Genomic DNA, 144,179 nt, shown 5'->3' on the forward strand with positions numbered 1-144,179 from the left:
ATGGCAGGCAGGTAGAGGAGCTGTGATTGCTGCAAGGGTACACCTTTGATCTGTGCCTCGGTTCTTAATAAGTTGTGCCCTAATATGCTGGGTCTCCCTATTACTAGCAGGAACATCATCACTGTTTGCTTTTTAGTTTGTAATGATTCTCTACACACTCTACACTTTGCACTGATCCCACATCCACTCCCTACACTACTAATTTACATGACCCTCACGTCCAACTGTTTCTTTGTAAGCCCTTTTTATTGAATAAATACACTGTTATCCTTATTTTCTGTACCTTGTCACTGCCCGAAGTACCTACGTATCTATCTATTCTTCCTTCATATATGAACCCAGTTATGACAGCTTTAAACAAGCACTGGTTGGCTACACACCTCATGCCGGGCTTATACAGATGTGTGTATTGGCACTTTGAAAGGTTTGAATGATTAAATCCACATATCAATGTATAATTATTAAATGTCAAAATGTTCAAAATGTGAATAGCCTACAAACAATTAGCATACTACAGGCTAGAGGCGATTTTACGTTTTATACTGGATCTTAAAATGGATAACTAATCATTAGAGTACAACAAACCATGATAGAACATACAACTCTGACAGCACTTTAACATGTTCTAAAAACCTTTAATCGTTTGTGTACATTAGTTAGAAAATGTATTTTTTTCATCCCAAAAGTAGGGGGTGCAAAAGCCCCCCCTGCACCTGTTGTAAAATCCTGTATGCTACAGGCTGTGCACAGTTGGCTACTATAGTTCTCAATAAAGACATTTTAACATATGAAACATGTAGCCTAATGCACGACTTGATTTCACTCAATAAGGTTTGAAAAAACAAGTCAATGAAGTTCTCAATAAAGACATTTTAACATATGAACCAGGTAGCCTTATGCACGACTTGATTTCACTCAATAAGGTTTGACAAAACAAGTCAGTGACGGCGGCAACGTAGCTACTTAGTAGGTGTGTTGTTTGGCGACGACGGCTTAGTGACGACGTACTTATCTCAGACGTACTTAGTAGGCGTAAGTATTTTGTATACTTTCGAACATGCGTCGCCGCGACGTCGCCGCCGGTAGACGTTCCTTACATGCCGTCGCCGCCACGTCGCCGCCAGTCTCTCGTTGGCAGGCCCATTCACTTCCATTCAAAAAATCCACACGGTCTGGCGGCGACGTATGGTTAAGCTGCTCCTTCTCCTTCTCCTGGTAAACCTAGGAATGTCCCTTTCCGCTCGCCATACATACGCCTCCATTGTCCTAGCCAAGCGTCATGGTTACGGTTAACAAGTTAGCTAAATAGCAAGAGCTAACATATAGAGCCATCTTATCGACCAACGTAGAATAAACCCCGATTCTAACCTACCTAAACATTTATTCAATGGAAACTCTAAGGTAGCAGGCAGACAACTTTATAGCTTTAATAATGCGTGTATTTAGCAGCTACAATGACAACATAGATTAAAAAGGCTATCCCTTATAAACATGAATAGACAACACCAGACAACGGTGGTTTTGCCTTTTTTGCGCCTGTATGTTTTCTTTTCAGGTGCTTATGCATAGCGCAAGTGCTGCTGTGGTAAGCCATTGAAACTTTGCACAGTGTACAAACCACCTTATTGTTTGGTGATAGCGTTAAGTCGAAGTATTCCCATACTTTTGAAGCCTCGGGTATTTGAGGACTCGGGTTTCTGAACCAAGTCGGACTCTACATGTGTTATGATATTTGAGCGTTGACTGGAGCCGACCAATGACTTGAGCCAACAACGACTGACGTCATGCAAGCACCAATTACGATGTGATATTGAAGAAGAACACTTGTTATAATGAATTGAAGCGTTTTTTGTGTTTTTTATAATAAAAAATGTGTTTTAAAAGATGCGTCGATTTAAAATATTGATGCGACGCATTTTCAGCGTTGGCGTCGTCGATGACGTCGACGAATCGCGGCAGCCCTAAACTAAAGCCAGCTAGCTGTTACTTTACATTATATGATGCTTTTGTATGTGATTTATCAAATCGTTTTTAAATGAGGAATAAAGGTGGAGAACTCTTTAGCTGCATGCTTTCAGTTTTAAATGTTTATAATTTGGAAAAATTGGCTAAGAAATGTAAGTGTCGTAAGGGGCTGAAACATTTAGACAAAAAGACATCACCTTCACTATACAATATTTTACCAATTGAAAGACGACTTTGTTAATTTTACATAAAAAACTATTTTGCGCTCAAATAAAGGCCCTTAAATTTCGCTCCCGCACTTGCATTAAGTGTGGAAATCCATAACTAGCATCACATCAATCACAGAAAATGCATGCATTGGCAGGGCAGCTGTGGTGCGCATATATTTACATTTAGTCATTTAGCAGATGCTCTTATCCAGAGCGACTTACAGTAAGTACAGTGACATTCCCCCCGAGGCAAGTAGGGTGAAGTGCCTTGCCCAAGGACACAACGTCATTTGGCACATCCGGGAATCGAACCAGTAACCTTCTGATTAATAGCCCGATTCCCTAACCGCTCAGCCATCTGATATATGGTGGCCAGTTCTGGTGGGCCGGTCTGGATCCAGAAGTCCAGGGCCTATTTTTACTCTCAGTTATTCCTGCCAAACCAAATCAACCACCCTCAACCAGCAGTTTAGGGACCGATAGACAGCAGAGAACCACCACCTCTGAATAGGTGTTACATTGTGATGCTGCTGTTGTGTTATTGGTATTAAAGTTATATGTTTGGTAATAAAAAGTTATATAGTTAACAGGTTTTTTTTGTCAGGGGGGGATGCATCATAAAGGAATTATGCTTAGGGCACCAAAATGGCTAGCAGCGGCACTGCAGGATTGAATCGAGGCTCCAATTCAATTTGAGTTAGACGGCCAAACTGAGCGATCGGGGAAGAGTCTTAGTCAGGGAGGTGACCAAGACTGTCAGAGCTCCAGCGATGTTCTGTGAAGAGAGGAGAATCTTCCAGAAGGACCACCAGCACCTCTGCAGCACCACCAATCAGGCCTGTTAATTGTAGAGTGGCCAGACGGAAGCCACTCCTCCAGTAGAAGGCACATGATAGCCCATCTGGAGTGTGTGATATGGCACCTGAATGGCTCTTTCACCATGAGAAACAAAGGTCTCTATGAAACAAAGATTGAACTTTTGGGCTTGAATGCCAATCGTCATGTCTGGTGGAAACCAGGCACCGCTCATCACCTGACTAATACCATCCCTACAGGGAAACATGTTGGTGGCAGCATAATGCTGTGGGGATGTTTTTCAGCAACAGGAACTGGGAGACTAGTCAAGATTGAGGGGAAGAATGAATGCTGGCCAAGGTCCATCTTCCAACAGGACAACAACCCTAAGCAAGTTAACAAAGGAGTGGCTTTCGGACAACTCTGTGACTAGGGATGGGTATCGTAAATTTTTATCGATATCGATACCATTTTTGAGACTGCTTAACGATTTGAGTCTTTATCGATACCACTATCAATACTTTTCTATATCTTAAGTAAAACAGATAGAACAAGGGGAAGGTGTTGCTTTCAGGAGGAGGCTGGCTCAAAGAAGCATATATAGGCACAATGGATCCTGACTGGCTAAATCTAAATCTCTCCACTACAGATGTACTATCCACAACCTGGATGAGTAACTAGACTGTGATTGGTTGGTTGACAAAAAGTGACATTGTCAAGCTCATTGACTTTATGAAAAGTTGTACACATTTCAACAAAAGGCACCTGATATAGCTAAATGACCAGCTAACCAAACCCAAACCTTCCTTATCTTATCCCTATTTTTGTCTGTCTCTGTTTTTGTTTAACACTATGCTTAAGCATCCCACAGAGCCATGCTCGTGGTGACTGTTTTGAATGATCAGCAGTGAGGGGTGGGGAGGGGGCTTGTCTTTACTCACACACTGTGTAATTTTTGCAGTTTGCGCACACATCAAATTTTAGGGGTATATGCGAGTCAAATAGTTGCACAGTTGAGCCCTGAATTGGCTTATTATTGTCAACAACGGAGACTCGTTACGAAGTTGGGGTGAGCTCACCAGAGGATTGTCCTGCAAAGGTAGCTGGAGTTTGCACGTTTGCGACTCGGACACAGTCGAAGTACTGCATTTTATCTTTATCTGATGCAGGTGCTTTTTCATCGCAGTTGTTTTCCCCCCTTTACAAGAAATTACTTTAGAACATATATTGCACTTTCCTTTGTCTTTATCTTTGGCTTTAATAAAATGTAGCCAAGCCTTTGACCGTTACGTGCGTTATGCTATCGTAGCTAGCAACAAAATTATAAATGAAGCAAAGTAGCGCGTGAGGCAATTACATTCTTCTTTGTTTAGTTTAAAGGCGGTTGGCAGGCATTTAAATTGAATTAGTCATTTTATTAGTCAAACATTGTATGTCTGTGCACCAGTGATTTGATTTAAATAACATTAATTGTTTCTCAAGATATAAATCAACGTTACATTATATTACTTGGTCTCGATAGCGGTATCGATAAGCTTGGACCTTATTGATATTCGGTTGAGAAATTTGGAACCGGGTCCTTACAGAACCGGTTCTCGATACCAATCCCTATCTGTGACTGTCCTTGAGTGGCCCAGCCAGAGCCCAGACTTGAACCTGATCGAACATCTCTGGAGAGATCTGAAAATGGGTGTGAACCGACACTCCCCATCCAATCTGATGGAGCTTGAAAGGTCTTGCAAAGAAAAATGGGAGAAACTGCCCAAAGATTGGTGTGCCAAGTTTGTAGTATCATACTCAGAAAGACTTGAGGCTGTAACCATTGCCAAAGGTGCTTCAACAAAGTATTAAGCAAAGGCTGTGAATACTTATGTACATTATATATTTTTGCTGATCTATTAAAGATATTTAAACATACTTTTTTCACTTTGTTATTATGGTGTATTTTGTATTGAATTGAGGAAAAACATGAATTGAATCCATTTTGGAATAAGGCTGTAACATAACAAAATGCGGAAAAAGTGAAGCGCTGTGAATACTTTCCGGATACACTGTATGAATCTGTTCAAGCAGGCAGTCCTTGCGAGTTCTCAAAGGGACTTTGTTGGGATGGACTGTACAATGTGTTGTTTCAAAGTTGTGAAAATGTTGTTTACAGTCCGGCACTTGAATGTATATGCATACTAGTTTGTATACTAGTTTGTGGTGGACTGGGTCACATCTACATTCTCAAAGTATTTTGTATTGTATCTTAGCCTGACATTGTCATACACATAATTCTAGTCAGAATATGAGTCTGATAACTCTCCATTGGGCTGTGACTATGCAGCATGTTTCAACCGAACTCGTAAAACAAATGCCTCTTCGCTCAATTGGATAGACCTACAACCAATCATAGCAACGTAATATGTTGTTTGTTGAAAACAATTTCAACCCAAGCGCTCTTTCGTGACGTTGTTGATTATGTTACTGTTGATCATCTATCCATCATCGTATACAGCCCGCCCTGGCAATTTCATTGGTCTGCCCAGCTCCTAGTTTTATATAGTTTGTCCCCAATACGAGCCCCTCCAGACCCAACTTCCCGACTACATTTTTGTTGTGGGTGGGGCTAATTTGGGCTGGAAGCCAGGCTAATTGTATCTACCTGCAACAAAAAGCTCATAACAGTTACAGCCAATGGTAAGAACTTCAACTTGAGTACCATTTTGTGCTTGATCAGGGACCTGACCTTGGGGATACCTGGGGCTGAAATACTGGCATGTCAGTAAGGAAATATAATTTCACCCTCAATGACCTGGCCACAGTTGACACCCTTTCAATACATGTCAAGTTTGGGTCCTCTGTTCATGCTCAAAAGCTGTATATCCTACTCTAGATCTGAGAAAAGCCACAAAAGCAAAGGTGGATATAAGGTCATTTTTAAGAAATCACACAAAATGTTTGTCACCACTGTTTTATTGATGATTGAAAACAGTAATTGCAAAGTATCTTCCAATTGGATGTGATAGGGTTAATATCTCCAAAGACAACCTTTAGACAACTCTGTTAAACATATGTTTTTGCAAATGCTGTTTAAAAAAGTGTTTTTTACCTGTGAAATAAGATGGTCTTGAATTCAACTTTTACTGTACACAAAAACACTTTACAGTATATCTCATTTGCTTCGGTATATTTTTTTAATCATCCTTAACATTAGCAAAACAGTAGCATTTATCAAATTAATTTATACAAAGTGCTATCAGAATAATAAGTCCTTGTCCCATTGTTAACAAACAAGATGATTAACATGCTTAACCATGTTGTCAATACAACAGTGTACTCTGTAAGCAGTTTTTGTTGTAAACTTTGGCTAAGGTTTTGATGACAATGATTGAAAATGCCAAAGGCTGCACTTTGTGTATGACATATCAATTCCAACAGAACAAAGCTACACATTACATACTGTAAGTGGGAGATTGCTTGCAAGAGTTTGTACAGGATTCACATTTACTGTTTGTACGGTTGTTGAAAGGACCATGTCAATGTTATACAGAAAAAGGACAAAACTGTTTTACAGCACTGCATAGCACAAAGGGAAAAAAACAACTAATTAGGAGAATTTAAACATATACCCCTTCAGTAGAACTGTACATGCAATGCTGGTATGTTAAGACATTACTAACTTTAAAAGAGAACCAGTATAACACATATTAATCAACATGAGATAAGCAATTGATAATATAGGAAAAATAAGCAAATTTTCTATAATAATTTGCAAGAAAATCTGGGAGTTCCGGGAGTACAACTGCACTTAGGAATGATTGGCTGGATGTTAGTTTTCCCCCAGGATCACAATGATTCTTATTGAGAGACTTGTTGCTCTTGTTGGTTTGTTGTAACTGTCTTAAAATTATTGTACTCGCTGTGAAACATATTATTGTTGCTTTCTTTTTCCACAGGTACACTCTTGCACTTTTGAGGTTCTTGCTGTTTAATTGTAACTTGTCCAACTACATGCTCTTATTGTTCTTCTTTTTGAGACTTATTTGGTTTCACAATGTATGCTACATGTTTGGCTACCCTGCAATGTTTGGGGCTATCTCGTTGTTATGATCAGTGACCTATGCACTTTTGTAAAACTGTCTCTTGGAAGTCGCTTTGGATAAAAGCGTCTGCAAAAATAAAGAAGAAAATACCAAAGCATTGACAATTTGTTCAAAAGAATGAAATAGCTTTTATGATAAACACGATCGACTAGATTATGTGGAGGTTTAATCCATTATTTTCAGAATTTCAATTGTGATCTGAGAGATGTACCAAAGTGACTGGGATGAAACTGTAATGATCATCTATAGATCAAAGTGCTTTATCCATACATGTATACATGCTACACTCAGACAAAAGGCCATTAAAATGCTGAGGCAATGTCCAAAAACTACATGTTGGTTAGTAATTTACAAGGCACTATAGTTCAGAACGCTACACATTTTTCACATAATCTGTGTTGGAAGATTAGCAGATGGCTTAGTTGATGTTGATAAATAACTGAAACCTCCCTTAGAGGACTAATCATTGGGGTGTGCTTGACTTTGGCGAGCACAAACCATTGTTATCTCATATATATATTTATTATTGTTTATTTTCGTGCCCCTAACGCTCAGTCAATATCTGTCCTAAATAGACAAAGTTGATGTCAAAAGGTTCGTCTTGGTCACGATTGCGTTGGTTCTATTGGGATTTATGTTCCGTTGCATGGTTTAGGTTTTAATTAAGTTTTTGTGGCAAAAGTGAAGCTTACGGTGGCTAACTTGCTAGCCACAGTCACTGACGCTACTGACATCACAAACGTCACGAAATATCGCGTGACTACCTCTAGCAAAACATTAGCAGAGCCTGTTTAAGGACTTACCTTTATTAGACATTCTCTGACATTAGTTTAGCAGCTCGTTAACTTCTGGGAGATAGCTAGGCTAACTGCTTTACTGCAAGGGAGCTGCAGAAACGCCGCAAGCAAAGAGGCCAGGGTGATAACTATTTACTCATTTTACTTTGTGATATGAGACACAATTGTGAAGTGTAATGTACAATATAAGCTGATATAAGGAAGTAGTTACATCTACTTTCGGTAACAGTAGTATACTATTTCACTGAAGCATTAGGTGCGTTCGACATGGACTGCGGCTGCATGAAACGACCGGCGAGAGTGGCCGCTTGCAGTCGGGGAGGAGTTGAAAACGGCTCTGTTAAGTCGGACATTTCAGCTTCTTGTAGTTTGCTGCATTGATGTCAGTCACGGCCGATTAAGCGCTGCTTGCTTACTTTACTCTATTTAAAATTAAACACAGTCTTTCCGTTAGTGAAGAGGGGGAGTAAAACCCTTTCTTCCACACATTTTGTATTCAATTCAACTGTTTGGTCTGGATTTGAGCATTGGCGAAACTGAACGTGTCCGAATATTACAAAACATGCGTCAAAGTTGTCATGTGTGAGTCTGGCCAATCATAAAATAGCTGTGTCGTCACTTGAACCTGTGCAGTTGCTCTTGAGAAAATGCGCTCGGCTACACAGCCGGCAGTTCTCGAATCGATCTCACGGTACTTTGATTGCGACGTCACAGTGACGTATCCTCGGCGCCGTCTCAAGTCGGACAAAAAGTCTAACCAGAATTCACAGTTTCAAGTCAGCCGCCTGCAGCGCCGCATGAAGTCAGGTCATGTCGAACGCACCTATTAGCATCATGACATTAGCCTCTGTTGCCCGGGCAACACATACTACAGCGGTCTATGATGCATCGGTCTATGATGCATCTGTTTTCAATCATTAAAATAAAGATTCCTCACAAATACATTTTCGTTATAGGATTTATTATGACCTTAGATTTCAAGTTAACGATTTGTTGGTAAATATTATCATTACCTGTGGTTTCAAACCAGTGTAGCTCACTGCAACGCGTTACTGCAGCCTAGTCTAGTAGCTAAAAATACATCTCCACAGCTGTTTACAGTAGCCTATGTAGGAAGTCAAATGGCGGCACATGTTCGGCACTACCCCTTAATTAAATCAAAAGTATTTCAATAAGTGAAACTATCTGACTAGTGACTTCTAACCTGAACTCCATTGCCACAGCCTAAACTTCAATCTGTTCATGAAAATAATTCATTTCAGCCAAGACCGTACAACGGAAGTAACGTTAAATCGAATTCAACCAACGCAAATCGCTACCAAGACAGTCTAGTAGTAGATGTAGCCTACAATTTACCAGCGTAGCTTCTCCACACAGCAGGGCTATATCGCATTTTGCCTTGTTACTGACAATGATCGCTACCACTGACATTTTTATGAATGAGTCATTTTCCCCTAAATAAATGTCAAGCTCATTTACGTTTTGGGGGGCATATTTTCAGTTAGCAGATGATACTATTTGAATCGCGATTCCATCTGAGATAGCTAGCTACTGCTGGTAACGTCGTTGTTAAAATACATTTCAAAAGGGGTTTCTTTATTAATAAATGAATGCAATATGAGTAGGCTAAATGCCTGAAAATATCACGAGAAGGGAAAAACTTACAATGACGTTTAAGTCCTAGAGATTAGGTCAATTTTTACACCGGTCTGCCAAATGTATTCGTTTCGATTCAACTATGAGGTTGCTGATCACCATTCCCTCTTGCAAGGGAAATGAGAAGACAACTATTTCATTTTACTCTTCACTTAGTATTTTGAGTTGTAAATGAGCAGAAAAAAATATGCTTTTAAATCTATGTGATCTCTATAAATAATAAATAGCCTATGCATTTTAATATAAAATATAGAGAAATATCAGTTCTAAATTGTAATTTAAATACGGACCCCTGCAACCAAGCACACCCTACAATTTCCCCAGAAATTGTACCCTCTCTAGTTCACTTTGTCACTTCACTAGACCATTTCATTAAACAATTAGCCACAGGACTTTGTGCATGTACTGAGTTCTAACCTCTATTCTAAATTACTTAGTAACTTAGCAGCTATTTGAACATTAAACTACAGTGGCCCAGAATTGTTTGGTGGTAAAAAAAGAAGAAATCCAAAGCATTAAGTAGAAAAAGTATTCTGAACCCTGTCATAAGTGTGTTCTATAATGTTATCACAATGATCAATAGAAACATATCTTGTTAAATTTGAAGACTTGGTGGTGGTATTATGCATGGTGACTGGATCTACTGAAAATACAGCAAAGTTAGGTGTTATAGTTGGTATCAGCTTAATTCAGTGTGTCAAGCAATAGGACAATGTGACATTTTGAGTTGATAGTTATTGTTTTAGACTCCCCCTCTTTTATTTTCTCCACATCCTCCCCTCCATACAACCCTCCTTTCCATACATCTATCCATCCCTCTCCTACACCTCTATCTACAATTCCCCTCTCAGACGGGTGTGCAGGTCCTCCTGGTCAATCTTGCTCATCTGGTTGTACCAGCGGTGGTGTGCCAGCAGTGCCAGGTTCCTAGCTGAGATGGCACTCATCTCCATGGCACTAGCCGCCCATTCTACAGCATTCAGGTAATATAGGCGATTGTGGAGGATAAAGGGCGGGGTCCGGCAGTGGGGCGGGCGATAGGAAGGGTAAGCGAGCCACCTGGTCTCAGAGACAGAGTCCCAGGAAAGGAACATGCTATGAAGCTGCTCCTGAGAAAGAGGCTGATGAGAGAAAACCTTCCACACCTTGCTGTGGCTTGCCGGGGGGCGGGTGTAGCTTGGAGGGATGTGTACAGGGTCGATGGAGCTCAAGCTGTTGATGATGGAGCCCTTGGTGTCTGTGGTAAAAATGTCTGACACCCTAAACTGGGAAGGCTGCTCAGTGGTACCCAGGAAGGACACATTCAAAAGGCCATGGACCAGGGTCGAGACAGTCTGGTGGTAGCGCCCTGGGTAATGAGAAGGGATGGGAGGAGAGAAACCTGCAAAGGTGATGTCAGACTTTCCCTGATGAAGAGGCGTGGCTATGATCACAATGTCATAGAGAGAGTGGCCGGTGGCAGACTCTCCAATGTAGTTTACCTCGTAAAAACTGCCTGTTGAGCCTGAGGATGATAAAAGCTAGTTATTAGGAGATAGTAAAATATGGTGTATTGTCTTGGGGAATTTTATTTCTTACATTTTATTTCATTTTTTTAAATTTAAAATTTCAATTAGGGCAAGACAGCGCAATCCAAAACAGAATAAACCAGAGACAATGAAAGTATAAAAGGTCATGCAGGTTCCTGTCCAATTTATGTCTTGCACAACTGCAATCCAGACTTCAAGATTTGACCTCAATCGTACCTGACTTGGAGTGCCGCACCTTGACAGAGATGGCCGTCACTCTGGCAGGAATAAGCTCAGCCTTGCTGTGGTAAAGGAGGCCTGTACACACTCTTTTGTTGCCTCCATCTACTGCCCACAGGCCTGGATCAGCGCCGGCTAGAGAGACAGCCCCTGAAGACAACAGAATATAATTAAATATGCATTACAGCCAAACTCTAAACTTAAATTCAATTTAGAATAGCACATGGAAATTGCAGGCAGCATGCTTTAGGGTTAAATTGCTAGAAATGATTAACTTCTACAAGGCATGTTTCTAGAATATGTGACCTGTATTTAATTTGATAGCAATAAAGGCTCATGCAGCAGTCAGAGTAAACTGTGAACTTTTTCACCCCCCTTTATTGTGTGTAAAACTCACCCACAAAACCATTGATCCGGACACTCTGGCCATAGTTTACGCGAGTGACTGGTGCTACAATGTCATTAAGGAAGCTCTGAGAAAAGCCCTCCCCTAGCATGGCCTCCTCAAGCGTCTGATTGGCTAGTACGAGGAAGCCATCACCACCCATGGCATGAAGGAGCTTTTCCACACTGGAGAAAGAGTACCCAAACTGCTGGTACTGATAAATCCTGAACAAACAGGTGGCAAGGAACATGCTCAACAAATAGTAAAATATAATGATGTAGAACTTATATACATTGAACAAAATTATAAACGCAACACTTGTTTTTGCCCCCATTTGCCATGAGCTGAACTCAAAGATCTAAGACTTTTTATATGTACACAAAAGGCCCATCTCTCTCAAATCTCACAAATCTGTCTAAATCTGTGTTAGTGAGCACTCCTCCTTTGCCTGAGAAAACCATCCACCTCACAGTCGTGGCATATCGGCATGATAATTGCACAGGTGTACCTTAGGCTGGCCACAACAAAAGGCCACTCTAAAATGTGCAGTTTAACTGTATTGGGCGGGTCCGGGGGGGGGGGGGGGGGGGTCGAAAACCGATCAGTTAGGGTTAGGGTCAGGCCAGGGTTAGCAAACCCCTCGAGCTAACCCTCGACTTGACCCGCAGTCAGGTCGAGACCCCGGCCTGATGAGGACGATGAGGAAGACGAGCATGCAGATGAGCTTCCCTGAAACAGTTTCTGACAGTTTGTGCAGAAATTCTCACCCTAACCAACTGGTTTTCTGACCCCCTCCCCGGACCCCTCCAATACAGTAAAACTGCACATTTTAGAGTGGCCTTTTGACTGTGGCCAGCCTAAGCACACCTGTGCAATAATCATGCTGTCTAATCAGCATCTTGATACGCAACAACTGTGAGGTGGATGGATTTTAGATAGAAAAATCATAGAAACATACACAGAAAAGTATTAGATCTTTGAGTTAAGCTCATGAAAAATGGGGGTAAAAGCAAAAGTGTTGCGTTTATAATTTTGTTCAGTGTAGAATGAAAAGATAATTGTGTTTGATACCATGTCTATAAGCTGCTGGGGGAATGTGCACTGGGAATAGAGGAGAAGATAAATTGCTGATGCAGACAAATTAAGTCTTTTAAACATGCTGATGCTGAAATGTGCCATCCTGAAATACAGACCATACAAAACAACCTCTCACCTCATGAACTTGTCCAGAACACTCTCCACCCACATGTGCATGCGGAGGAAGTTAAAACCATATCGCCAGAGCAGACGGAGGAAATTCACAATGAACCAGTCACTCTCTTCAAAGGTAAGCTCCTTCCCATCAAAGATGGCCATCTTGGAGGGAACATCCTTTCTCTGAGAAATCCCTGTAAAAAAATATTTAAAGGCAGGACATAAATCTTCTCACTTATGATATACCATCGAAGAGACCAGAGGCCAATACTACAAAGCAAGTTCAACACACCCAGGATATATTTTTGTTAAGTGACTTTACTAGGTCTTACATCTGCAATCACGCATAAGTAGTGTTACCATTTACGGTAGTTATCAACTTAAAGGTCACATGATATGCTGTTTTTGGATGCTTTTATATAGTCCTTAATGGTCCCCTAATACAGTGGTTCCCAACCCTGGTCCTCAGGGCACCCCTGTCCAGCATGTTTTATGTTTCCCTGCTCCAACACACCTGATTCAAATGAATGGCCATAAGCAGCTGGTTAAAGACCCATTCATTTGAATCAGGTGTGTTGGAGCCCTGAGGACCAGGGTTGGGAACCACTGCCCTAATATTGTATCTGAAGTCTCTTTCCCAAAATTCAGCCTTGGTGCATAATTACAGCTACTACTAGCAGTCCCACAATGAGCTTTCCTCAAGATGCGCTGTTTCTGTGTCGGTAGCTTTAAATGCTAATGAGGAGAAGAGAGGCTGCACCATGCGCTAATGTTTACAATGGATGTATCGCAATGTCTCGTAGCACCGTTGCTGTAAGATGACTCAAATTTTCCCAATTCTCATCTGATCACCCTGGTTTGGGAGAGCGTATAGTGTCTTGCTGAGTGAACACCAGGACCGCCGTATTGACTGTGAGTATTCAAGGCTGCTGTTATATTTAATTTAGCTAAAACTTAGTCTCATGGGTAGAGCTCAAGCGACAGCAGTTAGACAACTAGTTTAAACTGGTCTAAGAGTAGTTAGCCAGTGAGTCATTTTCGGTTTCAGTGTAGTCAGGGTACTCGAGCCGCTTTTAGTTTGACAGTAATTGGGGGCGTTGTATCTGTGCAACATCCACCTCCAAGGAACGCAGGCCGTCGACTACTTGTCTCTCCTGACCTCCTTTGACCTGACCCTGCTGAGTACACCGGCGACCCACAAGGCAGGTAAACAGCTAGACCTCATCCTAACACGTTACTGTATCACTGACTAAACCTCTGTTACCCCACTGCACATTTCTGATCACTACTTTATCCAATTCTCTATCTTTCTCCCTCCAACTCCTCCTACCTCCACTCCCCTCCCCTCAATAAGTATCACTCCCTAAAAAATCCTTCTCTTCTCACATCACTGGTGCTAAAACCCTCTACTTTCTAAACCAAATTAACTCTGCTTCAAACCCCCACAAACTTTGTTTCTACCTTCTCCATCCTCCTTAACCCACCTCCTCCAACCCCTCCCTCCACCCTGACAGCAGACGACTTCTCTTCCTTCTTTGAGAAAAAAGTCGCCGACATTAGCAGTCGGTTCCCTAAACCCACCTTTCCTACCCTCTCACCCTCCATGACTGACCCAACTAAATGTCTAAACTCTTTCTCTTCCCTGTCCGAGGCAGAGATCTCTGACCTCATTCTCTCTCATCGCCCCACCTCCTGTCCCCCTGATCCTATCCCCTCCCCTCTCTTTCAAACCATCTCCCCCTCCATCATAACTTTTCTTCCCCAAGTCATAAACCCCTCTCTTACCTCCAGCACCTTTCCTTCTGCCTTCAAATGGCCAGAGTTATCCCTCAACTCAAAAATCCCTCCCTTAACCCTGCCGTCCTCCAGAACTACAGACCAGTATCACTCTTACCCTTTTCAAAAACAATTGAATGTGCTGTATCTAACGAACTGTCAAACTTTCTCTCTCAGAACAACCTGCTTGACCCTAACCAATCGGGCTTCAAGACCGGCCACTCCAAAGAGACTGTCCTCCTTTCAGTCACCACTGCCCTCCAGTCTGCCAGAGCAGCTTCTGTTGTGGAAAAAAACATCACACAGCTGTAATTATGACGATTGTATGATTGAAGAAGAACCTCTTAATCACCTTTTTTACTTTTAAACGCTATATTACTGAAAACCAGATGCAAAGCTGTTGACTGATTAGTATTGCCACTAATATGTAGATGATATTAAGCCCAAAGTCAAAATCGGAATATTTAGGGGCTCAGGGCAAGACAAGACTATGTATATAGGCTTCTTCCATAGAAAACTACAAGGCCCTGATATCCAGGCCTACAAGACCCAGATATAATGGAACAGATTTACGACCCTACACCCAGGAATTTAGTGCAGCTGGTCTTCAAGGCCAGAGCAGGCCTGATTTCTATGCAACTGTAATCTGAAGCCCCTAGAGTAAGAGAACAATGGTGGGAGAAATGGAATATGCATCTGTGACTATAATGCACCAATGACAAAATATCACAAAACGATGGAGAGTAAATATTTAAGTAAATGTCCAGAGAAAAATTCCAGTAAGACTAGTCATGTTTGTTGGAATCAATCCTTTGTGTTGGATTCTAATCAACACTTTGCATCATACCTTGGTGCCGTTTCCGTGCTGTTTTAAACTTTTGATATTGGTTAAAAACTTAGATTAATATTTCCCCAACACTTCCAGGTCATCCGTCATCATTCTGCTGGACCTTTCTGCAGCATTTGATACGGTTAACCACCAGATCCTGCTCTCCAGACTTTGAGATGGACATCACTGGCACTGCACTCCAGTGGATCTCATCCTACCTGTCGGATCTCTACCTACTGTCAGGCCCTCGCCAGCTCTTCACTGGTGTCCCACAGGGCTCCGTCCTTGGACCCCTCCTCTTCTCTGTGTACACCACCTCACTTGGACCAATCATCACCTCCCATGGCTTCTCCTACCACTGCTACGCTGACATCACGCAGCTGTACCTGTCTTTCCCCCCCGACCGATCCGGGGATCTCAACTAGGAATGAGGCCTGCCTCACAGACATCTCCGCCTGGATGACCGAGCACCACCTCCAGCTGAACCTCGCCAAAACAGAACTTCTCATCATCCCGGCTAAACCCTCCATCTCCCACGATCTCTCAATCACCCTGGGATCTGCGACGGTGACCCCTTCATCCTCTGCCAGGAACCTTGGGGTTACCATGGATGACAAGCTCTCCCTCACAGCCCACATTGCTGCAGTTTCCCAGTTGTGTAGATTCACCCTCTACAACATCCGGAAGATCAGGAGATACCTGTCTGAGCACTCCACCCAGCTGCTAGTCCAAGCAGTCCTCTCCAAGTTGGAGTACTGCAACTCGCTGGTCTCCCAGCATACACAACCCGGCCTCTTCAGAGGATTCAGAACGCAGCAGCCCAGCTGGTCTACAATCTACCCAGATGTTACCCCGCTCCTCATCTCTCTCCACTGCCTACCCATCACAGCCCATATCAGATTTGAGACCCTGGTACTGACTTTCCGAGCAGTGAACGGGACTGCACTCGACTACATCAAGTCTCTCCTGCAGCCTTACACCCCCACCCGCCACCTACGGTCTTCTTCAGACAACCGCCTGGTGGTCCCACCGCTCAAGACCACCTGGTCCCAACACAAGCTCTTCTCCTGTCTGGCCCCCCAGTGGTGGAATCAACTCCCCACCTCCATAAGTGACACTGACTGTCTCTCCACCTTCAAGAAAAGGCTCAAGACGCACTTGTTCCGGGAGTACAATGGTACTTAGGAATGGTTTGCTTGACCCGATGTTAGTTTCCTCAAGGATCACAATGACTCTTGCTTAGAGACTTGTTGCTCTTGTGGTTAGTGGTAACTGATTTAAATTGTTGTACTCGCTGTGATATATTGTTTTGTTTGTTGCTTGTTTTTCTACAGGTACACTTCAACTTATAGCGGTTCATGTTGTTTAATTGTAACTTGTTTAACTACATGCTCTTATGGTTCTCCTCTTCGACACTTATTTTGGTTGTTCACAATATGTGCTTCATGTTTTGGCTACTTGCAATGTTTTGGGGGCAATTTGTTGTTATGTGACGTATGGCTTTTGTAAAGCTCTCTCTTGGAAGTCGCTTTGGATAAAAGCATCTGCTAAATGAATTAATGTAATGTAAATGTTTGCAGAGGTGCACACTCAGTCATTTCAATGAGGGGAAAAGGTAGATATCGCGTGCGCCATAACAGCAGAATGGTTTTCCAACTAACAAAAGTGTACAGCGCTCGCATTACAGCATGTGTATTCACACACATACTTGATGCTATCTACCTTTACATTAGTGACAGTAACTCAGCTGTTAGCTGCAGAGCTAATGTTACAGCCACATTCTAAGGGTAGCAAGCTCAGTAACCATATACAGTAAAGCAACAACATGATATAGCGTTAGTTAACTTAATTGTCCGAGGTTTGTAGCTGGACCAAGGCAAGTTAGTACTGTTCTAGAATTTTATTTCAGCAAGACCAGCTTTGTATTAGCTCAAGTTGAGGAAACAGTCGTGGCTGAAATGTTTTGCGCAGACATTTGGGAAGTTGTGTTGGCGCATTTCCAGAGAAAATAACATTAAGACACTGGGTCTTCAGAGGCTCGGATGAAGGACCTGTAAAAATACTTTTGTTTTCCTTTGTACATCCAAATTGAGCAAATGTAATGATTTGTTTGTTTGCAAGCCATGTCTCTCGAGGATAAAAACACTTGCACAGTCATAATTTAGTTTCTCATGGGCAGGCCAGATTATCTGGGCGGGCAAAGCAGAGAGAGGGAGGTAACCTTCCTCCTTGTGACATCACAAAGAGGAGATTTTCAAACCGAGCGTTTCAGCTTTCATTTTCTCTAAGACAGAGAAGAAAACCCAGGGCTTGGTTTACACCTATCGAAACTTCTAGCCACTGGGGGACCAAAGGCAGGCTATGGGAACTCATATTGATGTTAAATAACCTCCTCAAGTGACGTTTTCATGTCATGTGACTTTTAAGTCAAGTCTACCCAGGTTTGCCCTGATCTAGCTATGAGCATGTTCACGTAAAAGAAGCTGTGTTTGCAACATGACCAATCCCAAACATGGACACGTCTACCAGAGATGCATATTACACAAGATGGACAAACTATAATATTAAACACATACGAAGAATTTAAAACATGATCCAGGCTTTAAAAAGTTACTGCTGCCAATGGAACGAAGGAAAGGTGGCAAAAACAAATCGGACTGTCTGAATGTGTAAGTTATAAGGTATCAATATCACTGCCTCATCATTGAGGCATGAGTAGATCTGACTATAATTACAATTGTGTATTCCATAAAATGAATGTGTTGCTTAGTTGTATTCTTATGGTGTTTAAAAGAAGCCATTCGCATTTGTTGAGAATCAATAGTATATCTTTCCCATGGATCATCAGGGAAAGCCAAAGGGTTTTGTCAGTCTCTGAACAAAACTTCCTTACTACCCTCTCGCTATTCATGGTCCATGAATAGCGATTGGCCAATTGTAATAACTGTTTCCAAAATAAGTGATTAGTCAGTTATACTTTTTCATCTGTTATCTTGAACCATGGCGCTGTGCCTCAGTAGAAAGTGAACCACCATTGTGAAACCCTGGGTTAAACCAGAAATTAAGTTGTCAACCCCAAATCCTGCTTTGGTGTATGTTTATGGGCGATCCAGTTTAGCTCTAGTAGTATATGATAACCTTACCTAGTTTCTCAATAAAATGCTTCATATGAAGATTAAGGGGGTGAATGACTGAGCCCCCTGTCTCATACTCATTATCCCCAATCTTCTCGGTGGACAGTCGCCCTCCTATGGTCCCCGGTTCAAACACATCAATCTTCACCCCGGCTCCAAACTCCTCCCTCAGGAAGTACACGGCTGCTGTTCCACCAATGCCTGCTCCTACCACAGCTGTATATGAGGTGAATCAAAACAAAAGGTTTCAACCATGGAACCATAAATTCCAACGGAACTCTGGTCAAAAAGCTAAATACAAATGCTGCATATACCAACAGAATTCTTTCTCCAAATACATGCATGGATTTAGGCTAGCCTCACAACCTGTGCACAATGCTAATGATAAGTAGAATCTGGACTTTGGTCTTAGCCTGGCTTACCTATCCTCTTGGGTGGTTCTTTAAGCTCAGGAGCTGAGGCTAAACTTCTCCTTCCAGTCTGACACAGACCCAAGAAGAGAAGAGCCCTGACTGACAAGGTTTTCAGAGTCATTTTGAAGCATTCAGTTATTCACATGAGCAGGCGCCTGTGAAAATAAACACATCCAGAATAAAATAACAATGCCACTGAAAATGATAGCTAGCCAGTATGGGCTGTGAATGATAAGAGAACTATTAATGAGAACTATTAATGGAGGCAGGAAATCAACGTCTTTAATGTGTGTACAAAGTTTAAAATTAACAATACGTAACCGTATTTAATTGTATTTTGTTGTCTAACAATCTGAGAAAACACTATCACCTACCTTGAACCTAAAACGGTTGTTGCGTGCTCAAATAGACGGTGGCAATATCAGAATTTCACACACCATTTGTGTCCGTTCAGGAGCAAACATCAGGTTCTTTCTTCGAGTGGTTTTGATTCGGATTGTGTCCTTGGTCGGTAGTTCTGTAATTTAATAGCAAACTAGTAATTCATTGCTTTCTCCTATCCTAATAATGGGAAGAGATTAGATAATTGTATCTATAAAGTTTCAGCCTTTCCAAATGGGACTTTGATCATGTTGCGACTATGTTTGTAAACGGAACCGGAAATCGAGGGAGGAAGCGGAACTTGATCGCAATAGGGGTTCCTTTGACGTGATGATGCCATGCCTTCTTGGGACGTGACCTCAACAGCAATGCAAATAGCCTCAAGATAGAATACAATAGGTTTTGTGTAGTTTGAGTATCTGTTGTGCAAACACAACTCCCCTGTAAAGCACCACATTTTACAGCTGTGATTCTTATATCGATCGCTGCATACAAAGATGGCAGAGGCGCATCAAGCTCGTGTGCAGTCAGTGATAGAGGATATGGTGCAAAACTTGGAAAGAGACCATATTAGAAAAATGCAAGTAAGTGGACGTAGCATACAACTTTGCCAAATCACCATTGTTTTCTTGTTTAATTTACGAATGGAATTATCTGTGTTAATGTAAACAGGGTCGTATGTTCAAATGCAGTGCAGAATGTTGTGAGCACTCCACGGACTCGATGTCACAGGTGCATCACTGTATTGACCGCTGTCACACGCCTCTGGCCCGAGCTCAAGGAGTGGTCACCTCTGAGCTAGAGACATTTCAAGTGAGTAATTCAAAAACCACCTCTTGCACGTGATCACAATAGTGATTATATTAAATCACACGTTGCCGTTTCACTGCCAACGGTCTAGGCTAAAGCAATTACTCCTTATCTCCAGGATCGACTTAGTAGGTGCACAATGCATTGCAACGACAAAGCCAAGGACCTGTTTGACTCAGGGGACAAAGAGCCAGCGGTACGTGCACTGATGGAAAATTGTGTGGGCAGCTGTGTGGATGACCATGTCAACTTAATTCCTAGCATGACACGCAGACTCAAAGACAACCTGGACTCTATACCTCAGTGAGGAGATGTGCTACAGATAATTCACTAAGACAGCTTGGACCCAATTATATAGTACAATGAGCAGGGAGGAGTTTATAGTTTACTTTTCTCGAATGAAGGAATTGTACCAATAACCAACATAATGTAATGGTGACACTGCAGTGAAAATAAGTTACAATGGAAGATCTAATGAAGTTGGATTTGGGAGGTTGGGTTTCTGCTTCAAAAGATTATTCTGAAGGCTTTACAGTGGGGGGAGGGCACATACTTCTCAAATACTTGCAAACTGGCCAGTCTATGTGCAAGGCTTGTCCATTTCAGATTCTTTGTTTCAGTTACAGTACCAGGGTTTGGAAAAACAAATTTTGTTGTGGTGTTCAAGCTGACCAGAACAGATGAAAAACATAGTAACCCTGCCTGATATCTCTTGTCACTGTGAACTTTTGGTATCAACGTGAATTACAACACAACCGAGCAGTTGTTGATTGTTGTAGAGTGAACTCTCCCTTGTTAATTGTGCTCTGAATTCTTTGTTACCTTTGTGTGACTGTTCTTCCCCATTGACCTCTGATACTTGTTTTGATTGCTGTCCACGAGTGTGGAACAAACTTCACCTTGTTTGTGAATCTGTTAAGCATGGAAATTAAAGAAGATTCTTGAATGGTCTTGACTGATGTTACATTACTAACAGAAAAGCACATCTGTCACCTAGAGCTTGAGGATAAGTATTATAGCTGAGGTTGGTAAATGTTTCATAGCAGAAAAACTGTCACCAATAGGTCCACATCTGAATAGCGTTGTGATTGGTACAGGCTTGTTTATACTTAAGATATTGGGGGGGTTAACTAAACTTAATTGAAAGTATTGTTCAGATGCCATTTCCTCCTCTTGAGATTTATTAACAATAGGCATGTTCAACAGTCACGTACAGTATGTCAACAGGGACATATGATCTGTTCAATGCACATGTGCAGGTACATACAACAGTACACTTTTTTTTTGCATTTGAATGAGGGCACATCTAAACAAAAAATACTGCAATGACAAATGTAATGATCTGGATCATCTATAGACACCAGTGACTAAGTCTAGGTCATAGAAGGAGTAGTAAAGGCAATCACTGCTATTTCACTTTGGTCCAGATAAATACGTTCCCACACAGTGTACTTATCCTAGCATTCAGTTATTCAAATTAAATTAAAATACTGGAGCACTAAACAAATTGTTCATAAGCTAGGAGTAAGTAAAGAGGATTAAAGATAGTTATGGATGTACAAAAATAGAAGTTTGTTTCCCTTTGTCCCCTGATTGTATACTTACACAATTCTAATAGCACCACTGTCCTCAGGAGTGGATAATGTGTGGGATGTTGAAAGTTTTCTTTCATACAATATTTAAAAATCAATAATACTAAATGAGATGTCAAAAGGAATGAAAAAGTTTAACATAAGAGTAAGAAAATGTGGTAAAAAAAAAAAGAAAACTGCTGAAAGATAAATACAATCATAAAATAACTCCCAGGCCAGGCTCTAGAGCAATGGTTCTTAACCCTGTCCTCAGGGAACCCTTGTCCTGCATGTTTTAGATGTTTCTTGGCTTCAACACACCTGATTTAAATGCATGCTCGTTACCAGAGCTAGATAACAACCCGTTTATTTGAATCAGGTGTGTTGGAGCAGGGAAACATCTAAAACATGCAGGACAGGGGTTCCCTGAGGACAGGGTTAAGAACCACTGCTCGAGAGCATGCAGACATCAAAAGTCAGGGTGAGGGATCATACAGATGTGACAGTGAGTGGCCATTGTGGTTTAGGGGATGTGTCCCAAGTATCACGAAACACTGCGAGCACTGCACTCTGGCTCTGGGCTGTTGGGCTGTCTGTCTGACTGTGTCGAGGTGTACAGGAAGTTACAGCACACATAGAGGGGGAAAGATAGTAGCCTGCTGTCCAGATTCATTACCACATACTCCTGAGATAGATTAAGAGGAAAAAAGAAGAGGTAGAAAAATAGAATTTAATTTGCAAATGTACTGTAGCAATGCATTTTTACTTAACATATCACAACTAAACTTATACATTTTGCTAACAGGTGGTTCAAACCCCTTTACTCACTTGGTCTTTCTCCAGAGTGAGAAGCTGGTAACCTGTAGATCTGCTGCAAACCAGCTTACCACTGCTATCAAAAGAAGCTAGGCGTAACCTGGAAACAAGGAAAGGAACAAAAAAGGAGGAAGTACATGTTATATTTAATTCGATTTTAAATTTTTAAGCAAATAAAATGTTGAATACTCAATTGAGAATAAAAACACAGAATGTTCAGTACATAAATATTGACGGCATTGTTATAAGTTAGTTAATTATTTACACAGGAAAAAGTATAGCATATTTGACTTACCTGTATGCCAAATGCCTGCGAGGCTGCAGACTCACAGCACCCCCACAAGGTTGGCTGAGTGTGTTCCTCTTAAACACGATGAAGCGGTTTGTGTAGGTCACCAGCAGGTCAAAGCCAAAGTTGAATCCTGTCCAACGCCAACAGTACTAAAATAAGAGAAGTTGAATATCAAGCTGTAAATATAAAACGCGTTTAGATACCATCCATATTTTCTTGTACAAGTTCAACTAAATTAGACTTTATATGGGAGAGACCAGGAGTATGACTCACATCTCCATCTTTAGTCAGTTTCCTGCCACACCTCATGCTGTTAAGCTCAAATTCCTCCTTATTGGCCTCCTGGGGACTACAGGCACATTAATAGCAATAATGACAATTTAAATATTTGGTCAGTTTAACGATACAAGATGCAATTATGATTTTATAGCTGGCTACAAGGGGCCTGTACTACAAATCAAGATTTGGTGTTAGCGAGGTAACTTCAGGTTCAACCCAGGGTTTTCTGTACTACGATGGTGGATTTCTTGTTACCGGGGTAGATCGCCATGGTAACACATGCTTAACGGCTAACCTAGTTGGGAGCAGGTTAAGTTGGAGATCAGAGATCAACCGGTATAAAAACCCCGCCCACTAACTCATTCTTGACAATAATGTCACTGTTCATAGAAGATCCTGTGGAGCTGGGTGCGCGGATAGTCAGAGGTGTGCTCAGAAGAAACAGAACATTTAGAGACTGACAAAACCTTTTCGCATTCCCTCATGAGTATCTTTCTGAAAGATATAGGTTCTTAGCAGAGGGAATTACGTATATTGCCAGCTTCTTGAGCCGTATGTTGCCAATGCGACACATTGAAGCCGTGCACTCACAGTCCCACAGGGTACTTTTATAGTGTGGGTAATGCACAGAACCTGAGCAAGAACTCTGTCTGCCGCGCAATTTGCAACAGATTTTCTTTAATGGCTGTTGCCACCATATTTTGATTAATGGAGTGATTAAAAAGAGATATGGACTGTAATATGTTGACAAAATGAAACAAGGTTTTTCACTCTGTTCTGATTCCCGTTCTGGAAATGTATGCAAATGATATCATATTTTACAACTCAATCATTTGCTAATTTAAACATACATTTACAGGAAACTAGTAACGAAAACAATATTTGACCTACTTTTAGTTATCAACTGGGGAGGTTTCATGTTGATATGTTATCCCTATTCACTGGGGTGTCTCCCCTTAACCCTTTTGTCCTTGGGTTGCTTTGACCCATTTTATAATCAGAAAGTTTCTTTCAACCAACACCTTTCAAACCAAAAAGAACAATGGGTATCTGTACACAGCTCTTGACAAGTGATGCATCAATGATCATTTCACTACTTTCATTGAATTTTGATGTTTCATTAACTTTTTTTCAAAAATAATAAATAGGACATTGAAAGAGATAAGTGGTGAAAACCCCCAGAAAAGATTCAAAAGGCACAACAAGAAAGCCACAAAAGGTATAAAAAGACTGAAATGTAAAAGTTTAACAAATACATCCTCATGAGTTTTCCCTTCCCTAAGAACACAGAAAAATATGTCAATGTAACTAAGTTAGTAAGTGTCATTCATTCAGTCATGTACTATCTCTTCTCATATTCCAGTTTTTCCTGTCTCCAGCCTTGTTTATTTTTATTTTTATGAAAAGCCCCTTATAATCGAGCTCCAGGGTTCTTTTATACAGGGCCCTCACATTGTCTGCTCCAACCTGAAACAAATAAAGAACATTGTCGCTTTCCAAGGCAAACTTGGACAAAGTTGAAGGTGTCCATTTGACTACTGTGTTTCAAGGTTCATTGCTTATGCTTTGTGTCTTAGCCTTGAAGTGGAGGCCCTAGGCTCACGGGGAGGAAGAAGTTCCTCTTCCTGCTGAGTTTAACACCATAGCAATTTTATCAATTGAGTCATATTTGAAATGAGCACTTTAAGGACTTGTGTCTTATGTTGAGACCACCACTATTAGTAAGTGTGAAATAAATTTGGGGCCTATGTACAATGAATGTGTTTTAGGAGAAGTTTACAGTTGGCTAAAAAGCTTGATACAAAGTATGTTGATTCAACTCATTTGGTAGAAATGCCACCTGTAGTTTTATAACACCTAACTAGGAGACATGAAGTCTAAGAGACGGGAAGTCTGGGTGATCTGAAAGAGTTTTTGTCACCTGGGGGGAAGAGACAATTGTTCCGAAGACAATGTGGATTCAACTGTATTGTTCTAAGGATTTAACCAATGACAGAAGAGATTTGGTATAGCTTCATGTCTGTAGGATGGACCAATCACTTTTGAGAACTGTCGTATCTATAAAATGGTCTGTTGAAGAATATTATGGGGGGTTCAGGGCCATCGGCTGGGTAGTGCTGGTGGGCTGGATTCTCCCGGTTCCATTTGAGAATGCTAGATGGAGCTGTATGGAATTGCCTTTGTGTTATTGTCTTATGTTTGTGTGCTAATGATATTATGTTGGTAACGTTATTATGTTTAAATCTACGTCAAATAAACATTAACTCTATATTTCACCCGACTTTAGCTTGAACAATTGATTCTCTCAAATGTCCACGACATAAGTCATTACAAACAATTCAATCACAGCCACACGTTCAAACACTCTCACCATCTGTGTTGCAAGTGGTAAATAAAACTCAAAAGTGTACCCCCAAAATGAGCAGGCAAACAGTTTCTTGATCTTCTAGGACCTCCACTTGAGAAAGTAAATAGTACATTTGATCTAGTGCTGTCAGTTTAACGCATTAACGGCGTAAATGTTTTTATCGCGAGATTAACGCTCTTTTTGGCCTAGCAAACTTTGTAGTTTTTTTCACATGCTGTTGCAACAACTACCGATGTTAGAAAAACTACAACACCACACCGGATCTAGCTAGATGGGAAACAAAACAACAGGCGCGCCACAAACACTTGTTTGGCTTGCGAGCCAGCTAAAGAGTAGTAGCAGGGACATTGAGAATAGATAAATGTGCAATTAATTGTGATTAATCGCGAGTTAACTATGACATTAATGCGATTAATCACGATTAAATATTTTAATCGTTTGACAGCACTAATTTGATCAATATTCAGCAACCACATATGGCATACATACTGGCGTATGACTATTAGTTTCACTGTTACCTCTGTATGGCACAGTGGGACGACAGAGGGTGGAGGCAGCAACACCACTGTATTTCCTGTCACTGCAGAGAACAGTAATACATTTTACTATTACAATGTTCATAAATAATTGTTGAATGAACATGGTGACATTACTTGATTACTTGAAACATACATATGCCTGGGCTTCCCACCAGGGTCTGAAGAAATGCCCCCTTCCACTCCTTCCATCATGGTGACCCTGATAGCTGGAGAGGGCCAGCTCCTCTGCAGGAGTGAAGTCCTGTGGAGGAGCCCCCCCCCTCCCCTGATAGCTGGAGAGGGCCAGCTCCTCGGCAGGAGTGAAGTCCTGTGGAGGAGCCCCCCCCCCCAAATGTTTCTTCCTATTGGCTGCACGCAATTTCATTGTTTTATAGGCCTTTTGTATGTATAAAATATCCTAAAAAAGGGACTAGTTCAGGCAATTCAGCCTTGTAGGCCTACTTGTTGGCCTTAAAATATGTACAAGTATTGGCTACTGCTACTTACCGTTTTGAATTATGGTTTTATTTTTTATTTGCTCCCACAATCGTTTGCCACTGAAGGGTTGGAACTAAAATAATACAGCAACAAAAGTTTAACGTTGTGGAATGTACACGTGTAATTATTGGGGAGGGAGTCAGATGGCTGAGCGGTGAGGGAGTCGGGCTTGTAATCAGAAGGTTGCCGGATCGAGTCCCCGCCGGACTTCACCCTACTTGCCTTGGGGTAATGTCCCTGTACTTACTGTAAGTCGCTCTGGATAAGAGCGTCTGCTAAATGACTAAATGTAATGTAATTATGATCACATCTTCAATAAGTCATGTAGCTTACGCATTTATAGCGTCTGATATTTTCTGCCAGATTGGCAGCAGCGACTTTGTTGAATTTTGCCTATATTATATGTCTGTATTCCTGATATGCTTGTATTACAATATTTCACGCAGGAGGAGTAGACAAAGTTTGTAAGATTATTGTCTGCTCCTCCTGCGCGAAATATGCGGCTCTTGTTTCGTCCATGTTTGCGATTGGACATATGGTGCAAACACCGCCCCTTTATGTGAACGTGCACGTCTCTAGATTGGAAAGATCTGGGTTGCGTTAGAGAATTGATAACCGCCGTCGTAGTACTACTTATCGTAATTGCGATTGTTAGCGTTCGCGTAGCAGGGTAACTGAAAGTAATCCAGAGCATGTTGATCTTGATTTGTAGTACAGGCCCCAGGAGTCAATAGTCCCAGTTATTGTTAACTGATAACATAAAATATCAACATTAACAGCTTAATAAAGTTGGCCTGTACGTGAACTAGTATACTATGTGTCAGAAAGAGTTGCAATGAATTGAAACACTGAACATTACCCATTGTCGTTATCGTGTTCTGTCCTGAGCATTGCAAACCATTGGTTCTTGTACACATAGGTTAGCCATTCTGTGAAGAGGGAGGGACTAAGTCAAAACAAACTACAATCCATCATACTCATTATCAATATTTTTTTAAACATTATATAAATTGATGAACATGACTATCCTTGTAATGGTGCTGTTTAAGCTCACCAGGAGGCAAGATGTTATCTCTCTCCAGGATGCGTGCTGAGGCCAGGTCGTTGATGATGTACTGCAGGCGGACGTGTCTGAAGACTGGGACGAAGAGAGATCCTTCCTCTGTCTTCAAGAAAGGCTCCTCCTCAGCAAGCTCTGCACAAAATGAAACATCAGGACAGACTGACCGGTCGGTTGTTAACCTCTTATAGGGAATTTGTGTGTGAATCACACTGTTTAAATCAGTTTTTACAGTACTATATTGCGTACCAGCAACATCACAGAAGCACCTACCTGTCCTGCGTTTACACAGGCAGGAGTCGGCATCAGCCAAAAGCTGCTTGATGGGACCGTCCCAGGAGGGATTCATCTGCAGAAAAATCCACTGAGGAGAAAAATGTAATTGAAAGGAAGAGAGAAAAAGGGAGAAGAAGGAAATGATGCAGATAGATAAGCAATCCATCTCCCATCCAGCCCAGGGGAGCTGGCTACCTTTTTTAAAGCTGTGTAGACATCCATCTCCACCTGCATGACAAACAGGTCAGATGACTGGATCAGTTGCTCCATCACCTCCACCCTGCACAACCAGAACAGAAGACCTCCTTGCTCAACAACATGGTGTATATTCCAAGTTATGTCAAACCCTTTTGTTGAAGCAGTAATTTGTACTTACCGTAATTTTCAGACTATAAACTGCGCCTTTTGCCCACTAGGCCTTCCATGCTGGGGAAAGCGCAATTTTTCAGCTTATAGTCCAGTGCGGCTTATATATGTACACATCATTCAATTTAGCTGCTGCGGCTTATATAAAGGTGCCAGTGGCGGTTCTAGACAAATTTTACTGGGGTGGCCAATGTTTAATAAGAGGGGCACATCAAAATCGGACACAAATTATATACTTTAAAACGTTAGATACTAAAATTTCGCTTTACATTAAAATCATACAAACGGCTCCGGCTCTCCCTCTTCCAGCTCCTCAGCTCTCTCAATACCTTGATATGTTTCTCTTTACTTTAACTTTTGTATTTACTGGGGGAAAAAAGCCTGCAATTTTCCTTCCTCGTTTCGTTAAAGGTGACATGACATGCTGTTTTTGGATGCTTTTATATAGGCCTTAGTGGTCCCCTAATACTGTATCTGAAGTCTCTTTCCCGAAATTCAGCCATGGTGCAGAATTATAGCCACTACAAGTAGTCCCACAATCAGCTTTCCTCAGAACGCGCTGTTTCTGTAGCTTTCAATGCTAATGAGCAAGAGAGGGGCGGCTATGGAGGACCAAACCTGCCATATTTAAAAATGAATGAATGAATAAATAAATGTCCACATCCATGCATTTAGACATAAATAAATGAATACATGTACTAATTAATGCACAATTGTCAATCAATATTACCTTATAATTTACATGTATTTATGTATTTATTTGTGTATTCATTTATTTATTCATTTATTTATTCATTCTTGTATTCATTCATTTATTAATTCATGTGTTCATTCATTCATGTATTCATTCATGTATTCATTCATTTATTCATTCATTTATTCATTCCTGTATTTCTTCTTCTCAATATGTTAATGAGATGTGTCAATAGATAGGTAAGCGGTAAAAATAGGTAGGCGGTATTTGACACACCATTGGCTAATCGTTTTCCACGCTTTGTATTCGATTATGTAGCCTTACATCCATCCTTGCTGTCATGGACAACATAGCCTACATGGACAGGCTGGCCGACCTTGTTGAAAACAAAGATTTAATTCACCATATATGATATTTGGATAAACAAACATGTTATAAAGATTTTACTACGTTAGTTGTGGGCTATCACTTAACACCCAACTTCACTACGCTGACCGGCCAACCATGTGTTTACCCCGATAAAAACGTAAACATTTTAAAATAAAAAATCCTTGTTGATTGTCAAACCAACATATTTGTCCTGTGTGTAAGAGCGAGATAGACAATCTGGCATATAGCCCCCAATCAAGCAGAAGAGAAATTTGTGAAGATTGACGACACAAAGTTAATCATCGAAGATGAAAAGTAGCTTAGTCCTAAATGGAGTTGTATGCCCCATAGCACATATTTTACAAAGACTACGGCAACAAAAGCCAAACGTTGCCACGTTATGTTGGGAATGGGATGCCGTTGCGACGGTTATTGTTGGAGCAACAAGTTGCAGCCAAGCTTTGCAGCCAGTGTGTCCCAGGCGTTAGCTAGATTGAATCTATGGCTCTGGATTGATTGCAATGTCTGAACATCAGTTTCCACGCCTACTGGCCTCCTCTCATTATCATATTGGGAACAATGAATGAATGAATGAATGAATGAATGAATGAATGAATGAATAAATAAATGAATATATAAATGAATTAATGAATAATTAAATCAATAAATCAATAAATCAATACATAAATGAATACAAAATAAATAAATACATAAATGTAAAATATATGTAACTATTGATTGACAATTGTTCATTAATTAATATATATATTCGTTTATTTCTGTCTAAATGCATGGATGTGGACATTTATTTATTCATTCATTTGTAAATATGGCAGGTTTGGTCCTCCATAGGCGGCAACATGCGCTAATGTTTACAACGGATGTATCGCAATGGCTCGTAGCCCCCGTTGCTGTAAGATGCCAAGAATTTAGCCATTATCATCTGATCACCCTGGTTTACAGAGGTGCACACTCAGTCATTTCAATGTGGAGAAAGGCGGATATCGCGCACGCCATAACACCAACAGCAGAACGGTTCTCCAAATAACAAAGAAGCGTACAACACTCGTGTTACAGCGTTTGAATTCACACACACTTAATGCCATCTACCTTTACATTAGCGACAGTAACTCAGCTGGCTCGTAGCCCCGTTGCTGTAAGATGCTTCGAATTTGCCCATTCTCATCTGATCACCCTGGTTTGCAGAGGTGCACACTCACAATAATTTCAATGAGGGGAAAGGCGGATATCGCGCACGCCCATAACACCAACAGCATAACGGTTATCCAAATAACAAAGAAGTGTACAACACTGGCGTTACAGCGTTTGTATTCACACACACACACTTGATTCCATTTGCATTTATCTATACGTTAGCAACAGTAACTCAGCTGTTGGCTGCAGAGCTAATGTTCCAGCCACATTCTAAGGGTAGCAAGCTAGGCAACCATATACAGTAAAGCAACAAAATGATATAGCTTTAGTTAACTTACTTGTCCAAGGTTTGTAGCTTGACCAAGGAGATTTAGTAATGATCCAGAATTTAATTTCAGCAAGGCCAGCTTTGTGTTGGCTCAAGTTGAGGAAACAGTAGTGGCTGAAATGTTTGGCGCAGACATGCAAAACTTTGGGAAGTTTTGTCGGCGCTTTTCCAGCGAAAATAACATTGAGATATTGGTTGTGCAGAGGCTCAGATGCAGGAATTAAATAAAAGACTTGTGCTTGCATTTGTACATCCAAGCACTGAGCAACTGTTGTGCTTCGTTTGTTTGCTCGCCATAATGTCTCTCCAGGAAAAACTGATATTGCACTTGCCATTGCATGGTGGTAGCTCAGTTTCACATGGGAGGGCCAGATGATCTGGGCGGGCAAAGCAGAGAGAGGGGAGGCAACCTTTCTAGTATCTACGTCACTTGGAGATTTTCAAACAGAGCGTTTGAGCCTTCATTTTGTCAAAGGCGGAGAAGAACACCCAGGGCTTTGTTTAGACCTATCAAAAATTCTAGCCACTGGGGGACCAAAGGCAGGCTAACATTGATGTTAAATAACCTCATAAAATTAAGTTTTCATGTCATGTCACCTTTAAGACTACTAGAAGAAGGAATTTTTTTTTTTTCTTTTCTGTCAGCTCAGGGGGGCCACAGGGGGGGCCAGGGAGATTTTTAAAGGGGCACTGGCCCCTGTAGGCCCCCGTGTAGAAACGCCCCTGAACGGTGCGCCTTATAGTCCGAAAATTACGGTATTTTAATTAATTTAGTTACACCAATATTCATTCAGACAAATTATTTCGGGTGAAAAATGTAAGGACCTAAGTACAAAGCAAAATTGTATATATTTTTTTAGAGGAAACAATATAAATAAAAGCAATAACCATTGAAATAATGGTAAATACTTGATGACAACACATTGACTTATTGATACGAGTACAGTATAAGCTCATTCTTAAAATGTTTATCAAGATTATTGGTAATTCAAGTCTTATTCATTCAAAATACCCAAGTTCCTTCATAAGGTCAACATTCTGGTGTGTCATTAGGTTGTTGAGGAGCCATTCAAGACACCTGCAGGAGACACAAGCAAGTGAGCATAAGGATAAAAATATATTGTGTTACGTATTGTATTAAATCTAGAAGAGCTAAGATCAAAGGTTTTAGAACACCTCAATGTTTCCAGATTTTATTTAAATGTATTCAGTCTGCATGTACTCTGAAATTCAAGCACAGAACAAATAAGTAATTGGAAATTAATGGATACATTTTGTTAAACCAAGCAAAAAAGCCACCTTTTGCAGATGTAACACACAAAGTCAGGAGACTGTGCTGGCCATTACATTTTTGGGGGGGTTTTCTTCTGAGGTAGTTCTGATATAGCATCAAAATATATTTTGGGTCATTATCTTTCTATGGGATCACAATCTGACCAACTAAACGTATACCAGAGGATATTGCGCTGCAAAATGGTGAGGTAGACATCTTTATTCAAGGACCACTCCTTCTGTCGTGATTCTAGATCCAGAGCCCCAGACCATCACAGTCCTGATCGAGCAACTAAAGTCTTATATTGAAACTTGCATACGTCAACCAGTAAGATGTGCTTGAAGCTATTTTCCTGTGAGCTGTTTATCACGCAAGCTGTTGTTTCTCAGAATTGTTTCTGATTCTGTTGTGGCCTTGTGTCTGCCTGACCTTTAGCTGTCAGAGTATCCTCCAGTTTCCAAGTGCGTTTTGATGGTGTATGAAATGGCTTTTCTATTTTTTGGTAAACCTCTATCAGTTTACCATTTTGGGTTATTTCAAGGGAGGGGAAACTGCTTACATTTCAATAAAACTGTGAACATTAACCTAAAACTTTTGATCAATGGTGTGTATGTGTTGAGCTTACTTCTTCATTACTGAGTCTAGTCCGTAGATACTGGCAGAAGAGTAGTAACCACACACAGTCTTAACATTGACATTTTCCTTCATGGTCTCACCACACTGCTGAATAAGACCGTCCTGTACATGAACCAAATAAATATTCTGTACACAGCACAAATCTTTATCTTTTCCAATCTATGTAAAATATATTCTGATCTATGTGGATGTGTTAATGGTTACCAGTTAATCATATTGATAAGAATATACTGACCAGCTGGAGCATACAAGCAGCTGCAAGGATACTAACGACCCTACTGGGTTTGATAAGCACGTCGTCCCTATACAAAGACCCAAACACCACCTGCAGAGCTACACACACAAACACAATATATCTCATAGTAACCATAACTAGTGAAGCACAACATCAAAACAATGGAACAATGATGCAACCCAAGCTAAATAAATACTGTTGGAACTGGACTTGAACCAAACTCTAGACCTTGATTATCAGTTATGTAATTGAGTGTACATTTGCTACAGTTTATGCACCACTTGTACCTTGGTTTGAATAAAATAATCAGTTAAATAAATAATTGAATGTAAATATAAATCAACCTTCTGCTTTGGAATCGGCTCACCTTCTGTGTCAATGTTCTGGTCTGGGATTTCCAGCTCTATGACCATCATGTTGGACTCCTTCCACGAGCCACTAAACATGCTGGAGAAATAGCCTGACTGCATAACAGGAGTGGAAGGGAGAGAAGAGGAGTGAGGAAGAATAAGCTTTTTATTTCTATTTATTTTAGCTTTGCAAAGGAAATTTGTTCATTGGCTTCATTACATCTATGTAATGTGTGAGGCTTATGTAATGAAAGCCCTAAAATTCAGCATTTACTTTGATTGTATGGCTTCCATTGATTATTTACTAATTATAAATCATATACTTTCATATAGTGATATTTGTTATACTTTTTTATTACTTCGCTGTATTTTGTAGGCAACTGACACCAATAATAAGGGCAGGAGATGGGCATCAGTTTGGTTGATAAAGTTTCTGATGGAGAGCGTTAAAGTAGCCTACTGTAGGTCCTGGCTGGGAGCAGGATGTTGTAATACAGAAGCAAAAACTCTTGAGTGGTTAAATTGGTTGTTTTTGCATATCTGTGTAAGATACTGTCAACTGTGCCCTCACTAAAGCCCTTGCTCTTCAGTAAGCATGTGTGTTTGTCACTAACCTGACAGAGATATACTTTGTGCAGGTTCCACTCCTGCCCAAGGGCGCAGATACGGATATCACTGTTCTCTCCATTCAGGAACAAGGTCTGGTAGATGTACTTTGAGGTGCTTTTCAATTTCTTCCTGTTATAGTTCCAACACAGTTTTTAGTTTCAGTCACAGCCGTTCATACCACATTTCTTTGAATGGTGGCGCCTCTCACCTGCGTGGTGTGTCCAGAAGGGAATCCTCCTCCTCGGGCTCGCTGTCGCAGTCGCAGTGTGCGCTCCTCTTCCTCTTCTTGCAATCACACCCGTTCTTGCGGCTGATACCAGCCGCTTCTACCACCTCCTCCGATCCCTGGGAAGAATCCTGGAAACGGCTTCCAAGGGTGCCCATTTTTCACCCTGGCTTTAAGGGTCATCAGTAAAAAATATCAGCAGTATTTTTTCATGTCTTTCACACAGTACTGACCTAGCTAATAAAATTAATTAATTATCTAATAAAGTCATTATGTTTTGTCTCGATGTTTTCTTATACATTTTGTTTATATCTTGCAGCATATTTTTTTAGGTTGGCAGACAAACCCATGTTTTTATGAGACCAACTGCTTGGCAAGCTAACTAGCTAGCCCAACTTGAAATGAAACACAAAATCCCTTAAATCTAAAAAGACCATATAAACGTCACCAACTGTCATCGACAGTAGTTTTATTGTCGATGGGGACAAACTACTTACCTGATATAATCTCAGTCCGCTTTTCTGGTTTTCTGGCTAGGCTATAGAGCTAGCAGGGACTATCAGTGTGACAGTTCAGACGTAAACAAGCTCGACCACCGAGCCTGCGCATCTAAGCTTTATTATTATTAGGCAATTGTAATAAATGTTTTAGCAAATTCCTCTAAAACTATTTAAAAGGATATCCTGCTTTCCACTTTTTTTGTCGAAAACAATGCAGGTTCGGCTGTCTTCTTCTACTATCTCTTCTTTGGAGCGGTACACTACTGTCACTACTGGTGGTTTGGTGTATTTGCAGGACTTCCTTTGACGCGAATCTCCCCAGCTAACAAATCGACGTCCCCAGTATGGAAGGCCAAGTGGGCAAGTATTAAGGCCGAATCCCAATACTCCCCCTAAGACGCCCCCGTGTGTTAACCACGCTTATTACACGGATGTTCTTAATATGGAAGCAACGTGGCCAAAATTCAAATGCATTTCCAGAAATGCATTTTCATTTTAAGAACGTGGCTGCAAAATCGTGACTACAATTCAAGTTCTGCATTTCCAGACATGCACAATAAACGAAAAAGCATTCTGAGGGGCGCAGCAGAGTGACGTCAGTAGACTATCGAACGCCAACTGTACCAAAACGTCTGAAATCACGTTTTGGCGTCCGTTTTTGACGTCTGTACACGTCCGTTTTTGACGTCTGTACACGTTTAAAATTGGGTGCCACCACTTCATTTGTTTCTGAGGGGAAAGCAGATTACCATCATTGCAAGAGAGAAAACCTGTCCACACTCAACCAATCTTGATTGAATTAAGGTTAAGAAATAGGCTAATATAAATTGGCAGTGACATTATCAACAACTGTAGGCTATTTTTTACCAACTGAAGAAAAAAAACCGTTTGTATACTATATCATATTCACATTTCAAAAAAGGTATACATTTAAGTTTGTTAAAATGCCCACTAGATGGCAGTGTTAGTGCACAGATAGTAAGGGCAGAGCCTCTAGTCAATGTGATGGGTATAGCCAAAGATAAATTGTGGCGCAACAGCAAGCAAAATAACATTACAACAAAACAGGTTAGGAATACACAGGGTTGAGGACAGCTGGACAGTACACAGAATAACCTTATTCAATAAATAAAACAAGTCATATCCATGGCAATATACAAGTAATATCCAACACGGGATGTACAAAATACTTTTATTTGAGAGTAAATGAAAATGTACAGGGTCTGTCTTTTTCCCACAGGATAGGGATGGGAACAGTAGTAGTGGTTCCCAACCCTGGTCCTCAGGGCACCCCTGTCCTGCATGTTTGAGATGTTTTCCTGCTCCAACACACCTGATTCAAATAAATGGTTATAAGCAGGCTTCTGCAGAACTGGATAATGACCCATTCATTTGAATCAGGTGTGTTGGAGCAGGGAAACATCTCAAACATGCAGGACAGGTCTATAGAGGATAGAGACCTGTGTTATGCTGGTAAAAATATCTTTGAATCTTTTAAGATTTTTAAAATGTGAGAGACCACAAACATGAGGACAATAAAATCCTAAATGTAACCTTTTTGATCCTATAGTGTGTGGTGTTTGTTCTCGGGGTTCCACTCACACATGATTTCGAAGCGGCTCCGACATTCTTCCAAGCAAGTTCGGCCACTCTTAACACACCTCACATCAAGGGAAAATCTAATAAAATAATCTGTAGTTGATCGTGACATAACCTCGGATTGTCGGAAGGGGGAAATCGGCCCCAAATCAGCCCGATTATCTTCTGGTGTGTACCCAGCATTAGTCAGAGCATGTTTGAACAGAGTTGTAAATTAGTGGAGCAAGGAACAGAGTACCATTAATTAAACCTGAGCAAGGACCGCATATTATTAATGGCCCATATAATGTGATCAGATTTAATCTCCATGCCGCTATGTTGCATTGCCTGAGCAGCACCTTTGGCCAGATATCTGGTGCATTCCTTTGCCTATTTGGTAGGCTATTGAATGTTTGAATTTCCTCAATCATATATGGGGCATAGCACACTCATTTCTTTTTTCACTCATACTTTGGTGGTTGTAAAGTTTCAGCATAATACTTTTTCATGTCAAAACTAATCTTTAATAAATGTGTATATGACCTTTCATCAATTATTTATAATCTCTTTGCATGCTCTGCGCTTGAGTCATTATAGGCTATGGTTGCATTCATCCTTGTTCCCAAGTCGAGGTGCATCATTTTCGTAAAATGAATGACACTGAATAGTTTGCCATGAAATGCTTGTCTTGTTGACTACAAAAACAAATTGTAGGCCTATGTGTAGGCTACAGAGTCACATATATGTATGCATAAAGTTGAACACGTTTATGAAATGTCTAAAATTGGCCAATTTAGATTATGTAGGCCTACCTTAATATTCTAACCCAAGGGGGTTAAAATATTATGCAGTGTCGTTGTCGTTGAGAAATCTCTGATTTGATTGTAGTTTTTACATATTCAACATGGATTATAGCTCGAAAGTTGAATGAACGAGTACTTATGTCCTTTTGATTTCTTACAGGGTGAGTCGTTGTTGCCCATAACACGCTAGCATTCTGCTAATGAATGCTGATTGGTTAGTGAAGGACTGATACGACCAGAGCTCCCGCTTGATGGCCATGGAACACTGAGTTAGTCCAAATTAAATCAATAAATAAATAGGTAAATAAATAGATAAATACATACATAAATAAATATGGCTATGGAATAAATTCTGAAATAAAAAAAGATGGCAATAAATATATAAATATAGCATTATATAATTACATAGCTGAATCCATTTACCGACATCAATAAATAAATAAATTTATTTATTTCAAAATGACGTTTTTTTTGTAAAGACAACATTTATTTATTTCATGGGACTTTTACACGCCACGTTTATTTCCACATGTATTTCCACGCCACATTTATTTCTGTGCTGTATTTATTTCAAATCTCACATGCAAACGAGAGGGGCGTGGTTATCGTCAGACCAACGCAGCAGATAGCTATGCTGCCTGTATGGGGGTGACAGTGGAATCGCACTGCCGAACGGCATGGCTTGTCAGGATATATTATTTTGGCACAGATAGTAGATTTTGTAGAGGTACTTGGGCGGATAAGTGCTCTACAGAACATAGATATTGAAGTCTTAAATAGTTTGAGACTTATCGAGCACTGTTCGTGTGCAAGATGTACAGGTAGTGGGGGGTGATAAGTGCCAGGTAATGTTAGCTAACACAGCTAGCAACAAAGAAGACAATCACTGCCACCACCGCTACATCGCTCTGCTATTATGTGGATAACTAGGTCGATAAGGCACCTGATTATAACGATCTAGCCTCACCATTATGCCATGCATTACTATTTAGTGAGACGAGACCTGAAGTGAAGCCAGACCATTCCAGACATTACCCATACCTTTGGATTTACAGTAGGCTACTGCTTCAAATTGAAGTCAAGTTTCTTAACGCTTTGTTATTATTGGCAATTTAAAGTTGCAACTAACCAAGACGTGTCAAGACCAAGACCCATTCAACACGGTACACAATAACCAAACCCAGATATTAGGTACAGGTTTATGGAATTATTCAATATTAAATCAAACCACTACCACTGGACTCGTTTTAATGACCATTCAGTGACAAAACGGGTTTGGCTGTTCATATGTGCCAATACAGCACAACACTACTAGCTCTACAGTAGCTAGCTCTAGCTGAAATGGCCACACTGATGTCGTCCTTTTATTATTTTGTCAGCTAGCTAGCCGGATAGCCAGCCACTTGGCCTACAGTTGCCGACTTCGAGACCGGTGACAGCCAACATACCACCTAGGAAGACATAGTGTTGGCAGGGATTGTTAGCTTTGCAGACGAGTTCCACGTCACACGAGTGAAAGCCATGTTTATAAAGGTAACTTCAGCGCAACCTCATAGCTATCAAAGATCAAGTCCCCACACGTAGGCTACTAAGTCACTGCCATCACTCCCATACAAAGGCAGAGACGACACAGACATTATGGGCAAAGCTTGTCTACATTGTATGCTTTTCGGCAGTGCGATGCCACTGTCACCCCCATACAGGTAGCATAGCTATCTGCTGCGTTGGTCTGACGATAACCACGCCCCTCTCATTTGCATGTGAGATGTGAAATAAATACAGCACTGAAATAAATGTGGAGTGGAAATAAATGTGGTGTGGAAATACATGTGGAAAAAAATGTGGTGCGTAAAAGCCTCAAAAAATAAATAAATGTGGCATTAGGAAATAAAAGTCCCATAAATTAAATACATGTTGTCTTTACAAAAACTTCATTTTTAAATACATAAATGTATTTATTTATTGATGTCGGTAAATGGATTCAGCTATATATAATTATATAATGTTATATTTATATATTTATTACCATCTTTTTTTTATTTCAGAGTTTATTTTATAGCCGTATTTATTTATGTATGTATTTATCTATTCATTTACCTATTGATTTAATTTTGACAAACTCGGCGTTCCATAGATGGCATCCAAAGCGGAATCAGAATGTCAGAGCATTAGCAACATTGGCAACAACATTAGCAAGCCAAAACTCTTTCTAGCAGTTGTATTGACAGGGAGAGCCTAACCCGTCAGCTGTGTTGTCGATGCCCTGAGAGAAAAAAGTAAGTGACCAGAGCTTGCCGTAAAGCAGTAGCTCTGGTCGTTCGATGTGTATGACGTCAATTACATTTTCAAAAGCTTTTTAGATCAGAAAGGCGACTGTAGCGACTGCTCTCCAATAAAGGCCGCTAAGAGGCTTAATGGGCTCCAGGCAGTTACGCGTCCAAACAAATCTCCAACTCCGGTGATGGCTATAGTTTAAAAGTTTAATGAATTAAAGCCAGAAGTACAACGGATGAATGAGAACATGTAGATAGTGTTGAAAATAAACAAATAAAATATAAACTGCTGTAGTTGATGGTTATTTAGCGTTGTTGACGATAGGTTGACGGTAAACAGACAATAAAACAGGTGCGCCACCAACCCCCTTTGTATCCTAACCCCCTCCCGCCACAAGTGCCCCAGTATATACACCACACCCACACCCACGTGTGTCAATCAAAACGGAAGTGTTTGTAACTTTTCAACATAAACAATTTTGGCCCCTACAATTCCGGCCCCTAATTATTATGTTTCAAATTCAAATAATAATTACACATTTGACATGACAATCAACACAGTAAATATATTTTCGTGATCTTCTTCATTATTTGTAATCCAAAGAAAGAGGGATTAGTCAAAGTCAAGCCTTCAGGAACAAAGTCAAGAGGTCAAAAGTTAGTTTTGGGTCAGTCAATGATCCTCTGCCTCCAGTAGTAGGCAGACTTTGTTGATGGGCCTGGTCAGAAATCCGGTCTTTGACTTGATCCGAAGCTGACGTACAAGTCCCTTTTTGTCCATCATGGTCTCCACAATCCTTCCAGTCAACCAGGAGCTGCGAGGTGCTGAATCATCCACAATGACAACGATGTCTCCTGGGGTGAAGTTGCGTCTTATGTTGGACCATTTCTGTCGTTCTTGTAGTTGGGGAAGATATTCCTTAATCCACCTTTTCCAAAATAAGTCAGCCATATATTGAACTTGCCTCCACCTGCGGCGAGCATATAGGTCTTCCTTCTGAAACTGTCCTGGGGACAGTGATGGCACAGTTTTGAGAAGCAGAAGGTGATTTGGTGTGAGTGCTTCAAGGTCGTTGGGATCTGTAGAAGCCTTCGTGATTGGACGACTGTTGAGGATAGCTTCGGCTTCACATAAGACTGTATGAAGTCCCTCCTCCTCCAGACTTTGCACATTTAGTGTTGAGTTGAGAACCTTCCGCACTGATCTGACTAGTCTTTCCCACACACCTCCATGGTGTGAGCCAGCAGGGGGATTGAATATCCAGTTGATTCCCTTTTGAAGCAGTGTGTTATGGATCTGACCTTGATTCCATCCTTCAATAGCTTCCTTCAACTTGCGCTGTGCTCCCACAAAATTGGTCCCATTATCTGATCGTAGTTCTTTTACTTGGCCTCGTCTGGCTATGAAGCGCCGAAGGGCATGGATGAAAGAGTCTGTGTCCAGCGATGAGGCCATTTCAAGGTGAATTGCTCTTGTAGCCAAACAGGTGAAAATAACACCATATCGCTTCACAACACTTCTGCCACACTTCACTCCAAAGGGTCCAAAGTAATCGACTCCAACGTTTGTGAATGGTGGGTCATCTGGAGAGACTCTATCCAGGGGTAGATCAGCCATTTGCTGTTGTCCAGGAGTAGCGTTTATACGCCGACAGACAACACATTTAGACAGGATTTTTCTGATCAATACTGTGGCACCAGGAATCCAATATTTCTGACGCAGTCTGGATAGCATATGGTTGCGACCACCATGTCCCACCCCTCCATGAATATGTAGCAGAATGAGGTCAGCAATGTGAAAGTCTTTGGCCAGAATTACAGGATGTTTAATTTCTTCTGGCATTGCTGCTCTGCTTAGGCGACCACCAACTCTTAACACATCTTTGTCCAGAATGGGGTTGAGTTTATGAATGTGGCTTGTCTTTTTAACATTCATTCCTTTCTTGAGATTTGATCTCCAAATCTCTTCTTTTGGCAGAAGCGGATTATCTCAATCTCTGCATTCTCCAGTTCACTGATCGTAAGACGGATTTCCTGAGTGTCAAGATTTCCTTGCAAAGACAGAACACCACTTGCCGTTTTCCTCTTCCTGATTCGTTGCAGAAGCAGTCCTTTAATTCTGAGCATCCATGCTACTGCCCTTTTCAACTGATTCCAGGATGAGAAGTAATGGATGAAATTGGTTGTTGGATCCACTACTTCAAGTGTTATTTGAGCAGCGTTTACGGTTATGCTCTTGACTTCAGAGTCCTTTGGTGAAATTGCATCCAATCCATCAGGGTTCTGAGGCCACTCTTCCTGAGGACCAAGAAGAAACGGAGGTCCGTACACCCACATTTCCTTCTTTAGGAAAGCTTTAACTTTCACACCTCTGGAAGCCATGTCTGCGGGATTGTCATTTGTGTTGACATACCTCCACTGATGTTCATCTGAGGCTTTAGCAATTTCAGTCACTCTGTTAGCCACGAATGTTCGAAATCGGGTGGTCCTGTTCTTTATGTACTTGAGCACAGAGGTGCTATCAGTCCAAAATGAAGATTCTGCTAGTTCCATCTGCAGCTCTTTCCTCAATATTGTGTCCATTCTGCCTGCCATGGTAGCAGCAGTCAACTCCATGCGAGGGATAGTGACTGGCTTCAAGGGAGCCACTCTGGCCTTTCCCATCACAAATGCACAATGTGTTTGGCCATGGTTGTCATGCAGTAACAAATAACTCACAGTTCCATAACCATCCTGACATGCATCAGCAAAATGGTGTAGCTGGGCAGATGTTACCGTTCCGAAGTTTGTAGGTTTGAAGCATCTATTGACTTTAAAGTCTTCCATGTTATGGAGTTCCTGAATCCAGCTCATCCATTCCTGCACAAAAGAGTCTGGTATCACATCATCCCAACCAGTCTTTTCCCGACACAATTCCTGCAGGATCCTTTTTGCAGTCAGGACTACTGGTGCCAACATTCCAAGGGGATCATATACAGAACTGACAATCGACAAAATCCCTCGTCTTGTCAGTGGTCTGTTTTTAAGGATGATTTTGAACTTGAAGACGTCAGACTGAACACACCATTGTACACCTAACATCCTCTCCACAGGCAATTTGTCATGGTCCAAATCCAGATCCTTCATTTATTTTGCTCTTTCCGGTTCAGGTATGGCAGTCAATACATGACGACTATTGCTTATCCACTTGGTGAGTAAAAAGCCTCCCTTGGAGCAAATGGCACTTAACTCTTGATAAAGAGCTATTGCGTCCTCCTCTGAAGCTGCTGAAACGAGGCAGTCATCCACATATAAGTTGTTCAAGATGGTGTTGATAGTTTGTGGGCGGAACTGGCCAGTGTTGTCTTCAGCACATTTCCTCAGGGCAAAATTTGCGCAACTTGGAGATGATGTTGCTCCAAATAAATGCACCGTCATTCTGTATTCCACCATGTTCTGACTGTAATCTCCATCAGGCCACCAGACGAACCGTAGCAGGTCCCGATCTTCCTTGCACCTGGAGGAACATCGCTTCGATATCCGCAGCAATGACAACAGGTTCTTTACGGAATCTAGCTATGACTCCAATCAAGGTGCCGGTGAGGTCTGGCCCCTGTAAGAGCTGAGAGTTCAGTGAAACTCCCCGATATGTAGCTCCACAGTCGAAGACTACTCTAAGTTTTTTCTTTTGTGGATGCAAAACTCCATGGTGTGGTAGATACCATTTTCTGCCATCACTACGTTCCAAGATCCCTTCTGGTACTTTCTCGGCATAACCCTTGGATATCATGTCAGACATGAAGTTGGTGTACTCCAAGTGATAGCATGGATCTCTCTGGAAACGCCTTTTTAAGTTTAGTGTCCTCTGTTCAGCGAAGTTCTTATTGTCAGGCAAGCAGATTTTCCTGTCCTTCAATGGTAAGCCAAAGCAGTAATGTCCATTCACCAGCTTTGCAGATGTTGAAACCATCTCCAAGAACTGCTGATCTTCTTTTGAAGGTTCTTGGTCATCTTTGACACACTCAGGAAAGTCAATCTTGTACTGCTGCTCCCACTGCTCATCAAGTGTAACAATTGATATCCTGTTAACACTGATGTCCGACTGCTCCTGAGCATTATCATCTTTTCCTCCCAGAGGTCCGTTGACTGTCCAGCCGAGCAATGTTTTAACGGCATACGGTCCATCTCTCACACTTCCGATGACTTGAAGTGGTTCAAGAGCCTTTGGTACATCAGAGCCAATCAGCAACTCAATCTCACAGTCCAGTTCAGGTAAGTGAATATTCTTCAAATGAGACCACTGTTTGATGTCATTTTGATGTGGGATGTTTCCTTTGTGCACAGGCATTGTCTTCTGTGTGTACACACATGGGAGATCACAGAACTCTGTGCCACGCAGTCCTGTAACAATGCTGGTTTCAACGACCTTCCTTTGACCCATTGTTCTCAGAAGAATAGTTGATTTTCTTCCCTGGAGATTGAGTTTAGTCACTAGCCCCAATGTGCAAAATGACGCAGTGCTTCCCTGGTCAAGAAATGCATATGTATGCACTGTTGTGTTCCCCTTCTTCGCCTTTACCTTCACAGGCACTATTGAGAGTTTGCAGTTGTCTTCACCGGCCCCAGTAAGACCACTTGTCTGTACCGAGGCTATGGCTCCAATGTCGGCTTCTTCTTTTGTTGGAGATTGATGTTTGTCCATTTCGTTCCTTCTTTGGTGGATATGCAGCATCCGAGGATGCTTCAAATTGCATATGTTGCAGCTGAGTGGCTTTTCCTGCAGTCCTTACTCATGTGTCCCTTCTGCAGACAACCAAAGCAGGCTCCCTTTTCTTTTAAGAAAGTGATTTTCTCATGATGTGCTTTCTTTTCCAATAGGAAACACACCTTCAAAGCATGTCCACCTCCACAGAACAAACACCTTTTCACAGCCAGCCAACTGTCCATTTTCCTGGCTCCATGTCCATGTTTCTCATGTGCAACTGTCACAGTGGTTGCAAACGTACTCCCTTTGATTCTTGGATGCTGTGGTTTTGACATAAAACTCCTTCCATCCTTGCCTGGTGTTGGAGTGTCTCTGATGTCTCCAAACACCGGATCAGTTGCAATCCTCGCTTGTTTTTCCAGGTAATTAACCAGATCCCTGAAGGTAACTCTTTGTTTGTACCTTTCCTGAAAATCACATGCCACAGATCTCCATTTATCCCTCAGTCGATATGGCAGCTTCTTTATGATAATTAGCAGATTAGCAGACATGTTGAGCTCCTGCATGTTGTTGACATCTTCCATGGCATTGCAACATCCTCTTAGAAACAGAGTGTACGCTTGTAATGTTTTTGTGTCATCTGGTTTTATTGACGACCATGAAAGAGCCTTCTCCATGTAGGCTGTAGCGATTCTATGCTCGTTGCCAAAGTGCTCCTGCAGTAAGGACTTTGCCTTCCTGAATCCTCTTTCTGCTGTCATATGAAGGCAGCTCCTCACCATTTCTCTAGGTTGTGATTCTGTATACTGTTCGAGGTAATAAAGACAATCTGTGGGGTTTGGGTTCTTGCTTTCAATGTTGTGTTCAAAGGATTTTATGAATGTTTGAAATTGAAGTGGGTCACCATCAAAACAACGAATCTCTTTCCTGGGCATTAAAGAGAGAGACTGTTGTTGGACCATTAATGCAGTGATGTCATTTTGCTTTTCCACGATATGAATCATATTGCTCTGCTCACCATTGTTTGGAGCAGACAATGTTGTAGGTACTGTAACATGTGCATCCATAGTCAATGTATTTGACTGTACTGTCACTGGCACTGTGTGGAGAGATCGGGTTTGAGTAATGTCTCCGTCAGCAGTGGCAATCATTTGTGTTCTATTTTCATGTTGTTTCTTCACCATATGAGTTCATACCATCTGACGCTCTTGATCTGTGGCTACGCACACCAGATCTACTTGAGGCTCTGAGAATTTTCATTTTTGCCATTGTAGCAGCAAGGTTTCCATCCAGTTCCAGTTGCTCTTTTTTCCTCCTTAGCTGCTCTTCCTGTGCTTCTATGGCATGTTTATCTTTAAGCATTTGTTGTTGCACAATAAGAGCAGCCATTTCAACCTCAGCCTTGATGCATGCAGATGAGGTGGTGGATAATCTTGAGCATGAAGAATGTGATTTGAGACTCCGGTTTGTAATATTTGACACACTGTCACTTGGATTTATTTCATCCTGCATGTCAGATATTGCTTTATTCTGTTGGGAAGGAATGGCAGGTTGCACATCAGAGTGTGGTATATTTCCCTTTAATTCAGCAGGTGCCTCCTCTTCAGTTGGAATGGGAAAGATGACTGATTGTGCAGTTAACACATCTGTAGTCACATTTCTTGCTTGCTGACAGGGTCTTTCAATCTCAGAGAGCCATGTTTGAACATCATCATTGAAGTCTGTGTTGTGTTTTATTATGCGTCCAAACCATTCATTTTGTGTTACCTTTTCCTCTTTGGGAAGTAAAACAATCACTGACTCATGTGTTGCATTTGCATTTTCATGCAGTTGTTTGAGTTCCTCCAGTTTGAATTGCACTTTCTTTGCATTTTCATCACTTTTCATGAGCCCTTTGATTTCATGTGAGAGCTCTTTCATTTTTGTAACATTAGATTGACGTTGCTTTTGAAGAGTTTCCATTTTGCAAGCCAGCGCTTTGGCTGTAAGCTTGACCGTTCTCTTCTCCATATTTTCCATTTCATTTGCGTCACTCATTACGCGAACTTTCAATTTTCACAATTCATCAAAGCACAGAGCAACAGACACAATGCAATCCGCAATGACATTGATTAAGCCAACATGCGATTTCCACACAACAGCACAGCACAGTGGCGGCAGCTCACAACGCGGTCAAATCAGCCCAAACAATTGCCGATCGCGACAACCAAGCAAGCGCAACACAAGCCAAAACATACAGTCCCCAATGGACAAAACGGCAGCCTTTCCAAACTGTGTTCACCTTCAAACAAATACACAGAAGGATCAACAAACATACCGTTTCTGATGGCTGTGATGCACTGCTGTCACTCGCGCCTAACACCGCTGCAGCTGTCAATTGTGTGTCTCTAATCCAAGGCGTCCGTGGAAAAGAGTCCAATGTCGCATAGTTCGTTCAATCCAAAACATCGAGATCCAAGCGATAAGAGCAACGTTGAATCCCGTCCCTGCCGTGGTGTTTTTGGATTGGATTAATAGTTTTTCTGTTTACTAATTGTAGCGACTGCTCTCCAATAAAGGCCGCTAAGAGGCTTAATGGGCTCCAGGCAGTTACGCGTCCAAACAAATCTCCAACTCCGGTGATGGCTATAGTTTAAAAGTTTAATGAATGAAAGCCAGAAGTACAACGGATGAATGAGAACATGTAGATAGTGTTGAAAATAAACAAATAAAATATAAACTGCTGTAGTTGATGGTTATTTAGCGTTGTTGACGATAAGTTGATGGTAAACAGAAAATAAAACAGGTGCGCCACCAACCCCCTTTGTATCCTAACCCCCTCCCGCCACAAGTGCCCCGGTATATACACCACACCCACACCCACGTGTGTCAATCAAAACGGAAGTGTTTGTAACTTTTCAACATAAACAATTTTGGCCCCTACAGCGACTTTAAAACAATCTAACAGCCAGAAGTGTGTATTTTTTTTGCCTCCCTTTTCGAATTCAGAATTTAAATTACTAGACAAAAAATTATATCCTGAGAAAAGTGGATTTTGAGGGGTACCGCTCCAAAGACCTCCATTCATTCTGCACTCGCTCGCTAGGAACTTCTCACATGGAACTTCCACCAGTTCAGAACCCGGAAGTTTCCAGAAAGTGGCAGTTCTCTCCATATTAGACTTTCTCTGGCCAGCAGCTGTTTCATAAGCGGCTGCATATGGGGTGCGGAAATGGACATTCCTAGGCTTACCAGGACAAGGATAAGGAGCAGCCTAACCATACGTTGCCGACAGACGGTGTGGATTTTTAAATGGGACTGCAAGCGAATATGGAAAGCCAACAGGGTCACATGTACGCGTAATTTAAACGCGTATTTTTGATTGGACACCCGTTTAGGAAGTGCCTGCAGCTGTTTCATAAGCGGCTGCAGCTGTAAATGTGCAGGCGAAAGTTACACATGAATGTACGCGTTAGTTAAGGCTTGCAGGCATTAAATAAACGTGTGTATATTTACACGTGCAATTGCAGGCGTTAAATAAACATGTGTATATTTACACGTGCAATTGCAGGCGTTAAATAAACGCGTGCATATTTACACATGCAATAGAGGGTTTTCACGACGCGTCATCGGACCGGAAGTCGCCAACTTGGAGGCACTCCGCATCACAACAAAGCACTGGCACTGAAGTATATTCTGAACTTCGTCAAGGAAAATGTTGAATTATTGCCGTGTTTCAGGTTGTACCAATAGGACAGATCGAGAAAAATATTTGGTGTAGTATTGACTTCTAAAAGTTATTAAAAACCAGGGAGAGGAATGCCAGAGATAATCTGAGTAAAGGAGGCGCTTGTGGTTGGCAAAGCTCAACCAAGATCTACGAGGGAAAAATCTGGACAACATCCGTATTTGTTCAGCACATTTCTTGTCAGGTTTTGTGAATGTTTATGTCAGCGGCTCATAACAAATTTTCTATTGTAATGATAGTATTTTTAATAGTAAATAGTAAAAACAATTACTGCTTTTATTGTTTTTACTGTGCTTATTTAACTGTAAAGCTGACATTGACATAATATAATTCATATCAAACTACTGCATGTGTATAGGTTAGGCGAATCACCGGGTCGTCACAAATCCAAGTAGAGGGAGATAGGTTAACTGGTAGGAATCTGCATCGCCAATAAATCCTAATTTATCAAAATATCAACCCTTTTCTTGTGGTCAAAGTTCTTCCCTATATGCTTTTGTATGTACACGTCACACTTTGCGACAACCTGTAGCGAGCATAGATTTAGATGGTTATGAGCATGTGAGCAAAGGCATTGCAGTTGCAGAATCTATGGGCAGAATGGGGTACAAGTCCGATAAGAATCAGACACATGATGCAAACTTAACGGAAATGTATTCTGTCACTATATAGTATTCCTTTCACTTGTTTTTTAGAAATAGGCTATAGGGAACTCATCACATATGATGCTTTTTTTCTTCGTGATATGAGTATGATTTCCAACGCATTGTATCGGATGAAATAAACTGTTAACATGAACAGCTCTGTCGTTGTTCTCACCAGGCAAAGAAAGCTTAATAGTTATTTTGGTAACCGAAATATTCCATAATGTAGACTTACCATAGCTTACTGTCAACTTTATATTCAAACGAAATGCCTCGAATTTCACACTTCCTTCAATTTCACATCAGTGTCGAAATGTGACCTGTGTTTTATATGTTCAACCTAGAAAACCAAACGTCTATTAATGGATAATAACGTGATCTTGCAAGACGTGTTAATAATGTAATAAATAAAAGCTCGAGAAGTGTGTTCAAAATATACATTATTGAACATTTGCCTTTGAAAGGGGCATATTCATAGAACCATATAGGCTACAAGACGTTTCCATCAGATGTAAGTGGGGGTGAAACATAGTCACTGAGGACCTTCATTGTCCCACAAAAGCAGTCTGGCTTGATGACACGATCAAAAAAAGAATGATGGGTGTGTTTAACAAAAGCTTCTAAAGCCAAGACGAATATTATTTAAATATATATCATTTCCTATTGTGGTTAACAGTTAAAGTATTAATCTTCGTCTTTGCTCCAGATAGACATGTCAACAATCTATGCTCGCGCTTAACATAATATATTTGCCATCATGTCATGAACGTTTTTACAAAAAATCTAATCTGTTTTAAAATAACGGGAATAAACTATATTAACAACATTTCATGTATGTGTGACAACGATTTGCTAAACTTGCAACAACAAAGCAGGCAACTCAAGCCATTTCTCCCTATGCTCATTCAATGTAAGTCTATGGCTCATTCAGCTCCATGTAAATCGGCTATTGGCCTATGTGAACGTTTGTGCTCGTGCCCTGTTAGTATCCGCGAGCGCATTTGCAGGCAAGTTTTATTGACGTAGACAAATAAATGGGGTGCTAGTTTACCCATTTCGGATTGGTTTCAAACTTAGCAAAAATCAGGAAAAATTATTCTATGAAAAAGCTAGTAGTATGAGCCAGGTTCGAGAATCGAACAAAAATTATTGGGGGAGATAGTTTTGTAAATGTTGACTGGAGTTAATAGAATAAAAACGACCGGAAGAGTCGGAAACCTAACCGTAATGCAATACCACCTACATCCACCGGGGCCGTTGCTTCAAGCCGAGGGGCGAAGGGTGGGGGCTTGATCGGATGGTGACTTGACCAAGCCCCCACCTCTCGCCCCTCGGCTTGAAGGTGGATGTAGGTGGTATTGCATTTACGGTTAGGTTCCCGTGTCTTCCGGTCGTTTTTATTCTATTAACTCCAGTCAACATTTACAATTCGATTGTAATTCGTTTCGATTCTCGAACCTGGCTCATACTACTAGCTTTTTCATAGAATTTTTTTTCCTGATTTTTGCTAAGTTTGAAACCAATCCGAAATGTGTAAACTAGCACCCCATTTATTTGCCTACGTCAATAAAAGTTGCCTGCAAATGTGCTTGCGGATACTAACAGGGCACGAGCACAATAGTTCACATTGGCCGATAGCCGATTTACATGGAGCTGAATGAGCCATAGACTTATATTGAATGAGCACAGGGAGAACTGGCTTGAGTTGCCTGCCCTGTTGCAGCAAGTTAAGCAAATGTCACACATACGTGACATGTTGTTAATATAGTTTATTCCCGTTATTTTAAAACAGATTTGATTTTTCGTAAAAACGTTCATGACATGATGGCAAATATAATATGTTAAGCGCGAGCATAGATTGTTGACGCTAATCTGGAGCAAAGACGAAGATTAATACTTGAACCGGTAACCACAATAGGAAATTATATAGGCCTATATTTAAATAATATTAGTCTTGCCTTCAGAAGCTTTTGTTAAACACACCCATTATTCTTTTGTTGATCGTGTCATCAAGCCAGACTGCTTTTGTGGGACAATGAAGGTCCCCGGTGACTAAATGTTTCACCCCCACTTACATCTGATGGAAACGTTGTGTAGCCTATATGGTTCTTCGAATATTCCCCTTTCAAAGGCAAATGTCCAATAAAGTATATTTTAGACACAGTTCTCAAGCTTTTATTTATTACATTATTACCAAGTCTTGTTAGATCACGTTATATCCATTAATAGGCGTTTGGTTAGGATGAACATATAAAACACATGGCCATATTTCTACACTGATGTTAAATTGAAGGCAGTGTGAAGAAAGTAAGCTATGCTAAGTCTGCATGATGGAAGATTCGGTTACCAAAATAACTATAAAGCTTTCTTTGCCTGGCGAGAACAAAGACGGAGCTGTTCATGCTAACAGTTTATTTCATCCGATACAATGCGTTGGAAATCATACTTATATCACAAAGAAAAAAAGCAACCTATGTGATGAGTTCCATCTAGAATAGCCCTATATTTAGCCCTATAGCCTATTTCTAAAAAACAAGTGAAAGGAATACTATACAGTGACAGAATAAATTTCCGTTAAGTTTGCATCATGTGTCTGATTCTTATCGGACTTGTACCCCATTCTGCCACTGCAATGCCTTAGCTCACACGCTCGTAACATAGGCTCGTAACCATATCAATCTATGCTCGCGACTGGTTGTCGCAAAGTATGACGTGTACAGCTAGTTGCAAGCGTGCACTAGGTCTCGGAGCAAGGGAAAAAAGGAGCCACTGTTTAAAGCTAGACCGGAAGACACGGAAGTGGAAAGATGGCTGCGTCCAGTCTCGCGGTCTCGCTTGCCTCACTGCGCCACTGAGCACTTTTCATAGAAATGAATGGGGACGCCATCTTGGAAGACAGAAGTAGCTGTCTCTAGTTATATTAACTCTATGCATCCGATGCATCCTCAATAAAAGGGGCGGATCAGAGACATTTCCGGGTATTTTTGGCGTTTTGGTGACTTGTGTTCTTTGGATTTGAACCGTACTTGGGCAAACGAGTTCGCAAGAACATAAGAACGGAAAAAAACGTGGATTGATAAACAGACAATATCTCCACACACTATTTTACTCCCAGATATCCATGTTTAAGCACATCAAAGAAAATCAGATAACGATCAAAACAAAAAACGGAAAATGGGTCGCTTTCCGTTTTTTTTTTCCCTTCCTATTTCTAAATGGTAATCGGGAACAGCTCGTTTCCCGATTTTGGTTTTCTAATTTTAAAACGAAAATCCATTGGCCGCAAAGTACACAAGGCTCTCCTTAAACAGGCTCTGTGCAGGCGCTTCATAAACGGGTGTCCAATCAAAAATACCTGTTTAAATTACGCGTACATATGACCCTGTTGGCTTTCCATATTGGGTAGGCATAAACCAATCGGAAGAGAGCACAAACCAGTATGCGGATTGTGACACGTATCCAACTGTTTACGTGTCTGGAATAACTCCGTGTGGGACAGGGTTTTATGCAAAAATTCGCCGAATTGTAACATTGTTTTGTCTGTTGAATGACGATTTGAAAGGATGGAGACAGGTGCGTGCGACGGTACTGCGGGTAGGCTAACTTACAGGCTAGCGCAATCAGCATTGTTGTTGTTTTGTAACCAACATTGTTGTGATTTTGTAATCATACTACTTGCAGTTTAGCTCTGCACATTGTACTTTATTTCCTAACGAAAGTGAGGTAATCTCATCTCGTGAGGTAATCGATCTAATCTGAATCATATGATGAATTGTGCCGATTTTGCTTTAAGCATTACACGTTTGCACAATGCTTTGTGTCAGCTGCACTTCCAGTGTCAGTCAAGTTTTCCCAAGTGGTTTACAAATAAACTTCTAACTTTTCTCTTAGGTGCACATTATATTAAGCCGTCGTCAGGACAGGAGGAGCCAACTGAGAATGAGGGCAATAATGATCAACATAATGCTACAAACAAGTTGTCAGGTCCTGCACCAGAGAACATAGCATGGACTGACAGCAGGATGAAACACCTGTTTGGGTTTGAAAGGGAGGACTTGTCCTCTTGGCATCGGCTAGTGTGCCTCCTGAACCGCCCCACTGATCCAGCCTCATTGGGCATCTTTCGTTTCTTATTTGGTGAGTTGTCAATTCATGTCACATTGTCATCTGTGTCAATCCCACCAAAATCTTCAGATCCCTGGGCATGATGGTCCATACAGCAGTATCTCTGTCCCAAACAATTATGTTGATGGGAAGTAACGTTCTGTCTTCACTACTCATCCTCTTAATAGCCTGCCTGTTTCTGTCCTCCAGGTATGCTGATGGCTGTGGATATTACCCAGGAGAGGGGCCTAAGTCACCTAGACTATAAGTACCTGGACGGAGCTCCAATCTGCCGTTTCCCTCTCTTTAATATCCTGCATCCTCTGCCTCTTGATTGGATGTACCTGGTTTACGTGGTGATGTTTTTAGGTAGGTTTCATTCTGTGTTGTGATGGTGTCCATTCCCATATGGGGAAGCCTGTCAGTGACAGTAATGTTTTGCTCTGTCCATCCCTTTGTTTGTGTATTGCTGTGTCTGTCCCTTTTGTCTTTCAGGTGCCATAGGCATCATGCTGGGGTGTTTCTACAGACTGTCCTGCCTCATGTTCATCTCAACCTACTGGTACATCTTCTTCCTGGATAAGACGGCATGGAACAACCATTCTTATCTCTATGGCCTCATCGGCTTCCAGCTCACACTCATGGATGCTAACAGATACTGGTGAGTGTGTGGCACATCCCTTCAGAAGTTCTCATGAAGTATGTATGTGTTTTCATATGCAGATCTTCATGGGCCTGTGCGTTTACATACATTTTTTTAACTAAATGTGGTGTATAACAACTTGCAGGTCAGTTGACGGATTACATAATTTCAAGAAAAGAAATGCTCAAGTGCCACTTTGGAATTACACGGTTCTGAGGACTCAGGTTTGGGGAAACTTAAATCTCTACAAGATTCTGTTTTCTATACATTCAGTTTAGCACTTTAAACTTTTAACTATATTTAGAATATGTGCTCCCGTTGTCGCCTGCAGGTTTTCATTGTATACTTTATCGCTGGAATAAAGAAATTAGATGCTGACTGGGTTGAGGGATACTCCATGTCGTATCTTGCGCACCACTGGCTTTTTGACCCTTTCAAGTAAGTTCAAAGTACATGTTTTCTTTCTTTTCTCAGTCTTAACAAGGGATCATACGTTCTATGGCTAACACTGTGTGTGTGTTGGCCAGGCTAATTTTGCCTGTTGAGATGGTGAACCTGCTGGTGGTACACGGAGGTGGTTTGATTCTGGACCTGACTGCCGGCTACCTGCTGTTCTTTGACGCCACGCGGCCCTTTAGTTTCTTTTTTGTCAGCTACTTCCACTGCATGAACTCTCAGCTCTTCAGCATTGGTAAGGTGCCTTTTTGTTTTTGTGCTTGTTCTTCTTGTTCATGGTTGTCTACTGTTAACCAGTGATATTGCAGATTATTCAAACAAAAATATCCAGATATACAACCCGTACTGACTATGCCTGTCAGATGGAGACTGGCTTCATTAATAACCTTCTATCAATCACTAATGATGCCTTATGCCCACAACAGGAATGTTTTCCTACACTATGTTGGCCACGAGTCCCATCTTCTGCTACGCTGATTGGCCCAGACGCTTCTTTGCCTATTTCCCGGCATTTCTTAGAGTGGTGTTGCCCTTCACAACTCCAGACCCGCAGCCCAGTATTTCCTGTGTGTACCACGAGGCGCAGACCCCGCCTGCCGACGCACATGACACCGTCTCTTTCTTTAAGGCCTCCAAACCATCGTTCAGACACAAGCTCGGAGCCCTCTTCACCATTATTTATCTGACTGAACAGTTCTTCCTCCCATACTCCCACTTCATCACACAGGTAGGTTTGCTTCTGAAATCACTCATAAGAGATGGACATGGTTAGATTGATTTTACAGTCTACAATTAGAGCACATTTTTGTACTAAATGGGGAACTGCCTTGGACAATGATCGCACAGTCAGTGTCAACACAACTATTTACCTGCAGCAAACAGTAGCTGGAATTAGATTTGTACAGTGGAGAGAGAAGAGAGGGGCTTTATCAGGAAAGTGACTGATAAGAGGCGTTTGTCTGTAGTGCCAGATTGAATGGCATGTTATACATACCACTGTGTAAAAAAATAAAAAATAATATTTGTTTTCAAATGTATGTTATCGATCATATTAATATTTTATGACAAAGGGCTATAACAACTGGACCAACGGTCTGTATGGTTACTCTTGGGACATGATGGTTCACTCCCGCACCCATCAGCATGTGAAGATTACCTACAAGGATGGAAAAACAGGAGAGATTGGATATCTCAACCCAGGGGTGAGTCACAGAACAGAAGCCCTAACAGCAGTTGATATCCTATGAAGTAGGGCGTATATTATAAATCTAATGCTCCTCCCTGTGCCCTCTCCCATCCATGTATCACTGCTCTTTTTATGTCAGGCATATGGTAAATCCTTGTGGGCATACACTACACCACTGCAACAAATTATTGTGATTAAGCTGACATGTATTTGTAGGTTTTCACTCAGAGCCGGCGCTGGAAGGACCATGGGGACATGCTGAAGCAGTATGCCACCTGCTTGAACCATCACCTGCCTCACTACAATATTTCCGACCCAGAGATCTACTTTGATATCTGGGTATCTATTAACGATCGCTTTCAGCAAAGGTGGGCAGTAGGAACATCCGAAGGTAACCCATCATATCAAATAGAGCAGCCAAAACATCTCATTTGTCCTTCAAACTCTTTGATAGGATCTTTGACCCTCGTGTGGACATGGTCAAATCGGATTGGTCTCCCTTTCGTCCAAACCCCTGGCTTATGCCACTGTTGGTTGACCTATCTCCCTGGAGGACCAAGTTCCAGGAGATTGAGGGAACCTTGGACAACCAGACAGAGATTGTCTTCATAGCTGACTTCCCAGGTATTGACTTTTTCACTTCTCCCTCCCATTAGATAGAAAATAAGTTTTCCAGACAGTACACACTATATATAAGGTAACTGTGTATAGTGCAGTCTATACACAATTTATAGAAAGTATGCCAAAAGGTTTACAGTACAAGTTGCATGCACTATACCGTGTAACAATATTACACCAATAGATAAAAGATAAACACAAACCTTATTTCATGTATCTTGAATTTTGAGTGACTGACAGTCTTCTTACCAAAGGTCTCCACCTTGAAAACTACGTTAGTGAAGACCTAGGCAACACCAGTGTTCAGGTGCTACAGGGCCAGCTGAGTGTTGAGGTGGTGTCAGAGAACAAAAACTATACCCTAAAGACAGGAGAACAGATGAAGGTACAGTATATAGTACCTTTGATAATTGTAAATGACTAATGATAGAGACTGTTGCATGGTTTCACTCTTTCAGAGTAAAAATCTGTAAAACCCTGCACTCACAACCTGGCCAGAATAACAGCTCTACTCATATAAATGAGAGGACTCGTTTTACATGCAGAAATATAGAGCTGAACATGTGTGTGTGTGTGCGCATATGCAGCTACCACCTGGAGCCTACCATAAGGTGTACACAGTTTCAACTGAGCCATCGTGCTACATGTACATCTATGTGAACACCACAGAGGCAGCACTCCAGAAGAACTTCACCAAGCTGTTTGAACTACAGGAGCGCATCCGCAATGGAACGGGTCAGGAAGTTTCATATTAGAGTGCATTTGGCACATATTCCAGTTTGTTTCATATTAGGCCTGAAAATGGATATGAAGCAAAGATAGACGCAAAAGGAAACTGCACACAGTGTAAAGTTATATAAAAATAAAGAGAAATAAAGAGTATGTCAATTCTGCTTTTGACATACTTAAGGACTCTAGCATTCTTTATACTCTACAGAGACAGAACCACTGCCCCCAGAACTACAACCACTTGTTTCTCCTAACGATGATGAAAGTGCAGAGATTAATACAACAGATCCAGTGGTGCGGCTGTTTCTGAGACGACAGCGGCGTATAAAGGAGGTCAAAAAACGTAGGGAAGCAAGTTTGTTGGAGAGGCTACATCGCTTCTCTGTGAAAAAGTACTGGATGTTACGACGAGGGTGAGTATAACAAGAAGTATCTTAACTGCAGGCTGTATCAGTCCTATCCCAATACCTCAGATCAGATGTTCACTTCATCATTTGATGTTACAACCCAGTAGTGATGCTACCTTGCAGCAATGTAGTTATTACAACTGTCTTAGTAGTTGACTTGCATTACATGAATTGGTTTCTCTGTCCTGTAGGTTCTTGATGACGGCCATTGCAATGCGAAACCTGGTGGTGGGACTTCCTCCTTTGGAAAAGCTGACAAGAGAGGTGGCCTATGCCAACATGAAGGAACCTCAGAATGAGGGTGGACAGGATGAACACCTCAAAGAAGAAGTTGGTCATGGAGAGCTTTAGGATAGAGGCAAGGGTTTTCAAAGAATGCAAGGTGCCTATGCAAATAAGTGAATTCATGATTAACCTGGAAGGAACATGTGTGATTGAGGGATTGTGTTCTAAACTGTTACCCACTAAAGACAAATCTAAGAATAGTAAAAATTTAAAAAAATATATTACAGGCTGTCTATTATTTAAATATGTTGAGTAGATATTTCAGATTGTGTGAACACATTCCTAATCTTTGAGGAATTACATTACTTTTTTTTATAATAAAAAGTATCCATATTCCTTCATAAATCTTTAGTCAACTCTAACTTGCAACAAGGCTAATGTATATTTGTTGTTCAAAAAAGTAATTTCTGAAGTTATTCAAATCGTTGGAGACCTTTTTTTTTTAATCATAATCAAACAGTACAAGAGTGATTGTTGAACATCACCATCTTTGATAGTGAAACCACTGTTGGCAATTTTATAATAAAAAGCCCAAAAGTATACATGTCTTTTTAAAGTGACTCATGTTCTGAACTCTTGACCTTGTTTTACAAGTTTGTAAACAGGCTCAAAACAATTTATTTTTACAGTAAACCATTCAAGTTTATCAATTACTAATAAAGGAGAAAACCTGAAATATGGAAATATCTTACTTTATTGCTGTCAGTATTCATCATTCAGGTACCCAGTCTAAAGTGCTACAGTATAACTCCACAGTGTTTAAGGGAAGATGTTATGGCACAAGAAACACTGTATAGACCAAAAACAAACACAGTTCAATTATTTTAGAAGGTTGCAGGGTGTACAAAAGAATGGTTGATTAGTAACACACAGACATGATTTAATCAGTTTAGGAGTACAGAAACATGTTTTGTTAACCTTTACACCAGCCAGGTCTCATCTCAATAAATGTTAGACAACAAAAGGTAATGACTCATTCTGTCTTCTGAACTGCCTCTCCAGCCTATCCATTTATGTCAAATGTCAAGAGCAACATGTAGACAAAAGCCATATAAAAATTATGGAATGACAATCATTTTTGTAGTGCAAATTTTGTGATTCCATTTTAGCATCCATTAAGTAAAAGGATCCACTAATGAACCACAATCTGCCTGTGATGAGGGTTGAAATACACTTCACTAGTACACAAAGCAAATTGAAGGCATAAAACCATTCAACCATTATGACAGTGAACATCCCTTTAACATTTTAGCTTTTTATGACTTGTATGTTTGTGTTCAACAATTTCCCTTCAATTATTTCACAGCTACTATTATAGTCATGACGCACAGACATTCATTCACCACTGTGATATGTTTAGAAAAGGACAACATTGATTAATGCTTAAGAGGTTGATTGTTATCCTTCAAAAATTCTCAGTCCCTATATCTAGGTTACAAACCCTATTATACACTTTACATCTTGTGAGAAACTACTGTACACACTGATTATTTGAGTGATCCCTCTTCAGTCTCCAAAACAACATCTGTGTTGTACGAATATGTCCTGTTTGAGAATTGATTGGTGGAAAATAAACTACAAAATTATCTTATATATAAAACATGTTATTCTCACACAAATGATTATTTAATAAATGTATGTCCACCTTAAAACGTCCTTTATTTTGGGAGTTTTTCACTCATATTTCTCCAGATCACTACCTTGGTTGAAGATCGGGGTAGAAAACTCCATGGATTACGCCTTCAATGACAACATTTGAAAATGTATCTAAACAGAAATGTTTTTATAATAAATCAATCAGTCATTACTTTACAAACAGTGATATAAGACATTTATATTTTAAATACACAATTATAATTAACAATGGACTCAGTAAACCGTTTAGTTGATATAGTGGACAATTAGTAGGAAACCGTTTAATTTGTATTCAAATTTGGTAGACCAATAATGATTAGGTATCAAAGAATTCATACCTGTCCTGGTTAAAATGTAGACATACATAATACAGAAAAACACTTACACATTCATAAGATTGTATGACATCCAATTCTAAATCCATAGGCAATAAGATGAAGTTGCCCCCCACCCCCTTGATGTGGCTATAACAGCTGCCGCTTTTCTGGCAAGGCTGTCCACAAGATTTGAGAGTGTCTATGGGATTTAGTGCCCATTCAGCCACAAGAGCATTAAGGTGTTTGGTCCATACCGAAACGTTTGGTTTGCATTTACATGTACGTTTAGTCATTTAGCAGACGTCTTATCCAGAGAGAGACTTACAGGGACATTCCCCCGAGGCAGGTAGGAAGTATGCAAAAGGACACGTCATTTTGCATACTGGCAACCTTCGGATTAGTAGGCCGAATCCCTAACCGCTCAGCCACCTGACTCCCAGGTGTGAAAAAAACTTGACAGGACTGCACACACCCCTGACCTAAACACCATCAAACACATTTGGAATAATTTCTGCCATCTGCAAGCCATGTGTAATTACCCAACAGCTGTGCCCCAATTCCATATTATTGCCTGTAGTTTTGGAATGAGACTAGGGCTGCACGATTAAGGCCAAAAGGATAATCACGATTATTTTGATCAATATTGAGATCACGATTAATTATCACGATTATTGGTGGATTATAACCTAATCAAATTTTATTGTCACAATACATTGTACTTGCATAATGGATGTGTATAAAACTCATAATATATAATCAATAAAAAACAAATACGGCAGGGCTCAGCATTAAGGCTTGTCCGGGACAAGTGGATTTTTTTGTAGGGGAAGTGGAAGACAAATGTACTTGCCCCACTGGACAAGTTAAAACTCACACAAAATAAAAAGCCACGTTACTTCATCTTTTGTTCCACTCATTACGTTTATTTTATCGATTTTATTTCCAGTATAGAAAAAAAAAAAATTCTGCATGAGCAAAACACAGATCTGTGTTTGCTCGAGTGGCTTAGTCCTAAGATCTCTACAGACCTTGCAGCTAATTTAATGCTCAACAATTGAACGGGGGCTTATTACTTGAAATAGGAATTATTTACCGTGTCGTCTCAGTTACACTAGGGCTTTGGAAAACTGTGCCAAGCTCAAATAGGCTAATGGCTAGTAGTTTAAATATCGCTCGATCACGCGAATTTGATCGTGGGAAGCCGAAATCGTGATCGTGATTAAAATTTGATTAATCGTGCAGCCCTAAATGAGACACACAAGAACTCAAAAACTCATGAAAAACAGGTGGTATGGTCAGGTGGTCCAATACTTTTTGTCCCTAAAGTAGGGCTGCAACTAACGATTATTTTAATAATCGGTTCATCTGTCGATTCTTTTTTTCGATTTAATCGATAAATCTGATAAAATTTGGGCTCAAGCTTTGAGCGAGAACAACCATTGTTCTCATATATATTTATTATCAATTTTACCACCCCCAATGATCCCTCAATATTTGGGCTACATAGACAACGTCGGTGTCAAAATGTTCGTCTTGGTCGCGATTCCGTTGCTTGTATAGGGATTTACATTCCGTTGCACGGTTTAGGCTGAAATTAAGTTTTTGTGGCGAAAAGTGCCTTGTGTGGCAGAAGGGACCTCAGTACTTGACTAACACAACGTGACACACTTGAGCACCGACGCATAAATACACCGTTCTAGTAAGACAGACAGCTATATCAGCAAGCACTCAGCATTAGTACCGTAGCTAAAAGTCAGAGACAAGTAAAAGACAACTACAACTGGCAGCTGTGCTCCATTTTGCTCCTAGATTCAGACCTAGCCCCAGTAAATTGTGGAGTTGGCTAACTACTACACTGCTGTTGTGTGGGAATCGCAGCAGCTAACCAGTCGAAGGGCCTACAAAAATACAGGAGAACACCCATAGTTTCCCAAGAAATTGTACCCTCTTTAGTTTAGTGTGAAATCCCACACCTTGGATGACTTGGGTCGTACTGATTTCTATGCCTCCGCCATTTGTTTCACAACAATGTTACGGATCTCTCCGATGATCTTTCTTCTACCTCCACTCCACTCTTTTTTTTTTCTCTGTGCTCAACTCAGAACATAAGCTCATTTTTTTTTTACTACTCAAACCTCTTCGCGACTTAATAGTCGCGCAACACAACAAATTGATAATGAAATTTGTTGCCAACTCTTTTAATAATTGAATTTTATCGATTTGTTGTTGCAGCCCTACCCTATAGTGTACATTCAAATATTATAGACTAAATATAATATGCGCTAATACTTTTGGGGGGTTTATACATTACCATGTGTGGAGGGAAGAAGGTAAGGATCTCTTAGGAACAGCATAGCTGGTTGATGGGTAAGTTTGCTGTTAAAGAACAAGACAGATTAGCTATAAATAGTCCTGTGATAGGAATCATATGAGGATTGTAACTTCTACTAACTCAAACACTAATACACTGCAATAAAAATAGCAAAACAAACTAATATAAGTCTTCAGTGTATTCAGTGTAGACAAAAATAGTGGAACTCCCTCCCATGGACAGATTAATCGAGTAATACAGAATAAAATGGTGGCCTGGATTACTTGAATACTTTCCATACATCGTATTTCGGATACATCGACATACCTTGATTCCTCAGATTCAGTTTCAAATGACCTAATAGCAACAGGGGGGGAAATGGCAAGAGGAAAGACATTAAATGTCATAAAGTTTGAAATAACACCTTGTTAATATGGATATAGGCTGAGGGGGAAGCAACTCTTTCCTTGCACAGTATTTTAATGGTAGCCTTGTTTTATAGAGCACCCATTGTACAAAATACTCACCCACAACTTTCTGTTTTTGGTAGAGAGGGAAAATGGCGGATGTTGAGGAAATCCAAGAATATCTTTGGGAGAACTTCATTCTCCATGATTATAGTCTGTCAGGGAAGGACAACGACAGTTGGGACAAATGGCTTTCTGGGAATCAGGGAGGCTTCATTCAAAGGTAACATTTAAATTGACTTAATATGCCAAGTGTCGAGGTGGAAACACTGCTTTCTGACAAGTGTGACATTAACACTTTTAAATCACAAAGGCTCCGGGGTTGGGTCTAACGCTAATGGTTTACAGTCTAACACTATAATGTAATGCCCACAAAATGAAAAATAATGTTGCTTGCTTACAATTAATCTGGAAGTTGGCCAGACTGGCTCCACCAAGGAAATATTGCACAATTATTGCATTGGGTATAGGGACCAGACAAATTACTCAATCAGATGCCTGACGGTACAAACAGGGGTTGTGTGATGAGAAGTGAGTAACTTTGCAAACGTTAAGACAACCTACATTCACAAGGTTGAGATGGAAGCTCACCGAAGCTACGTATAGAATGATTTAGCAGTGGCTGTCAGTACGTTTTAGTCTGAGGTCTCACAAAAACCTATGCGACGCAAAGGCAGTTTCAATGGCCTCAGATGGAGTTTGGAGGGATAGAGGCAGGAATGTCTAGTACCTCAGGCATGTACTGTGAATTCAATACATTTTCTATACTGGAAAACCTTTGCTGGTGTTAAAATTATAGTTGATCATTATGTTATGTCCCATAGGTGCTACGACCTTGGCCTTAAGAGTCCAGCTGGCACGGACGGAGCTGCACCATATGTGCGACCATCAGCGTACCTCTGTCCAGTGGCATTGCAATTTCCAAAAATGCTTCCATGGGGGAAGATGACAACGTTCATTTTATAACTGTCGTGTTTGTTTTATGTTAATAATTATTTTGATATAAGCAATGTTTTGAAATCTAGCTCTCCATTGCCTACAGCCCTGCAATGTCTCCTTTGTAATATCCAATACTGTGTACAGCGCTATTGTGCATAACATTACAGTGCGTCTTTGGGGATTTTTGATTCTAAAACTGGTGGTTCCCATCCTTGATTGTGATTGGCTATATCGCGTTCCATGCCGTTGTAAAATCCAGCATAACCTCACAGGTTGTCCTCATAACATTCTTTAACATTCCATATTACTGCGCATCGAATAATTCAAATTGAAAAAGACGGCAAAGACGTCCATCTGGCTGTTGCGTAGCAACGATTTATGTAGGAACTATACTTTGTAGTAGCGGAATAATGACGGTTTATTATTAAACTATTTTGTTTCTAATTGTTTTTATTGATGAAACCATATCAAATATTTGTAGTAACGGTTTTAGAAAAGCAATAATCCCCGCGAGTCCGTGGTTTACGCTGATTTTAGAACAGGTAAGGGGAGTTGTTAGGCACGACGCGAAGCGGAGCCTCTTGGGGCTTATTTCTTAATTTGGGGATTGTTTTGCAGTGCCCTCCACCCCAATCTGAAAGACATTTCCATGTACTCAAAGAGTCTTTCTAATACAACTTGAGACGTTGACACAATTGATTTAATACATATTGTCTCAGAGAGGTGGGGACAATGTACAGAATGGCATGATGAGGCAGCTCTGTAATGGATAATCACTGTCTCCTATTAGCAACCTGGCCAGATATTCGCTCTGGAAGATAGGAAGTTTATATATTATTTATAACAAACAAATGTCATATATATTTTTTAATAAGCCAGGGTAATTGCATCAATGTTACTTCTTGCGTCACAATCAACCTGAAAGTGTGTGGCGGTGGCGCAGGGGGGGTACCTGTAGATAAATCTCCAGACCTTGTCTCCTCTGTTCCAGAACCTTGGGAATCCAGTTCCTCACATGCTTTGAAGGGATCTCAGGCGGTTTTATGCTCTTTTTTAGCTAAGAGAGACAGAGGAATTGGTGAGGATGTTCTTACCCTTCTTCGTATGTGCTATGGTTAGGATGGGTGATTTTGACTAGATCAGTATAGAAAGAAAGAAAAACCTTGGGTCTCAATTTGGATGCCTAATCAATGTTGCAAACAAACTCACCATTTTATGGAGGGCATGAAACTCGCTGTAACGCTTCTCCACAGTATGTTGTCTGCCATTCATGAGCACTTCAATTTTGAACACCTGTAAAAGACGGACGTTGGACATCTGTTATTTAAAATGTCTTCTGATTTACTTTGAGATAATCAATCAAATACATATTTAAGCCGACCAAATGCATAAATAGGAGTTGGCTTTTTTCAGAATTCTGGGAAACTTCTGTAGGCTATGTTGGCTCTGCCTACCACCTTAGATTTCACATCCTGCCAATGATGCACTATATCAAAATTCAAGGAATACTTAGCTGGCTGGTTAGCCAGTGAGCCAGCTAACGTCAGCTAGCTTGCAAGATAGCTTTGCATGTGCCCAATACAAATAGATATAATGTTATTATAATACCTAACTGTATGGCGTATAGAGTTGATGACATTCTGTATAGAAACTGGTGTTTAGTAAGGCATATTTTCAATGTGACAGAGAATTGATTTAGCCATCGCGGTTAGTTTTAAAGGACAGCGGTACTGCCCATTAGGCTACAGTACATTAGCAGTGAAGAGCTAGTCTCAAACAAATAGGCTAGCATTTAATTCAAGCGTTCGCTTACCGTGTATCCTTTATCAGTCGAATTTTCCTCTGAACGGAACGATGGAATAGAAACCCTGACGGAGTGCATTTTGTCACAAATAATCCTGTAATGTTTACAACGTGTTTTATAAATGGAGACAACATGAAGGTGTGTTTGGACAAATCTGAGTTGTTGCAGCACTTCGTTCTTGCTTGAAAAAACAATAGTAAAAGTATAATTGGCGCCACCTATTGGGGCAGAGGAAAGTAACATTTTTGCTGCTCTCATCATACACTAAATTAACTTGTCAATTTGAGCTTTATCTCGCTCCTTCATATAAAAAAAATCTTTTAAAAAAATTACAAAAATAGATTAAATGTGCGGAAAACAAAAGCTCCATGCGAATACCCGCACAGGGGGCCACCAGAGGGCCCCCAACATTACTTGAAATGTCACACAAAAAAGATCTATGTTGCAGGTTTGAGTAGGGGGAACCTGCAGAGCCGGAGACCCCGGAGACATGGGCTGTTTATCAATCCACGTTTTTTTCCGTTCTTGTGTTCTTGCGAACTCGTTTGACGTCATCTTTCATTGCCCAAGTACGGTTCCAATCCAAAGAACACAAGTCACCAAGAACGCCAAAAATACCCGGAAATGTTCTTGATCCGCCCCTTTTGTCGAGGATGCATCGGATGGTGACTTGACCAGCGAGAGCTTCTGATTCCCCAGAAGTCATTGCAAGATGTCAAGCAGGCGGACAAACCTCACAACTGTCATTTTTTACTTTTCATATTTCAGCTAAATGGTACTTGTAAATCAGCATCTGAATTAAAATGTGACGAGAAATAAGCAGTGTAGTCGCTGAAAATGTTCTTATTTTATTGATGAAATGCCTAATTTGTAAATTTGCTCTGAATTTCGATAATCTATTTAACATTAGGTACTGTAAGTTAGCAAGGGCTACAGAAAACGTAAAATTACAGGTAGAGGGACAATTTTTTAGCTTTGTTGTCTAGTTTTTGTAGTTAGTCAGGGTTATCATAATGCTGCGAGTCCAGGGAAACCCTAACCATCTCAATTCATTCTCCGTCCTTGCGTCCTTGCAAGACCATTCTCGCAAGGACGCTTGCAAGAACGTTCTTCAAAAGAATGTACTTGTGTTCTCAGCGTTCTTCGGATTGATAAACAGCCATAGAGTTAATATAACTAAGACTTTTGTCTTCCAAGATGGCGTCCCCATTAATTTCTATGAAAAGTGCTCAGTGGCACAGTGAGGCAAGCGAGAGCGCGAGACTGGACGCGGCCATATTTCCACTTCCGTGTCTTCTGGTCTAGCTTTAAAGAGTGGGTGTTTATCAATCCAAAGAACGCTGAGAACGCAAGTACATTCTTTTGAAGAACAGTCTTGCAAGCGTCCTTGCGAGAATGGTCTTGGAAGGACGGAGAATGAATTGAGATGGTTAGGGTTTTCCTGGACTCGCAGCATTATGATAACACTGACTAACTACAAAAACTAGATAACAAAGCTAAAAAATGGTCCCTCTACCTGTAATTTTACGTTTTCTGTAGCCCTTGCTAACTTACAGTACCTAATTTTAACTAGTGTCTGCACTGCACTGCTAGCTAGGTTATCGAAAAGTCTGAGCAAATTTACAAATTAGCCATTTCATCAATAAAATAAGAACATTTTCAGCGACTACACTGCCTATTTCTCGTCACATTTTAATTCAGATGCTGATTTACACCGTTTAGCTGAAATATGAAAAGTACAAAATTACAGTTGTGAGGTTTGTCCACCTCGCTTGACATCTTGCAATGACTTCTGGGGAATCAGAAGCGTTCTCGCTGGTCAAGTCACCATCCGATGCATCCTCGATAAAAGGGGCGGATCAAGAACATTTCCGGGTATTTTTGGCGTTCTGTGACTTGTGTTCTTTGGATTGGAACCGTACTTGGGCAATGAAAGATGACGTCAAACGAGTTCGCAAGAACACAAGAACGGAAAAAAACGTGGATTGATAAACAGCCAGTGGCTCTTTTTTCCCCTAGCTCCGAGACCTCGTGCACGCTTGCAACTAGCTGTACACGTCATACTTTGCGACAACCAGTTGCAAGCATAGATTTAGATGGTTACAAGCGTGTGGGCATTGCAGTTGCTGAATCTATGGGCAGAATGGGGTACAAGTTCGATAAGAATCAGACACATGATGCAAACTTAACGGAAATGTATTCTGTCACTGTATAGTATTCCTTTCACTTGTTTTTTAGAAATAGGCTATAGGGAGGGCTAAATATAGGGCTATTCTAGATGGAACTCATCACATATGATGCTTTTTTTCTTCGTGATATGAGTATGATTTCCAACGCATTGCATCAGATGAAATAAACTGTTAACACGAACAGCTCTGTCGTTGTTCTCGCCAGGCAAAGAAAGCTTAATAGTTATTTTGGTAACCGAAACCTTCCATAATGCAGACTTACCATAGCTTACTGTCAACTTTATATTCAAAAGAAATGCCTTGAATTTCACACTGCCTTCAATTTCACATCATTGTCGAAATGTGACCTGTGTTTTATATGTTCAACATAGAAAACCAAACGTCTATTAATGAATAATAATGTGATCTAACAAGACGTGTTAATAATGTAGTATATAAAAGCTCGAGAAGTGTGTTTAAAATATACTTTATTGAACATTTGCCTTTGAAAGGGGCATATTCATAGAACCATATAGGCTACAAGATGTTTCCATCAGATGTAAGTGGTGAAACATAGTCACTGAGGACCTTCATTGTCCCACAAAAGCAGTCTGGCTTGATGACACGATCAAAAAATGAATAATGGGTGTGTTTAACAAAAGCTTCTGAAGCCAAGACGAATATTATTTAAATATATATCATTTCCTATTGTGGTTAACAGTTAACATTAAGTATTCATCTTCGTCTTTGCTCCAGATAGACATGTCAACAATATGCTCGCTTAACATAATATATTTGCCATCATGTCATGAAAGTTTTTACGAAAAATCTAATCTGTTTTAAAATAACGGGAATAAACTATATGTATGAGTAAGCACGGTAAATTTCAGGCATGTCACACTGTCCTAGTCAGGATTAGCAGGGGGTGCATTAAGCTTGTCGTGAGATGCACCCCCCCCTCTATTGTCTGTTCTGTATATCCCAGCATCAAATGATTCTTACTGTACATTGGGGGCACTAGTATCAGTAAGCACAGTAAGTTTCAGGCATGTGACACTTTCCTAGTCAGGGTTAGCGGGGGGTGCATTTTGTGACAAGAAGGAATGAAACAAGCCTGTCGTGAGATGCACCCCCCCCTCTATTGTCTGTTCTGTATATCCCAGCATCAAATGATTCTTACTGTACAGTGAGGGCACTAGTATGAGTAAGCACAGTAGGTTTCAGGCATGTCACACTGTCCTAGTCAGGGTTAACAGGGGGTGCATTGCACTTACATCCCATGGAAAACCTGCCATGAAATGCTCTCCCCCCGCATACGTTTCTATCCTTCTACGCCAGCATTATGTACATTTAATAGCATAAATTGAATACCAATACATGTGTATGTATAGGGTGGACAAGTCTGAAAACAGAACAGTCCATGGTAGGTGAGGGATTATTGGTGGCCAAGCCGCGAAGCGGCGAAGCCACATAAGTGATTCTACCTTTTCTTATTATTATTGGTGGCCAAGCCGCGAAGCGGCGAAGCCACATAAGTGATTCTACCTTTTCTTATTATTATTGGTGGCCAAGCCGCGAAGCGGCGAAGCCACATAAATGATTCTACCTTTTTGGTGGCCAAGCCGCAAAGCGGCGAAGCCACATAAGTGATTCTACCTTTTCTTATTATTATTATTGGTGGCCAAGCCGCGAAGCGGCGAAGCCACATAAGTGATTCTACCTTTTCTTATTAGGATTCCTCCGTAAGGAGGAAACCTATTGGTGGTTTTATTATTTGTAATTCTTGTACCATGGGAGTCAATGGCAGCCCCTAGACCCCATCGACAACTTTTTGTCAGGACAGTGGACAGTTTCTTCTATACCTACACCAAGTTTCATGTCTCCCATTAGACCACTCTAGCGCCACCAATGGGTCAAAGTTGGACTTGTGTTTACACACGCAACTTTTGAACCGTATGACTCATTTTCAAAAATGAGGTACCATTGGATTCCCTGGATCAAGCCGAGTTCAACGCACACCATGGCGTTAATTTCCGGTTATATAGATTTCCCGCCATTTCCGGTTTTATCAAAAACCTTTGAAAGCCTACTCCTCCTACAATTTTTGTCATATCTTCTTCAAAATCACCAGAGATGATCTTCAGACCAAGCCTCACAAAAGTTATCAAAGGAATTTTGATCCTCATAACCGTCTGTCCGGTACAGCCAATCAAATTCATCAGAAAAGCCGCCAAACAGGATGTGAAGTCATGTCTCAGCAAATCTTTGAGATATCAACACTAAACTTGGTAGATCGGAGGAAGACACTACAACATGTTACCATGTGCAAAGGCAAATTCATATCTCAAAAAATGATTGATATAAAGCAAATTGAACTTATCGCTAACGCTAAAATTATGCTTTACACATCAGCCATTCAAAAACTGATACTCTGATTCAATCACAAGTTCATATGAAAACTCTTGAGAATGTTCATAACACAAATCTGTGAAAAAGTTGACTGTAAGATGAAAGGTCGATTTTTGGTGAATATTTGAAACATGCTTGCTTGGCTAATTTCTAGGCAAATTTCCAATGAATGTCTCCCTTGCTCCTCCCCGCGCGTGCTCCAAAATCTCACACACACTCAGCCTTCCCTTGACACACGCGCGGCCAAGACGCACACGCAACATTTCAGGAGAGTGTGGGCTGACCAAGCCCCCACTCATTCCTTGGTCTTTAGCAAAGGCCCATGTGGCTCTTGATGGTATTGCATTTCCGATTTTGTATGCAATGGTAAAAAGGTCTCAAATCCTGAAACATTGATAGTGTAGGCCGAGAAACACTTTAACAAAAGCCCATGTGGATCTTGTTGGTATTGCATTTCCGATTTTGTATGCAATGGTAAAAAGTTATAAAAATCCTGAAACATTGATAGTATAGACCAAGAGTAACTACCACACCACAAATGGCCCACCATTACCCATAGGTGGCGCTACAGGCCACGCCAAAAAGCACAAATATACAAGGCTTACTGGAATGGATAGGCTCACCAAGCCCCCTCCCTTCACTTATTGGCTTGAAAAAAAGGCCCATGTGGCTCTTGATGGTATTGCATTTCCGATTTTGTATGCAATGGTAAAAAGGTCTCAAAATCCTGAAACATAGATAGTATAGGCAAAGAAACACTTTAACAAAAAGCCCATGTGGATCTTGTTGGTATTGCTTTTCCGATTTTGTATACAATGGTAAAAAGTTATAAAAATCCTGAAACATTGATAGTATAGACCAAGAGTAACTACCACACCACAAATGGCCCACTATTACCCATAGGTCTTCCCTTGACACACGCGCGGGCTTGGCAAGACGCACACGCAACATTTCAGGAGAGTGTTCCTTGGTCTTTTGCAAAGGCCATGTGGATCTTGATGGTATTGCATTTCAGATTTTGTTTGCCATGGTAAAAAGTTCTCCAAATCCTGAAACATTGATAGTAAAGGCCAAGAGTAACAACAACACTTTAACAAAAGCCCATGTGGATCTTGTTGGTATTGCATTTCCGATTTTGTATGCAATGGTAAAAAGTTAAAAACATCCTGAAACATTGATAGTATAGGCCAAGAGTAACTACCACACCACAAATGGCCCACCATTACCAATAGGTGTCGCTACAGGCCACGCCCTAAAGCACAAAGCACTTCACTTCTTGTGAAGATTAAAGCGCTTCACTTCTTGGCTTGAAATAAAGGCCCTTGTGGATCTTGATGTTATTGCATTTCAGATTTGGTATCCCATTGGAAATTCTGCAGCATTGATTTTTCTATACAGTTACAATTTGTCAAGAATATACATTTTTCAATGGTTCGCAATGCTTTACACGTAAGCCAGTCAAACAAGTTCATATGAAGACTCTTGAGAATGTTTAGTACACAAATCTGAGAAAAAGTTGACTCTAAGATGAAAGGTCGATTTTTGGTGAATCTTTGAAACATGCATGCTTGGCTAATTTCTAGGGAAATTTACAATGAAATGTGTCCCCTGCTCCAAATTCTCAGACACTCATTCTTCCCTTGACACGCGCGGGCTTGGCAAGACACACACGCAACATATCAGGACTGTGTGGGCTGACCAAGCCCCCACTCATTCCTTGAATATCAGCATAGGCCCTTGAGGACCTTGGTGTCATTGCATTTCCTACTTTGTATGCAATAGTAAAAAGGTCTCCAAATCCTGACACATTGACAGTACAGGCCAAGAGTAACTACCACACTTTACCCAAAGCCCATGTGGATCCTGTTGGTATTGCATTTCCGATTTTATATGCAATGGTAAAAAGTTTTTAAAATCCTGAAACATTAATAGTATAGGCCAAGAGTAACTACCACACCACAAATGGCCCACCATTACCCATAGGTGGCGCTACAGGCCACGCCTTAATGCATAAAGATACAAGGCTTTCTGGAATGGATAAGCTCACCAAGCCCCCTTCCTTCACTTACTGGCTTGAAATAAAGGCCCTTGTGGATCTTGATGGTATTGCATTTCAGATTTGGTATGCCATTGGTAATTCTGCAGCATACATTTTTCTATACAGTTACAATTTGTCAAAAATAAACATTTTTCAATGGTTCGCAGTGTTTGGAGGAATCCGCCATTACTGCTTGCAGTTATATTTAGGATTCCTCCGTAAGGAGGAAACCTATTGTTATTGGTGGTTTTATTATTTGTAATTCTTGTACCATGGGAGTCAATGGCAGCCCCTAGACCCCATCGACAACTTTTTGTGAAATTTGGCACACTCATTAAGGACAGTTTCTTCTATACCTACACCAAGTTTCATGTCTCCCATTAGACCACTCTAGCGCCACCAATGGGTCAAAGTTGGACTTGTGTTTACACACGCAACTTTTGAACCGTATGACTCATTTTCAAAAATGAGGTACCATTGGATTCCCTGGATCAAGCCGAGTTCAACGCACACCATGGCGTTAATTTCCGGTTATATAGATTTCCCGCCATTTCCGGTTTTATCAAAAACCTTTGAAAGCCTACTCCTCCTACAATTTTTGTCATATCTTCTTCAAAATCACCAGAGATGATCTTCAGACCAAGCCTCACAAAAGTTATCAAAGGAATTTTGATCCTCATAACCGTCTGTCCGGTACAGCCAATCAAATTCATCAGAAAAGCCGCAAAACAGGATGTGAAGTCATGTCTCAGCAAATCTTTGAGATATCAACACTAAACTTGGTAGATCGGAGGAAGACACTACAACATGTTACCATGTGCAAAGGCAAATTCATATCTCAAAAAATGATTGATATAAAGCAAATTGAACTTATCGCTAACGCTAAAATTATGCTTTACACATCAGCCATTCAAAAACTGATACTCTGATTCAATCACAAGTTCATATGAAAACTCTTGAGAATGTTCATAACACAAATCTGTGAAAAAGTTGACTGTAAGATGAAAGGTCGATTTTTGGTGAATATTTGAAACATGCTTGCTTGGCTAATTTCTAGGCAAATTTCCAATGAATGTCTCCCTTGCTCCTCCCCGCGCGTGCTCCAAAATCTCACACACACTCAGCCTTCCCTTGACACACGCGCGGCCAAGACGCACACGCAACATTTCAGGAGAGTGTGGGCTGACCAAGCCCCCACTCATTCCTTGGTCTTTAGCAAAGGCCCATGTGGCTCTTGATGGTATTGCATTTCCGATTTTGTATGCAATGGTAAAAAGGTCTCAAATCCTGAAACATTGATAGTGTAGGCCGAGAAACACTTTAACAAAAGCCCATGTGGATCTTGTTGGTATTGCATTTCCGATTTTGTATGCAATGGTAAAAAGTTATAAAAATCCTGAAACATTGATAGTATAGACCAAGAGTAACTACCACACCACAAATGGCCCACCATTACCCATAGGTGGCGCTACAGGCCACGCCAAAAAGCACAAATATACAAGGCTTTCTGGAATGGATAGGCTCACCAAGCCCCCTCCCTTCACTTATTGGCTTGAAAAAAAGGCCCATGTGGCTCTTGATGGTATTGCATTTCCGATTTTGTATGCAATGGTAAAAAGGTCTCAAAATCCTGAAACATAGATAGTATAGGCAAAGAAACACTTTAACAAAAAGCCCATGTGGATCTTGTTGGTATTGCTTTTCCGATTTTGTATACAATGGTAAAAAGTTATAAAAATCCTGAAACATTGATAGTATAGACCAAGAGTAACTACCACACCACAAATGGCCCACTATTACCCATAGGTCTTCCCTTGACACACGCGCGGGCTTGGCAAGACGCACACGCAACATTTCAGGAGAGTGTTCCTTGGTCTTTTGCAAAGGCCATGTGGATCTTGATGGTATTGCATTTCAGATTTTGTTTGCCATGGTAAAAAGTTCTCCAAATCCTGAAACATTGATAGTAAAGGCCAAGAGTAACAACAACACTTTAACAAAAGCCCATGTGGATCTTGTTGGTATTGCATTTCCGATTTTGTATGCAATGGTAAAAAGTTAAAAACATCCTGAAACATTGATAGTATAGGCCAAGAGTAACTACCACACCACAAATGGCCCACCATTACCAATAGGTGTCGCTACAGGCCACGCCCTAAAGCACAAAGCACTTCACTTCTTGTGAAGATTAAAGCGCTTCACTTCTTGGCTTGAAATAAAGGCCCTTGTGGATCTTGATGTTATTGCATTTCAGATTTGGTATCCCATTGGAAATTCTGCAGCATTGATTTTTCTATACAGTTACAATTTGTCAAGAATATACATTTTTCAATGGTTCGCAATGCTTTACACGTAAGCCAGTCAAACAAGTTCATATGAAGACTCTTGAGAATGTTTAGTACACAAATCTGAGAAAAAGTTGACTCTAAGATGAAAGGTCGATTTTTGGTGAATCTTTGAAACATGCATGCTTGGCTAATTTCTAGGGAAATTTACAATGAAATGTGTCCCCTGCTCCAAATTCTCAGACACTCATTCTTCCCTTGACACGCGCGGGCTTGGCAAGACACACACGCAACATATCAGGACTGTGTGGGCTGACCAAGCCCCCACTCATTCCTTGAATATCAGCATAGGCCCTTGAGGACCTTGGTGTCATTGCATTTCCTACTTTGTATGCAATAGTAAAAAGGTCTCCAAATCCTGACACATTGACAGTACAGGCCAAGAGTAACTACCACACTTTACCCAAAGCCCATGTGGATCCTGTTGGTATTGCATTTCCGATTTTATATGCAATGGTAAAAAGTTTTTAAAATCCTGAAACATTAATAGTATAGGCCAAGAGTAACTACCACACCACAAATGGCCCACCATTACCCATAGGTGGCGCTACAGGCCACGCCTTAATGCATAAAGATACAAGGCTTTCTGGAATGGATAAGCTCACCAAGCCCCCTTCCTTCACTTACTGGCTTGAAATAAAGGCCCTTGTGGATCTTGATGGTATTGCATTTCAGATTTGGTATGCCATTGGTAATTCTGCAGCATACATTTTTCTATACAGTTACAATTTGTCAAAAATAAACATTTTTCAATGGTTCGCAGTGTTTGGAGGAATCCGCCATTACTGCTTGCAGTTATATTTAGGATTCCTCCGTAAGGAGGAAACCTATTGTTATTGGTGGTTTTATTATTTGTAATTCTTGTACCATGGGAGTCAATGGCAGCCCCTAGACCCCATCGACAACTTTTTGTGAAATTTGGCACACTCATTAAGGACAGTTTCTTCTATACCTACACCAAGTTTCATGTCTCCCATTAGACCACTCTAGCGCCACCAATGGGTCAAAGTTGGACTTGTGTTTACACACGCAACTTTTGAACCGTATGACTCATTTTCAAAAATGAGGTACCATTGGATTCCCTGGATCAAGCCGAGTTCAACGCACACCATGGCGTTAATTTCCGGTTATATAGATTTCCCGCCATTTCCGGTTTTATCAAAAACCTTTGAAAGCCTACTCCTCCTACAATTTTTGTCATATCTTCTTCAAAATCACCAGAGATGATCTTCAGACCAAGCCTCACAAAAGTTATCAAAGGAATTTTGATCCTCATAACCGTCTGTCCGGTACAGCCAATCAAATTCATCAGAAAAGCCGCAAAACAGGATGTGAAGTCATGTCTCAGCAAATCTTTGAGATATCAACACTAAACTTGGTAGATCGGAGGAAGACACTACAACATGTTACCATGTGCAAAGGCAAATTCATATCTCAAAAAATGATTGATATAAAGCAAATTGAACTTATCGCTAACGCTAAAATTATGCTTTACACATCAGCCATTCAAAAACTGATACTCTGATTCAATCACAAGTTCATATGAAAACTCTTGAGAATGTTCATAACACAAATCTGTGAAAAAGTTGACTGTAAGATGAAAGGTCGATTTTTGGTGAATATTTGAAACATGCTTGCTTGGCTAATTTCTAGGCAAATTTCCAATGAATGTCTCCCTTGCTCCTCCCCGCGCGTGCTCCAAAATCTCACACACACTCAGCCTTCCCTTGACACACGCGCGGCCAAGACGCACACGCAACATTTCAGGAGAGTGTGGGCTGACCAAGCCCCCACTCATTCCTTGGTCTTTAGCAAAGGCCCATGTGGCTCTTGATGGTATTGCATTTCCGATTTTGTATGCAATGGTAAAAAGGTCTCAAATCCTGAAACATTGATAGTGTAGGCCGAGAAACACTTTAACAAAAGCCCATGTGGATCTTGTTGGTATTGCATTTCCGATTTTGTATGCAATGGTAAAAAGTTATAAAAATCCTGAAACATTGATAGTATAGACCAAGAGTAACTACCACACCACAAATGGCCCACCATTACCCATAGGTGGCGCTACAGGCCACGCCAAAAAGCACAAATATACAAGGCTTTCTGGAATGGATAGGCTCACCAAGCCCCCTCCCTTCACTTATTGGCTTGAAAAAAAGGCCCATGTGGCTCTTGATGGTATTGCATTTCCGATTTTGTATGCAATGGTAAAAAGGTCTCAAAATCCTGAAACATAGATAGTATAGGCAAAGAAACACTTTAACAAAAAGCCCATGTGGATCTTGTTGGTATTGCTTTTCCGATTTTGTATACAATGGTAAAAAGTTATAAAAATCCTGAAACATTGATAGTATAGACCAAGAGTAACTACCACACCACAAATGGCCCACTATTACCCATAGGTCTTCCCTTGACACACGCGCGGGCTTGGCAAGACGCACACGCAACATTTCAGGAGAGTGTTCCTTGGTCTTTTGCAAAGGCCATGTGGATCTTGATGGTATTGCATTTCAGATTTTGTTTGCCATGGTAAAAAGTTATCCAAATCCTGAAACATTGATAGTAAAGGCCAAGAGTAACAACAACACTTTAACAAAAGCCCATGTGGATCTTGTTGGTATTGCATTTCCGATTTTGTATGCAATGGTAAAAAGTTAAAAACATCCTGAAACATTGATAGTATAGGCCAAGAGTAACTACCACACCACAAATGGCCCACCATTACCAATAGGTGTCGCTACAGGCCACGCCCTAAAGCACAAAGCACTTCACTTCTTGTGAAGATTAAAGCGCTTCACTTCTTGGCTTGAAATAAAGGCCCTTGTGGATGTTGATGTTATTGCATTTCAGATTTGGTATCCCATTGGAAATTCTGCAGCATTGATTTTTCTATACAGTTACAATTTGTCAAGAATATACATTTTTCAATGGTTCGCAATGCTTTACACGTAAGCCAGTCAAACAAGTTCATATGAAGACTCTTGAGAATGTTTAGTACACAAATCTGAGAAAAAGTTGACTCTAAGATGAAAGGTCGATTTTTGGTGAATCTTTGAAACATGCATGCTTGGCTAATTTCTAGGGAAATTTACAATGAAATGTGTCCCCTGCTCCTCCCCGCGCATGCTCCAAATTCTCAGACACTCATTCTTCCCTTGACACGCGCGGGCTTGGCAAGACACACACGCAACATATCAGGACTGTGTGGGCTGACCAAGCCCCCACTCATTCCTTGAATATCAGCATAGGCCCTTGAGGACCTTGGTGTCATTGCATTTCCTACTTTGTATGCAATAGTAAAAAGGTCTCCAAATCCTGACACATTGACAGTACAGGCCAAGAGTAACTACCACACTTTACCCAAAGCCCATGTGGATCCTGTTGGTATTGCATTTCCGATTTTATATGCAATGGTAAAAAGTTTTTAAAATCCTGAAACATTAATAGTATAGGCCAAGAGTAACTACCACACCACAAATGGTCCACCATTACCCATAGGTGGCGCTACAGGCCACGCCTTAATGCATAAAGATACAAGGCTTTCTGGAATGGATAAGCTCACCAAGCCCCCTTCCTTCACTTACTGGCTTGAAATAAAGGCCCTTGTGGATCTTGATGGTATTGCATTTCAGATTTGGTATGCCATTGGTAATTCTGCAGCATACATTTTTCTATACAGTTACAATTTGTCAAAAATAAACATTTTTCAATGGTTCGCAGTGTTTGGAGGAATCCGCCATTACTGCTTGCAGTTATATTTTGTAATTCTTGTACCATGGGAGTCAATGGCAGCCCCTAGACCCCATCGACAACTTTTTGTGAAATTTGGCACACTCATTAAGGACAGTTTCTTCTATACCTACACCAAGTTTCATGTCTCCCATTAGACCACTCTAGCGCCACCAATGGGTCAAAGTTGGACTTGTGTTTACACACGCAACTTTTGAACCGTATGACTCATTTTCAAAAATGAGGTACCATTGGATTCCCTGGATCAAGCCGAGTTCAACGCACACCATGGCGTTAATTTCCGGTTATATAGATTTCCCGCCATTTCCGGTTTTATCAAAAACTTTTGAAAGCCTACTCCTCCTACAATTTTTGTCATATCTTCTTCAAAATCACCAGAGATGATCTTCAGACCAAGCCTCACAAAAGTTATCAAAGGAATTTTGATCCTCATAACCGTCTGTCCGGTACAGCCAATCAAATTCATCAGAAAAGCCGCCAAACAGGATGTGAAGTCATGTCTCAGCAAATCTTTGAGATATCAACACTAAACTTGGTAGATCGGAGGAAGACACTACAACATGTTACCATGTGCAAAGGCAAATTCATATCTCAAAAAATGATTGATATAAAGCAAATTGAACTTATCGCTAACGCTAAAATTATGCTTTACACATCAGCCATTCAAAAACTGATACTCTGATTCAATCACAAGTTCATATGAAAACTCTTGAGAATGTTCATAACACAAATCTGTGAAAAAGTTGACTGTAAGATGAAAGGTCGATTTTTGGTGAATATTTGAAACATGCTTGCTTGGCTAATTTCTAGGCAAATTTCCAATGAATGTCTCCCTTGCTCCTCCCCGCGCGTGCTCCAAAATCTCACACACACTCAGCCTTCCCTTGACACACGCGCGGCCAAGACGCACACGCAACATTTCAGGAGAGTGTGGGCTGACCAAGCCCCCACTCATTCCTTGGTCTTTAGCAAAGGCCCATGTGGCTCTTGATGGTATTGCATTTCCGATTTTGTATGCAATGGTAAAAAGGTCTCAAATCCTGAAACATTGATAGTGTAGGCCGAGAAACACTTTAACAAAAGCCCATGTGGATCTTGTTGGTATTGCATTTACCAAGCCCCCACTCATTCCTTGGTCTTTTGCAAAGGCCTTGTGGATCTTGATGGTATTGCATTTCAGATTTTGTTTGCCATGGTAAAAAGTTCTCCAAATCCTGAAACATTGATAGTAAAGGCCAAGAGTAACAACAACACTTTAACAAAAGCCCATGTGGATCTTGTTGGTATATTTTTCCGATTTTGTATGCAATGGTAAAAAGTTAAAAACATCCTGAAACATTGATAGTATAGGCCAAGAGTAACTACCACACCACAAATGGCCCACCATTACCAATAGGTGTCGCTACAGGCCACGCCTTAAAGCACAAAGCACTTCACTTCTTGTGAAGATTAAAGCGCTTCACTTCTTGGCTTGAAATAAAGGCCCTTGTGGATGTTGATGTTATTGCATTTCAGATTTGGTATCCCATTGGAAATTCTGCAGCATTGATTTTTCTATACAGTTACAATTTGTCAAGAATATACATTTTTCAATGGTTCGCAATGCTTTACACGTAAGCCAGTCAAACAAGTTCATATGAAGACTCTTGAGAATGTTTAGTACACAAATCTGAGAAAAAGTTGACTCTAAGATGAAAGGTCGATTTTTGGTGAATCTTTGAAACATGCATGCTTGGCTAATTTCTAGGGAAATTTACAATGAAATGTGTCCCCTGCTCCTCCCCGCGCATGCTCCAAATTCTCAGACACTCATTCTTCCCTTGACACGCGCGGGCTTGGCAAGACACACACGCAACATATCAGGACTGTGTGGGCTGACCAAGCCCCCACTCATTCCTTGAATATCAGCATAGGCCCTTGAGGACCTTGGTGTCATTGCATTTCCTACTTTGTATGCAATAGTAAAAAGGTCTCCAAATCCTGACACATTGACAGTACAGGCCAAGAGTAACTACCACACTTTACCCAAAGCCCATGTGGATCCTGTTGGTATTGCATTTCCGATTTTATATGCAATGGTAAAAAGTTTTTAAAATCCTGAAACATTAATAGTATAGGCCAAGAGTAACTACCACACCACAAATGGCCCACCATTACCCATAGGTGGCGCTACAGGCCACGCCTTAATGCATAAAGATACAAGGCTTTCTGGAATGGATAAGCTCACCAAGCCCCCTTCCTTCACTTACTGGCTTGAAATAAAGGCCCTTGTGGATCTTGATGGTATTGCATTTCAGATTTGGTATGCCATTGGTAATTCTGCAGCATACATTTTTCTATACAGTTACAATTTGTCAAAAATAAACATTTTTCAATGGTTCGCAGTGTTTGGAGGAATCCGCCATTACTGCTTGCAGTTATATTTACACTTCTTCTTTCATTGGAGTCTATGGCAGCCCCTAGAACCGTATGGTAAAAAGTTGTGAAATTTGGCACACTTATTAAGCACAGTCCCCTCTTTATATCCACCAAGTTTCATGTCTCTCATTGGAGCACTCTAGCGCCACCAACTGGTCAAAGTTGGACTTGTGTTTACACACGTAACTTTTGAACCGTATGACCGATTTTCAAAAATGAGGTACCACTGGATTCCCTGGATCAAGACGAGCTCAACGCACCCTATGACGTCAATTTCCGGTTATATAGATTTTCCACCATTTTGAATTTTAAGGAAACACGTTTTTTCGCTTCAACTACTTCTATTTTTGTCAAATCTTCCCCAGAATTGGCACACATTATCATCAGACCAACCCTCACAGAAGTTATCAAAGGATATTCGATTTTCAAAACCGTTTGTCCGGTACAGCCAATCAAAATTGGCAACAAAGCAACCAAACAGGAAGTTGGGTCATATCTCAGCTAATCTTGAAAAGCCTACTCTTCCTACAAATGTTGTCAAATCTTCTTCAAAATTCCCAGACATGATCTTCAGACCAAGCTTCACAAAAGTTATCGAAGGATATTTAATTTTCAAAACCGTTTGTCCGGTACAGCCAATCAAATTCTGCAGAAAAGCCGCCAAACAGGAAGTGAAGCCATATCTCAGCAGTTCTTTGAGGCAGTGACACCAAAGTTGGTAGGCCTACTCAGAACTTTATTCTAAGGATGTCCTCCAAAAATGGTGTCATGTGACTAAAAGGGGGCGTGGCCGGAAGCATAAACGTGTTTTGGCTAATAACTGTTGAAGTGTTTACCTTAATAAAGTAATTTCTTTGTCTGTTGATGTCTTGTGAGATATCAAGCTTGACCATCGATAATATTTCATAACAACCGAATTGACGCGGCCGCCATTTTGGATTTCATGGAAAAGTGTAAAAACCTTTTACACGCCCCAAATTTTGTCCAATGTTTACTAAATTTGGCACAGATGATCTTCAGACCAAGCTTCACAAAGGTGTCTGATGGATTTTCCATTTTCGAAACCGTTTGTTCGGTAGAGCCGATCAAAGGCGGCGGCGAAGCCACAAAAGACACGTTAGAGCGTAACTCAGCAACCATTTTAGCGATTGTCACCGAACTTGGGTTCCATCGTTCCCAAGAGGAGCAGAGGAGGCCTGTGGTGTTATACCAGAAAAAAACACTTTAAACACTCAGTACTTTGGAACGCAAACAGATATTTCAACCAAACTTGGTGTGTTGCATGAGTGCAACAGGTTGTTGTGACTTAATTGTTGCGCAAGTGCTATGGAGGCCATGTCCTGCTCTGGACTGCTTGGCCCCTCCATTGCTGCTTGCAGCTATATTTATTATTACACTTCTTCTGTCATTGGAGTCTATGGCAGCCCCTAGAACCGTATGGTAAAAAGTTGTGAAATTTGGCACACTTATTAAGCACAGTCCCCTCTTTATATTCACCAAGTTTCATGTCTCTCATTGGAGCACTCTAGCGCCACCAACTGGTCAAAGTTGGACTTGTGTTTACACACGTAACTTTTGAACCGTATGACCGATTTTCAAAAATGAGGTACCACTGGATTCCCTGGATCAAGACGAGCTCAACGCACCCTATGACGTCAATTTCCGGTTATATAGATTTTCCACCATTTTGAATTTTAAGGAAACACGTTTTTTCGCTTCAACTACTTCTATTTTTGTCAAATCTTCCCCAGAATTGGCACACATTATCATCAGACCCACCCTCACAGAAGTTATCAAAGGATATTCGATTTTCAAAACCGTTTGTCCGGTACAGCCAATCAAAATTGGCAACAAAGCAACCAAACAGGAAGTTGGGTCATATCTCAGCTAATCTTTGAGAAATCAACACCAAACTTAATATGATGACTCGGAACCCTCTTCTGAGGCTGTCCAATTAATTTGGTGTTATGTGATCACTGGGCGTGGCCGCAGGAAGCAAAAATGTGTTTTGGCCAATAACTGTTGATTTGTTTGCTTTTATTAAGTGATTCCTTTGTCTCATGGTATGTTGGGACATCCCGTGTGTGATACATGATAACTTGTGATAATAGCCGAATTGATCCGGCCGCCATTTTGAATTAATTGAAAAACTTTTTTTCTTTACGCCTCCTACACATGTTGTCCAATCTTCACCAAATTTGGCAGAGAGTATCTTCAGACCAAGCCTCACAAAGGATTTCACATGATTTTTTGATTTTCAGAACCGTTTGCCCGGTACAGGGAGTCAAAATGTGCAATTAAGCCAGCAAACAGGAAGTTGGGTCGTATCTCAGAAAATCTTTGATGGATTCACACCACACTTGCTGCATGCCCTCGGAACCCTGTTCTGAGGATTTCTTAAGTGTTTTATGGGTCATTTGACTGCTTGGCCACCACATTGCTGCTTGCAGCTATATTTATGTTTTATTTTTTCATTTATTTAATTTATTTAAACAATAAGAATAATATTTCCTATCTTTAAAAATGATTTAATGGTTCTTTTGATGTTGATACATGGTTGATACATTGTTTTTAGTACTTGTCTTTTGTAGGCTAGGCATGTGAACCTTTGGTCCCTTTTCAGGACAGCTGATTCTGGATCAGAGGCTGTTGTTTTCGACCTGTCTGAGTAACCCACCCTACGCACAGGCTAACTGCATTAAAATCACATGCCTTTGAACCTATACATTAGTATGAAGAGCCATGCCATGTGAAATACTTTGAACCTGCAATAATTATGATCATACTGGGGTATATTTCCTCAGAATGCGATGTCGTGGAGCAATAATGTTGGTTCGCGTTCTTTACTATACCGTTTGAATGACGAATTTTAAGGATTTTGTGTTGAAAATAGCATCTGATATTTACACAGATAACAGACATCCTTCTCTTGAATTCAACAACAAAGACGGTATAATGTGAGACTTCTGTCTCCCCTTCTTTTGGATGCGATATCAAGACGAAATCCTTCACTCTTTGAATCGCGCGCGCTCCCGCGAAGGGGTGCCAATCCAGAGAGTCATGCATCGGGTGATACAACACCTGTTCAAGATAATATTTTCCTGCAGTAGGGAATATTGTAGGATTACACCTCAGAACAAGATGGATTAGAATCAGAGAGTAAGTATCTAATGTGAATCGCGGTTATGTATAAAACAATTCTGGTGTCTTGAATTGGACAACGTTAACTTCAACTTGGCTGTCAAAATCATTTCAAGACACTGGAGTGGTTTACTTGATTAGCTAGAGCTAACATTCAGTAGTTATAGCACTAGCTAGTTAGCTCTACACACATAGCTTCCTTAAAAACGAACTGTTTATTTGTTAATAAACAATGAAACAACAGTACTGCGCGACGTAGCTTATGTAATTCAAGTATAGTTCAACATATTTAAGTTCGCTAAACGTAGAAAACAATTCTGGTACAATTATCTGTTCACTTATGCACCTTGCGCTACAATTCTTGTATGAAATGTGCTAACCTATATAAATAAAGTCTTACTTACGATAATTTTATGAAATACGAACTTTTAGACTATTTGTTTTGTTTTATTGAAACCAAGCCCAACTGTAGGTGTCTTATGATAAAGCCAGCACATTAATAAAAAAAAATAAAAAAAAAGATAGGTTAAAAGCAAGTGGATTGGATCTGTCAGCTAAACGAAATCTGCAGCCTACTGTTAACCACATCACCATATCATTTTTGTAGGCCATCATATAGGCTACGGCCTGAGTATGCTGAGGAATCTGTCCCTGCAGGATGCAGAAAAGGTCTTCATCTCTGAACCAGTTTATCATCGGAGGTAAGTAGAGAATGTACATTTTCTGCACAATGCCATACAACTTTATTATTTATACCTTTATTATCAACCACTTAAGTAATGCTAATTAATGTACACTACTTTGTTAGGCTAACTGATATTTATGTTTACCTAGAAGTAATATTGTCAGTACTATTTCAGTGAAGTGGAGGAGTTTGATAGGGGGATATCTAAACAATTGCGCACTGAAGGGAGACCATTCAAGTAGTAGCGTTAAGTAGTGCTGTTACTGACTTCACAATATGTTTATATTTGTTTTTCTTGCTTCTATCTCTCATTGAAGGATGAAGTTGTATGGAGGTCTAGATGGAGTGATATGGAGGGGATCGAGTGATATGGAGGGGTGATTGTCATTGTTTGACAATTGTTCAAAATAAACAATGTATGTCTTGTATCTGCCCTGAGAGTCAACCTTGTGTCTTGCCTCTCTAACATTACACATTTGAGGTTGAGTGACTGCAAATACCATAGCAAATAGAATAGAACTTCACTTTTCCAGAACTTTGTGGTGTCAGACACATCCAAAATGTAGCATGCACACAGGCATGTGCAGTATTTACAGGAATATGAAAGTTGATCTGATGTGATCAATGTTTTGAGTAATGTCCAATACAAAACATCATCTAGCATTCCCATCCACACAGAAAGGAAGCATCCTCATGCAGCCCATCCACCATAAAGGTTCACCACCAGCAGCAGAGAAGGAAGCGGTGGATCCTCCGCAGCACCACCATCCCACATTACTCAAAGAAAATGTTTTTTTTTTTGTGATGATGACATTAAATAAATTAAAGTATAACAGATTAGAGTTAAACTTGTATTTCCTCAGATAACTTTGATATGTATGTATAATAGAGCATAAAATAATGAAATGAATCACAGAATACGTACATTGCATAAGTATTTTGACAGACCCTGTGTGTGTGTGGAATTTAATTATCTGCAGTATGAATCAAGGATTTACTCATGTTTAGTAGTTGTATTCCCAACAGATGTGGTTACATTCTGTTAAAGGCACTAGCGATATTCCACAAACACAAGCCTAGCATGTGCTTTTAGTTTTTCCAGATGGGAGTACATGATACAGGAAAGTAAGGGCAGCATCATCGAGACTTCTACACTTCATGTAGGCAAACTGGAGTTGATCTGCCAGGTTCTGGGGTGTCTCTTGTAGTTACAAAAGTATCAGACCTTCAAAACTCCTCATCACCACTGATGTAAGAGCTACATGTTGGAAGTAATTGGGAAGCCTGGGTGTTCTCTTCTTTGGAACAAGGCAGATGTCAGAGGTCTTTCGAAGAGCTGGAACTGTGTGTTCCAGCTCCTCCAAAGACCAGTTGAACAGTTCACAGAAGACAGGGCCAGTTGTTTGTAGCAAGTCTCCAGGAGCTTGTTATTACTAATGTTATCAGGACATAATGCTTTGTTGACTTTGGCTATTTGGTGAAGTTAAGCCCTCTAGAACGAGTTCAGAGTATCTGCAAAGTTGCCACAATCCTTAAGAATCATGTTGCAGGGTGTACATTGGTTCTCTGTAGTCCCAGAAAACTTTAAAGGCCACTCCAGACATCACACATCTGTCCATATTGATATATTTTCCACCTTTTCTTTAGGCTATTGTAGCATCCTTAATTTGCTTAAGCCTACTTCATTTTATCACATCAATATATTTTCAGCCTTTTCTATTAACTATTGACTATTGATTTTCAGCCTTTTCTATTAACTATTGACTATTTAATCTTCCTTAATTTGCTTACTTAATTTTATCAAATTATAATGGATCTTTACATCTATGAAATATGCACATTTTTTTTAAAATGTGATTTTAATTTAGTTAATTATCCAATATTTATTATTCGAACATGTTTTCAAATATTATACCTTTCTATATAATATCTTGTTGCATTGTAGTGACACTGACTTTCAATTCGCTAAGTGGCGCTGTCAGGGTCCTAGAACTGCGGTCCTGAAACTGCGGTCCTGAAACTGCAGCTGTCCGGCTCTCCGGGGCCTCCGGGGTCTCCGGCTCTGCAGGTTCATACTATTGGCAAGTTTACGGGACCCTGCTGTTCCTGATGCATCCTATAGGGGGAGGAGTCCAGTGATATAGCTTCATTTTTTAAAACTTTCATAACACTAGGCCACTATTACCAATAACATAAATAGTTCATTTTATAGACTACAACCTTCAAAGTAGCCTAAACAAAGCCTAAAAATAGGCATCTATTAGCATCTTTCATCGCTGTTTATATGCAGTCGGTAAAGATGTCAGAGAAACACACAAATACAGATTACTTGAACTATTGATAGTGCACCTTGCCCATGCTAAAATTGGTGGCACACACACAGATTCCTGGAATTTAGGTTAGGGTGTTTATTTGAGTGTCTAAAGAGATGTAAAAAATCTACAAAATGTGTTTATTCAATAAAATAAAATAAATGTTATTCCTTTTGTAATAAATTGTGCTGATAATTATGTATTAACAGATTGTTGGCATAGCAACAAAGCCCTTACCACAGGCTTAGGGGAGAGGTGGCTAACTTTCCTACCGCAAATTAAGCCAGTCTTTCTAGTTATGCAACAAACAGGTTAGACAGACTAGTCAAGACCCTTAAAGGCTACTGAATTTAACCTAACCCTAACCCTAAAGGTTTTTGAGTTAGGTACACTTTAACTGACTTCAACAACAAAAGAGAATAAAAGAAAACAATGTCACAAGAATGTATTCAAGTAGATTTCCTGGACTACATTAAAAAAGCAGTAATTTGAGCATTTGTACAAAATAAACACAGACTACAAAGCATCTAAATTCTTCACAAAACAAATGTAACAACCCACAAAAGTAACTAGCATGTTACCTGGCATTCGTACAATGACACAGTTTGGTTTATAGCGTACAGTCCTAGTTTACAGTTTTTCTCCATTGCTTTGGCTCAATTCTTGAAACAGAAATTACATTTTCAATGCAACACGTGCATTTAGCATAATAGCCTATATGGTTCAACAAAACTACACAGATCACCTTCAAAAGGTCATATCTCACCCAAAACAGTTAACTCATGTTTCAAAATCAAATCATTTTCGCATATAAATAGTCAGTGCCCCAAAATGAAAAGTTTCTTCTCGATTGCTTTGGCTCATTTCTCGAGAAAAAAGAGGACATTCTCAAACCTTTAAATATATTTGCCAAAATAACCTAGATGGTTCAGCAAAACACCTTGGCACACCTGCAAAGGGTCATCTCTCTCCAAAAAAGACAACTGATCAGTCAAAACTAAATCCTTTTCTCATACAAATAGTCAGTGCTCCCAAAATGAAAAGTCCCTTTGGCATTGTGTAAACACTGCAGGTCAAAATGTTTAGATGTTTTGTCAGTATGGCAGTGGACCTTAGAAATATTCCTCATGTGCACTGTGCTACAGTTACAGTAGTAGATGTTTACTTTCCAGAATACAATGTGTCTCAATCTACATTTACATTTATTCATTTAGCAGAAGCTTTTATCCAAAGCGACTTCCAAGAGAGCTTTACAAGAGTGCATAGGTCACTGATCATAACAACCCAAACATTTTGGGTAGCCAAAACATGAAGCATACATTGTGAAAAACCCAAATAAGTGCCAAAGGGAAGAACCATAAGAGCATGTAGCTAAACAAGTTACAACTAAACAACATGAACCTCAAAAGTGCAAGAGTGTACCTGTAAAAAAGCAAGCAACAATACAGTGATGTATGCTTCATGTTTTGGCTAACCACAATGTTTTTGGGGCTATCTCGTTGTTTAGGATCATTGACCTATGCACTTTTGTAAAGCTCTCTCTTGGAAGTCGCTTTGGATAAAAGCGTCTGCTAAATGAATGTGTAAAATGTAAAGGTGTATCAAACTGAAAAAAGTTACAGTTATTCAAGAGTAGCCTACAAGGTTTCACATCACATATTGCACTTACACTGCCATGAACATTGTTACTGTAATTGCCATACATCATGGTTACTGTAACAAGAAATGTGTACAGCACAATATACTGTCATACAATAAGCACATCAAAACTAACATTATGAAAAACCTACACTAGTAGTATGAGTAACCACAGTAAGTTTCAGGCAAGTGACACTTTCCTAGTCAGAGTTGCAGAGGGTGCGTTACATGGCAAGAAGGAAACACATACAGTAAGAAAGTAAAGCAAAGCTGGAGTTTCACTAGTTGTCGTCCTCACTCTCCTGCTCATCCTCGTGCTCCTGTCTGTCTGGCCACAGATTTCATAGACATCAAATCTGATGTTCTCCCTTGCGATGCAACAGGGAAAGAATCGATGTGCATGCTGAAACCATCCCCTAGACTGATCTGCCGTGACATCATCACAAGCAGCATCCATTGTCTGGAGCAGGGAGCTCTGGTTTTGAGCCCATTGCTCATAAACCCTCCACCTCCATGCAGAAAAAAACTCCTTGATACGAATGAGGCATGGGGAGTCAGAGTACCATCAGCATTCTTGGATGGGCAGAGAACCATGATGAGTGGTCCACAATGGAAGCTTACATTGTCCCACACAATGACAAATGTAAGAAAGTGAGGCCCTACCAAACCCTTCTCATGTAGAGGGATAAGATCGGAGTGCAGGAGGTCCAAGAACACCAGGAGCTTCTGGGTATTGTATGGACCAAGACTGGGAATGTGGGTGACTAGCCTACACAATTCTCTGAAATGGTAGCACACATGGTGATGTTGTCCCCGAGCTGGCCTGGGACAAGCTCTATATATTTGATGGAAGCATTTATACTCCTGGATAGCTCCTGTCAGCTAACTAAACTTACTTTGTGATGGGTGATTGGATGTGTCCCCTTGTTTAGTAAAGTTGTAGTTGCACCTGACAATAACTGTAAGCAGATGATCCAAGAGATCCATATTACAGTATATACCATTATGTTTTTCATCATGTGCCTTTTTATTATGTGCCTGAAAGATTTTGACAGTGGAGTGAACTATTGTGCAGGTGATGATGTACACAAGGAAATTATGCCAATATGTTTCGCAGAGAACAACCACTTGACTGAGAAGCAACAGTCAGTTTAGACCAGCAAGATATTTTCAATTGGTAATTGGTCTAATTGAAGGCAATTATACCTAACCATTTCAAAGATGTGCTAAATCATTTGAAATGTATGCAAACTGTAGTTTACATTTACATTTAGTCATTTAGCAGACGCTCTTATCCAGAGCGACTTACAGTAAGTACAGGGACATTCCCCCCGAGGCAAGTAGGGTGAAGTGCCTTGCCCAAGGACACAACGTCAGTTGGCACGGCCAGGAATCGATCTGGCAACCTTCTGATTACTAGCCCGATTCCATAACCGCTCAGCCACCTGACTCCCTTAATTGCACTTGTCATTCACAAAGATGGGCTAACACAATTGCAATTTGATTAAAGGAATGAAAAATTCCAATCTGTTGTGAGCAACTGCCCAGTGGTTTGGAGGTTTGCACGTGTTGTTATGAGAATGTCATTTCTATTTCGGGAAATGAGCCAAAGCAATGGAGAAAAACTGTAAGTTACCACAACTTTGAAAACATGAAATTATTTATTAAAAAAAATAAGAATTGCAAAAACACAAGCCATAATATAATGCTGTATAAAGCTAATGTAAATACATAATACTTCCAAGAATTAGATGACATTGATTAGAGGGACACGAAATACATGTTAATTTGAATATGGAAAATAGGCATTCTAAATGCATAATATTTTTGTATCTTGGATTACTGTTACCACATTCTCTTTCTGAAACTGGGTTTACATAATTTCAATGAATTAAATGTGTAGTTGTATTAGAGTAGTAGAGAGTAATTAAAGCAACAAAAAATTTTTTTGCAAGACATTGCAGTCCTGCCATTAGCATAATGGCTCCTGGGAGTTTGAGAGTAAATATATTCTCTTAATATCTGCAAATTGAAACAATAAAGCAAAAATCATATATCAAGATTCCCTGTGTGCTAAAATTGACTAATACAACAATTTGAGATAATGTATAAGATATTAAGTATAAATGTAGTAGGGCTGCACGATTATGGCCAAAATGATAATCACGATTATTTTGATAATTATTGAGATCACGATTAATTATCACGATTATTTGTTGATTTTAACCTAATCAAATGTTATTGTACCAATGCATTGTACATGCATAATGGATGTGAATAAAACTCAATATACCATCAATAAAAAACAAATACATAGGGCTCGACATTTACGTTTATAACTCCTCCCCGACAGCAAGCGGCAACTCTCGCTGGTCATTTCATGCAGCCACAGCCTATGTCGAACGCACCTATTGGTTTACGGAACGCGAATTTGATCGTTCGAATTGAGATTGTGATTAAAATGTGATTAATCGTGCAGCCCTAAAATGTAGTATTATCTGAATTGAGAATATTCACACTCACGGTGACATGTGACATCCAGACAAATAAGCATAGTTGCCCGTGTAGCGAACATCACAACGCACAATGTTGTTGCTGTAGTCTGACTCTGGGACCTGGTAGCTGGGGTTTACACTGACCTGTAGAGAGAGGTGAACGTAAAAGGAGGAAAATATGAATGAACTCTTAAGCTCAAATGAAAGCGAAAACTTGCAGAATGGTCCAAATCTAATTCCCAGTCTTGCCCTTTCAAAAAAGCCTTTTGGTGAATTGAGTGCCTATTTCTTGAAGGCCACATAAAATAAAATAAATGTGATGGTACCATAATGTGTTATTAAAATTATATAATTTGAAAAAACATGTTTTAGTTATTCTTCTATTGTTGTGCCGACTGTAAAGTGCCACCATTTCACATATTTTTGGAAAATAACCTTCAGGATGTAGTTTCCAGGTTTCACATCTGTGATGTCGATCCACTGGCAGTCTATGTCTGCGTTATAAGTGTCATAACATCCTGGACTCAGTCCCTGTAAAATGCAGACTATTAATATCACTGTCGGGTCATCAAATTATGCAGTTTTTCACACAAATAGAATACCTGGGTGTGTGAAGTGCAGGCGAAGCGTCTGTAGTAGCCATAGTCACAGGATGTGTCCTCCAGACAGAAGCTGGCCTTATGGCCCTCTGCCACCCTTCTCTGAGAGCTCACCTCCAGCAGGTCATAGTGACTGAACTCATCCATACTGTGGTAGTGCCTGGAGAATGGGACAGCAGTAATATCTCATCTACAGTGCAACAGTAACATTTTAACTACATTTTAACATAGTACAATGCATGATTTAAACTTTTTTAAAGTTATGTTGTTTTCATCTAGTTTGTGCAGTCTCAATAGATTGCACAGTATACCGGCACTGAGGTACCATACCGAGGTACTGGCTTTTTATGAAAGGCGCTATACTGACATCAGGTCCATTATGTAAGTAACAGTGTCTTTATATTTTGTAGATCTCAAGTGCAGTTTGACATAGAAAGGCCTACAACAGTGGTTCTCAACCCTGATCCTCAGGGACCTCTGTCCTGCATGTTTTAGATCAGAGGTCTCCAACCCTGTTCGTGGAGAGCTACCTGCCTGTTGTTTTTTGCTACAACCACACTCATTTGACCTGATTCTACACTAGTAACCTGATCTACCAGCTAATTATTAGAATCAGGTGTGCTAGATTAGTGTTGGAGCTAAAACCTACAGGCAGGTAGCTCCCAAGGAGTAGGGTTTGAGACCCCTGTTTTAGATGTTTCACGCTTGATTCAAATGATTGAGTCGTTATCTATCTTATGCTGGATACACACTAAAATATTTTTTTTAATCTTTTGAGATTTTCAACATGTGAGAGACCACAAACATGAGGACAACGAAATCCTAGATTTAACAGTTTTTCACCTATAGTGTGTGGTGTTTGTCCTCTGGGTTCACTCACACATCAGGATTTCTGTTCGTAAATATTCGCGATCGGGGTTGCTCCGGCGTTCTTCCGAGCAAGTTCGGTCACTCTTAATACCCCTCACACCAAGGGTAAATCTGATAAGATCATTGGGAGATTAACTAGGATTGTCAAGACATTACCTAGGATTGTCGGAAGGGGGAAATTGGCCCAAAATCAGCACGATTATCTTATGTGGTGTACCCAGCATTAGCAGAAGCCTGATAATGACCATGTATTTGAATCAGGTGTGTTGGAGCAGGGAACCATCTAAAACATTCAGGGCAGGAGGTCCCTAAGGACCAGGTTTGAGAACCTCTGGCCTACAAGACAGGAGACAGGAGCAATGAGTAGAATTAGGGTGGGAGAGAGGATAAATTATTGTGTGTAAAAAGGGAAAGGGGAGAGGCTCAGGAATCAGGAGATTCTTCATCTTTCATTGCATTTTATTGAGAAAGATGGTAAAATATGTGACATTATTTTTAACAGCATCATATACGATTTTGTTAATCAATTTTTCTTTAGTTTCTTATTTCTTTACAACTCAAATGCATGCTGTATCAAAACTGAATAAAAAAATATGTTGAACTTCATTTTAGTATGCCTAAAGAGGATTAAAAATTCTAACTAAGGTTGACATATATGCAGGAAAGTGTTCAAAAAATATATTTATCTATGAGGGTCTATTTCTATAGAAGGATTGGCAAGACATTCCTGCACTAGCTGGCATTTTTTTCTAAATCCATCTTGGAATTTCAAAAATAAGGGCTGTTTATCAATCTACGTTTTTTTTCGTTCTTGCAAACTCGTTTAATGTAATCTTTCATTGCCCAAGTACAGTTCCAATCCGAAAAACACAAGTCACTAAGAACTCCAAAAAATACCCGGAAATGTTCTTGATCCACCCCTTTTATCGAGGATGCATCGGATGGTGACTTGATCAGCGAGAAAGCATCTGATTGCAAGAAGTCATTGCAAGAACACACGCATCTCATATTGTTCATGATGGTGCACTTCTACACAGCAATAATCGATTGATACACAACAATATCTGTTTGTTATGAGAAGTCTCAGTCCACCAATTTGTTCAAATAAATGATTAGGGATACAGTACCAAAAAGGATTGCTATGCCTTATCCAGGATTTCAGCAAATTTATTTTCAAGACACCATTTAGGGCACTCAAACTCAGTAACTTTCAGGCCTTTATCTTTTATGTCTTTGATCGTATTCGTTTTTTCATGTAGTGTAGTTTGTTTCTCCAAATGAAATTGAGATTAATTTGATTGATGGATTTCATTAATTTATTTGGGATGGCATGAGAATAGGCTGGGTAAATACATCTTGATAAATGTTAGATGGTTTTCTGTCACAAGATAGGCCAAGGATGCACAACAATGGAAAAGTGTTCACTTCATTTATTAGCACGAGCCCGGATCACGTGACCGTCCACGGCAGAGTGGTCAGCATGAGTACAGAATAGGGATGAGAATTGTTAAGATTTTAACGATTCCGATTCCTTATTGATTCCTGCTTATCCATTCGATTCTTTATTGATTTTCTTATCGATTTTTATTGGGCAAGTGGGGGAAAAAAGAGCACAAATTGTTTTTTTTACATAGATTTTCATTTATATACTTATATTCTATAATGCTGCACACCATATATACATAACGTTTATTACATTCTGATAAAATGCCACTTCAAATATTGTTAATAATGATTGTATCACGTTTTCAGCTGATTTACTGATTTCACGTTAAGCTTTACCTTCTTATCTTTCGAGCTAAATATTGTAAAAAAAATTGAGTTTGCTTATCCTTTACAAGAGCTGGTAAAAAGACGCTGGCGCCGATAAATTAGCCGTGCGCTACCCTTGTCCAAACCCGACCGCACTTATCCTCATAGTAACTACTCGCCGCTGCTGTTTTTCCGGGGATATTAACTTGATCCAGGGTCACCAAACTGACCATCAATGCTGTCAATATATCCGGGCACGTAGATATGACCTTCACAATAAGATATCACGCTTCAACATCTCCAAACTATGCGATAAAATCTCAATTTGACTGTATACCACCACCTGCTGGATGTTTTGTTGAACTCTTCTCATGTCAGTCCCTTACTCCCCCTCCCTTCCTCCCCTCGACTACAGATCACCTAACACATGATGTATTTTCGTTGGCTATACAAAGTAATGTTAAGCTAGCGTTCAAAAAAATACACATATGCTAACCCATAGTAGCAGAACGATGACAATACAGAAACACTTTTCAGAGTAAAGATCGTTGCCCGAGAGTCGCCCGGCTTCCTCTCATCAATGTAACTTTCCTATATTATTTAGACATGTAAACATCCATACGTGTTTACATTACACTTACATTTTTCAAATATATATATATTTTTTACGCTTTTATCCAAAGTGACTTCCAAGAGAAAGCATAGGCAAAGTGCATAGGTCACTGATAATAACAACAAGAATAGCCCCAAAGCCTTGCGGGTAGCCAAAACAAAAAGCACACATTGTGAACAACCAAAAAATAAGTGCCAAAGGGAACAACCTTAAGAGCATGTAGTTAGGCAAGTTACAATTAAACAACATGAATCTCTAAGTGCAAGTGTACCTGTAGAAAAGCAAGCAGCAGTAAAATAAAAATGAGATTAACTAAAATAGAATATTTCACTGAAAAATAGTTTAAATCAGTTACCACTAACCAACAAGAGCAACAAGTCTCTAAGCAAGAGTCATTGTGATACTTGAGGAAACTAGCATTGCGTTCAGCGACCCATTCCTAAGTACCGTTGTAATCCCGGAACAAGTGCGTCTTGAGCCTCCTCTTGAAGGTGGAGAGACAGTCTGTGTCTCTGATGGAGGTGGGGAGTTGATTCCACCACTGGGGGGCCAGGCAGGAGAAGAGCTTGTGTTGGGATCGGGCGGTCTTGAGCGGTGGGACCACCAGGCGGTTGTCTAAAGAAGACCGCAGGTGGCGGGTGGGGGTGTAAGGCTGCAGGAAAGACTTGATGTAGTCGAGTGCAGTCCCGTTCACTGCTCGGAAGGTCAGTACCAGGGTCTTGAATCTGATGCGGGCCGTGATGGGTAGCCAGTGAAGGGAGATGCGGAGCGGGGTAACGTGGGAGTGTCTGGGTAGATTGTAGACCAGGCAGGCCGCTGCGTTCTGAATCCTCTGAAGAGGGCGGGTTGCGCATGCTGGGAGACCGGCGAGCAGCGAGTTGCAGTAGTCCAACTTGGAGAGGACAAGTGCTTGGACAAGCAGCTGGATGGAGTGCTCAGACAGGTATCCCCTGATCTTCCGAATGTTCATGAAATTTGACACGTAGATTGTTTGGTATTCCTAAAATAATACTACTTACACTGTGCTAGCGATTGCGAAAGAAAATGGTGGCAAAAAGACCGGAAACTGGGTGTCCAAACCCGAACGGGTATACTATACTATATACTATAACTACAGTTAAAGTAGTTCACAGCGGTCGGGATTGGACACAGTGACGCTACATATTTACATTTTTCCATTGCTCTTCTTCTACACTTCTATTTGACCTTGGCTGAAATATGCTAGATTAGCTATAGAATCTTCCATTCTCAGCCAAGGTCAAATCATGTAATATGACAGTGTCAGACATCGGCCCATCTGTTATACAATTAAAATGCAAAGTTTAATAATGGATTAAAAATCGATATGCTCAGTTTAATAATGGCCCAGAGCCCTCCACTCCACTAATGACTCTCGTCTGGCCAACGACCTGAACAAGTTCTACTGTCGTTTTGAAAGACAATTGGACTGCCCTGAACTATCCTTTCCCTCCCCCAAACTCCCCACCAACTAAGTGACAACACTCTACATTCAGGAGAGTGAAGTTAACAGACTTTTCAAGAGGCAGAACCCACGCAAAGCAGCTGGGCCAGACGCTGTCTCCCCTGCCACCCACAAGAACTGTGCTGACCAGCTGTCTCTGGTGTTCACCTACATCTTTAACACCTCCCTGGAGACATGCCATGTGCCAGCCTGTCTCAAGTCCTCCACCATCCATCACAGACCCTCTACTGGACCCCCTGCAGTGTGCCTACAGAGCCAACAGGTCTGTGGACGACGCAGTTAACATGGCCCCCACTTCATCCTACAGCACCTGGACTCCCCAGGATCCTACGCCAGGATCCTGTTTGTGGACTTCAGCTCTGCCTTCGATACCATCATCCCAGCACTGCTTCAGGACAAGCTCTCCCAGCTGAACGTGCCTGATTCCACCTGCAAGTGGATCACAGACTTTCTGTCTGACAGGAAGCAGTGCGTTAAGCTGGGAACACAAGTCTCTGACTACCGGTCCATTAGCACCGGATCCCCTCAGGGCTGCGTCCTTTCTCCTCTGCTCTTCTCCCTGTACACCAACAGCTGCGCCTCCAGTCATCCGTCCGTCAAACTCCTGAAGTTTGCGGACGACACCACCCTTATTGGGCTCATCTCTGGTGGAGACGAGTCGGATTATAGGTGGGAAGCGGCCAACCTGGTGACCTGGTGCAGCCAGAACAACCTAGAGCTCAATGCTCTTAAGACAGTGGAGATGGTTGTGGACTTCAGGAAGAACACAGCCCCACTCACCCCCATCACCCTGAGTGACTCCCCAGTCAACACTGGGGAGTCCTTTTGCTTCCTGGGCACTATCCTCTCCCAGGACCTCAAGTGGGAACTGAACATCGGCTCCCTCATCGAGAAAGCACAACAGAGGATGTACTTCCTTCGGCAGCTGAAGAAATTCAACCTGCCAAAGACAATGATGGTGCACTTCTACTCAGCCATCAATGAGTCCATCCTCACCTCCTCCATCACCGTCTGGTACGCTGCTGCCACTGCCAAGGACAAGAGCAGGCTGCAGCGTATCATCCGCACTGCTGAGAAGGTGCTGCAATCTGCCTTCCCTCGAGGACCTGCACACCTCGAGGACCCTGAGGCGAGCGAAGAAGATTGTGGCCGACTCCTCCCACCCTGGACATTCCCTGTTTCAGTCACTCCCCTCCGGCAGAAGGCTGCGGTTCATCAGGACCAATACTTCACGCCACAAAAACTGTTTTTTTCCTTCCGCTGTTGGCCTCTTCAACAAGGCCAAGGGTCCACACTGACTCTAAATGACTTCCTGCTTAAAACACATTGCATTTACACAATTCTACCTTGTACATTTGTATCTTTTGTAATATTATTATTATTTTTTTTGTGTTCTCATATTGTAATTGGCAACTTATATTTTATTTTATTTCATTCTAATTCCACTTAGTACTGCTAGTTTATGTACCCTTAGTATAGATAGTCCACACATTTTAATTTTAGGTTCCTATATGTTTATTGTATGCACCTTCCTGCCAAAGTAAATTCCTTGTCTGTGCAAACTTTCATGGCGAATAAATCCCTTTCTGATTCTGATTCTGGTTAACACGACAACGCGAACGTTTGCTGATAACACAAGCCCTCCGTTAATTAACGTGAAGTGATCAATAATGGGAGACGAATGCCGGAGCTAAAATGTATGCTTCAAACGACAGGACAGGAGATAACGATCGACTTAGTCGTAATTAATATTTGTTTCAATCACTGAATGAAGCCTGCCATATTTGGGACTCCCAAATATGTCAGGCTTCCTTCAGTGATTGAAACAAATATTAAAATATTAATATATTAAAATATATATAATTTTATGTAGTCTTTGTAGGGCATCCCTGGCACCTGGGGGCCCCCTGGCAGCTGGGGGCCCCAGGCGGTTGCCTACTTTGCCTAATGGGTAAGTCCGCCCCTGGCCGCGGGTCCTTAAAAAGTCTTAAATCACTTTTTCTAAAAATTGTCTTGAATTCAGATTGGATGGGTCTTATATTTTCATCGTCATGTCACTGCAAAAATGCAGGCAATCTGTTCTGTCAGGTCAAATAATATTTTTTTTGCGCTGCGTTGTCTATGGTTAGGTCAGAGCGTAGCCTAATGCGCAGAGTTTGATGACGTATAGCATTGGCAATAGACCAATTATTTGTTTGTTAACATTCGGGATGTGCGCGCAATGTGGCTGCAGAAAACCGGGAAAGGATAGCATTTTAAATGGCAAAAGGACCACACAGATTATACAAATAGTTAGATTTAAAAAGACCAAAAAGGTCGAAGAGGACAGCCTTTAAGAGAGAAAGCAATTACCCATTGATCTGTCGCATCAGAATTTTGATTCGGGTCACGAAAGTCTTGAAATTGGAGTGAGAATGTCGCCCGGTATCATCCGCATCGTCGAGCGGCAACCATGTCTTCACGTCATGTCACAAAGTTCATAATTTTACAGTTTTACAGTCAATTCTACATCTAAAAAGTCGAGCAGGGCAGCTTTCAAAAGATATGGGAATTCTGCTTTTAGCCAGCTGGTCCAATAATTGTTCTGATTTGTTTAAACTGGCAATCTGAGTGAGACTGCATCCCCGTTACACTGTTTTGACGTTAGCCTCAGTCAGACTCGCTCACTGGCAGTCTGCACAATGTTGTATTTCACTCCATACTACACCAGAAACCTCAGGGAGGACTGCCTAATGTAGATACGAGCCTGATGAAGACAGCCAGCATCTCGGATGTATTTATCCGAGCCTGTTTCATTCGTCATTTGCCTGAGAAAGCGACCTTCGTTAGCCAGGCTAGTTTTGCCCGATCACTTGTTCAGGCTATTTAAGGGTATCGGGGTCAAGTGACTTTTGTGCATTGCAAATTAGCCTTTTGGCTAAAATCCTTTTATGCAACACTACAACATTCTCTATGTATGTAATAATGTGCACTGCCTTGTCCCTGACAAATAAACAAATAAATACAAATTACGATAGCAAATCCAGAGCCAACAATGCCATCTGACCTCTGAGCAATTACACACATTTAGTCAATATTCCTAAACTCAACCGATTATTGTCATTTTACTATACTGTTCATTTTGAACAGACATCGGTGTGTTTATTTGGAAAGATTACTGTATATTGCCACTTTTGGTTTATATTTCCATTGTAAGTTTGGTCTTGAATTCTTAAATTTAAATGTAACTTGTTTATACCTGTAGACACCTTGGAAGCAATTTGCCTTTATTGTGTGTAGTCGATGCTATTTGGATTGATTCCGACGGCTAATACGCGACAGTACAAGAAACGCCATTATTTGATTGGCTGAAAACCAACGCGACACACACGGGAAGAAGCACATTCTACTTTGCTTGCACTGGCAGTCACAGACAAGCTAGCGGGTGTCGGCGACAACTGTACGGTACAGCTAACTTACCAGGTCTGTCTGCCAACAATACATACATAAAAGGAGTAACACATTTTAATATTCCCTTTGCCCTTCAGCATGTACATGTTTGCCCCTTTTTGTGCTTTGTAGATCAGATATGCCTCCACCCAAGAAGAAGAAATGAGACATACAAAGCTTTTTCAAAAAGCAGTGTAAGTCAGGCTAAATAACTAGCCACACAAGCAGTGGTAGTGACCAGGCTTTCAAATGCAGATTCTACTGTGGAAAAAGTATTAACTGGTGATATGTTACCCAGGATATTGTTACAGCTAAACCTAGCTTCTGTAGCTAATCTTAAGGTCAGGAGTCTAGCCTAGGACAAATTCACAGTTGATGGACTATCACTGCATTGCTAGACAGGTGCTGGAAAAAACAGTTGGCAATGTAAATAAGTTAACACTGTTGGTTATTCAAAAATAATGAATCGTTATTTGATTATTAATGCCCAAATAACACTGTATACAATATTGTAGGAGGGTTAAACTTGATGATAGAAGATAGCATGAAAACACTCAAGATGTAGAGCAGGCTGAGGAAACATCATCAGGGTTTCAGGTGAGGTTTATGATAATAAAACTTTTTGTTCTTCAGCATTACAGTCTCATCATCACAGTCTCTTTTTTTGGAGAGTGCATTTTTTAGATTATACAGTTATACTAGCTCTTTAGGGATAGTATACAGAATGGCATCTCAATTTGGGCTCCGGGAGGGGGGGGGGTTGATGGGTGTATGACCCCACCAAGTCTGAGACCAAACCTACGCCCTTGTTTGGGACAAGAATCGCGACCTTAAATTGCTCGCACAAAACTCTTGATCAGAACTCAGCATTTGTTGTCGTTCATTTTACACCTCTATGCGCAGAGAGCGCGACGGTGCAGGAGAGAGGGAAAGAAAGACTGCGTGTGTGCGATCAAGAGGCCAAGGTCTGCCGTCTTGGCCATTAGTTCATTTTCTTATTTTTGTGTAGGTCATTTGTCAAATATGTTTAAACTTAAGTAAATTAGGCCTAACTACACTATACAAGTAGTTATGTTTCATTGTATTAACTTGTCCTGTTATTGACATACCTAATGCCAAACCAGAAATTCAAATATATTTCAATAAGTGTTTTTTTGAAGGGAATATTCGAACGTCATTTTTGAGCAATTTTAACAGTCCTACTGAGGAGTAGTGGAAACGAGACTGTGCTGTGCATATTTGTGACCAACTACATAATCATCGCAGGCCCACAGAGAATACAGTCAGATGATTCCATCATCTTGGCTGGTGGATTTGACAAAGGTGAGGAGGTGAAAAGCATATGCAAAACAGGAATCAGCACTTTGACATCACTGTACAGTGATCAGGAGGAGGCTGACACAAGAATGGTGTTACATGTCATACATCTTGCGGAGTCATATTCCTGGATCATTGTGTGGTGTGATGATACCGATGTGGAAGTACTGCTGGTTTATTATGCAAGCAAAGGAATGTTTGGCTCATCTCTACTGTACATGCATGCAGGCCATGGAACGAGAGAGAGATATGTCCCCATCAACGCCATATCAAAGAAACTTGGAAAAGACATGTCCAACTGTCTACCAGCGTGTCATGCACTCACTGGCTGTGACACAACTAGTAGTTCAGTTAAGACACTCGTGATTAATTTCACCATTTATTCATACACATGACAAATGGTTTCACATTGGCGGAATGGATGTATATGGGGAAATGCTCCCTGCCCTCACTGCAGCATGCATGACATAAGGCAGGGAGCAACGAGTGAAATCCCCCACGGGGAGAACAGACAGAACACAGGGGGGGGAAGGGGCAGGTGGTCGGCGGCAGCAGTGCAGAACTTCTATCACCATCTGGTACGCTGCTGCCACTGCCAAAGACAAGAGCAGACTGCAGCGTATAATCCGCACTGCTGAGAAGGTGATCGGCTGCAATCTGCCTTCCCTCGAGGATCTGCACACCTTGAGGTCCCTGAGGCGAGCGAGGAAGATTGTGGCCGACCCCTCTCACCCTGGACACTCCCTGTTCCAGCTACTCCCCTCCGGCAGAAGGCTGCGGTCCATCAAGACCAAAACCTCACGCCACAAGAACAGTTTCTTCCCATCCGCTTCTGCCCACTTTAACAAGGCCAAGGACTCACACTGACTTTAAATCACATTCTGCACAATGACACCCTGCACATTGCAATTTGCACTATTGTATCGTTTGCACTATCTGTATTTTTTGGTATTTTTTGGTTAAATTGTAAATTATGGCTACTTATATTTTTATTTTTTATTCCCCTTAGTATTAGCTAGACCCCCCTTAGTATTAGCTAGACTTTGCTCCTTTTGTATAATCAGTCCACATATTTAAGTTTCAATATTCCTATATGTTTAATGTATGCACCTCCCTGCCAAAGTAAATTCCTTGTTTGTGCAAACACTCATGGCGAATAAAATCCCTTCTGATTCTAATTCTGATTCTGATTATTTCAGTCAAGACACTCATGTGATAGATTTCACCATTTATTCATACACATGACAAATGGTTTCACATTGACGGAATGGATGTACATGGGGAAGCGCTCCCTGCCCTCACTGCAGCATACATGACATGAGGCAGGGAGCAACGAGTGAAATCCCCAAAACATTGACACTCCGCCACTCTATGCTATGCGTAGGGCGGAGCGTCGCTCCTCCTGCAACATCCCGCTAATACACTCGACAACAGAGCGTACCTGGATGCCCAGGCCATGCTAACTCGCGGTGATTAGCTATGTGTGACGTTCTGTTATCAGTGGGAAGGAACAAGGTGTGTGGCAGCGCATGCTGTTCCCTGCCGCTATCCGCGGAGTCCCCCTTAACTGCCTCCAGAACGATTGACCTACTGCATGCAGCATGCATGCGCAGTGCCGCCGCTAGCCATTTTGGTGCCCTACGCATAATTCCTTTATGATGCCCCCCCACCACCACCACCACCACAGCTGCCCTGTCAATGCATCTACATTCTGTGTTTGTGTTTGATATGATGCTAGTTACGGAGTTAATGCGAGCGTGCAACATTTTGGGGCCTTTATTTGAGTGCATAACAGTTTTTGGAGCATAAACAAAACATGTAAAATAAACAGCCGTTTTTCAATTGTTAAAACCTTGTCTAGTGAAGGTGATGTATTTTTGTCTCTTAATTTTTCAGCCCCACCCTTACGTTTCTTAGCATGGTTTTCCAAATTAATTATGAACATTTAAAACTGAAAGCATGCAGCCAAGGAGCTCTCCACCTTTATTACTCATTTAAAAACTATTTGATCAATCGAATATAAAAGCAGAATGTAGAATGTACAGTAAAGTAACGTTACTTTACTACTTTACTAGATACTTTACTAGATTTACTACTAGACTAGCTGGCGTCAGTTATTTCAAATGCATAGATAACATATTTGAGTGTGCTAAAGTTAGCAATAACATCAGCTAGTTCGAGGTGTATGCATAGGCTAACAGCACATAAGCAGCACATTTCCCGTATTTAACAATAATTAAACATGGACTTACCTGAAAGTGATGCACGGGCATCATCTCGCAGTTTAATTCTTTTTCTGCCCCTGACTCCTGTTGTCTTTTTGAGGCCATTTTCGAAAAGTTTACCTAGCCTACTGTCAAAATTCGTCAGGCCACTGAGGTAGGAAAGGGCACCCACGGCAAGCGTGGAAAGTTGAGTGTGTATTTGTTTTTTTGTGCGGTGGGGGGGGGGCACCGTCGTAACATTTTTTTTGCATGTTTATATATCTCTTGTTTTGCCTGTTTTGTGATTTACATGCCTAAAAGGTGCGTAATATTTATATAGGCCTACTGAAATAATATCGGCATTATAATTATAATAACTATGATGATTTTTCAGTTGGCAATTTTTTGGTGCCCCCTCAGGACTTGGTGCCCTACGCACAGCGCGTAGTGCGCGTTATGGGAGCGGCGGCACTGTGCATGCGTATGCAACGGAGACCCTGCAGATATCCTAGCATTGGTAACGATCCGGTAGCTTTCTTACCCATACAGGGCTGATTGCTACCTCTGGGGCCCGACCTCTGGCGCCAGTTGGCAATCTTGAGGAAGTGCGCGAAGGTGCCTGCGTGCACAGACAGGGAATATTATGTTGCATGAGGAACGGGACATCGTAAAGGATGCTTCCTCAGCGCTTCTGAGCCCGATTTACGTGGAGATCCAAGACATGCTAACATTAGCAATATACGAAGCCATCCCGCCACTAGAAGTCTACAGACCGAATGGTGGCTAGCTTACGCGCTTGCTCAGCTTGAGTGCTTGCCCAGCTTGAGCGCTTGCCCAGCTTGAGCGCTTGCTTGCCGCCCGAACACAGAAGACATGAGGACCTTGACGGTCAATAAGCCTAGGACCTGTTCGGTTCAAACCCTATGCTTAGGGTAGGGATGCAGCTGAGTGTTAGTCTAGTTTAAGCCTTTATTGTGTACCAGCTGCGCAACATTGCTCAACACGGTCATACGCAGGTGCCGGTCTCAAGTGCTCATCTGCTTCTGCGCCTCCACGATGTCCAACGCGTTTGGGCACACGTAGCGCTCGTAGGTCGATGACAACCAACGGCCCATCATTTTCAGCGTTGTTGCGGACACTTTCGCGGAAGCAGAGGTGGCTGCTCCGATCCGGAACGAATGCGCTGTATGCCGCTCCGGGGACAGGCCACAGCGCTCGCACAGCAGCCGGAGATGCTGCGTGAGCCATGATCTGCGTCACTGGCAAACAGGGGCTCATCAGGTGTCGCCCGGGGCGGTACGACAGGTACCGGCGCATGGACAAGAGAGGACAAAAAGCACTGTTAGTTTGACCAATGACAATGGGGGTGCCTTTACACATCACATCAGTTTTACTGTGTTTCAAGACAATCATGAACATACTTATATCGGACATAGTGAGATCTCGGGAAGGATCGAAGGTGGCGCATCTAGTGATGTATTCGCCACACCGTTGAAACCCGTAGAACGCCGTGAGAAATACAGTCTCGAGCAGAGCGTCAACATAAAGCCCAAAGCATCCCTGTCTCAGAGCAGACACCAGATTGTGCAGTAGAGGGAGCGTGAAACATCTTTACGTTTGTCTTTCCTTTGGGGCTGCTGCTTCTGTAGACCTTTCATGAGGAGGCGGATAGACTGGTTTCCCAGAAGGCTGCATGCCAAAGGATCCGCGCACCGGACGTGGAACTGAATACCTGCCACCAATGCCTTGATGGATGATGGTTGACAGCTTGCGGGATTTGAAACAGTGCACCATGAAAGCGCACAGCACGGACATGATCATGGGTAGAAGGCTCACAGAGAACGCACCGCAGTAGGAGGATTATTGAAACCATGCTGAGTCATAGGATTTTAATGTGGTGGTGCACACACCCAACCTCATGTAATGACAAGCAGACAGGACATGCTGCCACAGCACCTCAGCGGAACCAGCTGACCCTAATCTAGTACGGCTTGCTGGAATTTCGGACATGACAGGCCGTATGGCGACCAGGCGGTTAATACCGCAACCGAAGACCTTCCCATATTGATTATGCGGACCGCCGCTTCGTTGTCGCAGAACACTGATCTTTTTCCTGCAACATAAATGCCCCCACAACAGACACAAGATAACGATTGGGTACAACTCATGGAGCACGCTAGAATAGTGCTCCGGAGGCAGGGACAGTATCTCAGCGGGCCACACGGCACAGAACCATTCGTCGCCGGGATAACCCCCGAACCCGATCGAGAGGGCCGCATCTGTGTAGAACTCTAGGGCCGCGGACGTTTCTACCTCGTTGTTGTAAATAAAGATATACCGTTCCACTGGGCGCACAAAAGAGCCCAGAAGGACAGATCCGACCTACACCCAACTTCGAGCACCAGGGTGTCCTGTTGGTTAGCCACGGTTTTGCACAAGTCTCGGAGACTCGACACAAATAATTGCACGAATGCCCTTGTTGTAGAGGGCGTCCAAGATCTTATGTACCTGCCAGCTCTTGATGTTGGCCGACTTCCCGGTCAAGCAAGAACTGTGCCTGACCTGGCTCCCAGATTCCCCGCCGACTCCATCAGCGCAGAGGTCCTCGGACGGAGATTCATCACGGGTTGATCGAGACCTTCCAACAGATCCCCAACACCGCGAAGAACAACGCGACGGAAACACGGACCGAAACCGGAATAGCAGCAGTGCAGAACCGGTAGCAGTGCAGAACTAAGGCCAGCGAGGATGCGAGTACGTGTATGTGAGCGTCTTATAGCGCTGACTAATGAGCTGAGCCTATGGCTGTCGGCTACGGCGATGGGTGATTTGCCCCGCTGCCCGAGTGCCATGCCTGAACTAGCTCCGCTTATTTTGTATAGAATAGGAAAGCCTACAGCATTCACCAAACTCAAGAACCATCTCAGCGAGCTCAAAGAACTGGCCCATTTTGGACACTCTGCATGCTTGGAAGAGTCTTTGCTGGTAGCAAGAGAATATGTGCTTCTGCTTTACGGAAAAAGAAAAAGAAAGAAAATAGACGAATGTGCACTAACTTGGATTCACTGAGGTATATAACTGCATCAACAACAGATGCAGCCTCTGCAAAACTGCCGCCAACAGAGGATACATTTGAACAACATGTACAAAGAGCAATGTATCAGACAGTGTTATGGTGCCACAGTCACATCCCTAAATCTCTGTTATGGAGTCCTATCGGCAAGGAATGGATTGTCAGAGATTGAGCCATTGAACCAGTCCTTTTTAAGAATCCCCCAGCACCTTCAGAGGTGAGAGACATTACTCATTTGTATTGCAAAGATGCAAACTGTGGAGAGAGTGGAAAGTACCAGTGCCTCTCTGTTGGCCTTCCCTGTACGGAGTTCTGTACCTGCTGTGCAGAATGTCAAAATGTTTCCCCAAACATGTTTGAAGAACCTGATATTTGACATTCTAGTATCTAGGTACTTCATCCATTCATCGCTTACACACATCTGTATTCTGTACACACACACAAACACATATTGACTTTATTTCATGCATCTGTTCCTTTTGTATGCTCTTGGTTTGTTTCAATAAAATGTATTCTATTTACACCTTGTATCTTTATGTTTTAGAGGCTTGTAATTTTAGATAAACTTTACTTTATTGGCTTACTCACATTCTGACTGTTTGGGGATGTAGTACAGCCATCTGGTCTTTCCCTCTCCAAATATGATGACCATCAGAGTGAACATTCTCAACTTATAGGCTATTGTGCCACCTATCCCCCATTCGGAATGACCAAATTTGTTCTGTTTCAGAAGTGGTATGGCTAAAGAAATGTTATTTGCAATACAACTGTCCCAGATATCTCCACACAACCACTGGTTTTAGTTCAATAGCATCATATGCTATCAGTATATTTGACAGGAATCTATGTGTTTCTGATAAATGAGAGAAAAGTAAAGGAGTGCCGTCCGCTTAAACTAAAGCTATGTTTACAGTACTATTTTGACCCTTTGGTGATGTAGGGAAGGTACCTGGTTCATTGCTCAGCAAATTTGATGAAGATAAGAGTGAGCAATATCAAGTAATAGGCCTTTTGTCATCTCACCCCTATTCGGAATGGCCTAATTTGGCTCTTTTCCAGAAATTGGGGTAGGTCTAAAGAATAACCCATAAAACTAATTTACACCAAAATAAAAGTTCACAACAATCCATTTCATTAATGGGAGATATATGGGATATGAAAAAACACTGTTGTGTTTTGTTCTAACTTGGGTAGGGGTATCTCGAAAACTAAAGCCTTTTTTGGGGACTTGCTACTAGTCAATTAGGGTTACCATTACCAGAGCCTGTTTAAGGAGAGCCTTGCCACTCCCTATTAAGCCCCATTGTACCGAATTTGGCTGCAGTTCCACCAATGTTCCACTGGGGGTGATAGCGAGCGAGTGCATGTTGAATGGGAGCCTATGGAGCTAAACAGCTAAATTTGTCTGTTTCGCCTGATTGTCGTTGAGAAATCTCCGATTTGATTGTAGTTTTTGCATGTTCAACAAGGATTATAGGTCGAAAGTTGAATGAACAAGTACTTATGTCCTTTTGATTTCTTACAGGGTGAGTCGTTGTTGCCCATAACACGCTAGCATTCTGCTAATGAATGCTGATTGGTTAGTGAAGGACTGATACGACCAGAGCTCCCGCTTGATGGCATCCGAAGCGGAATCAGAATGTCAGAGCATTAGCAACATTAGCAACAACAATAGCAAGCCAAAACTCTTTCTAGCATGTGTATTGACAGGGAGAGCCTAACCTGTCAGCTGTGTTGTGGATGCCCTGAGAGAAAAAAGTAAGTGACCAGAGCTTGCCTTAAAGCAGTAGTTCTGGTCGTACGATGTGTATGACGTCAATGACATTTTCAAAAGCTTTTTATAACAGAAAGGCGACTTTAAAACAATCTAACAGCCAGCAGTGTGTATTATTTTTGCCACCCCTTTCTAATTCAGAATTCAAATTACGAGACAAAAAATTATATCCTGAGAAAAGTGGATTTTGAGGGGTACCGCTCCATAGACCTCCATTCATTCTGCACTCGCTCGTTAGCGCCCTCACATGGAACTTCAACCAGTTCAGAACCCGGAGGTTCCCGAGAGTGGCAGTTCTCTCTATATTAGACATTCTCTGCCATTACCGCTAGATTGTCCACCATTGTTTCCAACAAGGCCTATCTCTCTCCCTTCCCCCTACCCTCGCACTCCACATATCCATGGTGTAGCCTGTGTTCATTTTACTATTCAAATCTAAGACTAACCCATAACTTCTTCGGTATAATTACATTTTCGTAAATAAATAATTGTGTATAATACTTGCATTATCCCTCATGTCATCTGATCTACTTTCAAATAATTCAATATTTGCAATTGATTGACTGATTATTACGTAGGCTATTAACCAAGGTTTCCTTAGCCCCTTTAAACAAATTCTGAGGTGGTGCCCCCTGCAATATCTAAGGCTGTAGCCTACTTATGACAACAACAGAGCATTAATACAAGAACAATGATTGTAGGCCTAAACAAAAAAAATTGTGTGGAGACTGGACTAACTCCAGTTAAGCAAACTCAGCAAATTACTTTAAGATTATTTGTAGAGCTCATAAAGTTAAATCTGGACATGAAAATAATGTATAAGAAGTAGCAAGAGTGGATTCAACATGCTTCAAGGGGCTCTTTACATTTTGGTCGCGCTACAAGCACAAAACATAAATATACAACCCAAACTAATGTCATCTAAAAGCCTCTGTAAAAATGTGTTAAGCCTGTTTTGCCCTCTCCTTTTGTAGGACCCAGTATTAGGTATTGCATTTGCAGTCTGCTGCAAACCATTTAAAGGACATGAACAGTCAGGGCTATGAAGTCTCACATATTTGCCAACAAGTTTTAGTGGGGCCCCTGCAGCATTAGCTGCTTGTCCAGTGTTGCCAATTTAAAGACGTTCTATGGCGTCTGATTTGTGTCAAAGATCGCAAGCGTATATATTCTTTCACACAAACGTATATTATATTTTCACTTGCAAGATATGAAGCTTAGCGCAAGTTCAGTCAGGCAAGACCGATCTCTGCACTTGGGCTCAATCGTAGTGTTCACTACTCACTCCCCCCGCTAAGAACGCCCTACCTTACACCGTTCCCGGGTCGGGCGGTCACTGGGGTTCAAGTTGATTAGCGCTCCTGCCTACAATTAATGGCGTCATATTATGCCTTTAAATACGATTCTCTCCCTATGTACTTCGTTCATGCTGTCAAGTGCGCGACCCTCCACCTCCCCATTGCCACCCGGTTCCTGTCTCCATCTTCGGCTCAATTGATCGTCGGCTGCTGCCACGGCCACCAGTGTCTGGACTTCACGGGGAATTCTTATTCTGGCGTTGGGCAGGCGCCCGTTGATTTATATAATCCCCCGCGGGGTCCAAGTTCCAAACACTGTCGTCATTTATTATTCTGTAAGAAATATCTTTCACTTATCCCAGGTCTTTGTATTTGACCCCCTCTCAACAGAAAGATTCTGGCTCCCAGGTGTCTTTTATACAGGTAACAAACTGAAATAAGGAGCATGTGTAGCACAGAAGCAATCAATCAATCAGATTCCAAACTTTCCACCATGGCCAAGACCAAAGAGCTGCTGGATGTCAGGGACAAGATTGGAGATCTACACAAGGCTGGAAGGGGCTACAAGACCATCGCCAAACAGCTTGGTGAGAAGGTGACAACAGTTGGTGTGATTATTCATAAATGGAAGAAACACAAAATAACTGGGTGAAAGTGTTGTGGTCAGATGAGACCAAAATGTTGCGTACGAACAAAAAGCTTGCGTACGCTAGTTTTCACGCACACTTTGTGATGTATAAAGATTTACTTGACGTGAGAGTGTGCGGACCATCCAGGAAAGTTTTGAGCAGACGTGAGAATGTGCGGACCGTCCGCCAAGTCTTGTCTGGCTCTGAAACATGGCAAATTCTAACTGAAAAGTGCCAAAACTCACCAAACATTACAAAATAAAGTTTCCACTACTACGTTTATGACGTTGACAATTCAACATACAAACATACAAATTAAAGTTTGATCATTAATGTGGATGATCACATCAAAATGCCAAAACCCAAAACGGGAAATGCTATATAGCCTTCTGTTTAATCCGCCACCAATTAATAACTACTGTTAAACTTGAGGGTGTCAAACTAATGACTAAATCACTCAGGAAATGCCACGCATGTCACGCTAACCCTATAGCTGCCATGCTATTATGATGCGCCACCACTCGTTTCTTCATTTAAAGTTTTACATTGGACCATTTCTTCTTAATTTCTGCCATGGTCCGGTTCTCTGAACCCACAGCATTTATGGCCCTATAATAATAATAATAATAATGATTTTATTTGTTTATTTATTTACATTGAGCTAAATCTCAAAGTGATACAGGTTAAGAACAAGAAAGGGCGCAAATAGTGACAGTTTTCCACTCCGCCCACTTTCTTTTGTCGCTAATACCTGATGACAGTCCGCCAAACAGGACACATTTTCTCGCCTCCACCTCGATCTTGTCAGAACTTTGATCTCACAGTCACCGTATTTCTTCGAATAAACACTGCGGCGTTTAACGTTCATTTTTGGTGTGATGTTCATTCGAGGGTGGCGTTTGTTCGAAGAAATACGGTAATTCAGACAAATTAATGACCTCAGGAGTGCATTTATAGTCCATCTGCATATTCATTTATGGAAGGAGGCAAAGCGGGGTCAGTGGCTCGTTCACGTGCGGTCAATCTCACGTTGATTGTGATTTATAAAGGAAAGGTGCGCAGGATCTGGCGTACGACCGGTTTTATACATGAACGTATACATGAATATTTCTGTGTGTAGGTACTTTTTGAGTTTTGGCCGTACGCCATATTCTGGTATGAAAACTGTGCAAACTTGTATACATAAGGCCCCTGGAGTGGCCTAGCCAGTCTCCAGACCTTAATTCCACAGACAATCTGTGGAGGGAGCCAAAGGTTAGAGTTAACAAATGTCAATTGCAGAGCGGTCAAATATCCGCGGCTTGTACCCCAATTTTACAGTTTTCTAGTGGTTGTATGGCTTATAGCCCGGTTTTAGAACAAAAAAGTGTCTTTGTCCCAAGATTTCTAAAGACCGTGCAGCTAATCTAATGCTCAACACTTGAAAGTGGTCTTATAACTTGAAAGAGGAATAATTTCTATTGTGTCGTCTCAGTTACACTATCAGGGCTTGGAAATACAGTGACTTGCTAAAGTAGGCAAATGGCTAGTAGAACATAACATTTCAACATAACATAATAATTTCAGTAAATCAAACAGCTGCAAGACCCAGTGAGATATTATATACAGCTAGCAAACTAACGCTAGCATCGCTAACAACATTGGCTAATTCAACTTCGGTTGTGTAACTGAGTTCTTTGTAGGTTGGTTTTAAATATGATTTTAGATGGTAGTGTGGACAATAAGACACGGTCTCTTTTCGCAACTTGTATTTTCCCACTGCTGTTCTTGTCATCGTTGAGTGTTCACTCTGATTGGTAATGTTGTCTAGCTAGATGGCTATCCAAGCTGTCCAAGTGTTTTTGAGCAAACAAACGGTTGTGAGCATCGTTACGTTCTACACTAGTTGGCGCTACGGTATCGTTGTTGCGGCCAATTTCCGGTGCGGCCTGTACTCCGATTTACAAACACAAAGTTCCCATTCTGGTGGAGTGCGGCTTATAAAAAATGTGTCTTATTTTCCGAAAATACAGTATTTCACTCGTTAAAATGCAAATCAATTTATAACAATTTTGACATTTGTTTTTTTAATTTATTCTGTCTCTCACTGGAATTAGGGCTGCAACTAAAGATTATTTTAATAATCGATTAATCTGTCGATTCTTTTTCGATTAATCGATTAATCTTTTTTTTTTTTTTTTACATTCATTTCCAACCCTATATTCAAAAACAAAACTGACAGTGCAAATTCACAGTGCAAAAAATCTTTAGAATGTGCACAAACAGGCACACAATTTTGAAAAAATTATTAATATTTGCATGGATTTAATGCTATTTTCCAAGATAAGCAATTGATTTGAGTTTTGTTTAAAACTTTATTGAAAATTGAAAGGTTGTGGAAGTAGGCCAGACTTTATTGAATAATCTGGTGTATATTTAAGATTTTTGACACCATTTAGAAAACAAAGTTATGATTTGCGAGGATTAAGCTATTTTCAAAGCGTGATTTTATATAATTTTATTTGAAACTTCATTGAAAAAGAAAAGGCTGTGGACGTATACCCGACATTGTTAAGATACTCTGGTGTCTGTTTGAGCTTTTATATTCCTAAAAATATTATAAAAGTCTACATTTTTCAAAATGGTATGGGTAGTTTTTACCCGGTCCCTAACACGATGCTGCTAAGTAGCGTCTTCCGAATGTGAGACAAATGTCAAATATGAAACTAACAAAAGTCAAAATTACAGCAGCGGTGTCTGCCTATCACAGAGTTGACGAATTTCCCAAGGCTCGAATTTATTCAAATAATGAGTTAATGGCAAGAGGGAGGTCTACGCCAGACTTAAATTGACTACTGCAGCCTAAGAGACAACATGTTTTCGATAGTTTCAAACAGACTGGTATGAAGAAAAGATTGGCTATGTGGCTGTGCTAACATTCAGCGGCTGTAGGCTGCTTGTACTGTTTACTGCGTTTACTGTTTTGACATATTAGCCTAACAATAAATTAGGTAATCTGCCTTTCATACCTCAGTGCCAAGCCTCTTACTGACATCACCGCACGTCATTGCCGCCATGTGTTTCAGAACAACGTTACTCAACAACGTCTCTCCAATGGCCTGTACTCTACCTCCGCTTTGCTCCGCGCTAAACTAAACTTTTTTTTTTTAATACTCAAACATCTCCGCGACCTATTGACTTGCGTAATAATCGCACGACACAACGAATCGATAATGAAATTCGTTGCCAACGCTTTTAATAATCGCTTTTAATCGATTTAATGGATTCGTTGTTGCAGCCCGAACTGGGATTTAAAAAAATTATCTCTCACTGTATACGCTCGCAACTTTACACAAATCTGACGCCATAACGTTGTCACTAGCAACACAGTGCTTCAGAAATTCTGATATTACCAGTCTTTTTGTTTGAGTTCCAACTCAGCACCAGGGACCGTTTTTTGTGACAACACTATAGCCTACTGCAATTTACAGTAGCCCATGGGCAGAGTGGGGGGCTGGCATTTTTGGGGTTGACATTTCAACAAATTGGGCATCACACGACTGAGGGTGGACTATCCCCGACCTGAATTCCCGCCGAAAATTCCCAGTTGCAGAGAACTTTTACAGTCAATATGCTGAACTCTCCAAAAGCTCTAAAGCAGCCATCTATTTAGCATACTTGACAAATATAGCCTACGGCTATATCACTTTGGCATAACTCAGTAGGACTGTCAACGAATATTATAAATTCGAATATATATTTGAATAGTGTTAAAAAAAGAATTTCGAATGTGAAAATTTATACTCGAATGTAAAAAAAACGACAACGCGTCTGTCTGTTTTGCGGGTGGGCGCGCGCCTGAGCGTCACTGCTGACAGTTGACTTGCGTGGAAGATGGCAGTAAGTGCAGAAGCCAGCTTGACCACAGCAGAGAAAGTGATTGTAACCCCAAAAAATCTAAAGAGTGATTTTTGCAAATATTTTGGTCAGTTGATGGTTAACTTGTTGAGCCTACAGCTAAAGTAGTGTGTAAACTATGTAAGCTCGAGTTAGCTTACCATCAGTGTTTCCAGGTCTGCGGTTTTCCCGCGGAATTGGGCTACTTTTGAAGTGTTGCCGCGGGTTGATTTTTTTGTCCGCTGGTTCGGGTAGACCTATTTTGCATCCAAATTACATTAATATCTTTAAATACAAATTTATATTTTAAATGAAATAATTTATTTTTGCCCAAATCCTACCAAACTGACTCCAGATCAGCACATACACACATGGACATGGGGCACGCACACATACACACACGCACTGTGCGTGTGCACACGTGCCTAATGCTCTCAGTCTCCTGAGAAAATCTCCTGAAAACTGTGCTATGTTTTAATGCTGGCATACTAAACATTTGGTGTTACTTTGTAGATATTACAGTAGATTTGGCAATGAAAGCAATGCTGTTGGACTTTAAAAGCAGTGTATATGGTTTGGCAGGGGCATATTTTGAGGTTTGATATTGGGCTGGTTTTGATTGGCCATTGGGCTGGTTTTGTCACACAGACCTGGCAACCCTGCTTACTAGGGATGGGAAGATTCACCGATTCGCATCGGTGCATCGGCATAAAAGTTCACGATGCGATGGCCCGGATCAAAAAAGTGTGCACCGGATACAATGTGGGAGGAAATCGCGATGCATTGTTTCTAACATCTTTGCATCGGTATAATCCGATGTATTTATATAGAATGATGTGTATGCGAATACCTTTAGTATTTAGAAATTTGACTAATGATTTGGGACCAATAATTTTATAATTAGTTAGTTTCTTAAGCACGCTCTTATCTCCACTGCTGTCAGTGGCCGATTATCGTGAAGTCTCTCGGCAAAGTTTCGCGCGAGTTGGAGGCGTGTTCGGGCGAGTGTTATCATGGCGGAGGAAGAGTTACACGTTACTACAAATTGCAATAAATCCAAGGTTTGGCATCACTTCGGATTTTACAAGAAAGCTGGGCAATTTGACAAGACCCATGCAATTGGCAAGATATGTTGTGCTGCTATAAAGTACACAGGCAGCACGGCTAATTTAGGTTGTCACCTGAAGATGGTATTTGTGTGGAGACGTCTGCCTCCCCCTCGGATTCAGCTGGCTACTGTCAGTGGCTAGCTCCATCGGTACCCTAAGCAAGAATAGGAAGCTATTTTCCGACAAAACAAATCCCTGTTGTGTACGACAAAGTAAGACGAGAGATTGCTGAGTCTTTGAGAAAATGTTTAGGGAAAAAGTAGGATGTATGAGTTCAATTTAGTGTGTTGTATTATGACAGTGTTTACAGCAGCTTGTGACTGTCTGTAATAGTTTACCCTTTTTTACATTCAGAGAACACATACAACAGGAAAGAAGGACTGGTTTAAGGCAAGGTCCAGGCCTGATGTTATTTTATCTATTGTCAGAGACTTTTAATATGTGAAATAAAACTTTCACTTGTTTAGTTAATTGATGATTTGCAGTCTGACAAAGAAATAAATCATAGCATAAATGTAAATCAATATGTACCATATTAAATTGCATGGCATCATATTCCCTTTGTATCGCATCTCATTGAATCGCATCGTGTCGAATCGCAACTGCATCGCAATAGGGGTGAATCGTATCGTATCGCATTAGTAGTTGCTTTTATGTATCTTTAATGTATCGGATCGTTGGCAGTGCATCGAGATGTGTATTGCATTGTCCTCAGTGATGGAGATGCACATCCCTACTGCTTACCATTCAACAACTAGCAACGTGAGGCTACATCTCCATGTTTACCAGCACAGCTCGCTCGGAGCGTTCAATGTCGGTTCTATATTGTTAAACTTTAATGTAATTAATATTTGTTTCAATCACTGAATGAAGCCTGACATATTTGGGGCAAGAATCGCGACCTTAAATTGCTCGCACAAAACTCTTGATCAGAACTCAGCATTTGTTTATTGTTGTCGTTCATTTTACACCGCTGTGCGTAGAGAGCGCGACGGTGCAGGAGAGAGAGAAAGACGTGTGCGGCGTGTGTGCGATCTAGAGGCCAAGGTCTGCAGTCTTGGCCATTAGTTCATTTACTTATTTCTGTGTAGGTAAATTGTCAAATATGTTTAAACTTAAATAAATAAGGCCTACCTACAGTATACAAGTAGTTATGTTTTGTTGTATTAACTTGTCCTCTTATTGACGTACCTAATGCGCAACCAGAAATTCGAATATATTCGAATATATATATTTTTTTAAGGGAAATTCGAACGTCATTTTTTAGTGGCCCCAAATCAAACTTTTTCTTTCTGCCTAAATAGGCTAAAGAGAGATAATTGGCATAACTCATAGATACCCCAAACAATTAACTCCCACTGTAGATAAAGTAAAACTGTCATGAAATGCATGTACTTTCTCTCTGCCTTTCAGTCAGTCGGTGTTGCTATATCACATCTCAAAACATAGCGTAGGCCTACGCATGGGTTCGAAGGTGCTCAGAGGTACGCAGATTCTCACAAGTTTTTTCCTCATATCTGAAACCCTGTGTAGAAACACCCATACCCATGTTTTTGCACAAATATTCATACGTAGGCTATGCGCCTTCATACATTTGAACCCTGGACTAGACTGGAAAGACAAACTGTGATGTAGCTCACACAATGTGTCAAAATGGTGATTCAGTCCCTGCCAAGTGTAGTCCATACCGGGTTAGAGTAAGGCAATGGCACTGTAACAGACTTACAGCAGGACATAACAATGAAATTATGTAGTTCGGCATTTAGACACAGGTTTGTGAAATTAAGGAAACTGTCCATTTTGGTAGTGTGTATTAAGGCAGTCTCAGATTCTGTTTCTTTTTTTACTAAACCGCCAGGACCATATTCATCAAGAGCAGCACAAGGGATCATTTGGGTATAACATTTCATATTTGCAATATATATTTCAACAATAATATTTTTACTTAAACAAGTCAGTCTGACAAGAGCTGATCTTGACATTGGTAATCTATAAATAAAAAATGAGTATGACTATAAAAAAATGTTGCTGATGAAAACCAGAAAGTGGAGAAAATCAGCTAGGCTGATGTGAAAAGGCAGAGACCAATAAATAATCATTGCCAGAGAGGAGGACTGGTATATAGAGTATAAACAGACCATAAAGACTCACTGATGACAACTATGCCATTCCCAGGAGTAGCGTGGTCTGCTCGGCAAGAAGTCAGCTGTGCCCTGGTTCTTCACCCTTTGAGGGAACCTCAGAAGCATACGAGTGTCATAGTCTCTCACACTCCCTCTGTAAGCAGAGCTGCACAAACAGTGAAAATCACATTAAGATAACACAAACACATTGTGGGCCACAGTGGTTATCAACTGAAATCAAGTAATCTGCAGAGGGATGAACTGTTTACAGATTCTAGAACTCTTAGTGGCAGGATTCTGTTTATTCCCAACACATTACCCTTTTAACAACCCTTCAACCACAAACATACCCGAGACAGTGATTCACATGGGCACACACATATAAATGCACACACATTTGAACACACACACAGAGTGCACACAATCTAAAATTTGCTTCAATACCTTGATAAGCAGTTCTCTTCTGATGCACATCTGAGGTTGTACATAGGGACCCTCTGAACATAAGCAGAGGCTTGGATGTAGTATGGGTCTGGCACAAGATCAGGTAGACCTAATGGAGATTCATTTGCATTTACCATAAACACATTATTAAATATGAACACAAAATTGACCCCTAAAACTATAGTGTTTTACATTATCAGACAGTATTCAGACCATTAGGAACGATTTTCCCCCATGCTTACCATACTGGTGATACCTAGTGCCATATCCGGGTCTCTGTCTGGGCCTTGGTCTTTCATAAGTGTCATAGTAATTGTAGTTAGGGTTATCGGGATCAGTGGATTTGTATGGGTCATATGGGTCATCTCCCACCATCATGTCTTCTCTCCTTGTTTGGGGGGTTTTTGCAGTGGGTTTGTCTTGTGTCTCATTCTTTGTGGAAATTGACTTTGTTTCAGCACGGACACTTCGATGGACATCCTGACGCACATGCCCGTGAATCCCCGAGCGCTTTCGAACTTGAGGAGGGAGAAAGCGTGGGCGAACTGTGCATGCTTCTGCACCTCCGACCACACTCTGGATAGATGCTTGTGATGGAGGCTGTCTTGCCGAGTCCAAAGGATTGCTTTTCTCCCCAGTCGCTTGTCCGTTTTGAATGTCAGCAATAGGTTTTGACGCTGCTTGATACTCCGAGCCGCGGGTCAGAAGACTAAACAATTTGCCATTGTGCACCCACTGTATTGTCTGACTTAAAATCCCTGCTCCTGGTTCGATACTCCCTGTTCTTGTCTCAGGGTGCAGCTGAGATTGGGCAGTTTGTAACAAGCAAACGAATACACAGACGTGTGCACAGGCGTGAATCGTCGTGCAAATGCCCATGGTGAAGTAATAAAACAATATCGACAGTTATTTAAAATGTTCAGACTTTGCTTATGGCTATAAACAATAATAATCAACAATAATCAACACAGAAATAAACCTTCAATTGTAAATGTTCTTAACTATCTGCGTAATATCACATCATTCTCTTCCGAGGTTTCCCGATGCGCTAAGTGAAAGGGAGGAGGCGGAGTTGAACATTGAAAGTTTCTTATTCCGATGTTATACAAGCCTAGAATTTCTGTTCATGTGCTCATCATGTAACAGCTGTAACAGTCCTCAATTCTGACCATAGTTTAAGGGGCTGCCCAAAATGTTTGATAACTGATTTTGTATTTACCCCATACTATTTTATTCATTATATTTATGAGATGCGAACATGTCAGACATACATTTTTCAGCTGACCAAAAATCAGCTATTTGCATATTAATGATATACAATGTGCCTGTGTCAAAAGTCAACAGATATTCTATCCATACATAATAATAATTATATTTGGATATATTCATTTTCTTTACTGTACACATAATAATAAGCTCTTACACACATGGACACACATACAGTCCTGCTCACCATTATTGGCACCCATGAAGTTTGTGTACATATTGTGGAATGTCTACTGAAGAAAATACTTAAATAGGAACAATTGATCTTCGTGACAGAGAACCTAGACAAACCTCAAGCCTTCTTGGACAATGTTTTATGGACAGATGAAACAAAAGTGGAGCTTTTTAGTAATGCACACAAACAGTATGTTTACATATGGCGCAATGAAGCCTTTAAGGAAAAGAACACCATAACAACAGTCAAGCATGGTGGAGGATCCATAATGCTGTTGGGCTGCTTTGCTGCATCTGGTACTGGAGGCCTTGACCGTATCACAGGCATCATGAAATCAGGAGATTATCAATCAATTCTAGAGGGAAATGTCTTGCCCAGTGTAAAGAAACTTGGTTTGAGGCGAAGATCATAGGTCCTCCAGCAAGATGAAGACCAAAAGCACACTTCCAAAAGCACGTAGAAATGGTTGAAAGGGGAAAAAATTGACTGTTTTAAAATGGTCAGCAATGAGTCCTGATCTCAATCCAATTGAAAATCTTTGGGGGGAGTTGAAATCTGTCATTGGAGAAAGCAAACCTGCAAATGTTCAAAATCTTGAGCATATTGCAAAGGAAGTGTGGGAGAAAATACCACCCGAGAAGTGGAAGAACCTTATAGATGGATATAAGAAACGTTTGGAGGCTGTCATCGCTGCCAAAGGGTGTGCAACCAAATATTAAGGAGGGGTGCCAATATTAGTGCACATGCTGGTTTTCAGTTTTTTCCTTTGGAATTACAATATCTATGTTGAAATAACAATTGTCTTTGTTAAATTACTTTGGACCTCCAATTAAAAGATACTGCTGATATAAATTTGGTACATTTCCATTTATTTCTGAAGACATTCACTCAGTTATGCAAAACATGAAGGGGTGCCAATAGTGGTGAGCAGGACTGTAATTCCTAAAGTTTTTATCAATATTTTATTCATCTTAATTGATTGCTAAATCATATTGAACAACTGTACTGGCCCAAAAAAACACATGCAGATGTTGTGATAAATAACACATTAACAGAGAGTCAGATGGCCGAGCAGTTAGGGAATTGGGATATTAATCAGAAGGTTGCCGGTTAAATTTGGCAGTGCCAAATTACGTTGTATCCTGGGGCAAGGCACTTCACCCTACTTGCCTTGGGGGAATGTCCCTGTACTAAATGTAAGTTGCTCTGGATAAGAGCGTAAATTACTAAATGTTAATGTAACTGTTGGATGAATTCTGAGAGCCATAGACTAAGACAGATTGTCTACATGTCCCCTTTCTCACTTGACAAGCACAAAAACTTAAACAGAAGTTTGTGATGGGTTTAAAATATGTCATTTTCTTTGGACGCCAACTCCCCAACAACAAATAAAGTCCTGCTCTTTAATACAAAATGTTGCCTTTTTTGGGCTGTGTTATGATTTTATCACTCATAGATCTTGTAAGTTTTAAACACACAAAATAGCAATCATTTTCATTCATTGACTGTATAGCCTTTTTCACGTTTCATTGTTATCCTTGGTCTCACCACATTGACCCCAAGCCTGCTACATGTTTCAACCTTCAATCTTGGCTAACAGTACACTCTCTATAGTTAATGCCAGGGGTATAATGCTAGTTTGGAACACTAAATTAGAGGTTTTTATTTTCCACTGTCTGGCCAACATTGAAAAGTTTATTTATAGTTCACCACATGTGGCGACAGGGACAACAACGTCTAAAATGTACCAGACATTTAAAAACACCAAATTATTTCACAGCCAAATACTATTCTAGAACATACATGTTCTGTTGGATATTTTGAGAGAGTCCAGCAATAAAATAATATCTCAAAGCAGACAATGGAAAATCTATTTAATTGAGCTTTTTCAATATTCATGTATATTTTAAATTTGTATATTTTTTTCCTAATTACACTTTTCGAAAGACTATGATTAATGAAAGACAAATGAATTTTAGATGTATACCTAAACAGTGTTACTCCAGAATAAAAGAAAACAGACATAATAAAACATTAATTGTAATTAAATACCACAACTGCACACTAGGGGGCAGAGGGTTACAAACCCCTTTGGTGTAAAATGAAAAATATTTGAAATTCTTGTACTGTCAATTAAGCACAATTAATTAGACTATCATTTAGGATTCTGTAAATTGCAGGTAGACCCACGAACAGGTTACTATATGTGTAAAAATGAGTAGTCATTGTACAACAGGCCATTGAAGTAGATCACCTAAAATTTTATAAGAGGACATAAACAGGTTTCAGAGTCTTTGTGACATCAAAGCTCAAGTTGTGTAAGCACAGAGGGTCATAATCTGTGCTAAAAAGCATTATTTTATGTCCCAAAATGTGTTCTTCCACTACATTACATGGATATATATAGTTATCTGAGTTAAAATGATCTACAAAATAAAAACAATTAAAGCAAAAAAATATAACGTTGTATTTATCCTGTACCTTTGAAACCCTTAGAACACAGTGTAAACATAAATTGTCCCCAATGTCATAAACATAAGCATCTGTAAATACCTTAACTGCTATTTTTCACATTACTGCTGGTTCAAATTGAGTTGTTCTTTTATAATAACATCTGTTACCAAAACAAAATCTAAATAAATAAAACCTTTTTCCAGGAAAGGGAAGCAATAAAACCATTACAAATATATACACTTAAATGCCTGACCCCGATTTGACTGTGTGCTGGCTCTGAGAAATACTGGGTTACGCTCTCAAGCTTTTGAATACCAACGTTTCCTCCAGTGAATGAAATAATACATAGGAGTTCCACTCAGTTCCACTGAACACTAGACAGGCAGAACCAGCTGTGCTGGCTTTCAGTTATTTTTTACTCAGAATTCATACAGCTCCCTCCTTCCATGCTACGTTCTTTGCTGAGCAGTATACACAGTGTTCCTCAGACAGACAAAGAACCACATCTGTAAGCACTTAACCCTGTTCCTTTGTCCACGTTGATGGAATTATCCGCTTCTGATTTTGGGTACCAGGCAGCCCATTGGACTGGTACATTTTAGAGTAAAACTTAATCCACTCCTGGAATAAAATGTGTAAATTGGAAGTTTGTATAAGCTAGCAAATAGTCAGCTTTAACTTATTTTGAAAAGCTTTATTTTAAGACAATAACATGTTCCGAGTTCCAAGTTTTTACACAACATGGTGAATATTAAAGTTAAAATTATATGACCAAATCTAAGTATAGTTAAGTACAGTTACTTTTTAAAATGTGTGTTCTCTACTTTCTTAAAAGAATACCTTTTTGCCAATTTGAGGACCCAAGAACCAACCAAAATAAGATAATGCGTTTTACACTCCAGACAAAATTATGAGAATCCTAAACAACAGATTTCCATTACACAAGAGTCTGGGAGTAGTGGAGCAGGAATTGGCACCAGCACGCACACAGGGGCTACGTGGCATTTAGCATGTGTGGGCCGGCCATAGACGCTTAACACAACAACCAGGAGGAGGAGCCCCCCCCTTATGAAGACTCAATTCCTGCAGACCTTACAAAGTCTACTACCTCATAACTACAATAACATTTCACTCACTCAAGACTTTATCCTCCAGTTAATTTTTTTTTATTTCTGAATGATTTATTTCACTCCTTTTTTGTCTGATGAACCTGGGGACTTTAAAATTAAGTATTTTAAGCCGCTACTCTTCTTTCCTACTCTTCTGTTTTTTATTTTAAAGTAGCAAGCTGAAATACATTGACATGAATATGCATAGAACTGCACTGGATGAGAATTGACTTTCTGATGCATGTTGGTATGAGTCCGGAAAAAATACAGTGCCTGGAGATCTCTGAAGCGTATATAAAAAAAAAAAACATTTTCATTAATCTAGTCTTAATTACGTTGTGATTTCTTGTGCCCTATACCAAACATGTTTTCTTTTTTTCCTATTCATAATTGAGTAGTGCAATTCTCTGAAGACACTCTTAGTCAGAGAGGGCTCACACCCTTTTTCATGCAAAAAAAAACATTCTAACACACTGGCACCACCTACAGCAACCATATTCAACTGCAATCAGGCAAACAAAATGGTTTACATTTGCTGAACTAGCTTTGTGGAGGACAAATATTCTTGTTTTGTATGAACATTTTCATAAATACAAATTCCTTTCTTTTAAAAGTCTAACCTGTATTACACATAACCATCTTAGTCATAGTCTTTGGAAACTTAGCAGGGGATTTTTACACACCATTTCTCTAAGCATGCAATAGAATCTTCCTGCAATACCTGAGGCAGTAGTTTCAAGACTGAAGTCCTAGGGACACAAGTATGTTAAATAATCAGCAAAAGTTAATGTTCTTCGTTGGGTTATTCGGAGAAGCGATTAGCAACAGGTCGATATCAATTCATTTCAACATGTCAATAGATAGTCAATAGAACTAGCAGGAACTCATTGTCGACTGGCTAGTTCTTGACCATGAGGAATTCTACTAAACCTTTTGAGTTGTTAATTTTAGTTTCCCCCATTAATAACTAAAGGTTAGTAATTGTGTAGAAGACTGGGACACTCTCTGACATGGGCATTAAGCTGGTCTAAATGAGGTTAAAGGAGGCTATTTTAGGCTTTGTTTAAGCTACTTGGCGAAAGTTGTAGCCTATAACAGCAGAGTGGTAAAACTCTCAGGGCCATACACCTGGGACACACTAGCTGCAAAGCACCTGGACATGCCCGGACGCGTCACGATTGGCTACGAGTGGCTAAAGGCCAATTTATACTTCTGCGTTTTTACGGACACGTACACAGGGAACGCCCTCTCCTTCAAGGAACTCCCTCTCTGTGCCCTCTCCGAGCCCCTCGGAAATAGTGATGTGTCGTTCGTGAATGATTCGTTAATTTTGAACGAATCCTTATAAAGGTGCCAGTATGGTACTCCGACTCCGTTACGGATGGGCGGGCCGCCGGATAGGACGGATTAATTAGCATTTCTTTTGCCTTTATGGTTCTCCGAAGGCTGGGGGTGCTGAAAACAACTCACCGCCAGAACAGTCGGTGGAGAAACGTTTTTTGTCGAAAACACGTTGCTTTGTTGCGTCTTTGTAAGTTAGAAATCGTCGTTGTTTATCTCCCACCTCTCATCACACGTGTGACCCTCCTACCAGCTGTCACTAGTCAGACGATACAATATAGACAAGGCTCTGGTTTTGTGAATTCATTTCTCCACCACCAAGTGTATAATCCAATGTGAAAAATGATAAACAAAAAGACTGATATTATTGGAAACAAAAAGATCCATACAAACTTTATGTACAGTCAAAACTACAATGTACTACTCTAGGTCACTAAACTGTGACAGTCAGTGCACAGACAACAAACTCACGTTTCTGAATTCGCTAGAGTAGAGCATAAACTAGCTCACAATAAACTTTCTCTCCAAGCAGTTCTCATCACAGACGTCTTTCAAGAGGACGACCTTAGAGAAAACGCCTTTCTGTCGAAGTCGTCAGCGTCGTCGTCGAGTGTTTATGTACCTTTTCCCTTTCCTCACACACAGTGAACGATGGCAGCTAACAGACAAAGACTGTTGATGGAAATGATGTCGTAGCGGACCAATCACGGCCAAGGGGTATCCGTCGCTGTACAGCACGGCATGACGGATCGACAATAATTTCAACGGTGCATGGGAGAGCTCTCCGAGGGCCCCGGAGACGACGGAGAGGGCGTTCCAGGGCGTTCCATCTATGTGTAGGCCCTCCCCATGTGTCCGTAATTGTGAAGTACAGAGTACCATATAACGGCCTTAAGGACTCGGGAGTAACGAGTCCTCTCAACGAGTGATTTGTTCATTTCCCGACTTGGTCTTTCTACGAGTCTTTGGATCATTTTTCACGTGACCTGCATAGGCTCTGTAGCTAGAGGAAACGAACGATTCGTTCATTTCCCGACTCTGTCTTTCTACGAGTCTTTGTATCATTTTTTAACGAGATTCAAAGAACCCGAATCAGTAAAATGAACCGAACTTCCCACCACTACTCGGAAAGCTTTACGTGCACCTCCTGATTTTCCTTGCGTCAAGGGCGGGGTTGCTGTGACCAACTAGAGAACAGAATCCTTTGACCGGCATTGTTGTAAGTTTTTACAATTCATATTTCAGCTAAACAGTACATGTAGATCAGCATCTGAATTCAAATGTGACGAGAAATGGGCAGTGTAGTTGCTGAAAATGTGCTTATTTCATTGATGAAACGGCTAATTTGAAAATTTGCTCCGACTTTTCAATAACCTAGCTAGCATCGCAGTGCAGCGCCATCTACTGTTCTGGCGGTGGATTGCTTTTAGCACGCAGAGCCGTCGGAGTAGTATAAATTCAACCAATCCGTCTGACTCTGTGCGTGCGTCTGTCAGTAACAGAGTCGGAGAAGTATAAATCGGCCTTTATGGCGCGCATTTCTCCGCGCCAGTCACCAAGCCTTTCAGCTACTCTGAGCTTTCCCTTTTCACATTAAGCTAACATGGTCCATAAACATTGCATAGGTTATATTTAGGAAACGTGTTATTCCAACAGCATCCCAGCATTGATCCTTTTCTACGTTGTCCCTGTAAAAAACTTCAAGAAATTATTTGATGCCGTCCATCTTATTGAATTTCTCGCTGATTTTCTAAATCGACTTAGGGGTTCGCTCTCGGTAGGCTATGTCTGCACGCGTGTGTGTTGTGTGCAACGCGTGACAACTCGTTTCTCTCAAACAAACAAAGCTAGGGTCAGCTCCAAGGGGGGGGAATTGGGGGGCAATGACCCCACAAACGCAGCTTACTGCTTTCCTTGCCGCCATTTTTGTAATACTGCTCAGTAATTACTGGAACTGTCAAATAAGTTTCTACAGGGAGAAGACATGGACCTGCTTACAGGAATAGGCCTTGTGTCTTGTGCAATCATGTGCATTCGCAAACTACGATGTGAGGAGACGTTCACCGACTTGTGGAACACTACCACTGCCTGCTGCCAACACAACAGTGACACCGTACCACCTAAACGAAGATGCACATAAAATAAGAACATGGATCAATATGTGGTTGAAGAGACCTTCGGACAAGGGGACAAAAACGACAAATTGGAACTGAAGAGGCTGTTCTTTAATACACCCGATGTAGTGTTATGCGAAATGGAAGTACGCTTCAGTGAGCGTAACACACAGTTGGCTACTGCGCTTGAATCCGGAGAGCGATACCTTACTTGTTACTATGGGGGGTGGCAAGTGCCCTCACACACACAAACAGCATGGACTGTATACTAGCTTTGCCCACACGGTGCGTGTCGTCTCAGCCTTTTTATCATTGGTTCCCAATGGGAGTGATGGCGGCGACGTGGCGACGTAGTACGTGAGGGAACTTTGATAGCGGCGACGTATACGGCGACGTTACCTTTGTAAACATTGCATTAGTGTGTGTGACAATGGGGGGTGACAAGCGCCCTCGCACACCAGAACAACACACAACCGTCGCTACGCCAAGCGTCTGCAATGATGGACGCCGCTACGCCAAGCGTCTGCAATGATGGACGCCGCTACGCCAAGCGTCTGCAATCATGGACGCCGCTACGCCAAGCGTCTGCAATGATGGACTCCGCTACGCCAAGCGTCTGCCATTTTGTGGATAGCTAGGAAGATAAGCAGCTAGCTCACCAAAGACCGGAAGGGAACCAGAAGTGACCATGTGAGGCGATCCTTCGATTTAAGTCAAGTTTCTTAACATCTGTTGTAATCTTGTCAATTAAAAGTTGTAACTAACCAAGAAGTTTCACCCATTCGTTTTTACTTTGTAACTATAGTTTTAAAACCCTTCAGCAAACTGTGCAACTGGCTGGCTAGGCAGGCTACTGTAGCTGTCTTTGTTTTTTGCCTTTCCTCACACACACAGCCCAGTCCCAGTTGGCAGTTGGCCTGTGTTATCGATATGTTGAGTAAGAATATGATAGTTTGGAGAAAAGTACAAATGTGTATCGATATCCTTCAATTACACTAAATTGTTAGTTTACTTGCTGTACCAACGAGCACTAAATCCCATATTTGAATGTCAATTTGTATAAAAGCGTCTGCTAATCTCAATGAATACAATGTCTAAGAGTCTTATGACTCATGAATTTTCCATTCAAATATGACCATTCTATGAATTTACATCTATACCTCCTGGGGACCCAGACCAGATCAAGACCCATCTAACACGGCACATAATACCCAAATATTCTAATTCATGTAATTCTTCAATATTGAATCAAACCACTATAACCACTTTTGACTTGTTTTTTTATTCAAATGATGATGCCAACACAAGTAATTGTACGCCTATAAATGCTATTATTGTATGTTCTGAAAGTAACAACAAATAAATCAACAATAACAATTGTTAAATATAACTGCAAGCAGTAATGGCGGATTCCTCCAAACACTGCAAACCATTGAACAATGTTTATTCTTGACAAATTGTAACTGTATAGAAGAATGTATGCTGCAGAATTACCAATGGCATACCAAATCTGAAATGCAATACCATCAAGATCCACAAGGGCCTTTATTTCAAGCCAGTAAGTGAAGGAAGGGGGCTTGGTGAGCTTATCCATTCCAGAAAGCCTTGTATCTTTATGCATTAAGGCGTGGCCTGTAGCGCCACCTATGGGTAATGGTGGGCCATTTGTGGTGTGGTAGTTACTCTTGGCCTATACTATTAATGTTTCAGGATTTTAAAAACTTTTTACCACTGCATATAAAATCGAAAATGCAATACCAACAGGATCCACATGGGCTTTGGGTAAAGTGTGGTAGTTACTCTTGGCCGGTACTGTCAATGTGTCAGGATTTGGAGACCTTTTTACTATTGCATACAAAGTAGGAAATGCAATGACACCAAGGTCCTCAAGGGCCTATGCTGATATTCAAGGAATGAGTTGGGGCTTGGTCAGCCCACACAGTCCTGATATGTTGCGTGTATGTCTTGCCAAGCCCGCGCGTGTCAAGGGAAGAATGAGTGTGTGAGAATTTGGAGCATGCGCGGGGAGGAGCAGGGGACACATTTCATTGTAAATTTCCCTAGAAATTAGCCAAGCATGCATGTTTCAAAGATTCACCAAAAATCGACCTTTCATCTTAGAGTCAACTTTTTCTCAGATTTGTGTACTAAACATTCTCAAGAGTCTTCATATGAACTTGTTTGACTGGCTTACATGTAAAGCATTGCGAACCATTGAAAAATGTATATTCTTGACAAATTGTAACTGTATAGAAAAATCAATGCTGCAGAATTTCCAATGGGATACCAAATTTGAAATGCAATAACATCAAGATCCACAAGGGCCTTTATTTCAAGCCAAGAAGTGAAGTGCTTTAATCTTCACAAGAAGTGAAGTGCTTTGTGCTTTAAGGCGTGGCCTGTAGCGACACCTATTGGTAATGGTGGGCCATTTGTGGTGTGGTAGTTACTCTTGGCCTATACTATCAATGTTTCAGGATGTTTTTAACTTTTTACCATTGCATACAAAATCGGAAAAAAATACCAACAATATCCACATGGGCTTTTGTTAAAGTGTTGTTGTTACTGGCCTTGTTGTTGTTGGCCTTTACTATCAATGTTTCAGGATTTGGAGAACTTTTTACCATGGCAAACAAAATCTGAAATGCAATACCATCAAGATCCACAAGGCCTTTGCAAAAGACCAAGGAATGAGTGGGGGCTTGGTAAGCCCACACTCTCCTGAAATGTTGCGTGTGCGTCTTGCCAAGCCCGCGCGTGTGTCAAGGGAAGACCTATGGGTAATAGTGGGCCATTTGTGGTGTGGTAGTTACTCTTGGTCTATACTATCAATGTTTCAAGATTTTTATAACTTTTTACCATTGTATACAAAATCGGAAAAGCAATACCAACAAGATCCACATGGGCTTTTTGTTAAACTGTTTCTTTGCCTATACTATCTATGTTTCAGGATTTTGAGACCTTTTTACCATTGCATACAAAATCGGAAATGCAATACCATCAAGATCCACATGGGCCTTTTTTCAAGCCAATACGTGAAGGGAGGGGGCTTGGTGAACCTATCCATTCCAGAAAGCCTTGTATCTTTGTGCTTTTGGGCGTGGCCTATAGCGCCACCTATGGGTAATGGTGGGCCATTTGAGGTGTGGTATTTACTCTTGGTCTATACTATCAATGTTTCAGGATTTGAGACCTTTTTACCATTGCATACAAAATCGGAAATGCAATACCATCAAGAGCCACATGGGCCTTTGCTAAAGACCAAGGAATGAGTGGGGGCTTGGTCAGCCCACACTCTCCTGAAATGTTGCGTGTGCGTCTTGGCCGCGCGTGTGTCAAGGGAAGGCTGAGTGTGTGTGAGATTTTGGAGCACGCGCGGGGAGGAGCAGGGGAGACATTCATTGGAAATTTGCCTAGAAATTAGCCAAGCAAGCATGTTTCAAATATTCACCAAAAATCGACCTTTCATCTTACAGTCAACTTTTTCACAGATTTGTGTTATGAACATTCTCAAGAGTCTTCATATGAACTTGTGATTGAATCAGAGTATCAGTTTTTGACTGGCTGATGTGCAAAGCATTATTTTAGCGTTAGCGATAAGTTCAATTTGATTTATATCAATCATTTTTAGAGATATGAATTTGCCTTTGCACATGGTAATATGTTGTAGTGTCTTCCTCCGATCTACCAAGTTTAGTGTTGATATCTCAAAGATTTGCTGAGACATGACTTCACATCCTGTTTGGCGGCTTTTCTGATGAATTTGATTGGCTGTACCGGACAGACGGTTATGAGGATCAAAATTCCTTTGATAACTTTTGTGAGGCTTGGTTTGAAGATCATCTCTGGTCATTTTGAAGAAGTTTTGGCAAAAATTGTAGGAGAAGTAGGCTTTCAAAGGTTTTTGATAAAACCGGAAATAGCGGAAAATCTATATAACCGGAAATTGACGTCATAGGGTGCGTTGAACTCGGCTTGATCCAGGGAATCCAATGGTACCTCATTTGTGAAAATCGGTCATACGGTTCAAAAGTTGCGTGTGTAAACACAAGTCCAACTTTGACCCGTTGGTGGCGCTAGAGTGGTCTAATGGGAGACATGAAACTTGGTGTCGGTATAGAATGAACTGTCCTTAATGAGTGTGCCAAATTTTACAAAAAGTTGTCGAAGGGGTCTAGGGGCTGCCATTGACTCCCATGGTACAAGAATTACAAAATATAACTGCAAGCAGTAATGGCGGATTCCTCCAAACACTGCGAACCATTGAAAAATGTTTATTTTTGACAAATTGTAACTGTATAGAAAAATGTATGCTGCAGAATTACCAATGGCATACCAAATCTGAAATGCAATACCATCAAGATCCACAAGGGCCTTTATTTCAAGCCAGTAAGTGAAGGAAGGGGGCTTGGTGAGCTTATCCATTCCAGAAAGCCTTGTATCTTTATGCATTAAGGCGTGGCCTGTAGCGCCACCTATGGGTAATGGTGGGCCATTTGTGGTGTGGTAGTTACTCTTGGCCTATACTATTAATGTTTCAGGATTTTAAAAACTTTTTACCATTGCATATAAAATCGGAAATGCAATACCAACAGGATCCACATGGGCTTTGGGTAAAGTGTGGTAGTTACTCTTGGCCTGTACTGTCAATGTGTCAGGATTTGGAGACCTTTTTACTATTGCATACAAAGTAGGAAATGCAATGACACCAAGGTCCTCAAGGGCCTATGCTGATATTCAAGGAATGAGTGGGGGCTTGGTCAGCCCACACAGTCCTGATATGTTGCGTGTGTGTCTTGCCAAGCCCGCGCGTGTCAAGGGAAGAATGAGTGTCTGAGAATTTGGAGCATGCGCGGGGAGGAGCAGGGGACACATTTCATTGTAAATTTCCCTAGAAATTAGCCAAGCATGCATGTTTCAAAGATTCACCAAAAATCGACCTTTCATCTTAGAGTCAACTTTATCTCAGATTTGTGTACTAAACATTCTCAAGTCTTCATATGAACTTGTTTGACTGGCTTACGTGTAAAGCATTGCGAACCATTGAAAAATGTATATTCTTGACAAATTGTAACTGTATAGAAAAATCAATGCTGCAGAATTTCCAATGGGATACCAAATCTGAAATGCAATAACATCAAGATCCACAAGGGCCTTTATTTCAAGCCAAGAAGTGAAGCGCTTTAATCTTCACAAGAAGTGAAGTGCTTTGTGCTTTAGGGCGTGGCCTGTAGCGACACCTATTGGTAATGGTGGGCCATTTGTGGTGTGGTAGTTACTCTTGGCCTATACTATCAATGTTTCAGGATGTTTTTAACTTTTTACCATTGCATACAAAATCGGAAATGCAATACCAACAAGATCCACATGGGCTTTTGTTAAAGTGTTGTTGTTACTCTTGGCCTTTACTATCAATGTTTCAGGATTTGGAGAACTTTTTACCATGGCAAACAAAATCTGAAATGCAATACCATCAAGATCCACATGGCCTTTGCAAAAGACCAAGGAACACTCTCCTGAAATGTTGCGTGTGCGTCTTGCCAAGCCCGCGCGTGTGTCAAGGGAAGACCTATGGGTAATAGTGGGCCATTTGTGGTGTGGTAGTTACTCTTGGTCTATACTATCAATGTTTCAGGATTTTTATAACTTTTTACCATTGTATACAAAATCGGAAAAGCAATACCAACAAGATCCACATGGGCTTTTTGTTAAAGTGTTTCTTTGCCTATACTATCTATGTTTCAGGATTTTGAGACCTTTTTACCATTGCATACAAAATCGGAAATGCAATACCATCAAGAGCCACATGGGCCTTTTTTTCAAGCCAATAAGTGAAGGGAGGGGGCTTGGTGAGCCTATCCATTCCAGAAAGCCTTGTATATTTGTGCTTTTTGGCGTGGCCTGTAGCGCCACCTATGGGTAATGGTGGGCCATTTGTGGTGTGGTAGTTACTCTTGGTCTATACTATCAATGTTTCAGGATTTTTATAACTTTTTACCATTGCATACAAAATCGGAAATGCAATACCAACAAGATCCACATGGGCTTTTGTTAAAGTGTTTCTCGGCCTACACTATCAATGTTTCAGGATTTGAGACCTTTTTACCATTGCATACAAAATCGGAAATGCAATACCATCAAGAGCCACATGGGCCTTTGCTAAAGACCAAGGAATGAGTGGGGGCTTGGTCAGCCCACACTCTCCTGAAATGTTGCGTGTGCGTCTTGGCCGCGCGTGTGTCAAGGGAAGGCTGAGTGTGTGTGAGATTTTGGAGCACGCGCGGGGAGGAGCAAGGGAGACATTCATTGGAAATTTGCCTAGAAATTAGCCAAGCAAGCATGTTTCAAATATTCACCAAAAATCGACCTTTCATCTTACAGTCAACTTTTTCACAGATTTGTGTTATGAACATTCTCAAGAGTTTTCATATGAACTTGTGATTGAATCAGAGTATCAGTTTTTGAATGGCTGATGTGTAAAGCATAATTTTAGCGTTAGCGATAAGTTCAATTTGCTTTATATCAATCATTTTTTGAGATATGAATTTGCCTTTGCACATGGTAACATGTTGTAGTGTCTTCCTCCGATCTACCAAGTTTAGTGTTGATATCTCAAAGATTTGCTGAGACATGACTTCACATCCTGTTTGGCGGCTTTTCTGATGAATTTGATTGGCTGTACCGGACAGACGGTTATGAGGATCAAAATTCCTTTGATAACTTTTGTGAGGCTTGGTCTGAAGATCATCTCTGGTGATTTTGAAGAAGATATGACAAAAATTGTAGGAGGAGTAGGCTTTCAAAGGTTTTTGATAAAACCGGAAATGGCGGGAAATCTATATAACCGGAAATTAACGCCATGGTGTGCGTTGAACTCGGCTTGATCCAGGGAATCCAATGGTACCTCATTTTTGAAAATGAGTCATACGGTTCAAAAGTTGCGTGTGTAAACACAAGTCCAACTTTGACCCATTGGTGGCGCTAGAGTGGTCTAATGGGAGACATGAAACTTGGTGTAGGTATAGAAGAAACTGTCCTTAATGAGTGTGCCAAATTTCACAAAAAGTTGTCGATGGGGTCTAGGGGCTGCCATTGACTCCCATGGTACAAGAATTACAAATAATAAAACCACCAATAACAATAGGTTTCCTCCTTACGGAGGAATCCTAATAATAAAACCACCAATAACAATAGGTTTCCTCCTTACGGAGGAATCCTAAATATAACTGCAAGCAGTAATGGCGGATTCCTCCAAACATTGCGAACCAGAGGGTATCGAGTACACGCAGCAAGTTTGGTGTGAATCCATCAAATTTTTGCTGAAATAAGACCCAACTTCCTGTTTGCTGGCTTAATGGCACATTTTAATTGCCTGTAGGGGGCAAACGGTTTCGAAAATACAAAAACCATGTGAAGCTTGGTATGAAGATTTTATCTGCCAAATTTGTTGAAGATTGGACAACATTTGTAGGAGGAGTAGAGAAAAAACGTTTTTCAATTAATTCAAAATGGCGGCAGCATCAATTCGGCTATTATCACAAATTATTATGAGTCACACACGGGATGTCCCAAGATATCAGGAGACAAAGGAATCACTTAATAAAGGCAAACAAATCAATAGTTATTGGCCAAAACAAATTTTTGCTTCCTGCGGCCACGCCCAGTGATCACATGACACCAAATTGTGTGGACATCCTCAGAATAGAGTTCCGAGTCATCATACCAAGTTTGGTGTTGACATCTCAAAGATTTGCCAAGATTTGATCCAATTTCCTGTTTGGTTGCTTTGTTACCAATTTTGATTGGCTGTAGCGGACAAACGGTTTTGAAAATCGAATATCCTTTGATAACTTCTGTGAGGGTTGGTCTGATGATAATGTGTGCCAATTCTGGGGAAGATTTGACAAAAATAGAAGGAGTTGAAGCGAAAAAACGTGTTTCCTTAAAATTCAAAATGGTGGAAAATCTATATAACCGGAAATTGACGTCATAGGGTGTGTTGAACTCGTCTTGATCCAGGGAATCCAATGGTACCTCATTTTTGAAAATCGGTCATACGGTTCAAAAGTTGCGTGTGTAAACACAAGTCCAACTTTGACCAGTTGGTGGCGCTAGAGTGCTCCAATGAGAGACATGAAACTTGGTGAATATAAAGAGGGGACTGTGCTTAATAAGTGTGCCAAATTTCACAACTTTTTACCATACGGTTCTAGGGGCTGCCATAGACTCCAATGACAGAAGAAGTGTAATAATAAATATAGCTGCAAGCAGCAATGGAGGGGCCAAGCAGTCCAGAGCAGGACATGGCCTCCATAGCACTTGCGCAACAATTAAGTCACAACAACCTGTTGCACTCATGCAACACACCAAGTTTGGTTGAAATATCTGTTTGCGTTCCAAAGTACTGAGTGTTTAAAGTGTTTTTTTCTGGTATAACACCACAGGCCTCCTCTGCTCCTCTTGGGAACGATGGAACCCAAGTTCGGTGACAATCGCTAAAATGGTTGCTGAGTTACGCTCTAACGTGTCTTTTGTGGCTTCGCCGCCGCCTTTGATCGGCTCTACCGAACAAACGGTTTCGAAAATGGAAAATCCATCAGACACCTTTGTGAAGCTTGGTCTGAAGATCATCTGTGCCAAATTTAGTAAACATTGGACAAAATTTGGGGCGTGTAAAAGGTTTTTACACTTTTCCATGAAATCCAAAATGGCGGCCGCGTCAATTCGGTTGTTATGAAATATTATCGATGGTCAAGCTTGATATCTCACAAGACATCAACAGACAAAGAAATTACTTTATTAAGGTAAACACTTCAACAGTTATTAGCCAAAACACGTTTATGCTTCCGGCCACGCCCGATAGTCACATGACACCATTTTTGGAGGACATCCTTAGAATAAAGTTCTGAGTAGGCCTACCAACTTTGGTGTCACTGCCTCAAAGAACTGCTGAGATATGGCTTCACTTCCTGTTTGGCGGCTTTTCTGCAGAATTTGATTGGCTGTACCGGACAAACGGTTTTGAAAATTAAATATCCTTCGATAACTTTTGTGAAGCTTGGTCTGAAGATCATGTCTGGGAATTTTGAAGATTTGACAAAATTTGTAGGAGGAGTAGGCTTTTAAAGGTTTTTGATAAAACCGGAAATAGCGGAAAATCTATATGACCGGAAATTTCAAATTTCAAAACTTTCGACCAAGCGCTTATGGGGGCTGCCATAGACACCCATGGCGGAATAATAATAATAATAATACTACCAATTAGCTTTGCTAATTGTACTAATAATTGTACTAATAATACTACCAATTAGCTTCGCTGCTTGGCCCCTAATAATACTACCAATTACAATAGGTGCCTCGCAGCTTCGCTGCTTGGCCCCTAATAATAAGAAAAGGTAGAATCACTTATGTGGCTTCGCCGCTTCGCGGCTTGGCCACCAAATATAACTGCAAGCAGTAATGGCGGATTCCTCCAAACACTGCGAACCATTGAAAAATGTTTATTCTTGACAAATTGTAACTGTATAGAAAAATGTATGCTGCAGAATTACCAATGGCATACCAAATCTGAAATGCAATACCATCAAGATCCACAAGGGCCTTTATTTCAAGCCAGTAAGTGAAGGAAGGGGGCTTGGTGAGCTTATCCATTCCAGAAAGCCTTGTATCTTTATGCATTAAGGCGTGGCCTGTAGCGCCACCTATGGGTAATGGTGGGCCATTTGTGGTGTGGTAGTTACTCTTGGCCTATACTATTAATGTTTCAGGATTTTAAAAACTTTTTACCATTGCATATAAAATCGGAAATGCAATACCAACAGGATCCACATGGGCTTTGGGTAAAGTGTGGTAGTTACTCTTGGCCTGTACTGTCAATGTGTCAGGATTTGGAGACCTTTTTACTATTGCATACAAAGTAGGAAATGCAATGACACCAAGGTCCTCAAGGGCCTATGCTGATATTCAAGGAATGAGTGGGGGCTTGGTCAGCCCACACAGTCCTGATATGTTGCGTGTGTGTCTTGCCAAGCCCGCGCGTGTCAAGGGAAGAATGAATGTGTGAGAATTTGGAGCATGCGCGGGGAGGAGCAGGGGACACATTTCATTGTAAATTTCCCTAGAAATTAGCCAAGCATGCATGTTTCAAAGATTCACCAAAAATCGACCTTTCATCTTAGAGTCAACTTTTTCTCAGATTTGTGTACTAAACATTCTCAAGAGTCTTCATATGAACTTGTTTGACTGGCTTACGTGTAAAGCATTGCGAACCATTGAAAAATGTATATTCTTGACAAATTGTAACTGTATAGAAAAATCAATGCTGCAGAATTTCCAATGGGATACCAAATCTGAAATGCAATAACATCAAGATCCACAAGGGCCTTTATTTCAAGCCAAAAAGTGAAGTGCTTTAATCTTCACAAGAAGTGAAGTGCTTTGTGCTTTAGGGCGTGGCCTGTAGCGACACCTATTGGTAATGGTGGGCCATTTGTGGTGTGGTAGTTACTCTTGGCCTATACTATCAATGTTTCAGGATGTTTTTAACTTTTTACCATTGCGTACAAAATCGGAAATGCAATACCAACAAGATCCACATGGGCTTTTGTTAAAGTGTTGTTGTTACTGTTGGCCTTTACTATCAATGTTTCAGGATTTGGAGAACTTTTTACCATGGCAAACAAAATCTGAAATGCAATACCATCAAGATCCACAAGGCCTTTGCAAAAGACCAAGGAATGAGTGGGGGCTTGGTAAGCCCACACTCTCCTGAAAGGTTGCGTGTGCGTCTTGCCAAGCCCGCGCGTGTGTCAAGGGAAGACCTATGGGTAATAGTGGGCCATTTGTGGTGTGGTAGTTACTCTTGGTCTATACTATCAATGTTCAGGATTTTTATAACTTTTTACCATTGTATACAAAATCGGAAAAGCAATACCAACAAGATCCACATGGGCTTTTTGTTAAAGTGTTTCTTTGCCTATACTATCTATGTTTCAGGATTTTGAGACCTTTTTACCATTGCATACAAAATCGGAAATGCAATACCATCAAGATCCACATGGGCCTTTTTTTCAAGCCAATAAGTGAAGGGAGGGGGCTTGGTGAGCCTATCCATTCCAGAAAGCCTTGTATCTTTGTGCTTTTGGGCGTGGCCTGTAGCGCCACCTATGGGTAATGGTGGGCCATTTGAGGTGTGGTATTTACTCTTGGTCTATACTATCAATGTTTCAGGATTTGAGACCTTTTTACCATTGCATACAAAATCGGAAATGCAATACCATCAAGAGCCACATGGGCCTTTGCTAAAGACCAAGGAATGAGTGGGGGCTTGGTCAGCCCACACTCTCCTGAAATGTTGCGTGTGCGTCTTGGCCGCGCGTGTGTCAAGGGAAGGCTGAGTGTGTGTGAGATTTTGGAGCACGCGCGGGGAGGAGCAGGGGAGACATTCATTGGAAATTTGCCTAGAAATTAGCCAAGCAAGCACGTTTCAAATATTCACCAAAAATCGACCTTTCATCTTACAGTCAACTTTTTCACAGATTTGTGTAATAAACATTCTCTAAAGTCTTTATATGAACTTCTGATTGAATCAGAGTATCAGTTTTTGACTGGCTGGTGTGTAAAGCATTATTTTAGCGTTAGCGATAAGTTCAATTTGCTTTATATCAATCATTTTGGGAGATATGAAGTTGCCTATGCACATGGTAACATGTTATAGTGTCTCCACCGATATACCAAGTTTAGTGTTGATATCTCAAAGATTTGCTGAGACTTTGCTTCACATCCTGTTTGGCGGCTTTTCTGATGAATTTGATTGGCTGTACCGGACAAACGGTTGTGAGGATCAAGATTCTTTACCATCAAGATCCACATGGGCCTTTGCTAAAGACCAAGGAATGAGTGGGGGCTTGGTCAGCCCACACTCTCCTGAAATGTTGCGTGTGCGTCTTGGCCGCGCGTGTGTCAAGGGAAGGCTGAGTGTGTGTGAGAATTTGGACCACGCGCGGGGAGGAGCAGGGGAGACATTCATTGGAAATTTGCCTAGAAATTAGCCAAACGTTTTTGAAAATGGAAAATCCATCTTCAACCTTTTTGAAGCTTGGTCTGAAGATCATCTGTGCCAAATTTTGTAAACATCGGACAAAATTTGGGGCGTGTAAAAGGTTTTTACACTTTTCAATTAAATCCAAAATGGCGGCCGCGTCAATTCGGTTGTTATGAAATATTATCGATGGTCAAGCTTGATAACTCATAAGACATCAACAGACAAAGAAATTACTTTATTAAGGTAAACACTTAAATAGTTATTAGCCAAAACACGTTTATGCTTCCGGCCACGCCCCCTTTTAGTCACACGACACAATATTTGGAGGACATCCTCAGAATAAGGTTCCGAGTAGGCATACCAAATTTGGTGTGACTGTCTCAAAGAACTGCTGAGATATTACTTCATTTCCTGTTTGGTGGCTTTCCTGATTACTTTGATTGGCTGTCACGGACAAACGGTTGTGGGGATCAAAATGATCTACCATAACTTTTGTGCAACTTAGTCTGAAGATCATCTCTGGTCATTTTTAAGAAGATTTGACAAAAATTGTAGGAGGAGTAGGCTTTCAAAGGTTTTTGATAAAACCGGAAATAGTGTTGATGTATTGCATGGTGTATTTGAACTCGGCTTGACCCACGGAATCCAACGGTATCTCATTTTTGAAAATGGGTCATACGGTTCAAAAGTTGCGTGTGTAAACATAAGTCCAACTTTGACCCGTTGGTGGCGCTAGAGTGCCCAAGTGTGGGACACTTCGCTGCTTGGCCCCTAATAATAATAATTCTAACAATAACAATAGGTGCCTCGCAGTTTCGCTGCTTGGCCCCTAATAATAATACTAATAATACTAAAAATAACAATAGGTGCCTCGCAGCTTTGCTTCTTGGCCCCTAACAATAGGTTTCCTCCTTACGGAGGAATCCTAATAACAATAATAGTAAAAAATAAACCTTTTTATATTTAGCTGAGACATCTTTAACCTCTCCCTCAGCCTGTCTGTACTCCCCACCTGCTTCAAGAGGACCACCACCGTCCCTGTGCCCCAAAACACCAAGGTCAACTGCATGAACGACTATTGCCTGATAGCACTGACCTCTGTATTCATGAAGTGCTTCAAGTGGCTAGTCAAAACATTCATTTTCTCATCGTTGCTTCCCACCCTGGACCCTATGCAGTTTGCATACCGGTATTACAGGACAATGCCATTACATTTACATTTAGTCATTTAGCAGACGCTCTTATCCAGAGCGACTTACAGTAAGTACAGGGATATTCCCCCCGAGGCAAGTAGGGTTAAGTGCCTTGCCCAAGGACACAACGTCAGTTGGTACTGCGGGGAATCGATCCGGCAACCATCTGATTACTAGCCCGACTCCCTCACCGCTCAGCCATCTGACATTACCCTGACTATGCCCACCGCTCTCTCCCACCTGGACAAAGGAATACGTATGTGAAGATGCTGTTCATTGACTACAGCTCAGCAGTCAATACCATAATCCCCTCCAGACTCAGCTTGTAGCTTGTGGACCTTGGACTAAGCACCGCCCTATGCAAGTGGATCTTCAATTCCTGACGGGGAGGACACAGGTAGTGAGAATAGGTGACCGCACCTCATCCACACTGATCACCAACACAGGCACCCCTCAGGGCTTTGTGCTCAACCCTCTCCTGCTCTCCTTGCAACGCACAGTTCCAACCTCCTTGTTAAGTTTGGTGCCGACACAACCATTGTTGGCCTCATCTCTGATAGTGACGAATCAGCCTACAGAGAGGAGGTTGATACCCTGACATCATGGTGTCAGGACGATAACCTCTCATTGTCAGCAAGACTAAGGAGATTATTGTGGACTATAGGAGGCGGCAGGAGGAGGAGCATGCTGCTTCAAGTCAACTGCAAGCAGGTCAGCTGCGTCAGGTTCCTCGGGGTGAACATCAGCAATGATCTCACCTGGTCTGCTCACACGGTAGTTAAAGCTGCCTGGATATGCCTGTTCTTCCTGAGTAGACTGAAGAAGTTTGGTATGGACTCAGTCATCCTCACTAACTTTTACAGATGCACAATAGAGAGCATACTGACTGGTTGCATTACAGTGTGGTATGGGAGATGCACCGACAGGAGCCGCAAGGCCCTACGTGGTGTGGTCAGGTCTGCTGAGTTCATCATCAGCAGGAAGCTTCCAGCCCTACAGAACACCTACCACACACAATGCTTCAGGAAAGCTGACTGTTACCACCCATCCTTCAGTCTTTTTTCCCTGTTGCCTTCTGGCGGGCAATATTTAAGCATTCGGTCTCGCACACGTAGATTGGAGAATAGTTTCTTTCCAAGGGCCATCGGGCTTCTGAATGGACACTGATACATTCTCACCACTTTCTCACAAGCCACTTTACACACTGTCACTTTCAGCTACTGTTTGCATTACATCAGCAATATTGTACTAATTATTACCCCACTTGTCTATAGGTAGTATAGGTTTATACGGTTAGTATAGGTTATTAATATGTGTTTTACAGGTTTAGTATACTGTATTGTATATTATTTTGTATATTTAGGAGTTTTTATTTTCTTATCATAGATCATCACAACAGGCATAGCCTCCCGGTCACTACAAGTCATTCAGGTAATGGTAATGTCCTATTGACTCATACAGCTGTGAACAGTATCCTTTCTGAAGTAGAGCCATGGCTAGTGTTTGCTGACTATGGCAGTGTTCAACGGCGTTCAACTCAAGTTAAAAGCAGTAGGCCTACATCTTACACAGCAGAAAGACAAATATTTATTTCAGGTCATCTACAAGTCCCAGTGTACCATTACAATCATCCCTTGACCCAGCAGCAGCTTGGGTAGGCCTGGTTGCACAGTGAAACCCACCTGCAAGGTTGCTGCCAGAAGTTGACCTGAAAATGAGTTGGGCCTTTGGGACATCATAGATGATCTTATAAGTATAAAGAAAACAGTGTGTGAATGTGAAGGACAGCCGATGAACCTTTACTTATCTCACCGTGACTGTGTATTTCACTTTTCTAAGTCTATACAAGGAAGATGACCGCTCAACAAATTGGCATCACAATATATTGGCACGAGAACCTATCACTTCATAACTGCTACCTCAAATCATTGTACATACTGTCCTGTCACTGTACATACGGTCCTGTCACTGAACATATTGTCCTGCTACTTTACATACTGTCCTGTCACTGTACATACTGTCCTGTCACTGAACATACTGCCCTGTCACTGAACATACTGTCCTGTCACTGCATACTGTCCTGTCACTACATACTGACTTGTCACTGAACATACTGTCCTGTCAGTGTACATACTGCCCTGTCACTGTAAGCTACATATACGTTGACCCTGGCACCTTACTGTCATGTTTTTTAATATGGCATCATGGTCCTGGGGAAACTCTGTTTCGTTTGTACAACCATAAGTAATTGAAAATGACAATAAAATACACTTGACATGAATAGTAACAACAGTTGTATTTTGCCACCAACTGAGTTTGCACATTGCCTCTTACATAAAGGAATGTTGGCAGTGAAACCAAATTGCAGGCGCTTGACGTTGCGGCGTCCATTGTTGCAGACGTATGGAAGGCCTAGTGGGCAAGTATTAAGACGTCCCCGTGTGTTAACCACGCGTAATTAACGCCGACTTGGCATGCAAAGTCGGCATCTTTTGCGCCTTGTTTGACAGGGCCTCGTCTCAACCACGCGTAAAAAACGCCGACTTCCATACAAAGTCAGCGTCTTTTTCGCCTCGAATTGACGCGTGTCAAGTTACACGTTCAAAAGCACGCGTCTAAAAAAACGCGTGCTTTGAAAGTGTCACGTGACACGTTGCCATTTACACACGTAAATTGCGTCTCAAATTTTGAGACGTGTCTAGCGAACCACACGAAATTAACGCCTGGTTTGTATGGAAGGCCTAGTGGGCAAGTATTAAGACGCCCCCGTGTGTTAACCACGCGTAATTAACGCCGACTTGGCATGCAAATTCGTCTCAACCACGCGTAAAAAACGCCGACTTCCATACAAAGTCGGCGTCTTTTTCGCCTCGAATTGACGCGTGTCAAGTGACAAGTTGCCATTTACAAACGTAAATTACGTCTCAAACTTTGAGACGTGTCAAAAGCACGCGTCTAAAAAAACGCGTGCTTTGAACGTGTCACGTGACACGTTGCCATTTACACGCGTAAATTGCGTCTCAAATTTTGAGACGTGTCTAACAAACCACACGAAAATAACGCCTGGTTTGGCACAATCAGCGTCTGGTTTTCCAAAATTAAAGTCTGCTTGCTTGAATCTCCGATGGGAAATTAACAATTGTAACATCTAATACGTAAGTAAAGTAGGTATTAGGATGCTCGTGCGAGCTACTATCAAATACAATGTTGGTTAGCTAGTTAGCTATTAGTTTGAAGTTGGGGATCACAATTGGAATACTATGATATAACAAGGGGTGCAGAGACAAATAAATGCAGTAATATCAGGCTGGCTGGCCGGCTGTCTGGCTTGGAGTTTTGTGAACTGAACTTGCACTGCGATTGCGTTGCCTCAGTATTGTGCGCGATTTGGTTTCACTGCCAACATTCCTTAATGTAAGAGGCAATGTGCAAACTCAGTTGGTGGCAAAATACAACTGTTGTTACTATTCATGTCAAGTGTATTTTATTGTCATTTTTAATTACTTATGGTTGGACAAACGAAACAAAACAACGTAGCCTACAGTGACAGGACAGTATGTATAGTGACAGGACAGTGTGTACAGTGACAGGGCAGTATGTACAGTGACAGGGCAGTATGTATAGTGACAGGACAGTTTATACACTGACAGGACAGTATGTACAGTGACAGGACAGTATATACAGTGACAGGACAGTATGCAGTGACAGGACAGTATGTACAGTGACAGGACAGTATATACAGTGACAGGACAGTATGTACAGTGACAGGACAGTATGTACAGTGACAGGACAGTATGCAGTGACAGGACAGTATGTTCAGTGACAGGACAGTATGTACAGGGATTGGAGGTAGCAGTTATGAAGTGATAAGTTCTCATGCCAATTTATTATGATGCCAATTTCTTGAGCGGTCATCTTCCTTGTATAGACCTACAAAAGTGAAATACACAGCCAAGGTGACATAAATAAAGGTTCATCGGCTGTCCTTCACATTCACACACTGTTGTCTTTATACTTAACAGATCATCTATGATGTCCCAAAGGCCCAACTCCTTCTCAGGTCACCTTCTGGCAGCAACCTTGCAGGTGGGTTTCACTGTGCAACCAGGCCTACCCAAGCTGCTGCTGGGCCAAGGGATGATTGTAATGGCACACTGGGACTTGTAGATGACCTGAAATAAATATTTGTCTTTCTGCTGTGTAAGATGTAGGCCTACTGCTTTTAACTTGAGTTGAACGCTGTTAAACACTGCCATGTTCAGCAAACACTAGCCATGGCTCTACTTCAGAAAGGATACTGTTCACAGCTGTATGAGTCAATAGGACATTACCATTACCTGAATGACTTGTAGTGACCGGGAGGATATGCCTGTTGTGATGATAGTATAAACCATGTTAGATTGTTGGCTCTGTGTATTGTTTGGGTCTCCTCTCCCTGTCTTCTGTTGCTGTGTCTTTGGTTCTGTTGCAGGATGGCAGGCAGGTAGAGGAGCTGTGATTGCTGCAGGGGCACACCAGTGACCTGTGCCTTGGTCCTTAATAAGCTGCGCCCTAACAAGCTGGGTCTCTCCATTACTAGCAGGAACATCATCACTGTTTGCTTTTTAGTTTGTAATGATTCTCTACACTTGCACTGATCCCACATCCATTCCCTACACTACTAATTTACATGACCGTCACATACAACCGTTTTTTTGCAAGCACTTTCTATTGAATAAATACACTGTTATCCATGTTCATGTGGCTTGCCACTTCCTTCATTTACTTCTGGAGCAATAAAGTATCAATCTAATCTTTCTATGAACCTGGTTAACACAAAATATCGTACACTGCTAATCGTCAGCTAACTAAATGGTAGGCGAATAGACAATCAAGCTTGATATGGTATAGTCATGAACTAGCACTGTTCAAAGATGTCCAACCCAAGTTCTCAATGTCTGCAGAAAAACACAAAAGAGCAGAAACCTGCTCTCGCAATGCAGTGTTAGGCTACTAATAAAATAATTGTGATAACTTTCATTTATCTTCACAGTTCCCGCTCACTAGGGATAATTTTCCATAACAAATAACGCAATGCGTCCTCTACTTTTATGAGGTGACCTGACGCTCAGGTAATTGACCCTTTAGTGACACCATCTATATGGGTAACACCATTTTCATTATCTGGGAAATCATACCCTAATCTTTTGTTACATTTCCTTCTCATGTAATACACTTTCCCCTACATTCAGCCTAATAACATACTCCAAACTAACACAATGTACCATCATTAGGCTACAGTGTCTTGGTAAAGGGTGAAAAATACTAGATTTTAACTAAGCTTCCATTCAGGATTACCACTGCAGATGCATTGATTAAAGAGAAGTTTAAAGAATTATAATAGACATTTTTGTAAGTCCAACGGTAATATCTGTAGGTTGCCACCTACACTCAGTAGCCAATTGCTACTAAGAAACCCTTTTAAAATCAAGCACTCTAAAAGTAAGGTTATACAATTTAATTTGATGTCTTTAATTAATTCAATTATGCCTTATGTGTCATGGTGTGTGGTGGGGTAGGACCCAAACGCAGGAGAGTAGCCAGACATTGCCTCAAACAAAGGGTTTATTCTTTTAAACGGGAAACAGCCAGGGTCAGTAGCGGTGTTAGCACATTCGGCGCCCTAGGCAAGATTTTTCACCAGCACCCACTCTTATGCCGCCCTAGGCGGCTGCCTATGTCGCCTATAGGAAAGACCGGCACTGGACAGGGTACTCACATTAACAAGGGTAAGGACAAGACAAAGACTGGACACAAAACAGGAACCTAAAATACACAGAACCAAACAAGACACAGGTGGACAAGATATTACAAACAAGAACTGAAACCACTCAACGAGACACAGGTGAAGACAATGGCAGACACAAGGACACGGTAGGGCAGGGCAAAACCAAAAACAGGGGGGCACGGCTGTGGCCGTGACATTATGCCTGCCCAAAAGGGGGTGACTGTATTATCCCAGACTTCATGTACTGATTGAACTGTACATGGGTTGTATGTATGGGCAGTCTCAGGGTTATGTCACAAGTGTTGGCCTCTGGAAACACCCTTGGTGCTGGGGGAGGACCAGGGGGACAGAAAGATAGTCAAAATATAGTATTTTCCTTAGAGTAGAGGTGCTAGACATGTCGTAAATGGATACAGGTCACTATACAAACGTTGAATGTATTCATTCACACAAGGTAGTAGCCTACATTAAACCTTTCAAAGTGCCACAAAGTGAATAAGCCCGGCATGAGGTGTG

General features: G+C 41.1%; 6 protein-coding genes and 2 long non-coding RNA genes across 18 annotated transcripts; 4 read left to right on the forward strand and 4 right to left on the reverse strand.

The window, feature by feature from the left end:
- Positions 1–5,909: 5,909 nt before the first annotated feature.
- pcyox1 (prenylcysteine oxidase 1) lies at positions 5,910–19,618 on the reverse strand. 3 transcript variants are annotated; one of them, XM_084688025.1, is made up of 7 exons: positions 19,427–19,618; positions 18,999–19,144; positions 18,586–18,792; positions 12,857–13,031; positions 11,656–11,867; positions 11,256–11,408; positions 5,910–11,014 (listed from the first exon to the last, which is right to left on the reverse strand). In XM_084688025.1, the coding sequence occupies exons 2-7, from the start codon at positions 19,108–19,110 to the stop codon at positions 10,344–10,346; spliced, it is 1,530 nt and encodes a 509-aa protein (XP_084544151.1). In that variant the 5' UTR covers positions 19,111–19,144; positions 19,427–19,618; the 3' UTR covers positions 5,910–10,343. The 3 variants fall into 3 exon arrangements, with proteins under 3 accessions (XP_084544151.1, XP_084544152.1, XP_084544150.1); XM_084688026.1 differs by having other exon boundaries at positions 11,656–11,828; positions 19,364–19,618; XM_084688024.1 differs by having other exon boundaries at positions 19,364–19,618.
- Positions 13,665–15,361, forward strand: LOC146235967 (uncharacterized). The gene is made up of 3 exons (XR_014741050.1): positions 13,665–13,749; positions 13,963–14,043; positions 14,791–15,361. It is a non-coding gene; the product is annotated as an uncharacterized LOC146235967 (long non-coding RNA).
- A 73-nt stretch (positions 19,619–19,691) lies between the features above and the next one.
- On the forward strand, positions 19,692–21,128 carry timcc (TIM double twin CX3C motif chaperone). The gene is made up of 3 exons (XM_084688029.1): positions 19,692–19,954; positions 20,043–20,183; positions 20,299–21,128. Exons 1-3 carry the CDS (start codon positions 19,868–19,870, stop codon positions 20,485–20,487), a joined length of 417 nt encoding a protein of 138 aa, XP_084544155.1. The 5' UTR covers positions 19,692–19,867; the 3' UTR covers positions 20,488–21,128.
- A 937-nt stretch (positions 21,129–22,065) lies between these two features.
- gmcl1 (germ cell-less, spermatogenesis associated) lies at positions 22,066–35,103 on the reverse strand. Of its 2 annotated transcripts, none has more exons than XM_084688028.1 (15): positions 34,597–35,103; positions 34,082–34,265; positions 33,879–34,002; positions 33,282–33,378; positions 32,915–33,012; positions 32,669–32,781; positions 31,783–31,848; positions 28,054–28,138; positions 27,856–27,946; positions 27,577–27,717; positions 27,382–27,451; positions 23,133–23,208; positions 22,863–23,008; positions 22,580–22,667; positions 22,066–22,436 (listed from the first exon to the last, which is right to left on the reverse strand). In XM_084688028.1, the coding sequence occupies exons 2-15, from the start codon at positions 34,255–34,257 to the stop codon at positions 22,296–22,298; spliced, it is 1,512 nt and encodes a 503-aa protein (XP_084544154.1). In that variant the 5' UTR covers positions 34,258–34,265; positions 34,597–35,103; the 3' UTR covers positions 22,066–22,295. The 2 variants fall into 2 exon arrangements, with proteins under 2 accessions (XP_084544154.1, XP_084544153.1); XM_084688027.1 differs by having other exon boundaries at positions 34,082–34,269; positions 34,597–35,101.
- A 16,620-nt stretch (positions 35,104–51,723) lies between these two features.
- On the forward strand, positions 51,724–57,276 carry ggcx (gamma-glutamyl carboxylase). Of its 4 annotated transcripts, none has more exons than XM_084686806.1 (15): positions 51,730–51,881; positions 52,200–52,445; positions 52,623–52,781; positions 52,908–53,073; positions 53,201–53,279; positions 53,387–53,493; positions 53,583–53,746; positions 53,937–54,238; positions 54,582–54,713; positions 54,914–55,065; positions 55,152–55,321; positions 55,570–55,700; positions 55,903–56,050; positions 56,253–56,457; positions 56,643–57,276. In XM_084686806.1, exons 1-15 carry the CDS (start codon positions 51,872–51,874, stop codon positions 56,800–56,802), a joined length of 2,331 nt encoding a protein of 776 aa, XP_084542932.1. In that variant the 5' UTR covers positions 51,730–51,871; the 3' UTR covers positions 56,803–57,276. The 4 variants fall into 4 exon arrangements, with proteins under 4 accessions (XP_084542934.1, XP_084542932.1, XP_084542931.1 ...); XM_084686805.1 differs by having other exon boundaries at positions 51,731–51,902; XM_084686807.1 differs by lacking the exon at positions 53,583–53,746 and having other exon boundaries at positions 51,732–51,902; positions 54,031–54,238.
- Positions 57,277–57,412: 136 nt separating this feature from the next.
- On the reverse strand, positions 57,413–64,712 carry snx24 (sorting nexin 24). 4 transcript variants are annotated; one of them, XR_014740923.1, is made up of 8 exons: positions 64,219–64,704; positions 63,615–63,698; positions 63,358–63,462; positions 61,527–61,621; positions 61,327–61,356; positions 61,000–61,064; positions 58,382–58,503; positions 57,413–58,281 (listed from the first exon to the last, which is right to left on the reverse strand). XR_014740923.1 is itself a non-coding variant. In XM_084686810.1 (8 exons), exons 1-8 carry the CDS (start codon positions 64,468–64,470, stop codon positions 58,224–58,226), a joined length of 729 nt encoding a protein of 242 aa, XP_084542936.1. In that variant the 5' UTR covers positions 64,471–64,712; the 3' UTR covers positions 57,413–58,223. The 4 variants fall into 4 exon arrangements, 3 of the variants coding, with proteins under 3 accessions (XP_084542936.1, XP_084542935.1, XP_084542937.1); XM_084686810.1 differs by having other exon boundaries at positions 58,437–58,476; positions 64,219–64,712; XM_084686809.1 differs by having other exon boundaries at positions 58,437–58,503; positions 64,219–64,709.
- A 17,645-nt stretch (positions 64,713–82,357) lies between these two features.
- LOC146235972 (uncharacterized) lies at positions 82,358–83,861 on the forward strand. 2 transcript variants are annotated; one of them, XR_014741041.1, is made up of 4 exons: positions 82,358–82,496; positions 83,086–83,179; positions 83,481–83,579; positions 83,846–83,861. It is a non-coding gene; the product is annotated as an uncharacterized LOC146235972 (long non-coding RNA). The 2 variants fall into 2 exon arrangements; XR_014741039.1 differs by lacking the exon at positions 83,846–83,861 and having other exon boundaries at positions 82,359–82,496; positions 83,481–83,596.
- Positions 83,862–88,755: 4,894 nt separating this feature from the next.
- loxa (lysyl oxidase a) lies at positions 88,756–117,259 on the reverse strand. The gene is made up of 7 exons (XM_084687222.1): positions 116,444–117,259; positions 116,202–116,310; positions 115,786–115,923; positions 90,211–90,367; positions 90,044–90,139; positions 89,637–89,752; positions 88,756–89,135 (listed from the first exon to the last, which is right to left on the reverse strand). Exons 1-7 carry the CDS (start codon positions 117,078–117,080, stop codon positions 89,129–89,131), a joined length of 1,260 nt encoding a protein of 419 aa, XP_084543348.1. The 5' UTR covers positions 117,081–117,259; the 3' UTR covers positions 88,756–89,128.
- Positions 117,260–144,179: the final 26,920 nt, after the last annotated feature.

Source organism: Hypomesus nipponensis, chromosome 22 (assembly GCF_054491055.1).
Source record: "Hypomesus nipponensis isolate SF chromosome 22, ASM5449105v1, whole genome shotgun sequence".
In the NCBI taxonomy this organism is placed as follows: Eukaryota; Metazoa; Chordata; class Actinopteri; order Osmeriformes; family Osmeridae; genus Hypomesus; species Hypomesus nipponensis.

Bases quoted from the DNA above. Each gene is read 5' to 3' on its own strand.
- ggcx (XM_084686805.1), top strand. From the start codon at position 51,872: ATGGAGACAGGTGCGTGCGACGGTACTGCGG. The intron at 52,782-52,907 runs GTAGGTTTCATT...TTTGTCTTTCAG, and splicing joins TTACGTGGTGATGTTTTTAG to GTGCCATAGGCATCATGCTG. The intron at 55,322-55,569 runs GTATTGACTTTT...TTCTTACCAAAG, and splicing joins CTTCATAGCTGACTTCCCAG to GTCTCCACCTTGAAAACTAC.
- snx24 (XM_084686809.1), bottom strand. From the start codon at position 64,470: ATGATGAGAGCAGCAAAAATGTTACTTTCCTCTGCCCCAATAGGTGGC. The intron at 63,699-64,218 runs GTAAGCGAACGC...CGTCTTTTACAG, and splicing joins CGACTGATAAAGGATACACG to GTGTTCAAAATTGAAGTGCT. The intron at 58,504-60,999 runs GTAATGTATAAA...ATTTCTGTTTAG, and splicing joins CCTTCTTCCCTCCACACATG to ATACATTTTCAAATGTTGTC.
- timcc (XM_084688029.1), top strand. From the start codon at position 19,868: ATGGCAGAGGCGCATCAAGCTCGTGTGCAGTCAGTGATAGAGGATATG. The intron at 19,955-20,042 runs GTAAGTGGACGT...TAATGTAAACAG, and splicing joins ACCATATTAGAAAAATGCAA to GGTCGTATGTTCAAATGCAG. The intron at 20,184-20,298 runs GTGAGTAATTCA...CCTTATCTCCAG, and splicing joins CTGAGCTAGAGACATTTCAA to GATCGACTTAGTAGGTGCAC.
- loxa (XM_084687222.1), bottom strand. From the start codon at position 117,080: ATGGGCATTTGCACGACGATTCACGCCTGTGCACACGTCTGTGTATTC. The intron at 90,368-115,785 runs GTGAGTCTTTAT...CCCATTCTCCAG, and splicing joins GAATGGCATAGTTGTCATCA to GCACTACCACAGTATGGATG. The intron at 89,753-90,043 runs GTTATTTTCCAA...CTCTCTCTACAG, and splicing joins CTGGAAACTACATCCTGAAG to GTCAGTGTAAACCCCAGCTA.
- pcyox1 (XM_084688025.1), bottom strand. From the start codon at position 19,110: ATGACTCTGAAAACCTTGTCAGTCAGGGCTCTTCTCTTCTTGGGTCTG. The intron at 18,793-18,998 runs GTAAGCCAGGCT...CCTCATATACAG, and splicing joins AGAACCACCCAAGAGGATAG to CTGTGGTAGGAGCAGGCATT. The intron at 11,015-11,255 runs GTACGATTGAGG...TATCATCCTCAG, and splicing joins GGTGCGGCACTCCAAGTCAG to GCTCAACAGGCAGTTTTTAC.
- gmcl1 (XM_084688028.1), bottom strand. From the start codon at position 34,257: ATGGGCACCCTTGGAAGCCGTTTCCAGGATTCTTCCCAGGGATCGGAG. The intron at 28,139-31,782 runs GTATTTTGAATG...CTGGTTGTGCAG, and splicing joins GACCTTATGAAGGAACTTGG to GGTGGAGGTGATGGAGCAAC. The intron at 27,452-27,576 runs GTGAGCTTAAAC...CCCTCTTCACAG, and splicing joins AGATAACATCTTGCCTCCTG to AATGGCTAACCTATGTGTAC.